This window comes from Rhinatrema bivittatum, chromosome 2 (assembly GCF_901001135.1).
Source record: "Rhinatrema bivittatum chromosome 2, aRhiBiv1.1, whole genome shotgun sequence".
In the NCBI taxonomy this organism is placed as follows: domain Eukaryota; kingdom Metazoa; phylum Chordata; class Amphibia; order Gymnophiona; family Rhinatrematidae; genus Rhinatrema; species Rhinatrema bivittatum.
Genome location: NC_042616.1, coordinates 28,635,908 through 28,780,086, shown reverse-complemented (window position 1 = coordinate 28,780,086; position 144,179 = coordinate 28,635,908). Strand labels below are relative to the sequence as shown.

Below are 144,179 nucleotides of genomic sequence, written 5' to 3'. Positions count from 1 at the left end.
GCAGCAATTCCATTAGTTTGCTCACCACAGGTTTAGACGAACTGGCCTGTAGTTCCCAGCTTCCTTACTGCTACTTTTATGAATACAAACCACATCTGCCCTTTTCCAGTCCTCCAGAATTGCTCCAGACTCTAAAGCATTGAAAACAGTCAGCAAGCAGAGCAGCCAGGATATCTCTAAGTTCCCTTAGTACCCTCACAGATGTGTCCCATCCAGCCCCATCGCCTTATCTGCTTTAAGTTTAGTTAGCTCCTCATGAACACGCTGTTCTGAAAATCAATTGAGGTTTACCTCCACTTCCAATCTTATCTGTGTTTGTTTTTCTGTGGTCCTGCTCCAGGCCCTTCCAGAAATATTTGTTAATCACTTTTGCTTTTCCCTCATCAGCCTCTACCTTTGAGTCTCACAACGCCACATTTGCAGTTCTTCTAATCACAAATATATCTACAAAAAAAAAAGTCTGTTTCCCCCCCCCCCCCCGTTTAATCATATTTGCTATTCTTTATTTGAATTTTTGCATTCCTGACTACTTTCCCAGTATCTCTTCATTTTTCCAGGTATTGTCACCCGTCTTCCTCCGATCTCTTGTAGTTTATGAACGCTAACCGTTCTCCCTTACCTTTTCAGTTACTTCTTTTGAAAATCATGGTTTTTTTCTTCCCTTTCCCTTCTACTTCTCCTAGATTTCCCACTCGGCTAACGAATCGTTGAGATGCTCCCCCATTTTCGGGCGGATTTTAAATGCCCTGCTCGCGTAAATCTGCCCGGATTTACACGAGCAGGGCCCTCGCGCACCGGCGCGCACAAGCCCCGGGACGCGCATAAGTCCCGGGGTTTTTTTAGGGGCGTGTCGGGGGTGGGCCGAATGATGTGGCGTTTCAGGGGCGGGACCAGGGGCATGGCGCCGGCCCGGGGGCGTGGTCCGAGGCCTCTGTACCAGCCCCTGGGTCGGATGACGGCGCGCCAGCAGTCCCGCGGCGCGCGTAGATTTACGTCTGCTTCTAGCAGGCGTAAATCGAAGGACAAAGGTAAGGGGGGGGTTTAGATAGGGCCGTTTTTTGCGCCTGCTGCGTGAACAAAAGTACGCGATCGCGCTCTTTTTTAAAATCTACCCCCTTTGTGAAGCCAGTTTTCCTGAAGTCTAGTACCCTGGCCTCAGAATGAATCTCTCTTGCGTCCTAATATTGATCCACATATCCAATGGTCACTGGTCAGAGATATAGTCACCATTGGTAAGCACCAGGTCCAGCATCGCTCCCCTCCATGTGGATTCCATTACAAGTTATTAGAACAGTTCCTCTTGCACAAAATCCAGGATCTCCCTGCTTCTAGAGGATACTGCAGGTGGGATGTCCCAGTCAACATCTGGAAGATTGAAATCCCCTAGTAGCAGCGCCTCTTTCACAGCAAGTCTGTGAATATCCTCCATTAAATCTCTATCCATTTCCTCTATGACAGAGGTCTGTATATTACACCAATATAAATGTTCCAGTCCCTCTTTCCACATTAACCCACAGTGCTTCCTTCTTACTGTTCTTTATTCTCCCTTCCTTCCTGAATAGATTGTAGCCAGGTATAACTATATCCCTGTCATGACTTTCCAAGTACCAGGTCTCTGTGGTAGCTAATTTCTCTAAATCAGCTTCTTCCATGACTGCCTCTAAATCTGGGACTTTATTCCTCATACTAGGAGTATTAGTGTACATAGCTTTCCAAATATGGCCTTTTTTCTCCACATATATCACATTTCTATGAGTATTTGTTTTACTTACCTTAAGGTTTTGTTCACCCATCCTGATGATTCTAGTCTAAAGCCCTCCGCAGTAGGTTTGTCATTCTTTTTTGAAAAGTGGAAACCATCTTGGCTCAGCAATTCTTGAAATATCATACCATGATCCATGAAGCTAAAACTCTCACGTTGACATCATCCACACATTCATTTATCACCAGAATGCAAGCTTCCTTGGCTGAGCCTTTATCCTCCACTGGGAGGATTGAGGAGAATGGCATCTGTGCACCTACCTGCTTTATCTTCTCTCCCACAGCCATAAAATCACTTTTGATACAATATGGGCAAGCATTCATTAAATAAATGTAATCATTCCAACCCCCTTGTTGAAGCCGATTGTAAACATAGTCATATCTGGCATCCATGCTAACATTTCCATCCCTTTAAAACAGAGCTTTCAAACTTTTCATGTTGGTGACACACTTTTTAGACAAACATAATTTCACGACACAATAATTCAGTCTACTAGCAAACCAGAGGTTAAAGGTTTAAACGAACGAAATGTATTTTGACAATTATGTATGTTTCCTTAAATATATACATAATAAAATGTTTCATGACACAACCTATCTTGTGAAAACCTTTCATTATATTAAAAATATATAATATTCCAAGATTAATGTTATTGTTCTAATTTATGAATAACAATAATAAAACAAAGTTATTGTGTTATTCAATTTACCTCTTTTAATGAGATATATGAGCTTGATGGGATGAACACAGCTTTTGAATATTTGGTGTTAATAAGAAAGTCCAAAGGGTGTTCTGCGTAATTTAAAAAAGCTGGCCAGTTTCACACTATAAAATTATTTGATAGCCTTCATTCAACTAATTCTATATGGCTATGAGAGGTGAAGTCTGGAATTTATAGGAAGGGACAGAATGTCAATATAAATCCTGCACCTCCAGTTCTGTAACTCTGTGCATCCACTGAAATTCCCCCAAACAATGGAGCTTGGATGTTTCCCTTACAGCTCATCATACTAAAAGATATTTTCAAATCTGGTGTCACCTCACAATAACAGCAGCACAAACACCTTCCACTGCCAGGCACATTGTGAACTAACACAAAACCTCGCAAAAAAGATACTCAAAATCTATACTGCAATCCCATTGTAACATAACAGTAATAACACCAAGACTCAAACAACAATAACCCTACCTGTGAAAAGCAGTGGGTAATATTACACTGGGTCCCTAGAATACCAATACACCACCTACTGAGGAAACAAAACTAACCAGATTGCTATACATCCCTATACAGACACTATATGCAAGCAGAATCTCTCATCATGGTCACATACACAGAGCAGGGACAGACCCTCACCAAATACAGAATACAAAATAAAGGAGCACAAATTATACAAAAACTGAAATGGAAACCCCAAGAAGCCAGACTCTGTGTATTAACAATGGAAAAACAGAACCACCATTCCTCATAAGACAAATAAAATCAAGAAAACATAAAGTATCAGTTATAATAGTAAAACCATACTAATAAAATAATATTTTAAAACTACTGATAAAAATAATTTCTATAATTAAGAACATAAGAACATAAGAAATGCCATACTGGGTCAGACCAAGGGTCCATCAAGCCCAGCATCCTGTTTCCAACAGTGGCCAATCCAGGCCATAAGAACCTGGCAAGTACCCAAAAACTAAGTCTATTAAAATCATATACATTTTTTACAATTTCCCAAATACCAATAAAATATTTAAAAACAGCACATATCAAATAACACCCAATAATTACAACTAATAAGGATTTTAAAAAGCCCCTGCTGTCCATACGTGGGAGCTCTTGATTTCCAGTCACCCTGATATTGTCAAGGATTAGGAGGTTATCCTCTCTCTCTCACACATACTCACATATCCATTTCTCTCTCACACATACACTGTCACATACATACATATTCATGCTCTTATACCCACCATAACTTCTCGCTCCTCACAGACACTGACTCACTCTCAGGCTCTAAGACACTCTCTCCTCCTCCACACCCCCACCCCCCCCCACCCACACAAACAGTGCATCCACTGAAATTCCCCCAAACAATGGAGCTTGAATGTTTCCCTTACAGCTCATCATACTAAAAGATATTTTCAAATTCTGGTGTCACCTCACAGTAACAGCAGCACAAACACCTTCCACTGCCAGGCACATTGTGAACGAAATAAAACTCGCAAAAAAAAAAAAGACACTCAAAATCTATACTGCAATCCCATCATAACATAACAGTAATAACACCAAGGACTCTAACAACAATAACCCTACCTGTGAAAAAGCAAGGGTAAATATTATACTGGGTCCTAGAATACCAATACACCACCTACTGAGGAAACAAAACAAACCCGATTGCTATAGATCCCTATGCTAGCGAATTTCTCATCATGGTCACACACACAGAACAGAGACAGACCCTCACCAAATACAGAATACAAAATAAAGGAGCACAAATTAGACAAAAACTGAAATGGAAACCCCAAGAAGCCAGACTCTGTGTATTAATAATGGAAAAACAGAACCATCATTCCTCATAAAACAAATAAAATCAAGAAACATAAAGCATCAGTTATAATAGTAAAACCATACTAATAAAAGAATATTTTAAAACTACTGATAAATAGAATTTCTATTCATTAAAATCATATACATTTTTTACAATTTCCTAAACACCAATAAAATATTTCAAAACAGCACATATATCAAATAACACCCAATAATTAAAACTAATAAGGATTTTTAAAAAGCCCCTGCTGTCCATACGTGGGAGCTCTTGATTTCCAGTCACCCTGATATTGTCAAGGATTAGGAGGTTATCCTCTCTCTCTCACACATACTCACATATCCATTCTCTCTCACACATATACTGTCACATACATACACATTCATGCTCTTATACCCACCATAACCTCTCGCTCTCACAGACACTGACACACTCTCAAGCTCTAAGACACTCTCTCTCCCCTCCACACACACACCCCCACACAAACTCTTACTCCCCTGGATTTTCTCATACATACTCTGTCTGGCTCCCTCACATACACACAAACACACACACCCAGGCAAGCTCCCAGTCACTCTCACACACTGAAACTGACCCCCAGGCAGCTTCCATTCAATTTCACACACTCTCTCAGGCATGCACACATTCATTCTCACACACACAGACCCCCAAGGCAGGCACCAATTCATTCTCACACACACATACACCACACACAGGCCGGCACCTATTCTCACACATACAAACCCCAGGAAGACACCCATACATTCTCATACACAGACACACCCTCAGGCAGGCACACACTAAAGGCAAACCCCCTCTCTTTCTTTTGCCAGCAACCTCGGAGCCTCTCTCATTCCTCTGCTGCCACTGCTGCCGCATGGCTATTGGGGAGGCGCTGATCGCTGCTATTGGCACTGAAGCCCATTCTGCTGCCTCCTCTGTGCAGGACCCGTGGGTTTCCACTTCCTCCATGTTGATCTCGTACATTGTGAAATCAGCATAGAGAAAGTGCTACTCTTGCACATTACCAAAGATTACATGTGCCAATCAGTAAAAAGTAATTTATTTCTTTTTTTTTACCTTTGCTGTCTGATCTTAGTTTTCTAATCGGTTGGTCACAGGCTTTTTTGTTTCCACCTCCCCTTCTTATTTTTTTGCCAATTCCTTTCATATTGTCTTTTTTTCTATTTCTTTTCTCTCCATCTATCTTCTTCCCTCAAACATTCAGTCAGGTTCTCATTCTCACATGCTTCTCTCTCTCACACACTCTCTCTCATACAATCATTCATACAGTCTCTCTCTTGCACATGCTGTCTGACTCTCACACACCCAGGCTCTCTCTCACACCCACATGTTGTCTTGCTCAAGCACAAGCTCTCACTGTCACTTGCTCTCTCTCATACAATCATTCATACACAGTCACTCTCTTGCACATGCTGTCTGACTCTCACACACACACACACACAGGCTCTCTCACATGCTGTCTCTGCAAACATTCAGGTCCTCACTCCCACACACAATCTCTCAACTCACCTCATACACACACACAATCTCTCAACTCAGCTCACAGACGCACACAATCGCTCAACTCACCTCATACACGCACACAATCGCTCAACTCAGCTCACAGACGCACACAATCGCTCAACTCAGCTCACAGACGCACTCTACGGGCCCTCAGCCGCTCTCTTACCTCTGGGCCTCCTCTTCACGGGTCGCTGCAGGATGGGCTCTGCAGCGGCCCTGATCTTCTCGGGCCGATCGCGGCGGCGACCGGGCCTCCTCCTCCTCTTCTCTCCCCGCTGCCACAACGCTGCTGCTCCTCTTCTGGACGCGGCTGACGCTCCTCCCCCTTTCTGCCCGTGCGGCTCCGGCAACATTTTTCTTCCGGGGCCGCATGGGCAGGAAGGAGGAGGAGCACCTGCACGTCTCAACGTGACCTTTTTTCTTCTTCGGGCCGTGGTGAGGTGAGCTCCACCACGGCCTTGCCGATCAGCGATATTTTACTGCTCAGCCGCCAGTGGGATGAGCTCCACCGGCGGCTGCATTGGCTCCCCACTTGCCGGTGTGTCACGTGCACCGGGGCTTGCGCGACACACCGGCACACCTCAGGCGACACACCAAAGTGTCGCCACACACACTTTGGAAAGCTCTGTACTAGGTCAAGGCAAAACTTGGGCATGTTGTAATTATTAATCAATGTTATTCTTTTTCCTTTATCCCTCTAATTCTCAAGTCGTCACCTATGACTTCACACGGGTAGGCGGCTCAAGGAGGTCTGCAGAACTCTTCCCGTCCCTTTCCTGGAAGGTAGTTTTCAGAATACTACACAAGTACACAAATATTCATTCAATAAGTGTGTTGCTGCTGCTGTACTACATTTTAATTGTAATGGAATTTGTGTTTAATTATGTTTGTTTATTAATTATTATAACAGTGAATGAATGCTTGTGCTGGATCTTATTCCTGTTTTTACCATTTTAACTGTAGTTCTCTGAATTTTGATCTGTCTTGTACAGAACCACACACCGGCAGGGACGAGGCGGGGCTTCCTGGGCCTAGCAGGAGCTGCCACCAGAGGAGGACGGAGGCACCAGCAGCCAGTGGGCCAGGTAATATATTTGGGCCAGTAATATATCTGTCTGAGGCTGAAAAACAAAATCATTTTTTGAGATCAGTCAGTTGTAGTGGCTGGGATAGATGTATGTATTTGTATTATAATGACACTGAGTGACTGTGGGGTAGATTAACTTGCTCACACGTGTCCAATATTTTCTTATTTGCCATATATGGATTGTTCTATGTGTCATGTTGAATTTTTTTTTTTACATTTCTTTACAGGGCAAGAAGAGGCAGCGGAGACGGCAGCAGCAGCCCCAGCAACAACAGCAGCGGTTCTGCAAGGAGTATACACTTCGATGACAAAAATTGCTGCATGACCAAGACAGCCATTTGAAGTGGCAAATCTTTTTTTTTTTGTATTAAAGTGTTTTTATTGAGTACAATAAACATTCAAACCAATACAAAAGGCAACTGTGGTTATTGTACAAGTTATGCAACATAATCAACACATGATATCCATAGTGCAAGACCGGCTTTCCCACCACAGTACACTCTTATTTCTCCTTTTCTTCTCCCTTCCCTCCCCCAATCCCTCCCTAGATCCCCCTCCCCCGCTCTAAGACTTTACAGCATCATACACCTACATGAACAAGACTACTTGATACCAATCCTATATAAATACATATATTCGCAGCACATCATTCCATTAGCCACCCTTTCCATATAATCACATCCTTTGTTAAATGCTATATATTACCATTTGGCCAACCTTGAAGACCTTGCCACATCGTGGTTAAGGGTGCACCTTACCCTGCCAAATAACATAAGGATCCCAACGCTTTTGGAAGGCCACCAGAGCCTTATGTTGACATGCTGTAATTTTACTAAGCTTAAATAAGATAAGATACTTTTGTCTGTACCTCCCGTAAAGTAGGTACCTGAGGAGCCCCCCAGTATTTGGCCAACGTACAGCGGGCTGCAACCACAATATAATAGTCTAAGCATCTTGGGGAAATTGGATGCAAATCCTCGGAAACATATAACAAAGCTCTAGCAGCAGGGTAGTCTGTCATGTCAGAGCACATCTCTGATATCCAACTAAACACCCGCTGCCAGAATTGCTGAATGAGGGGATATGACCACCACATATGAAAGAACAACCCATCTTGTTGGCAACCTTTCCAACACTTCCCTGATCTAAGCTGGTATAGTTTATTTAGATTCATTGGACTAAGATGCCATCTGTATAATAGCTTATAACAGTTTTCTTTTAGGTGAGAGGCTATCAATCCTCTGCCCAATCCTAAGTAAATAGTTCTCCACTCATCCAGATCTCCTATCACATCAAGATCCTTTCCCATGCCTGAACGAAATGGGGTTTATGCTGTAAATTTGAGTTGAGAAAACCATACACCTTAGAAATAGCTTTGGATTATTTTATTAGCCCCCCCGACATAGCCCTTCTAAGAATGTAACTCCCTGCTTCAGATTCTCCCTTATCCCAGGGGAAGCCAAAAAGTGCCTAATTTGTAAATAGTGAAAGTACTCACTATCCATGAGGTCATATCGGCTACATAGTTCTTCGAAGGATATAATCCCCTGAGGACCCCCATATGTGTGCAAATGTAACAACCTGCTTGGTCTTCCATTCAGGAAAAGCTTGTGGCAATATCCCTGGTGTAAAATCCATCATGGTAAAGAGGTGGGATTGCAATGAATAATGCTTGTTGCCTATAAATTTAGTCTTCCATTTATCCCAAATAGATAAAGTAGTCTGGGCAGGTAATGGTAGCATATTAAGAGGTAACCATGTTTGGTTAGGCTGCCAAGATAATGCAGCTAAAGGCATGCGCCCCACCATCGCTTGTTCCAGTTTTACCCTTGTCTTAACCATTGGGGATTTATATGCCAATCCAACAGGCTGCGCACATGGGCAGCTGCGTGATACCATAATAGATTCGGCACCCCCAAAGCCTCTCTGTCCTTTAGATCGATACAAGATGTTCCTAGACACTCTAGGATGCCATCCCTTCCAAATATATTCTACAGCCTAATTTGCCATTTTTTCAATTGCACTTGTGGGACTACTATGGGAAGCGTCTGAAATAGATAATGAGGCGTGGTAGGTATATTCAGTTTTACCACTGCAATCCTCCCTAGCCACGATATATGATATCTGTCCCACTCCTCCATCTGCTTGAACATTTTAGTTAACAAGGGTGTATAATTTAGTAGAAAAAGCTCCTCCAGACTCCCCAAATAAATCCCCAGATATTTGATTTTACGGGGTGGCCATTAAAAACGTATTCTGCTTGTAATTGTCTAGCTGGTCAGGTGGTACCGTAAAGGTTGAGAATCTCTGATTTGTCCCAATTGATGCGGAACCCCGATATTGGACTAAAACGCGATATCTCTGCTACTATCTCAGGCGTGGACTCTGCTGGGTGAGCAATAGTAAACAAGATGTCATCAGCGAATAAAGCCAATTTAGAAGACATACCAGCTATGCCTATCCCAAGAATGTGAGGATTATTACGAATTGTAATGGCAAAAGGCTCTAAAAATAGTGCAAAATAAAGAGGTGATAACGGGCATCCTTGACGCATCCCCCTCTGCACTGGGAAGGTGCCCGTATATCCCCCATTCACTTTAGACATGCCTGGGGAGGAGTCATATAACTTTGCTATCCATTGTATATATAAGGGGCCAAAGTTCATGCAGTCTAACAATTTAAACAAATAAGGCCAGTGTACCAAGTCGAAGCCTTCTCTGCATCAATAGTTTAGCAGTAAAGCGGGGTATATGTTGATGACGAGCCCACCAAATAAAATCCACCGCCTTCCTCACATTATCTGACGCCATCCGCCCCGGTATAAGTCCCGATTGGTCGGGATGTACTAAGTCTCCAACCACGCCCTTTAATCTATCTGCCAATATCTTCAGATCTAAATTAATTAAAGATATTGGGCGATATGAGCCACAAACAGAGGGATCCCGTCCCGGCTTCACTAGTATAGTTATTCCCGCTGTGTTAGTCGCCGGTGTAATCGCATCTTCACCTCTCAGTGCATTAAACATATTGGTAAGAGGGCCCACCAGCTGGGTCCGGAATGTCTTATAAAAATTGATAGTATATCCGTCCAAGCCTGGCGATTTCCCCGCTTTAAGATTTTTGATAGCCTGTTCCACTTCAAATGTGGATATTTCTTTTTCTAACTCCTCACAATGAATATCAGTTAAACCAGGAATGCCCATACGCCTAAGATACTCATCTATCTTTCCCTCATCAACATGTAGTTCCTGGCTGTAGAGTTTAGTATAGAAATTAAGAAACCTTTGTCTAATATCTTTACTATCCATTAGAATAGTGCCCTGATCGTCTTTGATCTTAATATTATTTTGGGTCTGGCGTTTCCTCAATTTTTGAGCCAGTAGCTTACCGGCCTTATCTCCCCCTTCAAAGAATTTTTGCTTTATAAGATCCATCTGAAACGCAATGGTAGCCACATCCAAATTGGCTAATTTGTCCCTCAGAGCTTAAAGAGATCGCTAGTTTTCCCCAGAAGGATGTTGTTTATGGGCTTTTTCCGCCAGATCTACCTGAGTTAGTAGAAGACCCCTTTCATGATTTCAGCATTTAACAAATGACGCCCTGGCAATCAGATGGCCCCTGGCCACAGCTTTGAGGCCTTCCCACACCATGCTTTTAGATGTTTCTCCTGTATCATTGCCTAGTATATAATTTGAGATAATAGTCTCCATGGATCTCACAAACACACTATCGTCAAGCAGAGATTCATTGAGCTTCCAATACAGTTGTCCCCTATCCAGAGACTGGAAAGACATTTTAACCCACACCGAACTGTGGTCCAACCACGTGATCGGATCTATGTCCGCGAGTGATACAATATTAAGTAGCCCTTTATCCAGCATGATCATGTCAATGCGTGAGTAAGTGGTATGTGGGCTAGAAAAATAGCTATAATTCCTTGATTTAGGAAATCTGGTGCGCCAGACATCAACCACATTAAAATCCACCATTAAGTGTTTCAGGGCCTTCCGCCCCTGTTGCGAGGGAGCCGCTGCTCCCCTAGAATTATCTAACGAAGGGTTAAGAGTCATGTTAAAGTCCCCTCCTATAATAAGGTGACCTTCCACCATATTCTTTAGGACCTGGTTCAGATTCTGAAAGAACCCTCCTTGACCCTGATTTGGAGCATAAATTGAAGCCAAACTATATTTGCATCCCCCAACAGCAATTATGACAATTATATATCTGCCATCTGGTGCTCTCACACACTTGATCTCATCAAATACAAAGTCCTTCTTAAATAATATACCCACACCAGCACATTTGGAGTCTTTTTTAATCCCGGCCCAATATTGTATAGGATACTGTAGTGATCTCATCAATCTCAAATGTCCAGCCTTAAGGTGTGATTCTTGTATGAGGGCAATAGTCGCATTTTGCCAGTGTAATTCGTTAAACATTAACTTGAGTTTGTAAGCGGGATTTAGACCCTTAACATTCAACGACACAATCTTAATATCTGTCATGGAAAATATGTTATGGTCCAGTTGTGCTCAACGAACCCCTCAGGACCGCTCGGTCCATTTCCCAAAGATGACACAAAGCCCCCGTCATGAGCCTTCCCTTTGGGTAGTCACTCAGGTTCATGAAAGTGGACTAGTATCCTCCGAAGAATACTATCCCAGTAGTGAAAAGACAAAACAATAAGAGGTCTAGAGCACCCATTCTCCCCCCTGCCCCTCAAGACTAATATCCCCATAGGGAAGTTGGGAATGTTGCATAGGAGGAAAATCAACAGGGACTCATATCCCTCCCCTTGCCAGACGAACAGCTTTTGGCAAGTTGCAGTAGCTAACAGTAGAACAAACGTCTGCTCAAGTAATTGACAACTGAAAAAGTGGAACGACATGTAAGAACTATTCCCATTCATGGATCACAACTTCAGTAGCCAGATTGTTCATTCCCAGTTTGGATCATATACTAAGTGTCCAGGAAAGTTGAGAAAATTAGGCAGCCTTCTATTCAGGTATTGTCTTTGGAGCTGGATGGGCTCGGAGAATTCCTTGTGAGCCGTCGTCCATGAAGTGGCAAATCTAATGCTTGTGATACTAAAGTAGGACGAAGAAAGTAGAATCATGAAAAAAAATCCTTCAGAAATGTAACTGCTGGGCGCTCAGTTTTTCTTTTTTTATTTCTTCTGAAGGTCTTTGGTTTGTTCTGCATGATTCTACTTTCTTAGTCCTAGTATTTTACTATTAGTATTGCAATGAACAACAATACTGGCAGAATTACAAGCATTAATATAGTCTCTGCTTTAAATGGGCTCCTGGAACATGTGGCAAATTTTGGTATCGAAGTATTTCTGCATACACATTAACAGTACACAGTCACACACTCCAGGGTATATTTTTATTTTAATCAATGTATTGTTACAGTTGTGGGATATAACAGGCAGAGCTAGCCATTAGTAGCCAGCAACCTCTCTGCACACTGTAAGTGCACTTTATTGCAGTGGCCTGAAATTCTTTCATACTTCATTCACACAATTATTTTCTTTTGTAAATGAGTAAGACTCATACCTCGGCGGTGGATGCTGGGGGAAAGGAGGCAGAGGCCTGGGAGTGAGTGGGAAGCCTGTGTGTGTGTGCCATGTCTGTGGGAGAGAGAGCCTGGGAGTGAGAAGCAGCAGGACGGAGCGTTCATGTCCTGTGACTCCCAGACTGGCTTCTTCTGGGGGCCACAAGAGGCAGCAGCGGCAGTGATGTGGTAGCAGCACTGCCGGGTGCCCCAGCGGGCGGTGCGGGAAGCACAGCTGCATAGAGCAAAGCATTTCTTCCAGCCCTCGACCTTGCATCTCAGGCCTGGACAGGAGGCAAGCAGGAGCAGCGCTCACGGGTGGCAGGCTGTAGTGCACCCAGCGAGCGCTGTCGGGGATGCAGCAGCATGGAGCATTCATGTCTTGTGACTCCCGGACTGGCTTCTTCTGGGGGCCACAAAAGGGAGCAGCGGCAGTGTGGTGGGAGCGGTACTGCCGGGTGCCCCAGCAGGCAGTGCAGGGAGTACAGCTGCATAGAGCAAAGCCTCTCTTCCAGCCCTCGACCTTGCATCCTGGGTCTAGACAAGAGGCTCACTCCTCCTCCCAGTCACAGTTAACATCTGGATACCCAAGCAGTGGAAAGTTCATTTTGATGAAAACCAATTGCTCTACTAAGTCTGGAGATAAATCTGCACAGTGTGGACTCACAATGTTCCCTGTCATTGAAAATACTCTTTCACTTTGCACACTGGTTGGCGGGCAGGAAAGAAAGTGCTGTGCTACTATGGCAAGATCAGGCCACATTGAAGCTTTCAGTGCCCAATATCTCAAGGGATCTAAGTCCATGCTCTGAATTGGCTCAGACAGAAAACTCTTAACCTGGATTTCTGAAAGCTTCTCTTGCAGGCTTTGCTGGTCAGCACCACTCACAGTTCTGCCAACAAGTGATGCTCTTGACTGGTACATGATACCCAATTCATGAAACTTGGGATGAGATTGGTCTCTCATGAGAGGGGAGCAGCTGATGGAAGCAGTTGAGCAGGATGGAGTTGGAGACTGAGAAGAAGAAGATCCTAATTCATCATCATTATTAAAACTGACCCTTTTTAACATTATATTTACAACCATTGCAATCAACTTTTTTTTCCAGTGTGTAAGAGCATTGCACTTGAGAGCAAAACTGTCTTTCACACGTGGGTCACACATAGTGGCTAACATATAGCAATCCCTTTGCATGAGAGGTTTCAACCTTTTCTGTACTTGCTCTTTTAAGGATTTCACAAGTAGTAACACTTCCTTCGAGAACTCTGGCGTATGCAGAAATTTCTCTAATACCTGCTCCAGTAGATAGTATATTGCAGGGATGACATCACCTAAGGTTGCTGTAGCTGAATTCATTGCATCAGTATATTCTTTAAAAGGCTTGAGGACATGCACCATCTGTGCAATATTTGTCCAATCCTGACATCCAAGAGGACTTTCCAATCCAATTTCAGATGCTATTGCCAAATCATGAAGAGGTGTCTGCTGTTCACACAACCTCTCCAACATAAGATAAGTGGAATTCCATCTGGTAGGCAAATCCTGAACAAGGTTGTGCAAAGGTGCCCCAACTGCTATTTGCTTCTCTCTGAGTTGCTTCCTACTTTTCACACTGCAGTTGAAATGTCGAGCTATTTTGCGACACTTTTCAATCAACCACATCAGGGCTTGACCAGTACCACCTTCCTTGGCACTAAGCCCCAAAGCATCCCTCACTACCAGGTGCAGGGTATGTGCAAAGCATTGGATGCCCTTTAATCCACCATCAGCCAGAGCCTTAACAATATTGGCATCATTGTCAGTAATGAAATATCCATTTAAACATTCCATATCACTGCTTCTAAGTAGTCCATTCCATTCATCTATCATCCCCTGAATTGCCCGTAAGATATTTTCTGAAGTGTGGCTCTTGTCTAGCACTTGAGCATGCAGAAAAGCCCACCGGTATCCTGGCGAAACCTTTTTGGAGCTGCTGGTGCTACTACTGCCATTGCTTATAGGTAATGCCTCATCCAGCTGCCACCAATGTGCTGTTAGAGACAAATATGCATGCATTGCATTCATACTAGTCCAAACATCAGCGGTGAGATGGATGCTCCTCCCCTTTGCCCTTGCCATCACAATCTGCATTTGAGCACGACATTGTGTGTACAGGGAAGGAAGCACCTGACGGCTAAATGTAGTTTTTGAAGGAAGTTTGAAGTCAGGGGCTAAAACATGGATCAGCCGCTTAAATCCCTCATTTTCTACAATCTGCAGTGGCTGATCATCCACAGCAATCATTACAGCAATATGTTGTGTACCCACTTTGGATATTGCCTGCTTCCTACTCTGTGAAATTGCAGAAGGACACCAGTCCATCTGCTCAATGGTAGCTTGCTCCTGCTGCTGGGGATGAGGAGGAGACTGCTGCTGTTGCAGATGCACACAATCTTCTGTACTACTTTCCTTCTGTGGCTGCTTCCCTGTTGTTGAAGCCTGGGCAAGCACAACAGTGGGACCAGCTTCTTCTGCAAGTAACAGTGCTCTATGTTCTTTTTTCAGGTGATGCCTCATGTTGCTGTTAGTAAGAAGTCCATTAATTTTTCCACGGCTCACCATCTTTTTACAATGGATACATTGTCCAAATCTCTGATCAGTCACAATATTAAAATGATTCAAAATCTTAGCTGTCCTTGTACTGTACCTTATTCTAGGCTGGACACTTGTTGTCATTTTCATACTAGTAGCACTAGAAATAGTAGCAGTAGTAGTTTTAGTCACTTGCTGATGTTCAAATGGTGTAGGGGTATCACTAGTGGCACTGGCAGTGGATGTTTTTGCAATCTGATGAGTCATGGTCATTGGTTTTGCAATCTGACTGACATTGTCATTGGTGGTGTTCTCCTCCTCCTCCTCCGAATTTGTACTAGGCAAGAATTCCTCATCATCATCATCCTCCTCCTCCGAATTTGTACTAGGCAAGAATTCCTCATCATCCTCCTCCTCCTCATCATCAATATCTGATTCATCATGCAAGACGTTCTCTAGCACTGTTCTTTCATCTAAGAATTCGACCTTTTCCTCACATTGTTCTGATTTAGCTCCTTCTTTCTCCTGCAAGTAACCTTGCTCTCTTCATCCTCATTCTCTTTCTTCTAAAAAATCGCAGTTTTTTTCTAGGGACTGGCAGACTGCTCTCTGGTAGCACTAGTATTAGTGCTCTTGTCACTAGTACCACGTTTTCTTCCAGAGGGGAGTGGCATGATGATCCTGTGGTCAAAGAAGGATATAGTGAGTGAGTGACACTAATGATTGATAATTTGTTATACTATGGTATTGCGTGATCTGAATGATGAATGACTGCCAGCCAGGCACAGTCAAAGCTGCAAATGCATATCCAGCACCGACAACGAAGCTGGCAGGCACAGCAGTGAGTCACTTGTTTGGTATTTTTAAAACTTTAATTGACATACTAGTGGCTCACTGGCTAGTACAGCTATCTAAGCTATAAATCTAGTAGATTGATATAATAAATCTACTACACTACTGCTGCATTGTTTGATATATAGCCCCAGACCACAGGACAGAGATAGGATATAGTGACACTAGTAATCTGATTGATATACGAGTAGTGGCTCACTGGCTAGTAGCCTAGCTAACTATAATAAATTGAATAGATTGATATAATAAATTAATAAATCTACTAACACACTACTGCTGCACTGCACTGCACAGAAAGCACTGGCCTTACAAGCACTGCTGCTGGTGCCTAGGCTAGGATAATTCCTGCTAAGTGCTAAATGCTAAGTAAGCAGCAGTAGCTCACTGGCTACTAACCACTAGGCTAGTAGTAGCCTAGCTAGCTAGTAGTAGCAGCTAGCTAAGCCAGCTACCCCTTAACAAGAAAGACTGCAATAATCAGATTGCAATAATAATCAATAATAAATCTAGTAGATTGATAGAATAAATCAAGTAGAACTCGAATGAATTGATTCAATAAAGAGCTGATGTTTTCTCCTCAAACCCCACAAAACAAAAGCAACACACAAGCAGAGAACCCCTTATTATATAGCTGGTGAGCAAAAGTAGGAGGGAAACTAAACCTATAATTGGCCAATTCAAAAATACACTTAACCAATTATCATGTACCTCTCATAAAAAATGAAACAGGATTGGAAAATTAAAAGTGTGTGCAAGACGCCCCTTTCTACAATGCACAGGGATTGGCAAATTCAAAACATGCACTGGCATTTCATCTACCAGTGTCTGGTAACAAGAATAAACAAACAAATTCTAGTCACATGACTGATGACAATCAGATTCACAGTAGGACTAGAACTTTTTGTCAAGCTATCCCCCATTCCCATTCCCCATCCCCCCATATAAAACACACACTGCAAAAAAACCAAACAAAAAACCACCACCTCAGCGGGAACCTTGGTAACATGAATAAACAACAAGACAACCAATAGGAATATATATTCAATTCCCAAATTGACTAAAAAGTGTCAATTTAGTATCATTTTATCTTACTGCACACTAACAGATATTAGAGCGCACTGACATATACGTAGTGCGCACTATCACAGAATTAATGCAAAGTAGTTTCCTAGACATACTGTGCATTAAGTCCCGTTAATGCGCGGTAATGGCTGAAGCAGTGCGCACTAAAGGACATTACTGCGCATAATGCACATGACATAATGCACACTAATTGGTTTTACTGCGCACTAAAAGATATACAGTGCGCAGTAACTCCGTTAGTGCGCACTACTATGAAATATGAATTTTGCAGAAAATTCGGTAAAATACACTTCGTTTTTCGGGGCTACCGAACAATAACGAATTAGACGAATTTCGTAAAGATTGTCTAATTCGTGAAAAATGAATGCACATCCCTAAGGGATTCTTTACAAAAGCTCTATGTTATGGTTAGTGGCTCGCAGGACCTTCCCACTAGCTGCCTCATTCACGCCCAACACCACTGGAGACCCATAGCAGCCGGGACGCCACCTCCTTCTGCTAAGGCTGCTCAACACAGCATTGACGCCAACAAGCCGCTGCCCTCTCTGGTTCATCCTAAGCACATACGCACCCAATGTTGCTGCACTTAAAGGGCTCATGGCAAAAAGACAGCCATGGCACCCGATGAGATCACAGATTCTGCATTATTTAAAGCAACAGGTCCCTAGATGTGCCTTTGCTCCTGTGTTGGCTCTTTCCTGTGTTCTAGTTCCTTGCCATGTTTCTCTCCGTTCCTGTTCATCCTGTCTTGCGTTGTCCTTGCCCTGCCTCTCCTAGTTGTCATTGGTCTTATCCTGTCTTGGCCCTTTTCTTCTCTCGTTTTCCTCAGCTTATCTTCCTGGTTCCTGACCTTGGCATGGACCCTGACCATTCCTTATTTGCTGCCTGGACCTGACCTTCTGCTTTGGACCAGACCTTGCTTTGTCTGCTGCCTACCCTGACCTTTGGCCTCTACTAGGTCACACTGTCTTCTGCCTGAACTGACCCTTGCGTGGCCTTGGACTCTTGCTTCGGCCCTAGGGACCCATCTAAGATCTGCTGGCCTCCAGGACCCAAGGGCTCAAGCTGCAGGGAAGGCATTTGGTATAGGTGAAGCTCCAATCCAGTCTCACCCCAGGGCATTATCTGCCAGCTGATGGAGTGAGCCTAGTGGGTTTGCCCACTAGGCTGCGTCAACCACTCCTCAAGCACCAAACGTCCACCATCACCAGATCCGTTACACACTGTATAAATAACTTAGTAGAGTCCTTTCCAGACTCTGAACACAACATTATAAAGGGGTCATAGAACAAATGGAATGATCTTCAGGTTTTATTCCAATTTGACTTACTGGCTTTGATAGAAGCACATTTTTCCTCCAAGAAGCTGGGAGTCAGATCTTGACCTTACGTTATCAAACCAAGTATGGACCCATATCTTTTGCAGACTCACTCAATTAGTGTGCTGGTCACAGGAAGCTGTTTATGGTGGTACATAATTCCAAAATGGTGGGTAAATCGGATCCTTTTTCCACATAATCATGTTCTGGTCAGAAACAATTTCCTGGATTCATAAGGTAAATGGAATCATGTTGCTTCTGGACCTCTTGGTGATCCTGCTGTGATCCTTGGAGGATATAACTCCCCTAAAAATGAAATTGGATGTTGCCCTGATAAATCAGTGACAGATCTCTGCTAGATGAACTGCAGTTAGACACTGGCACTTCCATGAGAAATAAGAAATTACTTCTTACCTGCTAATTTTCGTGCCTGTAGTACCAAGGATCAGTCCAGACGGTGGGTTATGTCCCCCGTCCAGCAGATGGAGTCAGACAAGGCTTCGAAGGGTGCTGGCATAAGTATGTGTGCACCCTCTGCAGGAGCTCAGTATCGAGAATATCAAAGCCAAAACAACAACATACCAAGGCTGGATCAAGTGTAACAATCAGAAAGAAATATCACAACTAAGGCAACTAGTGCCACAATTGAAACTTGCAGAACGAACTAAGTAACAGACTCGTGAGTTCAACAGGCTCTAGGAGTCAAGCGTAAGTGAACAACAATGAGAAAAGAAAGAGTGCAGTGGAGAGATCGAGCAGGGAAGAAAAACGAGAGGCGGGGCGCCTGGACTGATCCTTGGTACTACAGGAACGAAAGTTAGCAGGTAAGAAGTAATTTTCTTTTCCCTGTACGTACCAGGATCAGTCCAGATGGTGGGATGTACCAAAGCTTCCCTACACTGGGTGGGCCCTTGCAAGCCCTGCTCGAATGACTCTGTCGCCAAAGAATCCTGAGGACGATGATGGTAGATGCAACGGTAAATGACGTGCAAAAGTATGAAGAGACTTCCAAGTCGCCACCCGACAGATATCTTGTGAGGAAACAGACTGTACTTCGGCCCAGGACGAGCCTGGGAACGGAGAGAGTGCGCTTTGATCCCCCGGGGAGGATCCCTACCCATACCTATGTACGCTGAGGCTATTGCTTCCTTCAGCCACACTGGCGATAGTCATCTTTGAGGCCGGGGAACCCTTCCTCGGACCCGACCACGAACAAACAAGTGGTCTGAGACTCGAAAATCATTTGTGACCTCCAAATAGCAAATGAGGGCCCGCTTGACGTCGAGAGAACGAAGATGAGACGAATCCCCCGCTGAGAAGGACGGGAGCTCGACCGTCTGATTCAGGTGGAATGATGATACGACTTTGGGTAGAAAGGAGGGGCACTGTGCGTAGCGAAACCCCAGAATCTGTGAAACGGAGATAGGGTTCTCTGCAGGAGGTGCTTGAAGTTCCGAGATGCGTGTGTGCGGAAACTTAATGGCCACCAGGAAGACAGTCTTGAGCGTGATGTCTTTAATGGTAGCACTTCGTAGAGGCTCGAAAGGAGGGCCCCGCCAGAGAACGGAGGACCAAGTTATAAGACTCCAAGAAGGGAAAGGGTCCCTGATCAAGGGCCGTAAAAGATTCACGCCTTTGAGAAAACGGGCGATATCCGGCTGTCCCAAGAGAGAGGAGTGGTCTGGCATACTGAAGAAGTGAGCCCAAGGCAGAGACCTGAACCTTAAGGAATTGTAGGCGAGTCCTTTATCCAATCCGTCTTGAAGGAACGCCAGAATCTGAGGGACAGAGGCCCTTGAGGTATGGGTATCATGCGCTGTGCACAAGCCTCAAAAACCTTCCAGACCCACACGTAGGTAGCAGACGTCTAGGTCTTCCGGCCTTGAGGTGAGTTGAGACTACGGCATCAGGGTATCCTTTGCATCGGAGGCGACACAGTTTCAAAAGCCAGGCCGCAAAACAGAAGCGTTCTGCCTGGTCGAAAAATACTGGTCCCTGAGTGAAGCAATCGCGGAAGGTGGCCCCAACCGAAACCGTCCACTGCCAGATGGAGCAGATCTGCAAACCAAGGGCGCCGTGGCCACTCGGGAGCCACCAGAATGACAGGCCCCCGATGAAGCTCTATTCTCCGAAGGACCTTGCCCACTAGGGGCCAGGGGGGAAAGGCATAGAGTAGAACCTGTTCCGGCCAGGGGAGCACTAGAGTGTCTACTCCTTCCACCCCATGCTCCCGCGGCGGCTGAAGAATAGAGGAGCTTTGGTGTTGAGGGCCGTTGCCATGAGGTCTAGTCGTGGCGTCCACCAGCGATGCCGAAGGAGATGCATTGCTTCGGAGAGGGACCACTCCCCGGGATCCAGTTGCTGACACTCAGGTAGTCGGCTGAATGTTGTCTACGCCTGTGATGTCGCCAGGCGCGCTACGTGCTTCTCCGCCCATGACATAAGGCGGGCGGTTTCGAGCAACACGTGCCGGCTCTCGTGCTCCTTGGTGATTGATATACGCTATGGTCGTCACTGTTCAGATAGGATCCTCACCGCTCGATTCCGCACCAAGGGTAAGAAATGTATAAGGGCCAGACGCAACACCCTTGTTTCCAGGCGATTTATTGGCCATGTCACTTGCTCCTTCATCCACAGCCCCTGTGCCGAACTCCATTGGCAAACTGCCTCCCTCCCAGCCGGACAGACTGGTATTGGTGGTGACCACCACCCAATCCGGTGTCTCCAGAGAAGTGCCTTGGGCCAGATGACGCGGTTCCAGCCACCAGTCCAGACTGACCTTGGCAGACTGAGGGAGAGGAAGCACCAGCTGGTAATCCTGAGAAACCGGTTTCCAGCAAGAGAGAAGAGCCGCTTGCAGAGGGCGGAGGTGCGCAAAGCCCATGGGACGAGATCGATCGTGGAGGCCATTGAACCCAGAAGCTGCAGATAGTCCCAGGACATGGGATCTGGTAACACAGAAAAACGCTGTACTTGTTCCCGGAGGGATTGGGCCCTATCCGGGCGTAGGAAGACCTTGCCCTGAAGCATATCGAAGTGTGCTCCCAAAAAATCCAAGTACTGCGAGGGGGTGAGGGAGCTCTGGCAAAATTCACCACCAGCCCAGGGACTGGAGAAGATGCAACGACCTGGTGACCGCCGACAGACCCTGGGAGAAGGACTTCGCTCGATTGAGCCAGTCGTCCAGGTAGGGGTGGACCTAGGATCCCCTCCCCGTCTCAGAGCGGCCGCAACCACACACCATGATCTTCATGAACGTCCGTGGGGCGGTCGGACAGCCTGAAGGGGAGGGCCTGGAACTGAAAGTGTTGGTTCAGAATCTTGAAACGAAGAAACCGCAGATGTGCCTTGAGGATGGGATGTGGAGATAAGCCTCTGTCAGATCGAGGGAGGCCAGGAACTCCCCTCGATGTACTGCGCAGTCACGGACCGCAGGGTCTCCATGCGGAACGGAGGATCCTTAAGGACTTGTTGACGTCCTTGAGATCCAGGATTTGGCAGAAGGAGCCGTCCTTTTTGGGCACGACAAAGTAAATTGAATAATGGCCCGAGCCCACCTCTCCGAAGGGGACGGGAGCGATGGCCCCCGAGGCTCAGAAGCCTGTCCAAGGTCTGTTGCACCGCCAGTCTCTTGAGGCTGGATCCACAAGGCGAGAAGAGAAACCTGTCCCTTGGGTGGCGGACAAACTCCAAAGCATAGCCGTTCTTTAAGATGTCTAGGACCCACTGGTCCAAAGTGATGCGGACCCACTCCTCATAGAAGCAAGAGATCTGTCCCCTGATCTGCGGAGTCGAGGAGTGGGTGGGCTCGGCATCATTGAGCTGGCTTGGATGAACCCCTCTGACCCGTTCCCTCACGAGCGGGCCTGCGGCCGCGAAAGGAATGGGGCCAGGACTGAGATCTGGAAGATGGGGTCCGAGGTCCCTGTTTGTAGCCACGGTAGCGTCGTTGTACGTGGGAGCGGGATCTGGAGGGAGTAAAGGTCCTGAAGTTTCGCTGACGGTCTTCTGGCAGTTTGTGCACCGAATTCTCCCCCAGTGAGGGAAGTGGAATAGATGAAAATCCTTTTACAGTAGAAAATGTATGGGAAGAGCTAAAGAATCTGAAAGTGGACAAAGCCATGGGGCCTGATGGGATTCATCCAAGGATACTGAGGGAGCTCAGAGATGTGCTGGCGGGTCCGCTGTGTGACCTGTTCAATAGATCCCTAGAAACGGGAGTGGTGCCGAGTGATTGGAGAAGAGCGGTGGTGGTCCCGCTTCACAAGAGTGGGAACAGAGAGAAGGCTGGTAACTACAGACCGTTTAAGCCTCACTTCGGTGGTGGGAAAAGTAATGGAGTCACTGTTGAAAGAGAAAATAGTGAACTATCCACAGTCCGGAGAATTGAATGGACCAGAGGCAGCATGGATTCACCAGGGGAAGATCCTGTCAGACAAATCTGATTGACTTTTTTGACTGGGTAACCAAGGAATTGGATCGAGGAAGAGCGCTTGATGTCATCTACTTTGATTTAGCAAAGCTTTGATACGGTTCCGCACAGGAGACTGGTGAATAAAACGAGAAGCTTAGGAGTGAGTGCCGAGGTGGTGACCTGGATTGCAAACTGGTTGACGGACAGAAGACAATGTGTGATGGTAAATGGAACTTTCTCTGAAGAGAGAGCGGTTTTAAGTGGTGTACCGCAAGGATCGGTGTTGGGACCGGGTCCTGTTCAATATCTTTGTGAGCGACATTGCGGACGGGATAGAAGGTAAGGTTTGTCTTTTTGCGGGTTGACACCAAGATCTGCAACAGAGTGGACACGCCGGAAGGAGTGGAGAGAATGAGACGGGATTTAAGGAAACTGGAAGAGTGGTCGAAGATATGGCAGCTGAGATTCATGCCAAGAAGTGCAAAGCCAAATGAACTGTATGCGATTGGGGGGGGGGGGGGGGGGCGGAAAAGGCTGATGTGCACGGAGCAGGAGAGAGACCTTGGGGTGATAGTGTCTAATGATATGAAAGTCTGCGAAACAATGCGACAAGGCGATAGCAAAAGCAGAAGAATGCTGGGGCCGCATAGAGAGAGGAATATCGAGTAAGAAAAGGGAAGTGATTATCCCCTTGTACAGGTCCTTGGTGAGGCCTCACCTGGAGTACTGTGTTCAGTTCTGGAGACTGTATCTACAAAGAGACAAAGACAAGATGGAAGCGGTACAGAGAAGGGCGACCAGGAAGGTGGAGGGTCTTCATCGGATGACATACGAGGAGAGATTGAAGAATCTAAATATGTACTCCCTGGAGGAAAGGAGGAGCAGGGGTGATATGATTCAGACTTTCAGATTCTTGAAAAACTTTAATGATCCAAAGACAATGACAAACCTTTTCCATCAGAAAAAAATCAGCAGAACCAGAGATCACGAGCTGAGGCTCCAGGAAGACTAAGAACCAATGTCAGGAAGTATGTTCTTCACGGAAAGGGTGGTGGATGCCTGGAAATGCGCTTCCGGAGGAAGTAGTGAAGTCTAAAACTGTGAAGGACTTCAAAGGGGTGTGGGATAAAACACTGTGGATCCATCAGTCTAGAGGGCGTGAATAAAGAGGAGGGCAGCAAAACACTGCACGGAGCGGCAGTAACCAAAGAAGGCATTCACGGAGCGGGATGCCAGTGGTTGGAGTTCCACCTTCACGGAGCGGAAGGATGGAGGCTGCCATCTCCAAAAAAAACAAACAAAAAAAGAACCAAAAACAGGTGGGGGGTAAGAGTATGGGGCAGGGTGGTGTGGCCTGCTTGTTACAACAGGCGGTTGCTACCCCTAATTGAGCTGGATGTTGCACTTGGATGCAGATACGGCGCTGCTCTCTACATTGGTGATGGGGTGGAGGGGAATTGTGGTGGGGTAGAGGGGAATTAGGGCTGTGAGGGTACTGGAAGCCAATAGTAACAGGTGGGAGAGAGAGAAAAAGGGAAATAAAAAAAATGGATAAAGAGCGTAGCTTGCTGGGTAGACTGGATGGGCTGGTTTGGTCTTCTTCTGCCGTCATTTCTAATTTTCTATGTAAGTGACTTGATGATGTGGTCGAGATCTTCACCGAAGAGGAACCTGCCCTTGAAAGGGAGAGACCCCAGGCTGGACTTGGAGGAGGTATCCGCCGACCAGTTGCGGAGCCATAGAAGACGCCATGTGGACACCACGGAGGCCATGGACCTCGCCAGGACACGGAACAGATCATACAAGGCGTCCGCTCCGTAAGCTATGGCAGATTCCAGACTGTCCGCCTGTCGCGCTTCCTCAGGTGGCAAGACCTGAGAGGTGAGGAGCTGTTGTACCCAGCGGAGTCTCGCCCTCTGTGCCAGGGAGCTACAGATGGCAGCGCGAATCCCCAAGGCTGAGACCTCGAATACCCGCTTGAGGTAGACCTCCAGCTTTCTATCCTGCGTCATTTAAAAAAGAAACAACCTGGTACAGATAATAAGAACCACCAAATCTAACACCCTAACTCTAAATAACTTACTAATGTTAACATTCATCTTAGTTAATGCTCAATCAATCACTAAAAAATTCCCAATCATCTCCGACCTACTGTATGACAATAAACCCAACTTCGTTGCAATTACTGAATCATGGTTAAAAAAAATCTGATGTAGTCTTAAAAAAATCAAATAGCACACAAACATTATGAGGTATTCTCAATCCCAAGGATAAATGAACATGGAGGCGGCCTACTACTAATTATCGAAAAAAGCTTTTAAATGTAAACTAATCCCAATAATACCTCCACCTAACCATGAAATTGCCATCTTCAGCACTAACAATATACAAATATGCCTTATATACTGCCCTCCCAGTTTACTAGAGCTAAATATGTCACCACTAATCGAGTTTCTGACAACACATCTAAACACCTCTAAACCTACCATAGTGTTAGGTGACTTTAATCTACACATGGATATCCAACCCCTTTCTAACACATGCCAGACACTAATGGATGCCATGACAGCACTAGGGTTTTCATTAATAACCGATAAACCAACACACAGAGCCGGACACTCACTTGATCTAACATTCATAAATAGCAACTATCTAGAACACTTAGCAACAAGCTACACACAAATTCCTTGGTCTAACCACCTCCTTATTCAGTCCAATATTAATATTCTCAATCCTCAGACCATACAAACTCATAATCCCATAGAATTTAAATATCGACCACCCTATAACAACGATGAACTAAAGAACAAATTAGAAGAAGAACTAAATGACATAACACTTAATGATTGTAACTCAGCTACGAACGCTGGTTAGACTCAACTAAAAAATAGCCGATGAAATAAACCCCATCAAAACAATAACTATCAAAGAACAAACAAATAACCACTGGCATAATGCAAAAATAAAAGATGCAAAAAGAAAGCTCAGAAAATTTGAAAAAACTGGAGAAAACACAAAACAACTGAAAACCTAACCAATTCAGGAAACATCTAGCTTTCTACAAACAACTGATCCTTAATACTAAAAAAGAATACTATTCCAATAAAATAGAAAAGTTTGCCAATAACCAAGAACCTTATTCTCCATAGTAACGAATCTCACAAATGACAAACAAGAATCACCTCAAAGTCTTCCTGAATCAAAATGCAATGAATTAGCTAAATTTTTAGTGACAAAATATTAAACCTAAGAAACAAACTCCCAAAAAACAGCAAACAAGCAATCGCAATGCAAAAAGAGATGTTAACATATGGTCCTCATTTATAGAAATATCAGAACAAGAAGTTGAATCAATGATAAAAAATATAAAACCCTGCGTCACACAAAATCGATACAATACCAACAACTGAGATAAAAAAAGATTACCAATATAACCCCAACACTAACTAATATCATAAACCTATCCCTAACTGAAGGATTAATGCCAGATACACTAAAAGGGGCAATCATTAAGCCAATCATCAAAAAGAAAAAACAGTGACCCATTAATCCTCATTAACTACCGCCCAGTCTCAAACCTCCCATTATTAGCTAAATTATAGAGAAAACAGTACAGAAACAGCTAGCTGAACACCTAGACAATAATTACATACTGTACCCTTCACACATGGCTTCCGAAAACACTACAGCACTGAGACATTACTTCTCTCACTAACAGACAACATACTAAGAGGTTTTGATAACAGTAAACACATTACATCCTTATAATGCTCGACTTATCTGCAGCCTTTGATATAGTAAAACCACAAAATACTACTAAAAAGACTTGAAGAAACTGATGATGTGACAAACAAACTGGTTCAGATCCTACCTAAACAACAGGTTCTTCAAGTCCAGATAAACACATTATCAGAAAAATTTAATTTGAAACAGGAGTACCTCAGGGGTTCAGCGCTGTCTGCTACCCTCTTTAACATATATGCGCTACCCTTATGTCATCTGCTGGCATGCCTAGGGATAATACATTACATTTATGCAGATGACATTCAATTATTCTACCAATAGATGACACATTGAAAAAACATTAAGTCTAGCTAACATGTACCTAGACATAATTAACAACTACTAAACCAGATGGAACTGGTTATCAACATTGACAAAACTGAATTTCTTCACCTTGAGAGAAAACATACTAAAATCATTCAAACACAGATAACCCTAAGAAATAACCAAAAAATTGAGCTAGCCAAAAAAGTAAGGAATCTGGGAGTAATAATGGACCCAGAAATCAACCTGAAGCAACACATATCTATAAAAGTAAGAGAGGGCTACGCAAAACTTATGGTCCTCAGAAGATTGAAACCATTACTCACACCTGCCCACTTCAGAACAGTATTGCAAACACTCATCTTTTCTAGCACTGACTACTGCAACGCACTCCTACTAGGACTCCCAAGCACATCTATAAGACCACTCCAGATACTTCAAAATACTGCAGCCAGAATACTAACGGGAAAAAAGAGGAGGGACCATATAACCGAAACTCTAGCAGAGTTACATTGGTTACCCATCGAATACAGGATAAAATACAAAGACTTATGCACCATACACAAACTAATATATGATAAAGAAGCAGACTGGCCTTACGAGTACACGTTCCACAAAGAAACCTCCGCTCAGCAAACAAAGCACTACTAACAATCCCTTCAGTAAAGTCAGCAAAATTAACCCAAGTGAGAGAAAGGGCTTTATCATTGGCTGGGCCCTTACTATGGAACACGATGCCCCCCAAACTCAGATTACAGAATAATCTCAAAACTTTTAAGAAAACTCTAAAAACATGGCTCTTTAAAAAAGCCTTCACTAAAGAGTCTGGAGGGTAGAGAATGAAAGTACAGGGTAATGCAGATGAGAATGAATTTACTCAACCCTACATTTAAGAAGTAATATTTCAAAGCGATAGTAACTCAATAATATACCTGGACTTGACCAACATTACTCAAATAATGATTTTATTTATGAAATTGTAACCGAACTTTATTGGCACCTGTTAGAATGTAAGATATCCTACATTTACTTACCTTAGTCTATGTGCCTATTTGTAAACCGTTGCGATGGTATATAACTTAGCGACGGCATAGAAAAGTTTTAAAATAAATAAATAATAATATCCAGCAGGGCCGTGCCACCCATCACCGGTATCGTCGTCCTCATTGGTCCACTGCTGACAGACACCGCAGAGTCTACTTTCTGGACCTTAATAAAGTCCAAAAAATCCTCTGGGAGAGGGTAGAGTTTTTCCATGGCTCGTCCGACCTTAAGGGATGCCTCGGGAGTATCCCACTCCCTGGCTGGTAATTGCAGAAAGGTTGGGTGGGTAGGAAAAGCCCGGGATAGAGGGCGCAGGCCGGCTAAGAGCGGATCTCCCTTCTTGGTGGACAAGGTGACAACCGGGACCGGCGGTGCTGGCGGGGGGGGGGGGGGTCGAGATCCAACTCCTGAAGGATCTGCGGAATAAGGTCCTCCAGCTCTTCTTTCAGAAAGATGCGTAGGACCCGCGGATCACCACACTCCAGTTGTGCCTCCGAAACCGGATCGTCCGGATGAGACGGGGGATCTCCCCCCCCGATCCGGGAATGATCCAGCCCCCCCCCCCCCCCCCAGCGAGAGGGGTGCGAAATGGACCCTGGAAGCTCCGTGAGAGGGCCCCGGCCCCCCCCCGCATCCTGGGTCCCCTGGGGCAGCTCCGCCAACCGGGGTGTCTTGGTGAGCGGTGTATCCGGACTGGGCACCCTAGGGACTTCCAGGCGCTGAAAATAAGCATTGTGCATCAGCACAATGAACTCCGGGGAAAAAGGTGGGGGACCCAATCGGAGCAAGAATCGGTGGTTCTCCCCATCAGAATCCTCTCCTTCCTCCCCTGATGGTTGCTGAAGCTGACCAGAAGAATTCAAAATGGCCGCCGTTCCTGCCGATAGCGGCGAAGGGGCCGGCCCCTGAAATCCAGATCGCGCTGAGGAGCGGGTAGAGGGAAGGTCCGGCAGCCCAGAGGTGCCCTCCCCACCAGGGAGGCACCTGGAACAAACTCCCTCCCTCGATATCCTTGCCCCCGGGTCGCCACAGGCAGAGCAGCGGGACGGCCGCGGCATGGTGACGGGCAGCCGAGGGAGGGGCAAGCCGCGCAGGAGGCCGACGAAGAGTAAATTTCACTGCGGTAAGCAGGGACAAAGCCCTGCGCTGCCCCAGGTGCCACTGGCAGAGCAGCAGAGGGAATGCCCCCTCTCTGCTGCGGTGGCCCCGGGGAATGAAAACATCTCGGGGCCACGGGGCACCTGCGGTAAAGGGGGGGGAAGAGGCTGGCACCACCAGCTTTCCCCAGCAACCAATGACTACCTCGCTGAAAAGGAGAAAATTCAGGAGGAAAAAAAAAGTACAACAAAATTCAAACTTACCCAAAGGCAGGATAGAAGAAAAGGGGGGAGGGGTGGAGGGTAGAGACTGCAATCAGCCCTGCCTGCAAGCCCCGAAACTCACTCCTCCCTCTTTTACCTTTTCAACTTTTTTTTTTTTTAAAACTAAAACTTTCACAACTTTAAGCACAAGCTTGATCCAGCCTAAGCAAGATAAAGAAATAAACGGAAAAGAAATCCTTCAAAGGAAGGGAAGCACCAGGTTCCCCTACTCTCATCTGCTGGAGTCCGAGATATACTGAGCTCCTGCAGAGGGTGCACACGTACTTACGGCAGCACCCGCCGAAGCCTGGTCTGACTCCATCTGCTGGACGGGGGACATAACCCACTGATCCTGGTACGTACAGGGAACTCCCTTGTGCGCCTTATTCCCCTTGGTTTAGAGACTCATGCACTGAACAAACTTACTTTTTTGCATCTCTTTATTTAAGAACAGACAGATGAACAAACGTAGGTATAAAATGAACATATATCACAGAACACTTGGTCCCAAGGAAAACAGTAATATTCCTTGCGAAATATCAAGGGATAAAGACCTATTCATTCATCTACAGAGGCATTTCTCCATTTCCAGCAGGCCTCCCCCCCAGATGGATTCACAACGGGTTGATTGTTCATGAAGGGCATGGGATATACGTTCTATAATGACAATGTCTGCTATCCACCCGTTGCCAGTGTGCAAACTGCGACAGCAGAACAAACCTTCAAGCTATGGAAAACATATCCAGATACCTCCCAAATTTGAGAACTATTGATAAGGTGGGAAAGTGGCTAAGACCCTGGAATTTGGGGATATCATGGGCATAGCTCCTGCTTCAAGTGTTTCTCCTGTGCAAAATTGACCCGTTCTAATTTGGATTCACAAAAACTTTTTAGAATGTAATGTAATGTAAAGTATTTGCAGGTTTTGACGTAAACTGTAGAGTCGATGCTGACGATATTCAGTTCTTTAACCTGTTTCAGTTTTCATTGCCACATACCTTTAAATGTCTCTCACAATATCTGGAATCTGTGAAACTTTGGTTGCTTCACAATAATGTAGACAACTGAAATCATCATTCTCACCTCAAGGAATGTGCCTCCAGATACTACCATCAATGCTTCACTTTTCCTGTTGCAGCACTCCAGTCAGTCAACATATGAGAAACCTGAACCTAATTATTGATACCAGTCAGTCCATGAAAACACATTCAAGCCTGTGGTTAGATTTTTCCTTTTACCAATTACGCCTGCTTAGACAACTAAACTCACTCCTTGAACATCAAGACTTTCACTCTGTACTAAAGAAGAAATTACTACTTACCTGATAATTTCCTTTTCTTTAGGACAGTCAGATGAATCCAGAACAAGTGGGTTATGCACCCCCCCCCCCCCCACCTGCAGATGGAAACGGAGCAAGCTGACGTCACAGTATATATTCTCCTGCAGAGACATCAGCCTGCCAGTATTCTCTTCAAAAGCATCTGTGGACAAACTAGCAAAAAGCTTGCTTAAAATACAGATAACCATGTCAATACTTGGCCAACACACAACACTGAGCACAGATAAGAAGTAGGAACATTAGTCTAGGGACTGGATTAACACTTACCAGTAATCCCTTTAACAAGTAGTCACACAGGAGGACCATACTAGAAACATCCGGCAGCCAAGGGAGGGAAACTAGATTCATCTGACTGTCCTAAAGAAAAGGAAATCATCAGGTAAGTAATTTCTCATTTTTTAGCATCCAATCAGATGAATTCAGAACAAGTGGGATGTATCCAATCTCTCCTGAATAGGGCGGGAGGCTGCCTGCAGTCCAGTCAAAACCGCACGTGCAAAGGCTGCATCCTCCTGGGCCTGCACATCCAGACGATAAAACCTGGAAAAAGTGCGTAAGGAGGACCACGTCGCAGCTTGGCAAATATCGATGGGAGACAACCACCTAACCTCCGCCCATGACACTGCCTGAGCCCTAGTGGAATGAGCCCTAATCTGACTAGGTAACAGCTTGCCAGCATCAACATATGCTGCCTTGACTACCTCCTTAATCCAGCGAGCTATTGTAGCCCGTAAGGCCATCTCTCTTTGCTTAGTACTGCCATGAAGGACAAAACAGGCGATCCGACTTCCACATAGGCTCGGTAACCTCCAGATACCTGACAACATATCTCTTGATATCCAAGGATCGCAACAGACGATAGTCTGCATCTCTCTCTCTTTCTCTCTGTCCAGAGACGGCAGGGAGATGGACTGATTCAAGTGAAATTCAGTAATCACCTTCAGTAAAAAAGAAGAAACTGCATGCAGCTGAATCGCCCCTGGAGTCACCCGGAAGAATGGCTCCAGCAAGACAAGGCCTGCAGCTTGGAAACTCTCTACACAGAACAAATTGCCAAACTTGTCCATCTAGTGTGTGGGTAAATATGCGTGCATAAATCAGGTGTGGGCATGCGATGAGAGTGGCGACTGTGAGCCTTTAGTGCCGTGGCGTAGTTGATGCAGCCTCGTAAGTGAACCTACGAGACCCACACTGACAGCTAGCGAATGCACCCTGGAGTGGGGCAGGCTGGAGCTTCGCCTATACCAGCCACTTCCCCCGCAGGCTGAAGCCTTGGGTTCTGGTAAACGGCAGATCGGGCAAGTGAGCGTCCAGGAACAAGCCGGGGTCTGGGCAGGCAGCAGTAAAGAGAGACCAGAGACAGGCCAAGGGTCTAAGCGGGCGGCAAGCAAGTGTGGTCAGGTCCAAGGCTGAGGTCAGGTCCAGGTAGCAGGCAAGATGGTTAAAGGTCCAAAGTGCCTTGTCCGACAAAGCCCATTCCCCTGGGTCCAGACTCTCCCTGCTGAGAAAGTGAGTCTTTCCCTGCGATGTGTGAAGCTGAGATCATCTGGAGATACACTTTCATTGTCACAGTGTGACACCTGCTGACGTTTAGTTCTTCCCTGCCGACTGATGTAAGCCAAGGTCACTGCATTGTCGGACATTATTCAGACCAACTGATGCTGCAACCTGTCACTGAACTGCAAACATGCCAATCAGACCGCCCGGGCTTCCAAGCAATTGATGCTCCAGAGAGACTCCTGTATTCCAGCACCCTTGCGCCATCAGTTACTGACAGTGAGCCCCCCCATGACAGAGGCTCGTATTCGTTGTCAGTACAAGCCAGTCCGGAGGCACTAGGGAAACTCCCTTCCGTAGATGATCCGTCTGAAGCCACCACTGCAGTTGGGAGGAGACTTCCATCAGCAGGAGGAGCCAAATTGAATAGTCCTGAGACTGTGGGTTCCACAGAGACAGCAGGAAGCACTGAAGCTATCACCTATGTGCCCTCACCCATGGGACCACTTCCAGGGTTGCGCCATCAGGCCAAGCACTTGCAGGTACGGATCATACAGTTTGACACAGAGTGTTCAAGAACAGACGGAGCTGCGTCATCAACTTTTGAATGCACACTTCTGGCAGAAGACCTTGCCCTGCCTCGTGTTGAACTGAACTCAAACATATTCCAACAACTGAGCCGGCTGAAAACTGCTCTTGACCAAGTTTACCACCCAGTCGAGCTCTTGCAACAGGGAGAGTACAAGTGGGTCACACCGAATCTCTCTTCCAGCGACTTGGCTTGAATCAGCTAGTCATCCAAATACGGGTGTCCAAGGATCCCATCTTTTCTCAGTGCCTCCACCACTACCACTATCACTTTGGGAAAAGGTCTGAGGGGCAGTGGCCAGACCAAAGGGCAGGGCCCAAAACTGCAAACCATAGAAAGTGGTGATGTTCCAGTTAGATGGGAATATCAAGGTATACCTCGGACAGGTCCAAGGAGGTCAGAAATTCCCCAACTGGACGGCCATTAATACCAAGTGCACTGATTCCATGTGAAAATGCATCACCCGCAGATGTCGGTCGACACCTTTGAGATCCAAGATGGGACGAAAGGAGCTCTCCCCTTCTTGGGCACAATGAAATAAAAGGAATATTGACCTGTATTTTCTTGAGACATGGGCACTGGAACCACTGCACTCAGACTGAGGATCATTGCCAATGTAGTTTCTCTGCCTGCTTCTTCTGTGGTGAGTGGCAGGGAGACACCATGAACACGTCCAGAGGAACAATGCGAAACTCCAACACATATCCTTCTCGTATCATTTCTAGAACCCATTGATCCAATGTGATCTCGATCCACCTCTGGTAGAAGAGAGAGAGGCATCCCCCTATCTCTTGTTCCCAGGGGTGGGTTGGCAAACCTTCATTGGGAGGGTCGGGAGGAGCCACTACTGGAACCCGTGCTCCTTCTTGGCTCTCGAGGGATGAAAGGACTGAGACCTGCCAAAAGGTCAAGTTCTCTGGAGGGTTGTTCTACTATAGGGACAAAAATGCCTGGATCCTCTAGTACAACCTCTCATATTAAAAGAGAGTAGCATCCGCTTCTTATCCTCTAGCAAGCGAGGAGTCGGAGATTTGCCCCACTTACTGGCCAGTTTTTCGAACTTGCTCCCAAATAATAATGAGCCTTTGAAGGGTAATTTGGTAAGGTTAGCCTTGAAGATCACATCATAACTGATGCCTGGCTGCTACTATGGAAGCCACTCCTCTGGCTGAAGATCAGATCAAATCACAGCCCGCATCTGCCAGAAAAGCAGCAGCTGGTACCATAACAGCCCTGGAGTTCACATCAGAGTCTTCGACCTCCTGGGAGAGAAGCAAACAAGATTGAGCCAGCAGGGAACAAAAAAAAAGTGATCTGCAAGGTCATTGCCACATCATCAAATGCTTGCTTAAGGATAGTCTCAATCCTATCATGAGCATCATTCAAGGCCACGCCTCGTTCCACGGGATTAGTGGTCCACTTGGTGACTGCACACACAAGTGTATCCACCTTTGGAAACCATAAAAGCTCTCTTGCCACTGGATCCAGAGAGAACAGGCCTTCCAAAACTTGTCCCCCTTAGAAACTAGCCTCCAGGGCGCCCTATTCATGATCAATTAATTCTTGAATGGTTTCCATCACAGGGAAAAAACAAGAAGCCTTACACAAAGAAACCAAAATGGGGTTTTTCTCTGACTCAGACACAGCATCTGCCCCAGGAACCCCGATCATCTTCAAGGTCTGGGAAATCAAAGCCGGCAGTTCATCCTTATGAAAGAAATGTAGCATAGTTCTATACGGTTCTAATCCTGGAGGAATTTCACCATCCTCAAGGGAGTCAAGATTGGTGTCATCTATGCCATCCAGACCTCCATCAGGATGTTCCACTGTCACTCTAGCAGTACTCAGGTGCTTAATAGTAGGGCCTGGCAAGGTTCTGACCTGTGATTCTGCCCTGGGAGTATTAGAGAGTAAAGATTGTGCCTGGAGAAAGGATTGCAATCCCTGAAAAAACTCCACCCAAGAAAAGGTAGAAGCATCCAATCCAGGAGGTACTTGGGGAGTACACCATGAGCTACTATCCCCTGCTGAGGAACCAGTTAGGGGAGTTCCACAATCAGGCATACCTCCTGAGCCGTCTGTACCCAGGCCTATATCCTGCTGGGAAGAGCCAGGCTTAGCGAAATCAGAAGGAGGCAATTTACCCTGAGCCTCCAAACAGTGCTGGCACAAGTTAGCGGGCACTTGTGGCTGAGAAGCCTAAATATGACAGACAATGCATAGAAAAAGACGTTTAGGTGCCATTATAGCTGACAGTGCGCTGAAATGGCAGCCAGAGCCATGCGTCTAGCTGGGTTTTTTTGTATGTCTAAAAATACTAGGCATTCAATCTAGGCATCCAAAAATTGGGCGGTCAATACTTAGGTGCCTCACACCCAGGCGTTCCAATGCCTAGGCGTCCAAAACTTAGGCGCTCAAAGAAACTTGGGGGCACAGGCAAGCCTGCAGCCACTTAAGGAACCACTTAACTTAGATGCACAAAATACCAGGCCCAACTAGGCATCCAAAAACTGGACACAACCTGGACGCACAGCTAGACTCACAGGCTGAACCAACAAGCCTGTAGAGGGCAGCCTAAGAAAAGCACGCAAAAGAACATTGCAACCTACCTCACGGCCCGCAGCAAAAAAGCCTCAGTGGGGCCCAGCCTAAAGAGGATGCTCAACCCACCAGGCTGCCCACATCCGCCAACCTCCCATGGAGTGGGATGAATGCCTGAACAGTGCGCCGAGCACAGAGACCGAGAAAAAGAGGGAGCCCTATGTTACAGAAAGCCTCCTTTTATTTCTCTGTTTTTTTGAGGGTTTTTTCAAAAAACTTACTCGCTGCCTTTCAGCCACTTAAGCAGATAAGTCCACGCTGGCTGAAAACCAACTACCAGACCAAGGCTCTTATCTGAGGGACCACGAAAATCACTTCAGGGAGGAACCATTTGGTATCACCACAGGAGAGCAGGGCAAATTAATTTTCCTTATGTCTCCTTTTTCAAAATGAAGCAATCACCAAGTAGGGAGATGCACATCACTATCTGCTGGAGACGGAGCATAATGGCAGGCTGATGTCACTGCAGGAGTATATATACTGTGACGTCAGTTTGCTTTATCTCCATCTGCTGGTGAGGGTGCATAACCCACTGGTTCTGGATTCATCTGACTGGACACTAAGAAAAGGCATAGATTTTGACCACTGTATTGCCCTTTACATTGGGCTTCCTACCATCACTATCTGCTCTTTAGTTCAAAACTCTGCCGCGCACCTACTTACCAGTTCAAGGATGTGCGACCACATCGTCCCGGTTCTTGCATCTTTGCACCACTGGCTTCCATTGAACAGCAGAGTACAATACTAGATCCATACAATGATTCAATTCCATGGTTCAATGCTATATTACTTTACTTACAAACCAGTTCGTGCCCTTGAGATCCGCTGATAAAAATTTATTAGAGACTCCATCTACAAAGGTTGCTCACCTTGAGTTAACTAAGGAGAGGGCATTCTCAACTGTGGGAATGAAACTGTGGAACTCATTCCTGACTCCTTTTGCCCTATCATACGTGCTAAACCATTTAAGCAGGCGCTAAAGACATCTCTAAACTAGAATTACGCTGAACTGGCACACTGTCGTTTGAGCCTCTCCGAGTCGGCATATTGTGATTTGTTTTCAATGGGCATGGCTGTATGTCTGTCTTCCTTGATTAGGAACCTTGATTTGCAGAGTCGTTTGTTGCAGTTTAAATTGTTTTTATGCATATTGAGTTCGTAATCTGCCCCGAACATCTCTACATAGGAGCGGAAAACAAATCCTTTAAAGGAATGGACGGGGGAGGGGGGGTGAGTGAAGTGCCAGGGGAAAAGAAAAGAAACTTGAGAGGTGGAAGGGTTTCTCCTTTTTTTTTTTTTCCTTCTTCAGATCTTTCCAGAATGGATGTTGCCCTATCAGAGAGAGGAAGCTTGAGTTGTCGTCTTTTCTAGATTTACTCTTACCCACCACGACTTTTAGCACTTCAAGCATGGCATTACCTCTCACTGTATATAGGTTGTAAGGCTATAGAAACCAGTAGACAACACAAGGATAAAACCGTTTTTTTGGTTGCAGTTTTTCATATATTACATTATGTTCCCAAATCATGTGTCTATGCCCCATGCTTATTTTACAAAACCTTTGCCAAAGAGTGCACTCTAAATTCTTTGATGCTGCTATCCACAATTTCGTGTTTTACCTTTGACAACAAATTAACAACAACAAAAAAAAAAATACAAGGTGCGCTGGTCAGTCCCCTAAACTAGGAAGAAAACACTGACCTCATCAACCTGGGTCTACAAAATATAAATAAAATTAAGATATTCATCAATTCAGGGGCAGCTGGACAAATTTTAGGTTGGGGGGGGGGAGGAGGAGGGATAGGGAGTGGGCAAACAAACCAACCAACTTCTATTCCCCATTCCAGCTCCCACTACCAACTTCATTCTCTCTTATACATTGTCTTTCCATGTATCATATACAGGGTGATTAATAACACATGCTAATTGTAAAAGTAAATAACAGAAATCGCACTGTGTGCAGTGCTACAGGAAGAGTTAACTGAAAAACCTCAAGCTCTTACACTCAGCAATATTTGTCAACTCCTTTGCTTGTGAACATGGATGAGCAACTTATCGTTCGTCGGTGTCAAAGTTCGCAAAGAAAGCCCTTCGGCGATCGTTTCGCTGGGCAAATTCAGTCGCCATTGCGGTCACGTCCGTCTGTGCAAGGGCCTCTTTGTGACTGTAGGCACACATCAAATCATTCAGCCTCATCTGAGTCATTGAGCAGCGCAGGTAATTTTTAACATGATGGAGTATGGAAAAACATCTCTCTACTGTTGCCATAGTCACGGGTATTGTGTAGTACAAACGAAGTAATTTGTGTACCTCTGGCAGTAGCTTCTTTGCCATAGGTACCGTATTCATTGCTTCCGAGATTGATCTAATGGTCAACACCATGGTGGGTTCGTTTCCAAAAGCTCTTATTGTATTTGGTAACATTTTCAACTGTGTACGCAAACAAACAAAATCAAAATCGCTAGCATACAATTCCAAAGTTGTAGGAGCAAACGTGATATTGTCTCCTTTAGCTGCAGTCAGCAAAAGTTTTTCCAGGTCAATTGCCACATCAATGTCTTTCTGATTGAAACGACGAGTCAGTTTGTATGCAAGCAAATCTAAAGCATCAAAATATTGTCTCGTGTAATATTCTGCTGGACTCTGAAAGGTGCAACTAACTTCTCCCTTCTCCAGCCTTTTTGCAGATCTCTGATGCCTTGGCAGCACAGGTGCATCTGTCAGGTCCGTGGCAGCCTCCGTCACCGATGCGTAGAAACTTTCACAGGCCTGTTTGGACCGCTGTTGCAGAAGAAATTCCTGTGTTAGTTTCACTGCTTTCTTTGCATCCTGCAGCGTTGTGTTAACGGTTTGCAGTGTTTTGGCCAACTGTTCCGTGGCAGAGAAAACAAGATACGACAGACGCAGACCATAAAACGTGCTGAATTTTTCCAGCATTGCCAAAATGGCACAAGCTCTTCTGCCATACTCATCATGGGACTCCTCGTCAATCTGGGCCATGACAGTACAGAGAACGCTGTAGTTATCTATGATGGACTTCACTGCACCGGTGCGGATGGTCCACCGTGTCGGAGAGAGGGTACTCGGGTTCTGACGCTCCGGGATTAATTCTCTCTTTAAAAATTCAAACAAGTGGTTTCGCTTTGAGGACCGTTTGATGAGACAGGTCACTTCTAACACCAAATCCAGTGCATCCTGGACTGCTTTACAGTTTTTCCCCACATCTTGCAGGCACAGATTTATGCACTGGGCAAAGCAATAAATATGAAGAGCTGCGGGATTTCTTCGCTTAAATTGAGCAGCAACGTTACGTATGTGGCCAGACATATCAGCTGTACCGTCGTAGGTCTGTCCCCTGCATAGAGCCAGTGGCATGTTGCAGCGTATTAAAACATCATTAAGCACACTATAAATGGTAGAGTCATCCGTGTTAGGCAAGTCAACAAGACCAATGAAATCTTCGTGTACCGTGTAATTCTCATCTACCCAGCGAAACAAAGTGACCAACTGCTCTCTGTTCGCAATATCCCTCGTTTTGTCTGCAAGAATAGCATAAAACGCTGCCTCGTGCACTTTTGAAAGCAGCCTCCGGATGATGTCCATCGCAAAGAGATGAATTAATTCATTAATTATGTCCCGGGACATGTATTTTTTAACCGAAAGCCAGTGGCTCAGATCAGGACAATCCTCAGAGCGAAGTTGCATGAGCTGATATAAATTGCCACTTTCAAAATCATGACCCTCTGTTGCCAATCCTTGCCCCATTAGGAAACGAAGGGATGTCAGCTGTTTGATTAGCATTTCTCGGTTATATTTCTGTTGAGTCTCGAGTTGAGAGTCAACTAGAGTAGCAGTTTTTGGCTGATGGGACACAAATGCTAGCATTTTTGCCGTGGCTTCCCGGTGAGACTGTGCTTTTTCGTGCTCTCGGAAGGCTCGGACCGCATGTTTCCAGTTCTGAAAACCGCCAACAGTAAACGCACCCTCATTTCTTTTGCTCAGGTGAAGGCCTTTAATACCACAGAAACGGCAGGGTGTGCAGAACAGTTTGCTTTGTGTTTCACACAAAGTTAGCCAATTAAAATCTTTGAACCAATTCAACTGAACCGATCGCACATGCTGGGATGATCCGGTGCCCTGTACCTTTTTAGTGCTCTTCAGCACTTCAGGGTCATCTGGTTGGCACGGCCTGGAAAGATCCATGCAGCATGCACCGAAGCAGTGGGTGGCACAAGCTGGGAAGTGAAACACATCCAGTTCTGTCTCCTCAATCTCATCACGGAGGTCTCTTTTTTCACGAGTCAGTTCTGACGACATTTGTGTTGCATCTTCATCGCTTTTAGTTTGTTCGTTTTTGGAAAAGTCTGTAACATGCTCGTTTCCTTTAATTTTTAGGTGTTCTTTTCTGAAAGAAAAAAACAAAAAAAAAAAGAAAAAAAATGCCTCATGTGCAGATTCTGTCTTTGCAGACCTCAGCAATGTGCAACCTCTGTTCAGCGTACACAACATAGATGGAGGGGCCCTTGATGTGTCCAGAGAACAAAGACTGGGCAGTGAGTTTTGATGACCAGAGAAGCGGCAATGGGGGAAAAAGAACAAAGAAAGCATTTGAAATGCAACTTGTGTGTTTTGTTATTAAAGGACACGCCGCACAGCATGAGCAGGTGGAAGAGCACTGCATTCCCATAGCTACAGTATGCCAGCTGCAGGCAGAATTAAGGCTGCACTGCCGGGGGAGCAGGTGAAGGCCATCCTGCTGCCAGCATGCTGGAGGAAGCTCCCAGGGAGACCAAAGGAATGGGGAGGGGACAGTGGCAAATGTGTAGGCACAGACTGAACAAGGCCACAAACAGTGCCAACTGTTTGGGCACCACTGGCCTGATTAGAAAGAATTTCCAAGCGAACCTTGATATACCGCCTCTGCATATAATACCTTACAAACTCCAGGAGGTTCTCTTTGGCACAATGCAAGTATTAGCAGGAAATTTGAGCTATTGAGATCATGCCCAAAATACACTAGCTTATAAGTCAGGGGTCGGGAACCTTTTTGGCTGAGAGAGCCATGAACGCCACATATTTTAAAATGTAATTCCATGAGAGCCATACTAACTACAACCCCCCCACCCTCCTGACCTCCCCCCCCAAAACCTACCAAAATAATTTACTACAATCCCCTACTCTCCTGACGCCCCCCAAGACCTGCCAAATTAATTTACTACAATCCCCCACCCTCTTGACCCCCCCCCCCCCCAAGACCTGCCAAAAGTCCCTGGTGGTCCAGCAGGGGTCCAGGAGTGATCTCCTGGACTTGGGCTGTCGGCTGCCAGTAGTCAAAATGGCGCCGACGGCCCTTTGCCCTCACTATGTCACTGGGGTCGACCAATGGTAGCTGAGCCCCTGTGACATAGTAAGAGCAAAGGACCGTTGGCTGCCAGTAATAAAAATGGCGCCGACGGCCCTTTGCCCTCACTATGTCACTGGGGTCGACCAATGGCGGCAGCTACCGCCGCTATTGGTTAACCCCAGTGACATAGTGAGGGCAAAGGGCCGTCGGCGCCATTTTGACTACTGGCAGCCGACAGCCCAAGTCCAGGAGATCGCTTCCGGACCGCTCCTGGACCCCCGCTGGACCACCAGGGACTTTTGGCAGGTCAGGAGGGTGGGGGGGTTGTAGTAAATTAATTTTGGAGGTCTTGGGGGACATCAGGAGGGTGGGAGGTTTTGTTAGATTTTTACTTTTTTACTAAAGATTTGTCTCCGAGCCAGATGCAGCCATCAAAAGAGTCACATCTGGCTCGCAAGCCATAGGTTCCCGACCCCTGTTATAAGTGATATTCCTGGGGGAATTCCGCGCAAAAAACATTTTTTTTTTTTTTTAATTCTGCATACTTTATATTGTTAAAATAACACCATATACATGACAGTCTAAGTAATTAATTTAAAATGTAATACAGAAAAAATTTATTACTTAAAGCTGCAGAGTTTTAAATATTTTGAGCAGAATTTCCCTAGAAGTTCACTCTAAGAGAGTGTCCCTTCCACCCTCTCTCCTTACTCCCCCCTGGCCAGTCTCCTTTCACTTTGCCCTCTCAGGCCCCAACTCCTCCACCTGTCTCCATCTCTCCCCTCCTCCCCCTCTAGGCTCGATCCCTTCCACTCTATCTCCACTCCGAGAGTTTGACCCCTTTCTCAGTACTGTCCCTCACACAGGCTCCCTCTGTCCTTCTCTCTCTCTCACATACAGGCTCCCTCTCTCTCTCATGCACACACACACACACTCCCTCATACAGACTCTCCCCTCTCTCGTGGTCAAGATGAAAGTCCCAGGCATGCCACGAGCAGAGGTCATCCCGCTTGTGGCGAAGAAGGAGCAAGAACCGTTCGCGGCAACGATGAAGCAGGTCCTGGTGTACTGCAAGCAGGCCTGCTCTATCTTCGCTACGAGAGGGACGGCCACCGCTCGCGGCACACCCGGGCCCGCGAAATTCTGTGCAGAACCTGCACAGGAGGGGGGAATTCTGTGCTCTGCAAGAGCACAGAATTCCCCCGGGACTAAAGTGAGGTTTATTCCTGTCATGGTATGTGCCACATAAAAAAACACAATAAAAACCCTGCACTTCCCGTTCTGTAAATATATACTCTGTATCTTCCGCTCTTCTCCACTGCTGCTTTCTCTGGTCAGTGGAACTCACTGCTGGTTTCACACACCCCCTGGGGAGCCCCCTCTATTTTCCCCACTCTGGCTGAAATTCAGCATCGCTTAACATCTTGGAAACACGCACTCATCAAGCGGACAGCCCCTCCCCAGCAGGAGCACGGACAGTGCCTGAAAAGCTAAAAATAAATTAAAAAAATGACAAAAAAAAAAGATTAAATCTACACTGCACAACAGCCACTCTATTAGGAAAAAGAACAAGCTGGACTGTTATTGACCCCCCCCCCTATACAAAAACTGCATGCCAGCCGAATCCTTCATGTCAGGCATGCATCCAAAACATACAAGAATCTCACCAAATATGGAAACAGTGATCATAGGCTAGAGGTACTGAACTGGAAGCCCCAAGAAGCCAGACTCTGCATGCAGCACAGTATTGAAGAAATAGAAAAACAGAAACACACTTCCTCTAGTGTGCAAACTGCAAAGAGGCACATTTCCATAAGCTGCCAGAGAAAACCCAAGACTCCCCAGAAAAAAAAAAGAAGTCTGCTTACCTGTAAACGGTTTTCGCCATTAATCCGTGGGTGACGTCATCCGAGGGTGCCGACATGGGCCCAGCTCTCAGAGCTCAACTATTATGAGAAAACCCTCCCCTGAAGGTTATGGCGAATACGAAACCAGAGATTGCAGAAGTGATGGCCTTGAGAGAACGCCACTTTCCAAGCGGGAAACGTCAAATCCAGCAATTTGCGTGGTTCGAAAAGGAAGTTGAGACCTGGGTCAAGATCAGTGCGCTCCTGCCATCTGCTGCTGATAGGTTGGAATGGCACTGGGATGAACTCTGACTGAAGAGATACTAAGGCCCGAGAACGAAAGGAAGAATAAACGCTGAAGCAAGTGTTGGTATTTGGGAGAGTTGTGGGTGGATCCTTGGGCCGGTGGCAGATGACCACACCCCCCCCTGGGGAAGATCCAGAGAGGGACCACCGGTCAGGCTCAGAGTTGAGAGACAGACACACACCAGTTCTTTTATTAAACAGTATATTGAACCACCAGAGGTGGCAGTAGTGAGCTGGTAATGTCCGGCTGGGCTGTAGTCCCTCAGGTACTGGAACAGCGGTCCCTGGATGGCTTGAGCAGTTGAGAAACTGAATATAGTGAGGAGGCAGGATATGCAGAGTTCAGGAACTAAACCTTGATGATAACACTCACACAATGTCTCATAGAAGCCCAGGAGCTGGAATGAATAGGCCCTCGAGGAGCGAGTACCTGGTTCCAGGGAAAGCTCTGACGGTAACTCACTGATATAGTAGGCAGCGATAACTTCCAGGCAGAAGAGGTATTCAGGAACAAGTCCAGGAACATGGGCCCTCGAGGAGCGAGTACCGGTTCCAGACTGCAACCTGAAAAATAAAGAGAGCGCGAGGCCCCCGAGGAGCGGGTACCCCTGGTAAGTCCGAGGAGGCAGAGTAGCTCAGATAGAACAAATCCTTATCCTTGTCCGTATTCATATCCTTATCCTTGCTAACTCGATACGTTAGCGTTTCTTGAGACCTTTTATATCCGGCGTCAATGACGTCATCTCAGGGGGACGCCCCTGAGGTTCGCACCACTGCTGGTACTTCAGTTGGGCCGCGCGCTTGCGCCCCTAGGCTTCTGGTCAACATGGCGGATAGCAGCGTCGAGCCGGTCCGGGGACGCCAGAGGAGCTCGGCAGAATGACGCCACGGCAGCCAGCGTTCCATCAACCCCGGAGGGAGTCGCCAAAGCGGGAAGGTGGGCAGAGTGGAGACGTCGGGCAGCGACAGTCGCAACAGCAAGCCCTTGGGGGCCTCAAGAGAAGGGATCCAGATTGCTATTGCCACACTGGGTTAAGATCCTGTTCCACTTGAAACTGGAGGATCTTCTACTTGATGGCTTTCTAACTGAAATCAGCATATTTGAAACCTGCTTTGGAAGGACATGTCATGAGAGCCAGGGATGGAAGGTTAGGATTGCGGAGCCTGCAGTTTTCCTGTATGATAAGTGTCAGGGATATCCCCAACAGAATTGGAGAGTGAACTAACAGACAAGATATGGGAACTACACTTGCTATGGCCAGGCTGGAGCAATGAGAATTATTCTCACCTTGTCCCAGAAGGACCTTCTGGACAGCTCAGAGGAGCCTGGTGGAAACAGATATTCCAGTTTAACAGAAAAGAATTGAGAACTGATCTATAGATGCATGGAGAAGACATTTTTTACTTTCCTGTTGACCTCTGAATAAAAAAACAGGTTGATCACCAGCCTTCCTTGGATCAGAGTCATAGACAACTTGTTCAGTTGCTGTAGACCATTCATGTGGATGCAACACTGCTGAGGCAGTCCATCAATGTATTCTGGATTCCAGGAAAATAGGTCGCCTACAGACGAGAATTGTGTAATCTTGCCCTTAACCATATTAAGACGGCAGAGGGAATAAAAAAATATACTTCTTGCTTGTTTATATAGGACATGGCCTTCCCGGTGAGAATATTGAAAGAAGCTCTCGGAGCATAGAAGCTTCAGGTGGTTGATTTGCAAATGAAAATCAACACCAGTGTGCATCTTACACCCCTTAATGTGTCGTTGGTGTCGGGATGCCTTTTCCAGCATTGAACACGGTAGACGCCATAAGGGATATCGACTACGGCAAGCAGTGCTGCGTGTGTGTTAGGGGGTGCCTTACAACGATATTGAGCCATCCGGACCAAAGTGCCAATTTAGAGGCTGCTTATCACCCATTAGGGACCATCGACAGGTGGCACCACCAGGTGCCATCCCATGCTTGGCACCATTGAGGACTTGTAGCATCAATGGGGTTGGAACCACCACACACTTCATAGGTACCGGCAGCTTAGTTACTGCTTCAAGAGGCATGCCGCAGCATAGGTGTGGGCCGCAATGTCAATGTGGAACTAGGGCAGGCGCTTTGATGTTGGGCACATATGCGCCACTGATGGTACGGGGAGCACCTTTGCACAGGTGCAAAACACTGCAGTCACAGAAAGCAAATGTTGCTTACCTATTACAGGTGTTCTCACAGGACAGCAGGATGTTAGTCCTCACATATGGGTGACATCATCAGGATGGAGCCCAATCAAGAAACTTCTGTCAAAGTTTCCAGAACTTTGACTGGCCCCTACTGGGCATGCCCAGCAAGGCACTAACCCTGCAGCCAGCAGGGGTCCCCCTTCAGTCTTGTTTTGAAATCTACAGGCAGTGCCGAAAAATAAAATAAAAAACGAACCCAACACCGCGGGGCGGCGGGCGGGTTTCATGAGGACTAACATCCTGCTGTCCTGTGAGAACACCTGTTACAGGTAAGCAACATTTGCTTTCTCACAGGACAAGCAGGATGGTAGTCCTCACATATGGGTGAGTACCGAGCTGAGGATGTCCGAACATGCACCAAATGTACCCAACGGCATGCAACAGGCACAACAACTGGGGTGGAATTTGGTAGAGGGCATCCTGAACCCCACCGGGCAGGCGGAAGGGTGTTGGTATGTCACGTTGGAAATAGGTTACGCAGGACAAACTGGCCGAAGATGGAATCTTGTCTTCCAGCTTTGTCTAGACAATAGTGGGCTGCGAAAGTGTGGATAGAACTCCAGGTGGCAGTCCTGCAAATGTCAGGAAGCGGCACCGATCGTAGGTGTGCTACTGAAGTCGCCATGGCCCTCACAGAGAGTGCTTTAACACGGTCTTGAAAAGGAATGCCTGCTTGCTGATAGCAAAAAGATATGCAGTCTGCCAACCAGGAGGAGAGAGTCTGTTTACCCACAGGTTGCCCTAGTTTGTTGGGATGGAAAGAGACTAATAACGGAGTGCTCTTCCTGTGGGCAACTGTACGGTCTAGGTACAACGCTAGAGCCCGTTTACAGTCAAGGGTATGCAGAGCCTGTTCCCCTGGGTTGGAGTGGGGCCTGGGTTGGAGTGGGGCCTGGGAAAGAAGATAGGTAGTATGATGGATTGATTAATGTGAAACTTCAAAACTACCTTAGGCAAAAACTTAGGGTGATTGCGAAGAACACCATGATGTATACCTTTTCCATTTATAGGAATAAGACTTTCTTGTGGAAGGCTTCCGTGAAGCAATCAGGACACGAGAAACCGAATCTGAAAGGTTAAGTGGTTGAAGGATTAACCTTTCAACATCCATGCAGTCAGGGACAAGGCCTGAAGATTGGGATGGTGTAGACATCCGTTGTTCTGAGTGATCAGAAGCGGATGCGTTCCCAAGGGAATGTGCCTGCGGATGGAGAGATCCTGGAGTATGGGAAACCACACTTGGCATGGCCAGTGAAGTGCTATCAGGATCATGGTTCCCTTGTCCTGATGGAGCTTCACGAGAGTCTTCGAGAGAAGAGGAAGTGGAGGGAATGCATAAAGCAGACCGGTTGCCCACGAGAGGGAGAATGCATCTCTGGGTTGAGCGCACTCGCTCCGAATGAGGGAGCAGTAATTGTCCATTTTGTGGTTCTGAGGGGACGCAAAGAGGTCTATTTGGGGATAACCCCATTGTTGGAAAAAAGAATTTGCTACAGAGGGGTTGAGCGACCACTCGTGTGGTTGGAAGACACGACTCAGTTTGTCTGCCAAGACATTGTGTACTCCCGGCAAGTAGGTGACCCTGAGGTACATCGAGCGGAAGAACGCTTCCGCCCAAATCTGCGCAGCTTCCTGACACAGAAGGAAGGAGCCTGTGCCTCCCTGCTTGTTGATGTACCACATGGCCACCTGGTTGTCCGTCTGAATCAGGATAACGTGATTTGATAGAGAATCCTGAAAAGCTCTGAGAGCATATCGCATCGCTCGAAGCTCCAGGAAATTTATCTGGTGTTTGGCTTCCTCTGGAGACCAAAAACCTTGTGACTGCAGATCGTTCACATGAGCTCCCCAACCGAGGTTGGACGCATCAGTGGTGAGAATGAGTTGAGGATCTGGCAGATGAAAAGGCAGTCCCTGGAGGAGTTGGTTCTGATCTTTCCACCAGGTGAGAGACAGACGGAGTGCGTCGGTGATGTGAACAATGGTTGGCAGAGGCTGAGTCGCTTGAATCCATTGGGACCTCAGAGTCCAATGCGTGACTCTCATGGCCAGGCGGGCCTTTGGTGTAAGATGGACTGAGGACGCCATGTGTCTGAGAAGGACAAGGAATTGTCGAGCTGTTGCTGTGTGCTGAGACTGCAACTGGTGAGCGAGAGAAATGAGGGTTTGCACTCGATGAGGTAGAAAGGCTTTTGCCTGTAAGGTGTCCAAGTCTGCCCCAATGAACGACAAGGTTTGAGATGGGACTAAATAGGATTTCTCATAATTGACGAGAAATTAGAGTGTGTAGGGTCAAATCCAGGGACGATCGAGAGGCTTGCTGGGTTGGGGCCCTGATTAACCAGTCGTCTAGATAGGGGTAGACGTGAACACCCTCTTTCCTGAGAAAAGCTGCGACAACCACGAGACATTTGGTAAAGACTCGTGGTGCCGATGCTAGGCCAAATGGAAGCACTCGGTATTGATAGTGCTTTGGGCCTACTAAAAACCGGAGATACTTGCGATGAGCTGAAGCTATCGCAATGTGGGTGTACGCGTCCTGGAGGTCCAGAGAGCAGAGCCAGTCTCCTCTTCGTAGAAGAGGTAGAAGCGCGCCCAAGGTTACCATCTTGAACTTTTCCCGCTGGAGGTACTTGAGGGCACGTAGGTCCAGAATTGGACAAAGCCCTCCGGATTTTTTGGGGATCAAAAAGTACCGGGAATAGAACCCTAGGCCTTGTTGTGAAAGCGGGATGGGTTCTATTGCTCTTAACTGGAGAAGAAGGGAAACCTCCTGCTCCAGAGGGAGAGAGTGGTCGTTTACTCTCCACGCTTGTAGAGGTGGTGAATCCGGTGGAAAAGCAAAAAAGTTCAGGTGGTAACCCTGAGCAATGATTGCTAGCACCCATTGGTCGGTTGTGACTGATTTCCACATGTTGTGAAAATGGCACAATCGACCTCCTACAGGTATGGCTGGCAGAGGGATCAGGCTGCTGCTCTCCAAGGGAACGTCAAAAACCTGAAGCAGGCCCCGGCTGGGGAGCTGCTTGTGGCTTTTGCTTCCGGGGCTAGCGGGGCTGAGATTTCTGATAAGGCCTCATAACTCGGGACCTTGTTGGTGGAGGATAGTACTTCCTTGGACGGAAGAATGGCTTCTTAGAGTCCTTCTTGAAGGGCTGTCTAGAAGGGAAGTCAAAAGGTATCGATGAGAGCTGCTTGAGGGTCTCATGATGGTCCTTTAACTCAGCCACTATTTGCTGAATCTGTTCACCGAACAGATTATCCCCTATACAGGGCAGGTCAGAGAGCCTGTCTTGTACTTCTGGGCGAAGGTCAGAAGACTTGAGCCAGTCCCAGCATCTTGCCGAAATGGCAGCTGCAGAAACTCTAGTGGAGGTGTCGAAGATATCGTAAGCTGTTCTTATCTCATGCTTTCCTGCTTCAAATCCCTTATGAACAAGGGTTTGAAGATGTTCTTGTAATTGGTCAGGCAGGGTTTCAGAGAAGTCCTGTTTTTGCTTGAAAATGACCCTATTGTATTGGGTCATATACAGCTGGTAAGAAGCAATCCTGGAGATAAGCATGGCCCCTTGGAACACTCGACGACCAACATTGTCGAGGAACTTATGTTCTTTGACAGGAGGGGTAGAAGAGTGTGGTTTTGTCCTTTTTGCTTTCTTTTGAGCTGATTCCACCACAACTGAGTGGTGGTCAAGCTGAAATTTTTGAAAGCCAGGGGCTGACTGTACCAGATAAGTAGTGTCAGCCTTTCTGTGTACTGGGGCAATGGATCCAGGGGTTTCCCAGTTCTTTTTGAGGAGGTCAAGAAGAACTTGATGAATGGGAATAGAAGTGATCACCTTAGGGGCATCCAGGAATTGGAGAAGCTCCATCATCTGGTGCCTATCATCTTGCTCCGTCTGAAGCTGGAAAGGGATCAATTCCGACATTTCCTTCACAAAATTAATAAAAGAGAGGTCCTCTGGAGGAGAACGCTTTCTACTTTCAGTAGGAGAGGGAGGTGAAGGTAAGTCATCGGTGTCTGAGGAAGTATCATCACCCCAGGTGTCATAAGGATCAGTAGGCTGACCTGTAGGACGAGAAGGGTGTGGGATACCCGAAGGCCCCGGCTGAGGTTCCGAGAAAATCAAAGGAATCGCCGGGGGCACCGTGGATAGCCTGGAAGGCATCGGTGCCGGTATTGAAGGCATCGATGGCACCGATGTACGTATCGCTCACGATGAATGAATCGGTGGCAAGGGACGACCTGGCATCGATGGCTGAGGCAGAACTCCCGAAGGAGTGATACGAAACTGTGTTTCTCCTCCCAATGAGGCTGTCATCGGGGAGCGCACCGGAGCAAGGGCAGTCATGAGCGCCTCCATCCGGGATAGCAGCGGTGCCAGCGCTGCTGGAATCGGGTCAGTGACCGGTTTCACTCTCGGTATCGATGTCGGTGCTGGAGGGACCTGGACCTGGAGCTGTTGCATCGCCTTGTCGATGGCCTCCTGGATCAGCCGGTCCAGTTCTTCCCAGAGACCTGGGGCAATCAGCTCCGGCTCCGTGACGGAAGAGGGAGGCTGAGGCACAGTCGGATGGGACCACCTTTACAGGCGGAATTGCGACTCCCAAACCCCGATCGGGTGAGGGTGGCCTCGATGTCCCGGTCGCAGGAGTGGTCGGTGCCGTTCCTGGACGGGGCTTCTTCGATGGTGGCTCGGACGGTGGCTCGGTCGATGATTTCGCTCCCTCAACGGTCCGAGACTTACGATGCCGATGGCGATGTTTCTCCCTTTGATCCCCTCGATCTTGAGGGGGAGAAACAGGAGTCTATGGCCGTGAAGCATCGATGGCGGGCAGTCACCGGACGGTTGTCTATGTTGGTGCGACTTCGACGGTGCCGGTTCAGATGACGTCGATGCGATGGACGGCGTCTGGGTGTGAGCACGAAAGAGGAGTCCCATCTTCTCCATTCTGGCTTTGCGACCTTTTGGTGTCATGAGGGCACATTTGGTGCACGTCAGGACATCATGCTCACGGCCTAAGCACATTACACAGACTCTATGAGGGTCTGTTATTGACATGGTGCGAGTACAATCCGGGCACCGACGAAACCCCGACGCCTTGGCCATAGAAAAATCGAGCCGCAGTACGGTCGACGGCCAGTAGGCCGCGAGGGCCAAACTCGACAGTAATCGACGAAAAACGGCGAAAAAAAATTACCGGAGTACCGCGGCCAGAGAAAGTTAGAGGAGGGACCCCTGTGGGACAAAGTTATTTTAAATAACTCTGTGAGGAAAAATTCCTGTCAGGAATGTGTTCAGAGCTCCTAAACCGCGAGGCTACTGCTGCGCGGAAAAAAGAAGACTGAGGGGGGACCCCTGCTGGCTGCAGGGTTAGTGCCATGCTGGGCATGCCCAGTAGGGGCCAGTCAAAGTTCTGGAAACTTTGACAGAAGTTTTCCGTGATTGGGCTCCATCCTGATGTCACCCATATGTGAGGACTACCATCCTGCTTGTCCTGTGAGAACATAAGAAACTGCCAGACCTGTTTCCAACAGAGGCCAAACCAGGCTACAAGAACATGGCAAGTACCCAAAAACTAAGTCTATCCCATGCTACTGATGCAACTAATAGCAGTGGCTATTTTCTAAGTCAACTTGATTAATAGCAGTTAATGGACTTCTCCTCCAAGACCTTTTCCAAGCTTTTTTTAAACCCAGCTACAATAACTGCACTAATTGCATCACCTGGCAACAAATTCCAGAGTTTAATTGTGCGTCAAGTGAAAAAGAATTTTCTCAGATTAGTTTAAAACGTGCTACATGCTAACTTCATGGAATGCCCTCTAGTCCTATTATCCGAAAAAATAAATAACTGATTCACATTTACCCGTTCTGGAAAACCAGCCGGACCCCGTGTCCGGCCGGGCGGCGTAATGTGGGCGCAGGCCCACTTCAGAGGCGAGGCGCGTGTGGTTGGAGAGGGGGGGGGGGGGGAAGGTGGAATAGACGGAGGTGAAAACAACGTGGGACACAAGTAGGGCTGCAACGTGAAGTACGTGAAGGGGGGGGGGAGGGGGGACTGAAGGCGAGTGTCATAGAGTCGTGGAATGCAGTGATTGGCTTTAGGTGCAAGGGGGGGGGGGCAGATGGAGTAAGCGTGGAGAGCTGGGATAGGTGGGGAGAAAATTCAAACTGCTGGTTAAGCAGTTTTAGTAACGCGGGCTTCAGTCGGTAGCTGGTGAGCGAGAGAGGGTCAGAAGGTTCGCGCGACCCTCCCACCCACCCTTAGTTCTAGGCGATTGTTGTTGGGGAATTGCGGTTTTGTTTGGGGGATTTGTCGCAGCGGGGGCGGTTGGTCCGAGCCATAACTGTTCAATTTTGTTGTTCAAGTTATTTGGATTTTGGTAAAGCCGACGGTGGTTGACAACTGAGGGCTGTTGTCAGGGTGTGGCTCCTTGCCGGATGAGGCGGGGGCCGCTTGGCCAGACTCCTTGCAAGTTGGAGGCGGGAGTACACCTGGGTTGGCTCCTTGCAAGAGAGTGTGGCGGGAGTCGGAACCTGGCGTGTTGGGGCCAAAGAGTGTAACAGAGAGGCTGGTTAGGCTATCCTGCCGGAAGGTGGCGGATAGTCTGGTGGGGGGTGGGCAATACCAAAGTCCTAGTTGTTTGTGTTAATGTGTGGATATAAGCTCGGACCACTGAATGATTAAAGCTGCGGCCTTGTTTTACCCACAATAAAATGTGTCTGTGATTATTGGATTGTAAGGGGGTGGTTGCGAGCGAGTGAGGTCCTGCATGCCCACATTACAGACCTCTCACATATCCCCTCTCAGCCGTCTCTTCTCCAAGCTGAACAGCCCTAACTTCTTTAGTCTTTCTTCATAGGGGAGCTGTTCCATCCCCTTTATCATTTTGGTTGCCCTTCTCTGTACCTTCTCCATCGCAACTATATATTTTTTGAGATGCGGCAACCAGAACTGTACACAGTATTCAAGGTGCGGTCTCACCATGGAGCGATACAGAGGCATGACATCCTCCTTTTATTCACCATTCATTTCCTAATAATTCCTAACATTGTTTGCTTTTTTGACTGCCACAGCACACTGAGCCGACGATTTCAAAGTATTATCCACTATGACGCCTAGATCTCTTTCTTGGGTGGTAGCTCCTAATATGGAACCTAACATCGTGTAACTACAGCATGGATTATTTTTCCCTATATGCATCACCTTGCATTTATCAACATTAAATTTCATCTGCCATTTGGATGCCAAATTTTCCAATCTGACAAGGTCCTCCTGTAATGTATCTCAATCTGCTTGTGATTTAACTACTCTGAATAATTTTGTATCATTTGCAAATTTGATAACCTCACTCATCGTATTTCTTTCCAGATCATTTATATATATATTGAAAAGCACGGGTCCAAGTACAGATCCTTGAGGCACTCCACTGAGAAAATTGCCCATTTAATCCTATTCTTAAATTTCCTATCTTTTAATCAATTTGTAATCCACGAAAGGACATTGCCACCTATCACATCACTTTTTACTTTTCTTAGAAGCCTCTTCATGAGGAACTTTGTCAAACGCTTTCTGAAAATCCAAATACACTACATCCACCGGTTCACCTTTATCCACATGTTTATTAACCCCTTCAAAAAAGTGAAGCAGATTTGTGAGGCAAGACTTGCCTTGGGTAAAGCCATGCTGACTTTGTTCCATTAAATCATGTCTTTCTATATGTTCTGTGATTTTGATGTTTAGAACAATTTCCACTATTTTTCCTGGCACTGAAGTCAGGCTAGCCGTTCTGTAATTTTTCGGATTGCCCCGGAGCCCTTTTTAAATATGGGGGTTACATTAGCTATCCTCCAATCTTCAGGTACAATGGATGATTTTAATGATAGATCACAAATTTTAACTAATATATTTGAAATTTCATTTTTTAGTTCCTTCAGAACCCTGGGGTATATACCACCTGGTTCAGGTGATTTACTATTCTTTAATTTGTCAATTAGGCCTACCACATCTTTCTAGGTTCACCGTGATTTGGTTCAGTTCACCTGAATCATTACCCATGAAAACCTTCTCCAGAACAGGAATCTCCCCAACATCCTCTTCAGTAAACCCCAAAGCAAAGAAATAGTTTAATCTTTCCACGATGGCTTTATCTTCTCTTTTTTTTCAAAATCATTTTTTATTGAGGAGTATAGACAGTACAACCATCCAACATATAGAAGGTGCCCAATACCATTTAACAGATCAACAACCTTAATGTCAAACCACACCCCCCATCATATTCCCACTGATTAGGCGCACTACCCCACTCCTTTTAGAGTCCGACAGACACAGACCACCAGACAAAAATCTTCAAAATCAGTCACCCAGCACACTCACTCCAGTCATCTCCTATCATGCACTCCCCCAACCACCCCCCCTTTTTCCCAGAACCCCCAGTGGAGTAACACATTAAACTCAGAGGACATACACTTCATCCAGAAAAAACAGTGAGTTATAGTCCAAACGTCCATCCAGCAACTCCCCTCACCCAACCGAATTGTCCTATGGACTAGGACCTGTAACTAGGAACTGGTACATTCTAATCACTGCCATGAAGAGTGATATCCCATTGCAAGCAGGTAGGTTTGAATGTCCAGCGGCAGTAAGGTGAAACATATAGCCCAACATGTTTTGTAATCCGAATCCAGCGGCCTCAAAACCATGCAGTGAAGCTAATCTTCACTGCATGGTTTTGAGGCTGCTGGATTTGGGTTAATGAACAGGGTAGAAATAACCTGGATAAACATTTTATGTTTTATGTTTATCCAGGTTATTTCTACCCTGTTCATTGTTTTAATCCAGGTTACTTCTACCCTGTTCATTGTAAAACAAGACTTTGTCTCTGTTATTTTTTGCTGGTTGTAATGTAAACCGAAGTGATAATTAATCTTGTTAATTGAACCTTGGTATATAAAAAGTTATAAATAAATAAAATAATCTCTCCATTTGCATAGAGGATGCAAGCCGATAGTACCACGCCTTCATAGTAGGGATTATATTCGGTTGTATCCATTCTGCCAGTACCATACGGCAAGCCAATAATATAGCGGTATGGCCAAACCTATCCAAAGAGACCTGATAGACTGGTACCGCACGCACCCCGCAGGCCCGACAGCATAAGCCTGCCATTCCTTCCAATGGTTGAATGCGTACTTTGAGCCACAACGGCCAGCACTTCATTCCAAAATCCTGCCAACTTTTGGCACATAAACAATCTGTGGATCAATGCTCCCCTGTCTTGATTACATTTGATGCATGTGGGCAATGCGAGCCTCCCCATTTGATAACGACGTACGTCATCACAAATAATATGATGTAAAATTTTAAACTGTAGTTCCTGGAGAGATAAAGCCGGTAAACATTTTTGCATATTTTTGAAGCATGAAAGCAAGTAGGATGCAGAAATATCAGTCACCCCCATCTCAGTCCAATATTGCGCTAGATATGAGATATGCCAAGGTGAACGATATCTCCTACCCACTTCGCACCATCCTTTGATAGAATTTTTCTTTAGAGCGGTATCAAAGAAACACTGGGCAAATAAATGTTCCCGTCTCTACTGGTCCTCTGTCCACTTGAAACTTTTCAAATAATGGCGTGCTTGTAAATATGCAAAGAATTGCTTAGCTGGTAATTCATAATCTGTGGCCAACGATGCAAAGTCTTGCACTTAGTGGTGTGTCTTCAGAAGTCCTTTTTGTAGCCAATCGTCAAAAACAGTATAATGTTCATGCCCTGGTTACCCAACGATGGCATTAAGAGAGAGATGAGTCCAGTCATGCCTCCCTGTGCCCGGAACCATTTCCAAGCCTGTTGGCAGGAGTGAACCAAACTGCGTGGGATTTGTAATGAACGATATACAGTGTTACTGGCTTGCATAAGATATAATGGGGACCACGGAGAGACCATACTGATGACTAACCCATCTTCACAGTAAGTATATTGATCTAGCACCCACTCCCCTATAAACTGTAGTTGACAGGCCGCATTAAAAAGTCGAATATCTGCCAAACCTAGGCCCCCCCTCCCCCCTAGAATATGTCAACACCTTGTAATTCAACCGAACCCTCTTTCCAGCCCACACAAATTTTTGGAACGCAGCTTGTAACCAAGTGACGTCCCTGCCCGTGAGCCAGCAAGGCAACATGTGTAGCTTATATAGTAATTTCGGCAGCAAAACCATTTTGAGCAAAGCACACCTGCCAAATAGAGAAAGAGGCAGAGTCCGCCAGGACTGTAGTTGAGCAGCTAAAGCTGTAATAGTGTTAGAAATATTTAACTCATAAAGGTCTGCAAGATCACGTGGTATCCACACTCCCAAATATTTTATTTTGTTTTGGGCCCAAGCAAATGGAAAATCCCCCGTCCACTGACGCTGTACACTGGGATTTAACGCCAGAGCCTCCAACTTTGCAAAATTGTCAAACCCGCTAAGCTGTGAAAAGAAGTAAAGTGGCGGATAATAACTGGGATACTAATTTTTGGATTTCCAACAAACAACAAAATGTCGTCAGCAAACATTGCCAATTTCATCAGGTGTCTCCCTATCGAAGGCCCTTAAACTCCCCCATCTGTCCGCAATTTAGTAGCCAGAGGCTCTAACGCCAAAACAATAAAAGAGGCGAAAGAGGGCACCCCCTGTCTTACCCCACATTGAATAGGAAAAGGTGTTAAGGCCCCACTAGGATTAGTATACAATGCCTGCAACCAAGTGAGAAAAGGACCAGAGATACCATAAGTCTGTAGAGCCCAAAATAAATAATTCCAGGAAAGCGAATCAAAAGCCTTCTCCGCATCCAGGCTCAGAACAAATTCAACAGGCCAATGAGACGTCTCACGTTTTTTACACCTTGCCTCCCTTTAATAAAACCTGCTTGATCTTCATGTATTACAGAAGGTAAAAGAGAATTTAATCTGGCGGCAAGGACAGCAGAAAGAATCTTTAGATCACCATTAATAAGAGAAATAGGCCCATATGAATCCACTTCTTGCAAATCCTTGCCCGGCTTCGGCAATAGAACTATAGTTAATCCCATGGAAAATCAATCAACTGTCTGTTCCTGAAGCAAGCCATTATAGTACTGCCTCAGCACCGGCAGCACAGGAAATTTTAAGATCTTATAGAATTCAGGTCCCAATCCATCCGGCCCTGCCGCTTTGCCTGGCTTCAAACCATGTATGACCGCATGAATTTCCGTGTCTACTAATGGTTTATTTAGCATAGCCTGTTGGTCCATAGTAAACCGAGGCCATGGCAAATTATTAAAAAATGCTTCCCTCAGCTCATCATAACTTGGTTTATCCCCATATAATTTACTGTAATATTCGTGAAAGCGGTCTGCTATCGCCTGCGCGGTGACATGGCACGCCCCATTTTGATCCTTAATACTGGTGATGAAAGATTTAGGGCCACGCGCACGAACTAGATTAGCTAACAACTTACTGGATCTATTACCATAGCGATACAACTGGAATTTGTAAAAACAAAGATTTGGACGCTCTCTTGTAGCGTTTCAAGAATACCCTCCACCTCGCGTTTACTAGTCTCAGACATCCCCTGTATATGTCGAAGTTGGGCGGCTTTCAACTCTGCAGTAAGTTTAAGTATTTCAGCATTTCTAGCCTTATTCTGAGTGGCCACATAGGCTATGATATGCCCCCGCATCACCGCCTTTCCCGCTTCCCAAAGAATCCCAGGCGATACATCCGGACTCGAATTTAAGAACATGTAGTCCTCCCATCGCTCCTGAAGGAAATGTGAGAATTCCTTATCCAGGAGTAGACCAGGGGGCATACGCCATGAAAAGGGAGGTTTTGGGTTATGGCCTAAGGTAATAATGACTGATACCAAAGCGTGATCAGACAAGGCTATCGTACCTATAGTGGCCATCGATGTTTTGGGGAATAAGAAATCTGAAATCAAAAAGTAATCTAGTCGAGAATATGACCCATGCGGATGAGAAAAAAAAAAAGTGCAATCCTGTTCCCCCGGATGCAAATTCCGCCATATATCTAATAGGCGTAACTCTTGGCATAAGAAATTTGAATATCCCCTGGCTCCACAGACTTAGGTGGTCAACAATCCTCCTGTTTATTAGCCACATAATTGAGATCTCCCCCTACCAACAGTGCATAATCTGTGAATTCCCTCAACATCCCTGCCAAGTGTGTGGAAAAATCATGATTATAAACATTTGGTGCATATACATTACTGAAGATCACTTTTTGTTGGTTACACAATCCCTGGACAATGATGTAACGGCCTTCCGGGTCTTGCCAAACCCTTTCCGATTGAAAAGGCAATTGTTTATGAATTAATATTGCCACACCTCGTTTTCGTGAAGTATAAGAAGAGAAAAAAACATTGTCCCACCCACTCTCTTTTCAATTTAGCATGTTCACCCGCTGATAAATGGGTTTCCTGTAGGAACACCACTTGTGCATTCATGCGCTTAAATGCCATCAAAAGCTTTTTTCTTTTGATTGGGGAATGAATACCATTTACATTAAGAGAAGTAAATTTTACGGCAGCCATCATACTAGAGTCCTATAGACCCAGCCCAAATGAATTTTGTAAAGAAAGTGTTAGTGTTGAGAATCCCTCGGCTCCCCAGCCTGAGTCTCCAGGATCATAAGAAAACATCACGGACCCTACTACAACATTGTCCAGTATAGACTGTTCCCCATCCAAGAATACATGTGCTCCTCCTAGGGATTCCTTCTGTCCCCCGTCTCCCCCCCCACACACACACACACCATACATACCAGCTAGCAATCCAATCATACTCACAGCTTACATTTAGCATCCTTAAGAGGCCCAGAACTCCAACATACCCCCCATATTCGAGACATGCCGAGGTTCTCCTCCACACCCCTTCCCCCCTCACTACAGTGCAATTATAAGAATAAAACTACTAATGCAAACCATTACAGTATAACCTTGCAACTGTTAAGAACTCAAACAAAAGCTGAAACTGCGGCGCTCAGGTGTCTCCAACCCCCTTCATAAACCTCCATCCAGAAAGACACATGGTAATCAACATACACAAACTTGAAAATGCTGGAGATAATGACTACGGAACAAGAACACTAGCTCCACGCCAGCATAGGTATGAGCGATCTCAAAGTGCAGATTTCCAGCTTTTCCGCAATACGACCAGGTCCTGGCCACTCTCTCCTGTGAATGACATCTACTCTGCTACTCCCGCTCCAAGGGGTGCTTTCGGGGCCTAGGTCGCCAGGAAGGCAGTCTTGTTATCATGATATATCCTCAGCTTAGCCGGGTAAAGCAATGCAAACGAGATGCCTCGCTTGTGCAGTTCAGTGCACATGGGTGCCATTGCTTTCCGCTGCATGGCGACCGCCGTTGAAAAATCATTAAAGAGCAAAATACGATTTCCTTCGTATTCTATCACCTGACGTTTTCGACACTCACGCATCAGCTGTACTTTATGCAGCCAGTTGAGAATACGCGTCATAGAAACATAGAAACATAGAAATGACGGCAGAAGAAGACCAAATGGCCCATCCAGTCTGCCCAGCAAGCTTCCCTCATTTCTTCTCCCATACTTATCTGTTTCTCTTAGCTCTTGGTTCTAATTCCCTTCCACCCCCGCCATTAATGTAGAGAGCGGTGGAGGAGCTGCATCCAAGTGAAATATCTAGCTTGATTAGTTAGAGGTAGTAGGAGTAGTAACCGCCGCAATAAGCAAGCTACACCCATGCTTATTTGTTTTTACCCAGATTATGTTATACAGCCCTTATTGGTTGTTTATCTTCTCCCCTGCTGTTGAAGCAGAGAGCTATGCTGGATATGCATCGAAAGTGAAGTATCAGGCACATTTGGTTTGGGGTAGTAACCGCCGTCATGACAGGCCGTGGTCTATTATCTCCTTCTTGTGGAGGACCCATCCGATGGGCACGCTCACAGCATATGTGGCCCACTAAAGAGGTCAATCCCAAATGACTCAGGAGCCAGTCCTCTATAAGATGATATAACTCTGGTTCTTTTACAGTTTCTGGTATTCCGACCAATTTGATATTGTTCCTTCGATTTCTGTTCTCCTGGTGATCTATCCGGTTCAGAAGTACGGCTTGCTGCTCCGTAAGTAATTGAACCTGTCGTTCTGCTGTTACCAGCCGGTCATCCTGATCACTAATCCTTTGCTCCACGCCGTCCATCCTTTCGGCCTGCCCTTCTAAGGTCCCCTTTATATCATCCATCATAGTCTGCAATCTGATGAGTCTCTCGTCCAGCGCTCCGGAGACCCGAGACGAGATTTGCAGTAAAACATCCTCCGACACCGAGGTGAGCTGTTTCACGCCCTCAGCATTGGTAGCCATTCTGGTTGCGGGAGTTCCTCGCTCAGTGCAGGCCCGGGAGCTCCTATGGCGCATTCCTTGCTATCCCCACGCTAAATCGTGCCAATACGCAACAAACAATCTGCTCTAGAAGGGCTTATCTACGTTCAATTATATCCAGGGAAATCCACCATGGTTTTAGCGTGTGTGAAAAGGGTTGAAAAAGAGAGAGAAACTACCGGGCTGATTGTGCATTCCGCAGGCGATAATGCGAGTTGATCCAAGCAGCTTGCACTGACCCGTGATAGTCAACAGATATACCAGCACATATGAGAATTACCAGAGAGAATTATACAGTCCCACAGGCAAAAACACTAGTTGATCAAAGCATCTTGCATTTACATGCTGCAGAAACAGGGAAGCCAGCGTTTGTAAAAATTGCCAGAGAGATTTGTACAGTCCGCAGTCAAAAACATTAGTTGAGCAAAACAGCTTGCACCGACACGCTGTTAGATTAGCAGGAATGCTAGTGTCTATGAGAATTACCAGAGAGTTGTGCAGTCCACAATCAATACATTAGATGATCAAAGCAGCGTGCACTGACCTGTTGCAGAATCATTTTGGATGTCAGCCTTTGTGAAAAATGCCAAATAAAGGGAGAAGGGGCTGTACTCACTACAGTGCCATCAAGCAAGGAGATCCATAAGAGCCAGGAGACTACATCTTCAAAAATTATTGCCTAACCCCTCCGAAACTGATGATACTGAGGCAGCAAGCTAGGATCCGGGGATCAGAGATGTATACTCAATCAGATAGCCGCCATCTTAGCCATGCGGCTGATATTAGGAACTGGGTCTACGTTCAAGGTCCCTCGCCGTTTCAGCCCCGAGCTTCTGCCGCCCCAACTCTCCCAGGTCAGTCTGACTGCCTCACAAATCGCTTTCACTTTCGCCCGTCAAACGCCACTCAAATCCTTACTGCAAATGGGGATTTATTTATTTCTTGCTAGGTCGCCGTACTGGCGCCATTTTGGGCATGCTGGGTGGTGATCGGAGATGTGAGGTGCCTGCTAGCCCCTCCCGCGGCATCCAGCGTTCTGTGGTACGGAGTCAGGGACATTAATATAGGAGGGATCTCCCCGAGAAAGCCCGATGTAAATCGCCGCCGTTTCAGCCCTTTTTTGGGGGGAGAAAGACAGAAGGGAGCCGCGGAGCTCTCATTTCCGTCTCTCCTCTGATGACGTCATCACCGGGAGTCCGGCTCTATCTTCTCTAAGTGCCCCTTTAACCCCTTGATCATCTTAACAGTCCAACTAACTCCCCCTCCAGGCTTTCTCCTTCGAATATATATTTTTTAAAGTTTTTATTGTGAGTTTTGCCTGAACAGCCAACTTCTTTTCAAATTCTCTCTTAGCCGGTCTTATCGTCTTACATTTAACTTGCCAGCGCTTATGCTTTATCCTAATTTCTTCTGTTGGATCCTTCTTCCAATTTTTGAATGAAAATCTTTTGGCTAAAATAGCCTCTTTCACAGGAAAATTGGTTCTTACCTGCTAATTTTTGTTCCTGTAGTACCACGGATCAGTCCAGACTCCTGGATTTTGCCTCCCCTCCAGCAGATGGAGACAGAGAAGTTTTGGCGGACTCTGTCCTAAACCCTGAGGTGCCTCCTACAGTCCGTCAATATTTCAATGTATCAAAGCAGAATGATCCAAAACCCAACTCAACTAGCTATCTACTATAAATGGGGTTTAATTCCATAGAAACCAGGCTAACTAATCCAAACGGCAGTAGAGCCCGTAACAAGTTTGAAAAAACATCAATAAAAAATTTCAAATTATGTAAACACTTACCTGCAGAGCAAATGAACCAAGAACTGAATAAGCGGACTCTCCGTTATCCCTACACTGAAAAGGGCGGGACTCTGGACTGATCCATGGTACTACAGGAACGAAAGTTAGCAGGTAAGAACCAATTTTCCTTTCCCTGTACGTACCTGGATCAGTCCAGACTCCTGGGATGTACCAGAGCTCTTCTACCCAGGGTGGGACCTTGAGTCTCCCGCTTGGATCACACCTTCCCCAAAACTCTCAGAGTCTGGAGCCCGCACATCCAACCGATAATGACGAGCAAAGGTGTGCAAAGATTTCCAAGTGGCCGCTCTACAAAATTTCCTATGGCGGAATTTGTTGGCACTCAGCCCACGAGGCTGCCTGTGAACCTGTAGAATGCACTTGGAGACCCTCCGGGAGAGGACGACCCCGAATGAGGTATGCCGATTCAATGGCCTCTTTTAACCAACGGGCTATAGTAACCCTAGACACTGCTTGACCTCTCCTGGGACCACTCCAGAGCACAAAGAGATGGTCTGACACACGAAAATTATTTGTAACCTCCAAATAACGCAAGAGGGCCCGGCGGACTACTAACCTCCGTAAACCAGTAGAGTGGGGATCAGAAGGATCCAAACCAGAGAAGGATGGAAGTTCCACAGTGATTCAAATGGAAAGAGGATATTACTTTGGGAAGAAACAAAGGTACTGTCCATAAGGAAACTCCCGAATCCGTAATCCGCAAGAAGGGCTCCCTGCAGGAAAACGCTTGAAGCTCCGACACTCTGCGGGCTGAAGAAATGGCCATGAGAAAGGACACCTTTAAAGTAAGATCCTTCAAAGTAACCCTCGTTATGGGCTCAAACGGCGCATTACACATAGCTTTAAGAACCAAGTTTAAATTCCACGAATGACAAGGCCTCTTGAGCGGAGGATGCAGATTATTCGCCCTCTTAAGAAAAAGTGCCATGTCCGGATGAGCGGCTAAGGAGACCCCTCATAACTTACCACGGAAACATCCAAGAGCTGCTACCTGCACACAAAGCGAGTTGCATTCATCTTGAGTTGAATGCACCAGCCTCAAAAATTCCCCACACTCTAACATAAGCTAGTGAGGTAGATGTCTTTCGCGACCGCAAGAGAGTAGCTATCACCGCATCAGAATATCCTTTGCTCTTCAAACATTGCCTCTCAAAAGCCATGTTGTGAGACAGAAGCGATATCTCATCCAAACAAATGGGCCCTTGATGCAGAAGATTTGGCAACTCTTTGAATCGCAGTGGGCCGTCCACCACTAGGTTGACTAGATCCGCAAATCAGGGACACCTCAGCCACTCTGGCGCAATTAGTACCACTTCTCCCAGATGACCCTCTATTCTTCGAAGCACTCTTCCGATCAGTGGCCAGGGCAGAAACACATACAGCAGGACTTCCGTCAGCCAAGGAAGAACCAGGGCATCCACTCCTTCCACCCCCGTCTCACGACGCTGACTGAAGAAATGAGGAGCCTTGGCATTCCGGAATGTGGCCATGAGATCCACGCTCTGTGTGGACCAAGCGTCGCATATCATCTGGAAAGCTTCTGTGGAGAGTTCCCACTCTCCGGGATCGAGATGTGGCAACTGAGATAATCGGCTTGAACGTTGTCGACTCCGGCAATGTGAGAGGCCGCGATATTGGCTAAATGCTGCTCTGCCCAATGAATCAGGAGCTGAGCTTCCAACATCACCAGTTGGCTCTTGGTTCCTTCTTGGTGATTGATATAAGCCATCATTGTCGCATTGTCCAACAGAACTCTGACCGATTCCCCTGCAGAAGCAGCAGAAAGGCTTGCAATGCCAATCTCACTGCTCTGGTCTCCAGACAGATGACTGACCACTTGGATTCTTCCAGCGACCAGAGACCTTGTACCGATTTGTCTTGACATACTGCTCCCCAGCTGGAGAGGCTGGCATCCGTGGTCACTACCATCCAAACAGACACTTCCAGGGGCACACCCCAGCTCAAGTGGTCCGATAGGAGCCACCAGTCGAGACTGGCCCGAGCAGACTCTGTAAGAGGAAGGAGAAGGTAAAACTGTTCAGAAACCGGATTCCAATGGGAAAGCAATGCTGACTACAGAGGTCTCATATGAGCAAAAGCCAATGGCACTAACTCTAGAGTGGAGGCCATGGAACCAAGGACCCTCAAGTAATCCCATACTCTTGGAGGATTTTTGGACACCAAATCTCAAATCTGTCCTTGCAATTTGGCAATGCGGCCCTCGGTAAGACTCTTCCCAGCCGCATGTTGAACAATGCTCCCAGGAATTCCAAAGACTGTGAGGGAGGTCAATTGGCTCTTGGCAGGGTTGACTACCCAACCGAGTGACTGTAGTAGCTGAAGCACTCTGCTCACTGCCAAACGACAGAGATCCTCCAACTTTGCCCTAATCAGCCAGTCGTCTAGATAGGGATGCACAAAGAACCCTTCTTGTCTCAGGTACACTGCCACTACGATCATGATTTTGGTAAAGATTCTGACCGAAGGGAAGATCCAGACCGAAGGGAAGAACGCAAAACTGAAAATGATCGCCCAGAACGGAGAACTGCAGGAACCTCTGGTGGTCTGGACGGATACTGATGTGTAAGTACGCTTCGGTGAGATCGAGGGACGCTAAGAACTCGCCCTTGTGAACTGAGGCGATGACCGACCGACCGACCGCAGAGTCTCCATGCGAAAGCATGGAACACAAAGGCATCTGTTGACTCGCTTCAGGTCTAGGATGGGCCGGTAGGTGCAGTCTTTCTTTGGAACCACAAAGTAAATGGAGTAACAGCCCTTTTGCCATCCCTTGGGGGGAACTGGAACTATCGCTCCCAAATCGATAAGGCGTCTCACAGTGTCCCTGACCGCCTGACATTTCTCTTCGTATGAGCAAGGGGAAATTAGGAAGAGATCCCGAAGGCGCCGAGCAAAATCTAAAGCGTAGCCGTGTCTTATCACCATGAGGACCTACTGATTTGATGTAACTTGGCCCATTCCTCGTAAAACTGAGACAGTCTGCCTCCCACAAGCGGAACAGAGGAATGGACCAGCTGCATTTCATTGAGAGGATTTGACTCCTCTTGCGGATTGAGGGGCCCCAGATCTTCCGAAACTACAGCCACGAAAGGACTGAGACCAAGATTGCTGCCTGACTGTAGACTGTCTTGAGGCAGAACCCGACAAACGAGAAGCCCGGAATCTACGATTCACTCGGACCTCTCCGTCGGGCTATGGTAAAGGACCTCACGCTCAAGGCAGTTTTCCTTGTTTCTATCTCCTCCGCTTGACGTGTTTCTGAGATTCAAGCGTTGTCCTGCCGGGAACCTTTTTTTGCGCTTCTCCGATTCCGGTGTATCCCTTAAGACGGTGCCTTCTTTCTTGCCGAAGGTTGTCTCCACCTTCCATGTCAATCAGTCGGTAGAGCTTCCAGCGTTCTCCCCAGAGGAGATTGCAGGTACTGCTGGAGGCGATCTTCGTAAACTGGATGTCAAATGAGTCCTACTCAGGTATCTCCAGGTCATTAATGACTTTGGGTCTCGGACCATCTTTTTGTCCTCTGGAGTGGTCCCAATCGGGGCAAACCAGCTTCTAAGACCACTATTGCGCGGTGGTCGAACGGGGCAGCACAGAGGGCCCGGGAGGACCAGATTAAGACTCCACGACGGGCAAGTATTGCGAGCGGGCGGACGCAGGTGTTTGACTCCCTTCAGGAACCGAACCACATCCGGGTGGCCCGCTAGGGGATGACCCTCGAATCATCCCAGGAGAGAGCCGAGAGCGGAAACTTGCACGCGCAGAGAACTGAAGGAAAGACCCTTGGAGAGACCCTTCTGCAGAAAAGAAAGAACCAACAAGATCGGGACAGAGCGTGCTGAGACACCGGACTCCTCACAGACCGTCTCAAAGACCTTCCAAACGCACACATAAGCTAGAGAAGTTGACTGCTTCCGGGCTCGCAGCAAGGTGGAGATAACCTCCTCCCTATAGCCCTTACGCCTCAGGCGTCTCTGTTCAAAAGCCAGGCCGCTAGACAAAAGCGATCAGCCTGGTCGAAAAATACGGGCCCCTGCCAGAGTAGACGAGGAAGATGGCCTAGTCGAAGAGGTCCGTCCGCTCCCCAGCCAGCTCCGAAACGGGAGCTGCAGAAAAGCCCAAGATGGCCGCCGTTCCTGGGCTTTGCCGACCCGGGAACGGAATGGTCATGCGCTGGAGAATCAATCCCCAGGTAAGATTTGCCTGCCCTGCTGAGGAGGGGCCTTCCTCACCCGGCAGGCAGGCTGAGCAGAGTCCCTCGCATGATAGGCACGGGGAGGACTGCCCACAGGCAAGGCAGGCTGTTGGCCGCGGCATCCGCAGTGAAGAGGAGCCGTGCTGAGAGAAAAAAAAAGTTAAAAATAACTTTGATTGGCAGCCCGCTGGCAGGAGTGAAGCAGGGGAGAGAAACCTGCTGACTCCTGCCTGTCTGGCTGCCAGTTCGAATCCCAGGTAAGTAAAAATTGCCAATAAAATATTATATTGCTGTACCTTCTTGTGTTTTCAAAGTCTTATTTTTTTTTTCCAACTCAGACTGAGCACAGCACTGGAGCTCTAAGCTCCCTAGGCAGCCGAGGGGGGGGGGGGCAGGAGAGACGAAAACTGGACCACCAGCCTCGGTCCCCACACCTGGAAGCACTCACGGACTCAGGCTGTGCTCCACACAAGGGGCGAAGCCCCCCTGAGTCCGGCAAGAGCGAGGAGACAGAGCCGTCTCCTGCATAGAAGAAAACTAACGCCTATGTTTTTGTTTTTTTTTTTACAGAGAGAAAGCCAATTCAGATCCTAAGAAGAAGTACTTGCCTGATCCAAAGAAAGGAAGAAAAGGCGGCTGTCTAGCCTAAATCAGGAGACCGAAGGGTGAGCTGAAGCACCTGCTGGAGACAGACAAATACTGAAGGGTTAGAGGATAGGCTCTGTCCTCATATAGGACACCCTTTCAGTTTTAGTCTGTCTCCACCTGCTGGAAAGGAGGCTCAACCCACGGTTTGGACTGATCCAGGTACATACAGGGAATTTTGGTTTAAACACATGTTGCGCCTTTGTACACATGAGCTTCCTATCTTATCCCACCAACAGCCCTCAGAAAAGGCAGATGATGCCAAAGTTTGGGCTCCCTTTTTACAATACCTGAAACCTAGTCCTTTGGCTTCTGGAGGGGAGCCATGTGGAGGTAAGTACTAATACCCGATTTACCTAAGTTTGGAGAATTTGTCCATCTAATCTATGTTAACCTGTTCCCATTTGTCATGCAGCATAGGATCCGTTTTGCGACAGCTTACTGACATTCACCGCACCTTACCCTATCACCATTGGCTCACAGTTGATACTGTGTTGGCACACTTTGCTTCTCTCTCATTGGTCTGCTCAATTCGCCTTCGTACCACTTCTAATTTTAATGCCAACATTACTCTCGCTCATCCGGGGGGGGGGAGGGGGGAAGTTCCTGTAAGGTATTATCTTTTCTTTTGTTTTAATGCACTGAGTTTCACTGCATTGTGTTCTATTTTATTATCATACCTTCTTATTATTATTATACGGTGCTTTCTTGTTCTGTTTTGCTTTGTCTGCCAAACATATCGGGTTGTATGGTTAACAGACTTTACCTTTCATGAGGGAGCGCTTGCTGACCGATAGGTCAGCATGACAGTTTGACTCTACTTCAGTGTTCTTGCTCTCAATTCGTGTTACCGGCTTCCATGCCACTTCCTGGACTACACGTCTACTACTCATTCATGTGATGGACTGCAGTAACACTGTATTGCCATATAATGTAAATTGCTTTTTCTATGTTCAAGTTGTTACTTATGTAAAATTCAAATAAAAATAATATATAAAAAAAAAACTGGAGGGTTGCCAATGTAACGCCAATTTTTAAAAAGGGATCAAGGGGTGATCCAGGAAATACAGACCAGTGAGTCTGACATCTGTGCCAGGCAGAATGGTAGAAACTATCATAAAGAACAAAATTGCTGAACATATAGATAGGCAGAGTTTAATGGAACAAAGACAACATGGATTTAGGCAAAGGAAGTCTTGCCTCATAAATTTGCTAGTTTTTCTTGAGGGCATAAACAAACATGTGGATAAAAGTGAGCCAATTAATATAGTGTATCTGTATTTCCAGAAAGCATTTGACAAAGTCCCTCAGGAGAGACTTCTTAGGAAGTCAAAAAGTAAATGGGACAGGTGGTAGTGTCTTATTGTGGATTGCCAACTGGTTAAGAGAGAGAAAACAGAGTAGGGCTAAATGGGAAATTTCCTCAATGGAAAAAGGTAAATAGTGGAGTGCCCTAGGGACCACTGCTTTTTAATATATTTATAAATGACCTGGAAATGGAAACAAGTGAGGTGATCAAATTTGTCGATGACAAAATTATTCAAAACTGTTAAAATCACAAAAGGATTGTGAGAAACTGCAAAAGGTCCTTGCAAAACTGGGAGACTTGAGCATGCAAGTGGAAAAGTTAATTTAAATGTGGACAAGTGCAAAGTGATGCACTTAGGGAAGAGTATCCGAAATTATGGCTACACATTAGGAGTCACCATTCAGGAACGGGATCAAGGTGCTGTTGAAAATACATTGAAATCTTCTGCAGAAGCAACTAAGCAAGCAAACAGAATGCTAAGAAAGGAATGGAGAATAAAGCAGATCATCATAATGCCCCTGCACCACGCCATGATGGAGACATCTTGCGAACCGTGTGCAGTTCTGGTCACCGTATCTCAAAAAAAAGAGTCGGTAAGAAATCTCAGGAGCAGGGCCCACAGGAAGTAGATAAGTGATGAGGAGTGGCAACAGTAATGCGCCTCCCAGGGTCTAGCAGACCAAGCCCTCAACGGCTCTGCCGTGGTGATGGCTTGCAGGGTGACAGCAGGGCGCGAGGTCTGCAGTGGTAGCAAGCATGCAGCTTCCACACATAGTAATCTTCTTTCTGTACAATGGGAATGATCGCAGGGAGACACACAGCATGCTTTCCTCCCCCCCAGCTCCAAAACCATTTGCATCATCCAGACAGGAGGGAGAACTTCCTCCTCCTCCTCCTCTCTGGTGCCAGGTCCCCGGTGCTGCTCAAGGGACACATTTTGCATGTCAATAAGCTCATGCAACTTGCGAGATGGCTTTAATTTTTATGAATGCCGTCTACCCAGAGATGGTCAAGTTATGGCCCAATGCTTCAACTCGTACAAATAAATGTAACTTCCATAACTTGGCAGTGAACTTTAAAGCAGTAAACTTGCAGTAAGGATACCGCTGTGCAGCGAAAGGACACCTTCCATTAATCTAAGCTAAGCAAACTTCTTCCCAGATTTTGACATATACTTACTGGGTTAGGACGGAGGGCTTTTCATGGTGTCTCCCATCAGTCTCAGGATTTGATTCCAAATTCCTGTTGCAGGACATGGAGCAGACGTCAGCAGCATCTGTTTCGCTGGGCTGATCTTGCTGCTGCCGTATTACAGCTGAATTAGCAAGGAAAGAAATCATGTGAGATGCACGACAGGACTGCTTATTTCTATAGCTGCTATTAGATGTATGCAGTGCTGTGCAAATATAAAATATGAGGCCGCCCTGCTCTTTAGAACTTTCAGTCTACGAGAGCCAAAGCTAATTAACCACCAGGGCAGTGCACAACACTTGTAAAGGTCTGTAATTACGTCAAGGCAGCCAACACATATGATGGAATAGGGGATTTAAAAATCTATCTAGCATTATTTGAAGGGTGGCGGGGTGGAATTCTCAATAGACAGGAGAGGCACCTGCCACCAGAAGTCCAATCCCAAGAAGTGACACTCCTGCATGACCCTGTGTTGACCAGCTAACCCAATTTCGATATGGGGCCCCCCCCTCAGGTCTTGCTGTAATGTGCAACCCTTCCCCACTGCCCCCAGAGCTGGCCGCGATTTCAGAAGGGGCAGCCAACTGTCCCAATGTCCAGGGTCAACCAGAGGGTTGTATCCAACTCTGATTAGGGAGGGATGTGCGATGTGACTTCCTAAGCATCTGACCAACAAGAGATTGGGGGGGGGGGGGGGGGGGGGGGCGTGACTGAAAGCCGCTTTCCTATATGCACGATACCTTATTCGTAGCCTTCCCTACAATTCCCATTTTATACCATATCTGACAAAGCTATTGGGCTTGTTCCACCCTCCAGGCTATCCTTTGATAAGGGTGTGTGAGGAACCAGTTGCGAGCAGGGTCCTGTGTGTGAGCTGTCACATGGAGCACATTTGTCCACATCCAGGTATTAATTGGTCCCATGTGTGCTCTATCCAGGGAGAGAGGCGGTGATCTTCTGCTGTCCCACATCCCTTCCCACCCTTAGAGCGGTTATGAGGAGAATTTTAACAGGGATTTGCCTAGGTAACTAAGCAGTTGCTTGGGTAGGTTCCCTGGTCTGAACATTGCCCTCCTCCCAGCAGCAGTGTGTGGCTAGAGACTGCTAAGGTGCAGGGATTTCATTCTGAAATCCCCTGCACATGCCTTTCCCACAGATGCAAAGTTTGCAAACACAAAAGAATCTCCATCAGCCCTAGACTAAGAGAAATGCCAGAGTTTCCCTTTGAAAAAGGGCTTGCAGTCTCCCGGTGTTTGAAAAAAGAAAATTAGGTCTTACCGCCAATAATTTTCGTTCCTGTAGTACCAAGGATCAGTCCAGACTCCTGGGTTATGCCTCTGCACCAGCAGATGGAGACAGAGCAAAACTAGTCAGGCTCTGCCATAAATGCCAGGGTGCCACCCACAGCCTGTCAGTATTACGTAATGTCAAAACAGAATAACTCCCAGCTGATAAACTAACTATACACATGAAGTGCAACTGGGAAGCCCCGGGTCACTAATCCCAACAAGGAACCGGACCCGAAAAAACAAGCATAAACAGAAAGGCATAAACGAACTAGAGCAGAAAGGAAACAGCGGACTCTCCGAATTAATGCCGAAGCGGGCGGGACTCTGGACTGATCCTTGGTACTACAGGAACGAAAATTATCGAAGGTAAGACCTAATTTTTGTTTCCCTGTACGTACCGGATCAGTCCAGACTCCTGGGATGTACCAGAGCTCAAAACTACGTGGGATGGGATCCGGAGAGGCCCATTCACAAACGCCTACTCCGAAATTGCCCTCCCTGGAGTCCTGAACAACCAGCCGCTAACGCCGTGCAAAGGCATGCAACGGTTTCCAAGTCGCTGCCCTGCAGATCCCTAGCGAGTAGATCTGGTGACATGGGGAACGTGCCTAGTGCGCCTTTAGACCTAAAGGCAAGGGCCGACCAGCTAAAAAGTATGCCAAGATAACGGCCTCCTGCAACCACCGCGCGATGGTGGCTTTGGATGCCATATTACCCTTCCAGAGGATGAAGAGATGATCCGAAACCCAGAAACCATTAGACACAGTCAAGTAGAGGAGGAAGTGACGTCATCCATGCAGATGGCAGCCTAAACCCGAGGCTCCTCTGACCTGAGGCAGCATCTAACTGCATCAAGTACTCCAATGGGCTTTAATCGGTGCCAAAACGCACCCGGGACACCACAACACTTATCTGATGTCGAGTCGGAAGAAACCGCTCGATTTTAAAAAGTATTCCTACCATAAACTGGCATTGGCTGGGGAACGGCTGGTAAGCAACATGGCGGCCGGCAACGTGGACGCGGCAGAATCGGAGGAGCTGGCGGACGAGCAGCTGGATACCTCTGATCTGCCTACTAAGGCGGATATGAAACGGTGGTTTGAGGACCTGAAGCAGGAATTAGCTGCTAACACGGCTGACCTTCGCGCCTCTATAGACGACATTAAAGGGGACTTGGCCGAGAACGGGCGGAGACCAGGGCGGAGGCCAATAGTGAGGAGGTGAAGGTAAACCGCGACAATATAACCCTAATGCAATCAGAAGTGGAACGCTTGCAAGAAAAGGTAGAAGACCTTGAAAATAGGTCGCGGTGGAACAACCTCCGTTTTAGAGGCGTGCCTGTACTCCCCGACTATACAGATTGTAACGCTGTGGTGAAACAAATATGCGCCATGTTGCTCACCGAAGGGGCGACGGCCCAGTCTCTGGCTGAGGAGGCAGAGGTCAAGCTCGCCCGGGCACACCGCGTTATGGGCCCGAGGGTTAATAATTTACCCAAAGACATTCTTGCCTGTTTTCAGGACTATGTGATAAAAGAAAAAATAGCCGGTATTGCTCGGCGACAAAACAAATGGCAATGGCAAGGTCATGAGATTATGATTTTTATAGACCTTTCACCGGTGACAATTAAGAAACGACGGGATTTCAAACCAGTCACGGAGCTCTTAAGGAGGGAAGACATCCGTTACAGATGGTTGTTTCTCTTTGGGATGTCTTTTTCTGTGAAAGGTGAAGCGCATCGTGTGAAAACTCCTGCGGAGGCCGGATATGGTGCGATTGCGGAGCTGCCTGCGGCCCCTAAGCCACCCAACCGCAAAGAAGACCCGCCAAGGTGGCAAAGGGTTCATCGTGGGGACAAGAGGCTGAGGAGGAATCCGGATAAAGAACCTCAGGGCTGAGCTTCTCCCGGTGGATTGGCTCGTTGCCATTTTGTGCTTGGATGGTGCAGATAAAATTTACTGGCGCTGCGTTTGGAAGGCGCAGTGTATATCAGCCTTAACAATCTTTGCCCTGTTGCAGGTTCATCAGGACTGTTCACCTTAATTCCTATTTTGTTATACACTGTTTACTATATTTGAATCGCTGATAATAGCCGGTCAGGCTTCTATTCTTTTATCTTATATACAGGAGTGTTTGACTGTTTATCTTTGCGAAATATATCAGGTTAATAGCTGTCGGAGGGGGAAGGCTACTGCTGGAATGATTTTGTCCTCCCACATACACAAGGTATGGGCCTTTGCGGAGGAACATACTATACGGGGGGTGGGGGCACGGGGAGGGGGAATAGAGGTGGGTTTACATTATGAATCATTTCATGTGAGGGGGAATGCCAGATATTTGTCTCGTTGGCAGGCTGGGAGTATGCCCTTGTTATGTTTCAGTCCGTCACTATTAGGCTTACTACTAATACTTTACCATGACGACCATACATATCCAGACGCTAAATGTTAAGGGACTAAATACTCCCTTAAAAAGCCAGTCCCTTTTTTCTGATTTGGCCCAGCAACATACCATGATAGCGTTCCTACAAGAAACGCATTTGAAAAAACGATATGAACGCTTGCTCCGCAATGGTAACTATCCGGGGCAATACTGGGCGGCAAGGCCGCTAGCCCATAAATATTTGGGGGTGGGTATCCTCATCCATAAGGACTTGCATTATGAATTTCTTGCTTGCTACCCAGACCCGGAGGGAAGGTATGTTTTAGTAAGAACATAAGAAAATGCCATACTGGGTCAGACCAAGGGTCCATCAAGCCCAGCATCCTGTTTCCAACAGTGGCCAATCCAGGCCATAAGAACCTGGCAAGTACCCAAAAACTAAGTCTATTCCATGTAACCATTGCTAATGGCAGTGGCTATTCTCTAAGTGAACTTAATAGCAGGTAATGGACTTCTCCTCCAAGAACTTATCCAATCCTTTTTTAAACACAGCTATACTAACTGCACGAACCACATTCTCTGGCAACAAATTCCAGAGTTTAATTGTGCGTTGAGTAAAAAAGAACTTTCTCCGATTAGTTTTAAATGTGCCCCATGCTAACTTCATGGAGTGTCCCCTAGTCCTTCTACTATCCGAAAGAGTAAATAACCGATTCACAGCTACCCGTTCTAGACCTCTCATGATTTTAAACACCTCTATCATATCCCCCCTCAGTCGTCTCTTCTCCAAGCTGAAAAGTCCTAACCTCTTTAGTCTTTCCTCATAGGGGAGTTGTTCCATTCCCCTTATCATTTTGGTAGCCCTTCTCTGTACCTTCTCCATCGCAATTATATCTTTTTTGAGATGCGGCGACCAGAATTGTACACAGTATTCAAGGTGCGGTCTCACCATGGAGTGATACAGAGGCATTATGACATTTTCCGTTTTATTCATCATTCCTTTTCTAATAATTCCCAACATTCTGTTTGCTTTTTGTGGCCATTGCTGGTGTGCTTAGCGTTTATGCTCCCAATGCGGCTCAGGATACCTTTTTGGATCGCTTGTCTCAGTTTCTTGATCAGAGCGCAGAGGGCCACCTCATAATTGGAGGGGACTTCAATTTAACCACGAATCCTAGGCTGGATAACTCTAATGGATGCACTCACAATAAGCGGAGGGAGCGCCAGAGCTTCCATAGCTTCCTACGGCGTTATAGTTTAATTGACACTTGGCGGGTATGGCACCCAAAACAGAGAAATTATTCCTTTTACTCTAGAGCCCATAAGTCGTACTCCAGAATTGATTATCTTTTAGTCGATAAGGGCTGCTCTAACCAGGTTACCCAACCGGCTATTGGGGCTATTACATGGTCGGACCATGGTCCAGTGTCTTTACAGCTGGCTGTTTCGGCATACGACAAAGGCCAGAGATACTGGAAGATAAATGATAGCTTGTTAGAAGATGAAGATTTTTGTGCTCTTTTGTATTCTGATATTCAGGAATATTTCTTAATTAATGATACCCCGGATATTTCTCCGACAACGCTTTGGGACTGTCTTAAAGCAGTACTCAGGGGCAAACTCATAGCTAAAGGGGCCTTTATTAAGAAACAAAAGCAGAGGGACAAAATGGAGACTATTCAGCAATTGCAAAGGCTGGAGCTCATACACTCCAGAACAGGGGACACTCGCACCTTGGTGCAAATGGATCAATTACGTATGCATTTGGTGGAAATAGAGGCGGCACAGGTAGCCTTTCAACTAGAACGAGTAAAACAGCTTTTCTATGAAGGTGGGAATAAGGCGGGGAGAAATTTGGCACATAAGTTGAAGGCCAGGCAAGCCCAACTTAATATAGTAGACACAGTCAAGTAGCGCAGAAGGACCCTATGCACATCCAGCTTCTACAACTCCTTGAACAGGGAATCCGAACTGTCGAGTTGTGATAACGTTGTAAGCTCCACCGACTGGTTCAAATGAAAAACAGAGACTACTTTCCGTAGAAAGGAGGGTACCGTCCGAAGACTAACCTCGGAAACAGAGATCCTCAAGAAAGGTTCACTACAAAACAAGGCCTGAAGTTCCGAGACTCGTCAAGCCGTAGATGCTGCACCCCCGTAAGAAAAATGGACAACATCAGGGTGTGACACCAGCGTCTGCCTTTCCACAGCACCATGTAAGCCACAGAGTACAGCCACCTGCACCCGTAACGAACTACAGGACAGGCACGTGGTCAAACAGACTTGAAGGAAGGCTAAAACGCCAGAAAGGGACACCCGAGTAGCCCAAATTGTCCGAGTAATACCACCAAGACTCGAAACATTCCACACTTGAACATAGGTGAGGAAGTGGAGATCTTGCGAGACCTCAAAAGAGCGACAACCACCGCATTAGAATAGCCTTTGCCTCTTAAAATGGCGCCTCTCAAACACAATGCCGCTAGACAAAAGCGATCTACCTGTTCGAAACAAACCGGGCCCTGATGAAATAGAATCTGTAACGCCGGCAGTCGCAATGGCTCCTCCACCGCTAGATTTAGAAGATCTGCAAACCACGGACGCCGCGGTCACTCTGGAGCCACCAGGATGAACTCTGTCGGGTGACACCGTATTCGACGAAGAACCTTGCCGAACAGAGGCCAGGGGAAAGCCCATAGAGAAATCAACGTCAAACAGGGAAGAGCTAGGGCGACCACCCCCTCTGCCCCCAGCTGACTGTGCTGGGCAAAGAAGCGGGGAACCTTGGCATTCTGACAAGTCGCCATCAGATCCATGGCCGGCTGTCCCCATCTGTCACAGATGAGCTGGAACGCCCTGTCTGCCGGTTCCCAGTCTCCGGTCGAGTTGATGCCGACTCAGGAAGTCTGTGTGAACATTGTCTACCCCTGCTATGTGAGACGCTGCGATACTGAGAAGGTGCTGTTCCGCCCAGTGCATCAATAGACGGGCTACCGTCGACGCATTGTCGGACAAGGCCCTGACCGACTTTCCCTGAAGCAGAGTCAGAAAAGTCCGGAGTGCCAATCGCACCGCCCTGGTCTCCAAGCGAGTGATCGACCAGCGAGACTTGCGCATGGACCAGAGCCCCTGAATCGACTTTCGCAGACACACCACTCCCCAACTGGAGAGGCTCGCGTTCATGGGGACCACCTTCCATACCGGCGCCAAGAGCAACACCCCCCGTAGGAGATTGACCGAACACAACCACCAGCCCAGGGTGGTCCGAACCACATCCGTGAGAGGTAACAGGCGATGAAATTGTTCGTACCCCGGACTCCAGCGGAAAGCAACGCCGACTGAAAAGGGACGCATGTGCGCACAGGCCCACGGTTCCAATTCCAATGTCGAAGCCATGGAGCCGATCAATTGCAGGAAGTCCCAAACCGTCGGCATCTCCAACCAAAGGAGTGTAAGAACTGCAGAACCCGCTGGATCGCAGAACGCTAAAGCGCCTCAAACTCTGCTCGAATCAACCAATCTTCCAGACAAAGATGGACTAGCTGTCCCTCCCTGCGCTGCAAACACCACCATGATCAAGGTGAAGGTTCTGGGAGCCATTGCGAGACCGAACAGCGACGCTTGGAATTGGCAATGCTTCCCCAAGACATAGAACCTGAGGTACCTCTGGTGGACTGCCCTGATTCCGATGCATAGGTACGCTGCCGCGAGATCCAGCGAAGCCAGAAACTCTCCCAGCCTTATTAAAAACAATCACGGACCTCAGGGTCTCCATGTGCAGCGTGGAATCCGAAGACATCTGTTGAAATCCGTTAGATCTAGGGTGGGCCGGAAGGATCCTTCTTTGTGTGGAACGACAAAGTAAATGGAGTAGTGTCCTCTTCGTTGCTCCAAGCCTGGAACTGGAAGAATCGCCCCTAGATCCAGCAACCGGAGCAACGTCCGTTGGGCCGCTTTCCCGAGTGACCGCACGGAGATGGAAAGGAAAACCTCGGATTGGGGAACGAGCAAATCCAAGGCTTAACCGGGTTGTCTCGCGGAGAGTACCCACTGGGCCATCGTGATTGAGGTCCATACCTTGTAAAAGAGAGACAGACTGCCGCCTACCTTCGGAATGGAGGGATGGACTGACGAGAAATCATTGAGTCAACTTACCTCCGGGAGTAGAAGATGTGGGACCGAGTCTACCAAAGCGTCTTCCTCGAAAGGACTGGGACTACTGCCTCCCCTCTCCGGAGGAAAGGAGAATGAAGGGATCCTAGAGCGAGAGGTACGAGGCTTACGGCTGCCTCAAAACCTGGATCTGTAAGCGGAGGACCCCTTGGGACGGAACCGGTCCTCGCCCCGCAACTGGATCATGTCTTCCAATTCCTTACCGAACAGTAGCTTCCCTTGAACGACAAGGACCCCATACGAGACTTGGAGGCTCCATCCGCAGACCAGTTCCGCGGCCACAAACAGGCATCTGGCCGAGACGGTCAAAATCATGGAGCACGCCGAAGTGCTAAGGAGACCGTACAGAGCGTCCGCCCTATAAGCCACGACCGCTCTAGGCACCCCGCTTGCCTGGCTTCATCCTCTGAAAGCCCTTCATTGGCGAGCAGTTGTTGTACCCAACAAGGACCGGCTCGTAAAACCAAATTACTACAAATTGCCGCTCGGCCCCCAAGAGCGGAAACCTCAAAGATCTTCTTTAGCTGAATCTCCAACTTGTGGTCTCGAAGATCCATTAAAACCATGGTTCCGGTAGTCGGAATGGTCGTCCTTTTCGTGGCCGCCAAGACTGCGGCATCCACCTTCGACACCCGCAGGACCTCCAGAGCGTCCTCCGGCAAGGGAGAGAGCTTACCCATAGCCTTCGTGACCTTCAGGATCAAAGCCAGAGTATCCCACTCTCGAAAGAGCATGGCCGTCAGAGAAGTGAAAAAGGAAAGGAGCCCAGCCGAGACTCCTCAGGCGGCGTGGCGATTCCCAGCTCCTCCAGGATGGCGGGAATCAGGGGCCAGCTCCTCCCTTCTGAAGAGGTGGATCACCCTCGGGTCGTCCCCTTCTGAAGCCTGGTTCTGCCTCGCCGCCCCCTGCGGCGGCACACCATCTCCCTCAGCCCCCCTCGGAGGCGGGGAGGGCGCCTTGGAAATCTCCGGATCAGATGATTCAGATGTAGGGTCCGTGTCCTCTCTAGGCGGTATGGCCCACAACGGGCGTTTGGCTTTGGACCGCCCCGCCGCGTTCTGTGGCCGAGTACGTGTCTGGTCCAACTTGATTGGCCGCTCACGGCCCCCCGACTGGCCAGAGGGTCGCTTGTAGGCTTTGCGGGCCTTAAAGGCCCTATGCCTGGCCAAAATAAATTCATGGGCAAAGGGTCCTTCAGAGTTCATGGCCGTGTCTCCCCCTGCCCTCCCCCCACCGCCTCCAATGGAGAACAGGCCGCGGAGCCGGCCGCTGGGGGGGAGAGGAAAGGAGGGGAATCCCTGGGGCCTGCCTCGCTCGGTGCCGGCACCAAGATGGCCGACTTTCCCGCAAATTTCGCACGAGAGGTCAGCGGGCAGAAGACTGATTTTTTTTTTTTTTTTAACGCGGCTGACGGTAACTGCTTAGGGAGGGCTGCCGGACGGTCCCCGACCGCGATAGCGAGGGGCTGCCGCCAAACAATCACCCCCCAAAGCAAGACAGACAACCCTGCGCCCCCCGGGACGCAGGCTGAGGACAGCCCAGCTCGATAGAGGCGCGCGGCGCTGGAGCCGCAAGCCGAGCAGGCCGACCCATGTGGCCTGCTTGGAGGAGTGACAAAAGAAGCCAAAATTAAAACCCAACCTGAAAGGGAGAAGGGGAGAGGGAGGGAGGGAAACTCCGAATCGACTGCTGCAGAAGAGAAACCGGCACTCGCGCTGAAAAGAAAAACCGCTCCGTCTTTTTTTTTTCAAGTTTCCTGGAGCTGTCCCTCGCCATGGTACTGCAGTGGTCTGGCTGGGGTGAGTGAACCGGGCTCCCCCGTATCACCCCGGCTGGGCTGTAAACTAACACAGGAACCTCAACCCTTAGCCCAGCAAGTGCTCTACCAGGGGGGGATGGTCCTTTCAGGACCTGGCAACCCCCTGGGAGCTCTTTTGCAGCAGCTTCTTCCCTCTTCCTTGCCACCGAATTTTTATTTATTTATTTATTTATTTTTAACCTAAAAAAGGAAAGAAAGCCGAACACAAAAAGAACCTGACTACACTAACACCCTTTTTTTTTTTTTAAATCAGATCAGACTGTGGGAGAAGCACCAGACCATCTGCTGGAGACAAGAGTAATACTGACAGGCTGTGGGTGGCACCCTGGCATTTATGGCACAAGTTTTGCTCTGTCGCCATCTGCTGGTGTGGAGGCATAACCCAGGAGTCTGGACTGATCCGGTACGTACAGGGAATGACCCCATAACATGTATTATGTCATGCATGGATGGTAATTAAAATTCACGGAGCTAAAACAGACTCCAGGAAACATTCCCAAGGTTTACCTTTTTCATTGTGTGTCAAGATTACACGAGATTACACCTGCTTGGGCCTCACACATCCTTGACCTTCAATCATGCTCTGAGCCCTACACCTACCATGACATTAGATCCAACTGTAAGCTTTACACCTGCCATGAACCTTTCACCTGCTTTTATCCCAACAGGGTCAATAGAACGTGAATAATTTCTCATTTCTATCTGAACCCCTGGGGTGTGTTACTTAGCCGGGCCACACAGATCTCAAAGCATCTCTGCTGCCTTATTTCTATAGAGCCCCAAGTCCCTTTTATCCACCTTCTTCCCCTCTAAACCTGCAGAACAGTTTCTCAGGATCTGTTGTCAAATCAAACCTGTGCTCTTCAATACTTCCTCCTACTCAGTATAATATTCATATCTGTACTCTGTAATACTGCAGCTTAAGTTGTACAGTTTATTCACTTCACCTCTACTCAAATACCTTTTTATTTTATACACCTGTGCTCTGTAATACCTACTACTCTGTACAGCATATGTATTAAAACTCACCTGTACGCTGTAATATCCCATTTACTCTGTATATTTATTACTTACGTACACTCTGTAATGCCACCTCTTTCTCTGTACAGTATTTATTATCACTACTCACCTGGGTACGAGTGAGTAACCTCGCTCTCTCCTGACTCCTGGGGAAGCCAGAGATCCGGCTCTTCCTTTATTTCAATCCTTAAAACATCAGGACTGAGCCTTTCATCTCCTGTTTCTAGGGTCAAAACAGAAAATTGAGTTATTTCTCTTACGTTCACTGAAAAATACACAGCAGCAGTTCTCAGAGGGGCAGAACATAACGGGGAGAGGGAAGATTTTCTCTTATTCTCATCCATCATAAAGCAGAGGGATCCGAGGAAGAGTCAGGAAAAAATGTCAATTGATAAGAGATGTGCAACCAGCAAAAAAAAACAAAAATGAAAACATCCCTTTAACAAATCATTGTTAAGTCCTCAATAGGTGTATTGTGTTCGTTTCTGGAGAAAATGTCCAGACAGAGAGAGACAGCTATTTAACAGTTTATTATTTTAAAAAGTTTCCTGGAACAACGGAAACCAACAACTTCATCCCCAGTGTCTAAAAATTAAATAGTAAATAATGCAGGTTTTACATATTAGCCCTTTATTTAGGAATATTATAGTAGTTATCTCCCCAGGTTTCTACCATTCTGCATATTTCTCTCATTATTGTCTTATGATAATGGTTTAGATAGATTGTTAAAGAATATAAGGAAATATTTGTTGTGAACAAATTGTTATTTATCAAACCATGTTTTTCCTCTCTGTAAATCATGTGTGTGATTTATTAGAAAATTTATAAAGAATTTAAAAAAAAACCCTCACCAGTACTCTGTAATATCCCATTTACTCTGTATATTTATTACTTACGTACACTCTGTAATGCCACCTCTTTCTCTGTACAGTATTTATTATTACTACTCACCTGAGTACGAGCGAGTATCCTCTCTCTCTCCTGACTCCTGGGGAAACCAGAGATCCGGCTCTTCCTTTATTTCAATCCTTAAAACATCAGGACTGAGCCTTTCATCTCCTGTTTCTAGGGTCAGAACAGAAAATTGAGTTATTTCTCTTACGTTCACTGAAAATTACACAGCAGCAGTTCTCAGAGAGGCAGAACATAACGGGGAGAGGGAAGATTTTCTCTTATTCTCATCCACCATAAAGCAGAGGGATCCGAGGGAGAGTCAGGAAAAAATGTCAATTGATAAGAGATGTGCAACCGGCAAAAAAAAAACAAAAAAAAAACAAACACTGATGAAAACATCCCTTTCCCTGTACGTACCAGGATCAGTCCAGACCGCTGGGTTGTGTCTCCCTTCCAGCAGGGGGAGTCAGAGAAAAAACTGAAAAGGCACCTCCCATATAACCTGGTGTGCCACCTGCGATCCCCTCAGTATTTTCCTCTGACTCTCAGCAGAGGGTTGACAGAACCTGCGGTCCTGATTTTTCAATTTCTTTAAATTTACTTACATCTTTTTTTTTTTTTTTTTTTTACAGAGTTCTAAGGCGCTGGATGCTTTAGTTAACACCTTTGGCTACAGCAAGTTGTTTGTATTTAAAAAAAAAAGCTCAGTGCGGTTTTATTTTCCCAGGCTTTTCACTCAGCCGGTAGAGGTAAGGCGGGGGCTGGCAGCTCTAAGCGCCTTGTTCCCGGAAGGCCATCTCTCTCTGGAGGGGGATTAACCGGTGGGCTGGTCACTCCCCTCGGCGCCCCGAGACGAGTTTTCCCTCGGGTGCTGCAGCGTTCCCAGAGCTCCGGAAGGCCGCGAGTCGGCAGGATATTGTAAGTTCCTCCCTTTTTTCTTTCCTACCGCGCTGTTTGGAATCATCCCCCCCCCCCCCTTTTCCCGGGATGCCACGAGGGCTATCGTGCTCAGCATGTGGGGAGGCGGGTTTGCGCCCGCTGCCTACCGGGGAGGGGGGGGGCCTCATCCGGGGGAGATTTTGGGCCACTTTTGCCGCGAGCCACAGAACGGCGATTGCATCCGGGTCCGTCGCAGGCGTGGGCGGGAACGGCGGCCATTTTGTCGGAGCGCTACCTGCCAGCTGGGGGAGAGGATACTCAGATTTCTCCTCCCAGTCTGAGTCCCATTCGACCACGCGATCCGGGGCCCGCCCCCTCAGGGAGCTTGGTCCTCCCTCCTCCTCCTCCCCCCCTATCAGATCCCTTAAAGGGCCAGTCAGTTTTTTCTTCAAAATGTATTTTACTTATACATAGGGCGTTTTTGGAGGCGGAAGCTCATCAGCAGGATGGAGGAGTCCGCTCCCACGAAGATTGCAAGGCGGGACACATCTCTGGATGCCCTTCCGGCCCCGGGAGGGGGGGCTTCGGAGCCTGCTCCTTTGCATTCCTTTCTGGATCCTCTCCTCCAAAATCTAGATGGGGGTGTTGAGTCCGTCCCAGTAGAAGGGGGCGACCCCCAACTTTCTCGATTGTTTCGCCGGGAGGAGTTGGATCCCTTGATCCCCTATGTCCTGGAGGAACTGAAGTGGAGGCACCAGTCCCCAGTTCGGAGCCAGTTAAGGGCAAACCAGTACTCTCGGGGCTGCATGCCCTGCCCCAAACATTTCCTTTCCACCCAATGCTTAAGCAGTTGGTCATTCGGGAGTGGGAACCTCTGGACGCAACCCTGCGGGTGGGACGGGCAATGGACAAACTCTACCCTTTATCTGAGGAAGCCTTGGATATCCTCAGGATTCCCAAGGTGGACATGTCGGCTACTGCGGTCACTAAGCGGACTACCATTCCTGTTATGGGAGCGACAGCTCTTAAGGACTTACAGGATAGGCGGCTAGAAGTCCTCCTCAAGCGCATTTTTGAGGTGTCAGCGCTCTGTGTTAGGGCGGCGGTCTGCAGTAGCCTCATGCAGCGAGCGACCCTCAGGTGGGTCCAGCAAATGCTCACGTCACAGGTGTTACCGCCAGAGGAAGCAAATCAGGCGAATAGGATTGAGTCCGCGGTGGCCTACACAGCGGATGCATTATATGATTTGTTGTGGGCATCTTCGCGCAACATTGCCACTGCAGTTTCGGCTTGGCGGCTTCTCTGGCTCCGGAACTGGTTCGTGGACGTTTCTTCCATAACTCAGTTGGGTAATCTTCCTTTTAAGGGAAAATTGTTTGGGGAGGAACCTGACGCACTTATTAAGTCTCTTGGAGAGAATAAGGTATATAAATTGCCAGAAGACAAGCCAAAGTCTTCCAGGCCTTTTGGGGCAGCGCATTACCGTTTCCATGGACAGCACAGATTTTGGCAGTTGCGGCCGCCCGCTTTTCCCGCCCGACAACAAACTCAGAGAGCTCAGTCGTGGCCTACTTCCTTTTCGTGATCGGAGGCCATTTCGGGAGGGAGGCTCTCAAAGAGCCACCGGAGTTAAGCAGTCCCAATGAAGATGTTCCGACCTTCTCCCCTTTTCCAGCGATGGGAGGTCGTCTCTCCCTGTTTCTCGAGGAGTGGGTCAGGATCACGTTGGACCAGTGGGTCCTCAATATCATCTCACACGGTTACGAGTTGGATTTTGCCCGCCCGTTAAGGGATCTTTTTTTGATTTCTCCCGCCGGCTCCCGGGCCAAGCAACAGGTAGACGGGCAAACCCTGAGTTGCTTGAAATCCCTGGGGGCCATTGTTCCGGTCCCTCCAGAGGAGCGCAGGGCTGGCAGGTATTCCATCTATTTCGTAGAAGGACCCCGAAAGAGGAGGGGTCCTTCCGTCCGATTTTGGATCTCAAGGCAGTCAACCGAGCACTTCGGGTTCCCCGATTTCGTATGGAGACTCTACGTTCGGTCATTGCGGCCGTCCACTCAGGAGAACATTTGGCCTTTTTGGACCTGACCGAGGCGTATCTTCACATCGGGATACGCGAGCGCCATCAGCGGTTCCTCCAGTTCATGGCCCTGGGGGAGCATTATCAGTTCCAAGCTCTTCCGTTCGGGTTAGCGACAGCACCTCGGGTCTTCACCAAGGTAATGGTAGTGGTAGCAGCGGCCCTACTGCGGTAGGGAATCTTGGTTCACCCATACCTGACGATTGGCTCATCCGGGCCAAATCGGAGAGCCTCTGTCGGGTAGCAGTGAGCAACGTTCTACTCCAGCTCCAGTCCCTTGCGGGCCAATACAGTACAGTGTTCTCCAACACAGCGCACTGTTAACCCTCGATTGGACTCGCATTTTCGACGCGCTAGTCAGTAAGGGGCTGAAAACACGCGTCCAACCCCCCCCCCGAACCTAATAGCGCCCGCAACATGCAAATGCATGTTGATGGCCCTATTAGGTATTCCCGTGCGATTCAGAAATGAAAATGTGCAGCCAAACCACACATTTTACTTTCAGAAATTAGAGCCTACCCAAAAGGTAGGCGCTAATTTCTTCGGGCACCGGGAAAGTGCACAGAAATGCAATAAAATCTGCTTTCTGTGCACCCTCCGATTTAATATCATGGCAATATTAAGTCGGAGGTCCCGAAAGTTAACAAAAGTAAAAAAAAAAAAAAAAAATCTGAGGTCGGCCCGCGGGTCGAAAACCGGACGCTCAAACCCACTGACAGCTGCCGCTCCGGTCCAAAAGGAGATGCTAGGGACGCGCTAGTGTCCCTAGCGCCTCCTTTCACCTGTTTTTACCGCCGGGCCTAATTTGCATACTGAATCACGCGCACAGGAGAGTGGCCTGTGCGCGCACCGGGATCTCCCGCGGACTTTACTGTATCGGCCCATTGGTTGGAGGTCAACTTTGCCAAGAGCCAGATGGTACCATCTCAGGTTCTCACCTTCCTGGGAGCACGCTTCGATACCTCGGTAGGCAAAGCCTTCCTCACTCGAGAAAGGAGGCTCAAGTTAGTGGCGCAAATCCGCCGGCTCATGGCCTTACCCCTGCCCATAGTATGGGATTATTTGCAGGTACTTGGTTCCATGGCATCTACTCTGGAAGTGGTTCCCTGGGCGTGGGCGCACATGAGACCATTACAACGCGCGTTGCTTTCTCGGTGGGATCCGAACATAAGAACTTGCCATGCTGGGTCAGACCAAGGGTCCACCAAGCCCAGCATCCTGTTTCCAACAGAGGCCAAAACCAGGCCACAAGAACCTGGCAATTACCCAAACACTAAGAAGATCCCATGCTACTGATGCAATTAATAGCAGTGGCTATTCCCCAAGTAAAATTGATTAATAGCCATTAATGGACTTCTCCTCCAAGAACTTATCCAAACCTTTTTTGAATCCAGCTACACTAACTGCACTAACCACATCCTCTGGCAACAAATTCCAGAGCTTTATTGTGCGTTGAGTGAAAAAGAATTTTCTCCGATTAGTCTTAAATGTGCTACTTGCTAACTTCATGGAATGCCCCCTAGTCCTTCTATTATTTGAAAGTGAAAATAACCGAGTCACATCTACTTGTTCAAGACCTCTCATGATCTTAAAGACCTCTATCATATCTCCCCTCAGCCGTCTCTTCTCCAAGCTGAACAGCCCTATCCTCTTCAGCCTTTCCTCATAGGGAAGCTGTTCCATCCCCTTTATCATTTTGGTTGCCCTTCTCTGTACCTTCTCCATCGCAACTATATCTTTTTTGAGATGCGGCGACCAGAATCGTACACAGTATTCAAGGTGTGGTCTCACCATGGAGTGATATAGAGGCATTATGACATTTTCTGTTCTATTAACCATTCCCGTCCTAATAATTCCTAACATTCTATTTGCTTTTTTGACTGCTGCAGCACACTGAGCCGACGATTTTAAAGTATTATCCACTATGATGCCTAGATCTTTTTCCTGGGTGGTAGCTCCTAATATGGAACCTAACCGTGTAACTACAGCAATGGTTATTTGTCCCTATATGCAACACCTTGCACTTGTCCACATTAAACATGTCCACTTGTAAACATTAAAGTAGGACACACGCTAGATTTAATATTTACGAATGATCCGATCTTGACCACTTCTCTTCCTACCTGCACCCCCATCCCTTGGTCAGATCACTCGATTATTGAAACTGAAATATCCATAAAGAAAAAACCCACCACCACCACCACCAAATCCACGATCCAATTTAGAAAAACATGCTCCATGGATGCTCTCAGCAACACGCTCACCAAGGAACTAACTAACCTGGACCTCACAAATGCGGACACCGCCATGAACTCCTGGCCAACTATCACCCACTCAGCAGCTGATAAAATATGCCCCTTGACATCCAAAAATATCAATCCTGCCTGTACTAACAAAAAACCCTGGTTCTCATCAGAATTAAGAACACAAACAAAACCTTCAACATAAAGAACAACAATGGCGGAAGAATCCCACCAACACTGCATGGGCCTCCTACAAAACCACGATGAGCTACTATAGGGCCACTATTCTTCGTACCAAAAGAGACTTCTACGCCAAAAAAAATATACGGCTTCCTATACGACCCAAAAACACTCTTCTCATATGTTGCCACACTCACCACCCCTATTCCTCCAATCATCCCGGAAGAAGAAGCACAAAACAAATCCACCGAGCTGGCAGTCTTCTTCGACAACAAAATAAAAAATCTACTTATCCCGCTAACATCTTCTAACCCCATTCATAACTTCCAGCCTCCACCTGACCAAAACCACGCCCCATCGACACACAAACTGTCTCTAGAATCTTTTGATACTACATCATCCCTGGAAATAGAATTTATCATCAAGAAAATGAAGCCCTCATCGCACCCAATAGACCAAATCCCGACCAAACTCCTTCTCACAATTCCTAGCATCATCGCCAAACCTTTGGCCGACATCATAAATTGTTCACTCACAAACGGAACAGTCCCAGACGCTTTAAAAACAGCCTCGCTGAAACCTTTACTAAAAAAAACCAACTTGGACCCATCTAACCCCATAAATTTTCACCCTATCGCTAACCTACCTTTCATAGCCAAGCTAATGGAAAAACTGGTCAATACTAGACTCACAGACTACCTCGAATCCCACGACATTCTATATCCATCGCAATTCGGTTTCAGGAAACGCAGAAATACAGAAGCTCTCCTACTCTCATTGACTGACAACATCCTGCTGGGTCTCGACAAAGGTCAATCATACCTACTAGCTCTGCTAGACCTCTCGGCAGCGTTCGACACAGTTAACCACACAATCCTCATCAATCGTCTGATGGAAATAGGCATCTCAGGTGCTGCACTCCTCTGGTTAAAATCCTTTCTAAGCGACAGATACTATAAAGTAAAAATAATCAACAAAGAGTCTCACCCTGTAGCTGCCGAACAAGGAGTTCCCCAGGGTTCCTCACTCTCGCCGACCCTATTCAACATATATCTTCTCCCCCTATGCCAACTCCTCAATAATCTCAACCTCACATACTTCATCTATGCGGACGATGTGCAGATCCTTATCCCCATCAAAGAACCCGGCTCCGACACTCTAAACTACTGGAATAGCTGCCTCCACGCCATCAACCTCCTTCTCACAAGTCTCTGCCTCATTCTCAATACGTCCAAGACCGAACTGCTAGTCATTTCCCCTAATGATAATAACCCGCTAGCCATCAATACTAACAACACCTCTAGTAAATCAAGTGAGAGACCTTGGGGACTTCCTAGACTCTAGAATGAACTTTAAAAAATTCATCAACACCACCACCAAAGAAGGCTTTTACAAACTACAGGTATTAAAACAGTTAAGACCTCTCCTACACTTCCACGACTACCGTTCGGTCCTTCAAGCCATACTATTCTCAAAGAATGATTATTGTAATGCGCTGTTGCTTGGTCTCCCGGCCTCTTCTACCAAACCTCTTCAAATGCTGCAAAACGCTGCAGCCAGGATCCTCTCAAACTCCCGCCGCATGGACCACATCACCCCGAATCTAAAAATACTTCACTGGCTACCCATTCGCTACAGAATTCTCTTCAAGACACTTACTATTATCCACAAAACCTTATTTCAGGAATCCTCGCTCCAACTTACCATACCCCTCAAACCACACTCCTCTGCAAGACCCACCAGATCTGCATACAGAGATTCCTTCCAGGTTCCCCCCAAAAAATCCGTTCTTCACAACACTATTGAAAAAAGAGCACTATCAATTGCTGGGCCGCATCACTGGAACTCTCTCCCGCCAGATCTCCGCCAGGAACGTTGCCATATAACTTTCAGAAAAAGAATTTAAAAAACTTGGCTGTTCGCCCAAGCATACCCTTGAAGAAGCCTCAGGGTCACCCACACAGTCACATACCCTATGGTTGCGTCCCTTTCCGCAACTCAAAGGAACTGTTTTTCGCCTAATTGCACTTTGATAAAACTTGCTTAATCGTATACACTATGTAAATTTGTATATAATTCTTACCTTGTAAGCACTTTCTCCTGCTTATATGCCCTTCTCTCCAGTTAGAAATTGTTTAACCTATCCTTTTCTAACAGCCTAGTTCCACTTTCCCTGTTATAATGTAACTTTTTGCTTTCATTGTTAACTGGTTCCCCCTAGTTTATTGTAAAACGGTACAATAAGACCTGGTCTTGAGCATCGGTATAATAAAAGAATTTAAATAAATAAATTAAATTTCATCTGCCATTTGGATGCCCAATCTTCAAGTCTTGCAAGGTCCTCCTGTAATGTATCACAATATGCTTGTGATTTAACTACTCTGAATAATTTTGTATCATCCGCAAATTTGATTACCTCACTCATCGTATTCCTTTCCAGATCGTGTATGTGAAAAGCACCGGTCCAAGTACAGATCCCTGAGGCACTCCACTGTTTACCCTTTTCCACTGAGAAAATTGACCATTTAATCCTACTCTGTTTCCTGTCTTTTAACCAGCTTGTAATCCACGAAAGGACATCGCCTCCTATCCCATGACTTTTTAGTTTTCGTAGATGTCTCTCATGAGGGACTTTGTCAAACGCCTTCTAAAAATCCAAATACACTACATCTATTGGTTCACCTTTATCCACATGTTTATTAACCCCTTCAAACAAATGAAGCAGATTTGTTAGGCAAGACGTCCCTTGGGTAAATCCATGTTGACTATGTTCCATTAAATCATGTCTTTCTATATGCTCTACGATTTTGATCTTGAGAATAGTTTCCACTATTTTTCCCGGCACTGAAGTCAGGCTCACTGGTCTATAGTTACCCGGATCGCCCCTGGAGCCTTTTTTAAATATTGGGGTTACACTGGCCACCCTCCAGTCTTCAGGTACAATGGATGATTTTAATGATAGGTTACAAATTTTAATAGATCAGAAATTTCATTTTTTAGTTCCTTCAGAACCCTAGGATGCATACCATCTGGTCCAGGTGATTTGCTACTCTTTAGTTTGTCAATCTGCCCTACTACATCTTCCAGGTTCACAGTGATTTCGTTCAGTTCGACTGACTCATCTCCCCTGAAAACCATCTCTGGAACTGGTATCTCCCCAACATCCTCATTAGTAAACACGGAGGCAAAGAATTCATTTAGTCTTTCTGCAATGGCCTTATCTTCCCTAAGAGCCCCTTTAACCCCTCTGTCATCTAATGGTCCAACCGACTCCCTCACAGGTTTCTTGCTTTGGATTTATTTTAAAAAGTTTTTATTATGAGCTTTTGCCTCTATGGCCAACTTCATTTCAAATTCTCTCTTCGCCTGTCTTATCAATGTTTTACACTTAGCTTGACAATGCTTATGTTTTATCCTATTTTCTTCAGAAATTGGAGGAATTTCGCCTGCCTTTGCCACTGATGGAACCAGCCAGGTCCAGTCTCGATTGGTGGTTGATTCTGGCCCACTTGTTACAGGGGATGGACCTGGAAGAGCCGCAGTGCGTAATAGTCACGACGGATGCCAGCCTCACTGGTTAGGGAGCAGTTTGCCAGTCACAATCCGCTCAGGGTCGTTGGACAAGTTACCAGGCGATGTGGTCCATCAATAGATTGGAAACCAGGGCGGTTCACCTGGCATTACGTGTTTTTCTCCCTCTGGTAGCTCAGCGTGCTGTGCGAGTCTTGTCAGACAACGCGATGATGGTAGCCTCTACATCAACCACCGGGGCGAACCAGGAGCCGGTCGGTGGCCTGGGAGGCCGAAAGGCTCATGACGTGGGCAGAGTGACATCTGGTCTAGCTGGTGGCCTTGCACATAGCCGGGATGGACAATGTGCAGGCAGACTCTCTCAGCCGCCAGCATCTGGATCCCGGCGAGTGGGAATTGTCCGACAAGGCTTTCCGGCTGCTCACTCGTCGTTGGGGGATCCCACATCTCCACCTGATGGCAACTCGGACAAATGCAAAGATGCCCCGATTTTTCAGTCGTCGGAGAGACCACAGGTTGGAAGGAGTGGATGCTCTCATTCTTCCGTGGCCTCGCGACATACTGCTGTATGTGTTTCCGCCTTGGCCACCAGTGGGCAAGATCGTGCGGTGGATAGAGAACCATGTGGGGTCTGTCATTCTTGTAGCCCCAGAGTGGCCCCAAAGGCCGTGGTTCGCGGATCTGATCTTGTTGGCGATCGACGGTCCGGTGCGTCTCACCCACCTTCCGAATCTACTTAGACAAGGTCCAGTATTTTTTGATCGAGCGGATCGCTTTTGTCTAGCGGCCTGGCTTATGAGAGGAGGCAATTGAGGAAGAGGGGATATTCTGATTCAGTTATTTCTACCCTCTTGCAAGCACGGAAATCGTCCACGTCGTTGGCCTATATTCGTGTTTGGAGAGTTTTCAACTCTTGGTGCCAAGGATTGAACGTCCCCCCGCGTCTGGCTTTGGCAGCACACATCCTATCCTTCCTGGAGGAGGGACTGAAGAAGGGTCTCGCTTGCAGTTTTCTCCGGGTGCAGGTCGCAGCACTGGGTTGCCTGTGGGGCAAGATTGATGGGTTTTCACTGGCAGCTCATCCAAATGTGTCCTGTTTTTTTAAAGGGGGCCAAGTATTTGCGCCCACCAGTACGACAAATTTGTCTTGCCTGGAGCTTGAATTTAGTTCTCAAGGGCTTATGTGGTCTTCCTTTTGAGCCCCTCCAGCGGGCTACGTTGAAGGATCTGACACTCAAGACTGTCTTTTTGGTAGCCATTACCTCCGCATGGCAAATTTCAGAGCTTCAAGCTTTGTCGTGTCGGGATCCGTATCTTCGTATTTCGGATTCCAGTGTTCCGCTACGGACCATTCCCTCCTTCTTACCCAATGTTAATCAGACGGTAGAGTCACCGGTCTTCCCGAATTTGGATCAGACTTCTGCGACGGATAAGGATCTGCATAAGCTGGATGTGCGCCGGGTTCTCCATCGCTATCTAGAGGTGACCAATGCTTTTCGATTATCGGATCATTTGTTTTTGTCTTATTGAGTGGTCCTAGATGGGGACACAAGGCGTCCAAAACTACGGTTGCTAGGTGGTTGAAGGAGGCCATTTCCTCCACTTATCTTTGCGCTGGGCGTGCCATACTAGAAGGCTTGAAAGCGCACTCTACCAGATCTCAAGCAGCCTCTTGGGCGGAGAGCCAATCGGTCTTGCCGCAGGAGATTTGTAGAGCAGCCACTTGGAAATCACTGCATACTTTTGCGAAACATTATCGTGTGGACATCAGGGATCCGGAGTTCGACTGTTTTGGCAGCAGTGTTCTTCGTGCAGGACTCTCCAGCTCCCACCCCAATTAGGGCAGCTCTGGTACATCCCAGCGGTCTGGACTGGTTCTGGTACGTACAGGGAAAGGAAAATTGGTTCTTACCTGCTGATTTTCGTTCCTGTACTACCAAGGATCAGTCCAGACGCCCGCACTTGGGTTTTCTGGAGAGTCCGTTTTTCTGTATGTTTTCTTCCTTCTTCTTACCTTGGCAGAGTTCCTTACAGACATAGGAAGGAATCTTCTTGATTGATACGTTATGCAGCGGTACAGTTTGTTTATTTTACCGTGTATATTGTTGTAGCCCCTGGTTTTTATGTTTGGGGATTTGTTCTCCTTTATTGGTTATTCTGCTTTGATATCGTATATACTGAGCGATCGCAGGTGGCACACCAGGTTAAGAGGGGTGCCTTTTCAGTTTTTTCTCTGACTCCCCCTGCTGGAAGGGAGACACAACCCAGTGATCTGGACTGATTCTTGGTACTACAGGAACGAAAATTAGCAGGTAAGAACCAATTTTCCTTTAACAAATCATTGTTAAGTCCTCAATAGGTGTATTGTGTTCGTTTCTGGAGAAAATGTCCAGACAGAGAGAGACAGCTATTTAACAGTTTATTATTTTAAAAAGTTTCCTGGAACAACGGAAACCAACAACTTCATCCCCAGTGTCTAAAAATTAAATAGTAAATAACGCAGGTTTTATGTATTAGCCCTTTATTTAGGAATATCATAGTAGTTATCTCCCCAGGTTTCTACCATCCTGCATATTCCTCTCATTATTGTCTTATGATAATGGTTTAGATAGATTGTTAAAGAATATAAGGAAATATTTGTTGTGAACAAATTGTTATTTATCAAACCATGATTTTTTTCTCTGTAAATCATATAATGTGTGATTTATTAGAAAATTTATAAATAAAGAATTAAAAAAAACCTCACCTGTACTCTAATATCCCATTTACTCTGTATATTTATTACTTACATACACTCTGTAATACCACCTCTTTCTCTGTACAGTATTTATTATTACTCACCTGAGTACGAGTGAGTATCCTCTCTCTCTCCAGACTCCTGGGGAAGCGAGAGAACTGGCTCTTCCTTGTCTTCAGTCCTTAATACATCAGGATTGAGCCTTTCATGTCCTGTTTCTAGGGTCAAAAAAGAAAATTATTCCTTACCTGCTAATTTTCGTTCCTGTAGTACCAAGGATCAGTCCAGACGGTGGGTTATGTCCCCCATCCAGCAGATGGAGTCCGACAAGGCTTCGAAGGGTGTTAGCATATAAGCCAGTGCACCCTCTGCAGGAGCTCAGTATAGAGTATATCAAAGCCCAGAGAAAACAACTTAAGAAGAATGGATCAAGTGTTCTCAACCATAACAGGTCATAATCAAAAAATCAAGCCAACGCATGGCAGAAACTGCAACTTGCTGAAGAACTGTGAAAACAGACTCTGAGAACGAAACGACAACACATCTTTCAGAAAGAACAGAGCAGTCCGAGCAGGAAAGAGTCTAGAACCCAGAGAACCAACGAGGTGGGCGTCTGGACTGATCCTTGGTACTACAGGAACAAAAATTAGCAGGTAAGGAATAATTTTCTTTTCCCTGTACGTACCAGGATTAGTCCAGACGGTGGGATGTACCAAAGCTTCCCTACACCGGGTGGGCCCCTGAAAGCCCTGCTCGGAGAACCTGGTCGCCAAAGTGTCCAGAGGCTGACGACGCCAGGTGTAGACTATAATGTCTCGTGAAGGTGTGCAGCGATTTCCAAGTCGCCGCTCGACAAATCTCCTGAGAAGAAACAGAGCGGACCTTTGCCCAAGAGGCTGCTTGCGAGCGAAGAGAATGAGCTATGACGCCCTGAGGGGGAATCCGCCCCGCTCCTATGTAGGCTGACATAATGGCGTCCTTTAGCCATCTCGCAATAGTCTTCGAGGCCTGGAACCCTTTTCTCGGACCCAACCAGAGGACAAACAAATGGTCCGAAACTCTGAAGTCATTAGTGACCTCCAAGTAGCAGAGCAATGTACGCTTGACGTCTAGAAGACGGAGAGACCTTGGATCATCTGGTGTGAAGGACGGAAGCTCGACCGTCTGATTCAAGTGGAAGGCAGAGACTACCTTGGGCAAGAAGGAAGGAACAGTTCGGAGGGTGACACCGGAGTCCGTGAAGCGGAGATAGGGCCCTACAGGATAACGCTTGAAGTTCCGAGATGCGACGAGCGGAGCAGATGGCCACAAGAAAGACTGCCTTGAGAGTGAGGTCCTTGATGGTGGAGTTGCGCTGAGGCTCAAAGGGAGGCCCTGCCAGCGTCCGAAGAACCAAGTTAAGGCTCCAGGAGGGGCACGGGTCCCTCACCGGGGGCCGTAAGTGCTTCACCCCCTTGAGGATCCGGGTGATATCTGGCTGTAGCAGGAGAGAAGGATGGTCTGCGTACTGGATGAGCGAACCGAGAGGGGCCACTTGAACTCGCAGAGAATTATAGGCAAGACCTATGTCCAGTCCGTCTTGAAGGAACTGCAGAATCTGAGGGACTGAGGCCTTCGTGGGTCGAGTACCATGTACGGTGCACCACACCTCGAAAACTTCCAGACCCACACATAAGCAACCGAAGTAGAAGTCTTTCGGGCCTTTAGTAGAGTCGAAACTAAAGTCTCAGGGTATCCTCTCTGCGCCTGAGGCAGCGCCGCTCAAAAGCCAGGCCGCGAGACAAAAGTGTTCTGCCTGCTCAAAAAATACCGGTCCCTGATGGAGCAGTCGAGGAAGATGCCCCAACCGAAGCGGACCGTCTACTGCTAGCTGTAGCAGATCCGCAAACCAGGGACGATGTGGCCATTCGGGAGCCACCAGAAGTACGGGCCCCTGGTGACGCTCTATTCTCCAGAGGATCTTGCCCACCAGAGGCCAGGGAGGAAAAATGTAGAGTAGGAGGTGACGTGGCCATGGCGGGATTAGAGCATCTACCCCTTCCGTGCTGCACTCTTTTCTGTGGCTGAAGAATCGGGGCGCCTTGGCGTTGAGAGACGTCGCCATTAGATCCAAGTGAGGCGACCCCCACCGATGAACGAGAAGCTGCATCGCTTCGGAGAGAGACCACTCTCCTGGGTCTAGCTGCTGCCGACTCAGGTAGTCCGCCTGAATTTTGTCTACCCCCGCAATGTGTGAAGCAGCTAGGCGTGCTAGGTGATTCTCCGCCCACGCCATCAGACGCGCCATCTCGAGCGATAAATGCCGACTCCTTGTGCCTCCCTGATTATTGATGTACGCTACGGTGGTCGCATTGTCCGAGAGTATCCTTACCTCCCGATTCAGCACCAGGGGAAGAAAGTGTATGAGCGCCAGGTGCACTGCTCTGGTTTCCAGGCGATTGATTGGCCACGATGCTTGTATCTTCGTCCACGTCCCCTGAGCCGCATTCCGCTCACATACTGCCCCCCATCCGGCGAGGCTGGCATCGGTGGTGACTACCATCCAGTTTGGTACCTCGAGGGAGACGCCTCGAGCTAGATGTCTCAGATCCAACCACCGCCGCAGACTGTCTCTGTCGACCTGTGGAAGAGGAGCACGATCTGATAGTCCTGCGAGACTGGCTTCCAGCGAGAAAGAGCTGCCTGAAGAGGCTGGAGGTGCGCAAAGGCCCAGGGTACGAGGTCGATGGTAGAGGCCATGGAGCCCAGGCGCTGGTAATGCAGTAAAACGTTGAATTTGTTACCGTAGAGACTGGGCCTTGTCCGGACGTAAGAAGACCTTGCCCTGACGCGTATCGAACCATGCTCCCAAGACATCCAAGTGTTGTGAAGGAATGAAGGAACTCTTGGCGAAATTCACGACCCAGCCCAGTGAGCGGAGAAGTCGAACTACTCTGGAGACCGCTGACTGTCCTTGGGCAAAGAACTTCGCTCGGATCAGCCAGTCGTCTAAATGGGGATGGACGAGAATCCCCTCGCACCTCAGGGCTGCCGCCACTACCACCATAACCTTCGTGAACGTTCGAGGGGCGGTCACCAGCCCGAAGGGGAGAACCTGGAAGTGCTGGCCCAGAATCTTGAAACGAAGGAACCGCCGGTGAGCCAGGAGGATGGGAATGTGTAGATAGGCCTCGGTCAAATCCAGTGAGGCAAGGAACTCCCCCTGATGCACTGCCGCAATGACTGAGCGCAACGTCTCCATGCGGAACCGGATGACCCGGAGAGACCTGTTGACTTCCTTGAAATAAAGAATTGGCCGATAGGATCCGTCCTTTTTGGGTACAATGAAGTAGATGGAATAATGGCCCAAGCCCACCTCTCCAAAGGGGATGTGAGATATGACCCCTATACTCTGCAACTGATCCAGAGTCTGTTGCACCACCCGTCTCTTGAGGTCCAACCCGCAGGGAGAAAAGAGAAACCTTTTCCTCGGGGGGCGGACAAACTCCAATGCATAGCCGTTCCTTAGGATATCAAGAACCCACTGGTCCAAGGTGATGTGAACCCACTCCTCATAGAAGTGAGAGATTCGTCCCCCGATCCTGGGAGTGGAGGAGTGGGTGAGCATGGCATCATTGAGTGGATTTGGAGGGGGTCCCCTGACTTGACCCCTCCCGAGCGGGCCTGCAGCCACAAAAGGACCGGGGCATCTGGGGCCCCGTCTGCCGGTATCCCCGGTATCGACGCTGGGCCCTGGCAGACGTAAAGGACCTGAAATTACGCTGGCGGTCCTCGGGCAAGTGGTGGACCTCATTCTCCCCCAAAGACTTGATGATCTGGTCTAGATCCTCACCAAAAAGGAACCTGCCCTTGAAGGGGAGAGAGCCCAGGCTGGACTTGGAGGAAGAATCCGTCGCCCAGTTGCGGAGCCACAGGAGACGCCTTGCCGACACTACAGAGACCATGGATCTTGCCAGGACCCAGAACAGGTCGTACGGGGCATCCGCCCCGAATGCTATGGCAGACTCTAAACGATCAGCCTCGGCAGCTTCCTCGGGTGGCAAGTCTTGTGATGTAAGAAGCTGCTGAACCTAGCGAAGACTTGCCCTCTGCACGAAAGAGCTACACATAGCCGCGCGCATACCCAGAGACAAGACCTCAAAGACTCTCTTGAGGTAAATTTCCAACTTCCTGTCCTGGATGTCCCGCAGAGCCATGCCACCTGTAACCAGGATAGTTGTCCTCTTGGTGACCGCCAACACCAAGTCCACCTTCGGAACCTTGATTAACTCCAGGAAATCCTCCGGGAGTGGATAAAGCTTTTCCATAGCCCTTCCGACCTTCAAGGAGGATTCGGGAGTATCCCATTCCCTAGCTAAGAGCTGTAGAAAGGTGGAATGCGTAGGGAAAGCCCGGGACAAAGGACGCAAGCCGGCCAGGACTGGATCCCCCTTCTTGGAAGATGAAGCGACGACTGGAGCAACAGGCGCCGGTGGCTCTGGAGGAGGATCCAGGTCCAGCTCCTCAAGGATTTGGGGAATCAGATCGTCGAGTTCCTCCCTCCGGAAAATGCGAAGTACTCGCGGGTCATCCCCTTCCAGCTGGGCCTCTAAAAGGGTAGCATCCGGAAGACCTGGGGGATGTTCCCCCTGCTCCGGGAGAGCGCCCGCCCCTCCCAGAGCAAAATTAACTCTGGGGGCCCCATGGGGAGCCCCCGGTACCCCACCTGCTAAGTCAGGGGTCTCCTGCGGCGTGTCCGTGACGCAGGGTGCCCTGGGGGCTTCCAGTCGCTGTAAATATGCATTGTGCATGAGCACAATAAACTCAGGTGAGAAGATCGGCATGCCCAAGGGGGGGGGGGGGCGATAACGGGAGCAGCTGAGGGAACCTAGGCAGGTAGAGTCTTCACTGGCGACAGAATCGGGGGAGAACCGCCCCGAGAATCCTGCGACTCGCGATCCTGCTGATGCAAAATGGCCGCCGTTCCCACCAAATGCAGCAAAGGGGCCGGCCCACGCCACCCGGAAAGAAAACGTGCTCAGCGGCTCCGAGGTGCCCTCCCCACCGGGGAGGCACCTAGAATAAATGCCCTCACGAGAAATCCTCGACCCCAGCTCGCCACAGGCCGAGCAACAGGACGGCCGTGGCATGATGTCCGGCGGCCGGGGGAGGACGTAGGCAAGCCCTGGGGGTGGGGGGGCCCGACGGTCCAGGAAGTGCTGCAGGGGGGGGGGGCAGAAACGAGCCTCCACTACCCGCAAATGCCCCGGACGGCAGCAGGGGAATCGCCCCTCTCTGCTGCAGCAGCCCCGGGGGAAAAAGACGTCTCGGGGCCGAGGGGCAGAAGTCGGCACAACGGGGAGAGGCTGGCACCACCAGCTTCCACCGTCCAGCCAGCACAGCACCTAGCTAGAAAAAGAAAACTAGAGGAGAAAAACTGAACAAAATGCAATGGGAACACTTACCCCCCGATGAAGGGATGAGAGAGAGAGTAAGAGGAGAGAAGGGAAGAAAGCAGCTCAACCTGCAAGCCACAACTCCCAATACTGAAACAATTGAAACTTTTTTTTTTGTCAACCAACTTGATCCAACCTTCACCAAAGGGAAAGAAATGAAAGAACTTAGTCTTCACGCAGGGGAAGCGATGGGTTCCCCTACTCTCATCTGCTGGAGTCAGAAAGATACTGAGCTCCTCAGAGGGTGCAATGGCTTATATGCTAACACCCTTCGAAGCCTTGTCTGACTCCATCTGCTGGACAGGGGACATAACCCACCATCTGGACTGATCCTGGTACGTACAGGGAACAGAAAATTGAGTTATTTCTCTTACGTTCACTGAAAAATACACAGCAGCAGTTCCCAGAGGGGCAGAACATAATGGGGAGAGGGAAGATTTTCTCTTATTCTCATCCATCATAAAGCAGAGGGATCCGAGAAACAGTCAGGAAAAAATGTCAAGTGATAAGAGATGTGCAACCGGCAAAAAAAAAAAACCACACAGATGAAAGCAAGAGGCGTGGTCATTGTTAAAAAATACCATTCTAGAAGCACAGTCCAGATGTATTCCACAAATTAAGAAAGGTGGAAAGAAGGCAAAACGATTACCGGCATGATTAAAAGGGGAGGTGAAAGAAGCTATTTTAGTCAAAAGATCTTCATTCAAAAATTGGAAGAAGGATCCAACAGAAGAAAATAGGATAATGCATAAGCGTTGGCAAGTTAAATGTAAGGCACTGATAAGACAAGCTAAGAGAGAATTTGAAAAGAAGTTGGCCGTAGAGACAAAAACTCACAGTAAAAACTTTTTAAAATATATCTGAAGCAGAAAGCCTGTGAGGGAGTCAGTTGGACCGTTAGATTATCGAGGGGTTAAAGGGGCACTTAGAGAAGATAAGGCCATCGCGGAAAGATTAAATGATTTCTTTGCTTCGGTGTTTACTGAAGAGGATGTTGGGGAGGTACCCGTAATGGAGAAGGTTTTCATGGGTAATGATTCAGAGGGACTGAAATCAAATCGCGGTGAACCTAGAAGATGTGGTAGGCCTGATTGATAAACTGAAGAGTAGTAAACCACCTGGACCGGATGGTATATACCCCAGAGATCTGAAGGAACTAAAAAAATGAAATTTCAGACCTATTAGTAAAAATTTGTAACCTATCATTAAAATCATCCATTGTACCCGAAGACTGGAGGATAGCAAATGTAACCCCAATATTTAAAAAGGGTTCCAGGGGCGATCCGGGAAACTACAGACCGGTTAGCCTGACTTCAGTGCCAGGAAAAATAGTGGAAAGTGTTCTAAACATCAAAATCACAGAACATATAGAAAGACATGGTTTAATGGAACAAAGTCAGCATGGCTTTACCCAGGGCAAGTCTTGCCTCACAAATCTGCTTCACTTTTTTGAAGGAGTTAATAAACATGTGGATAAAGGTGAACCGGTAGATGTAGTATACTTGGATTTTCAGAAGGTGTTTGACAAAGTTCCTCATGAGAGGCTTCTAGGAAAAGTAAAAAGTCATGGGATAGGTGGCGATGTCCTTTCGTGGATTGCAAACTGCCTAAGAGACAGGAAACAGAGAGTAGGATTAAATGGGCAATTTTCTCAGTGGAAGGGAGTGGACAGTGGAGTGCCTCAGGGATCTGTATTGGGACCCTTACTGTTCAATATATTTATAAATGATCTGGAAAGAAATACGACGAGTGAGATAATCAAACTTGTAGATGACACAAAATTGTTCAGAGTAGTTAAATCACAAGCAGATTGTGATAAATTGCAGGAAGACCTTGTGAGACTGGAAAATTGGGCATCCAAATGGCAGATGAAATTTAATGTGGATAAGTGCAAGGTGATGCATATAGGGAAAAATAACCCATGCTATAATTACACAATGTTGGGTTCCATATTAGGTGCTACAACCCAAGAGAAAGATCTAGGTGTCATAGTGGATAACACATTGAAATAGTCGGCTCAGTGTGCTGCGGCAGTCAAAAAAGCAAACAGAATGTTGGGAATTGTTAGAAAGGGAATGGTGAATAAAACGGAAAATGTCATAATGCCTCTGTATCGCTCCATGGTGAGACCGCACCTTGAATACTGTGTACAATTCTGGTCGCCGCATCTCAAAAAAGATATAATTGCGATGGAGAAGGTACAGAGAAGGGCTACCAAAATGATAAGGGGAATGGAACAACTCCCCTATGAGGAAAGACTAAAGAGGTTAGGACTTTTCAGCTTGGAGAAGAGACGACTGAGGGGGGATATGATAGAGGTGTTTAAAATCATGAGAGGTCTAGAACGGGTAGATGTGAATCGGTTATTTACTCTTTCGGATAGTAGAAAGACTAGGGGGCACTCCATGAAGTTAGCATGGGGCACATTTAAAACTAAATCGGAGAAAGTTCTTTTTTACTCAACGCACAATTAAACTCTGGAATTTGTTGCCAGAGAATGTGGTTAGTGCAGTTAGTATAGCTGTGTTTAAAAAAGGATTGGATAAGTTCTTGGAGGAGAAGTCCATTACCTGCTATTAAGTTCACTTAGAGAATAGCCACTGCCATTAGCAATGGTTACATGGAATAGACTTAGTTTTTGGGTACTTGCCAGGTTCTTATGGCCTGGATTGGCCACTGTTGGAAACAGGATGCTGGGCTTGATGGACCCTTGGTCTGACCCAGTATGGCATGTTCTTATCCCTTTAACAAAGCATTGTTAAGTCCTCAATAGGTGTATTGTGTTCGTTTCTGGAGAAAACGTCCAGAGAGAGAGAGACAGCTATTTAACAGAGTTTATTTTTACTCTCATAGAAGGAACCAGAGAAAATATATCCCATAGTGTTTACTGTATAGACTCTGCATCATTCTGGCCACTCACCTGCTGCGGTCTTACAAAAAGAGCCTGGGGGTTGCGGCCAAATTTTAAAGAGCTAGGGAAAGACTAGTGGCTGATATAAAAGGAGAGGAATCTTGGAAGACACCCCATGGCTTCTAGGTTCCCTTTCATGACAGCCCTTCCTGCTCCTATCTTAAGACAGTGCAAATCTCAATTTTGTTCTGAAAACTCTGGTATGGAGGACACTCAGGCAACAATTAGTTTTAGTAAATCAGCCCCTGTATCTGCAAAAATGCAAATAATACAGTCCTTACCTAGTGAGCGCAGGGTCTCATAATTCTCCTTCATCACTTCCCTGTAAAGCTCCTTCTGCCCTTCATCTAAATACTCCCACTCCTCCTGGGAGAAATGGACAGAGATGTCCTCCAACGTCACCAGCACCTGAAACACAAATCAGAAAAACACTTGGAGGTGGCTCAGAATGCTGGATTTATTCCAATAATATTCAACTGTGGAAGAGGCTACACCAAGCACTGCCAGACATATTACCCCTTCCCCATGTGGAGCGGATGTAAAATGGAGAGAATACCCTTCTTTTATTATTTGTAGAGCCCATTGATCGGATGTGATCGTGGGCCATACTGGGAGGAAATTTGTTAATCTGCCTCCTACTGCCAATGTCAAAGCCGGTGGCAAAACTATGCTCAGAAAGGTTGTTGTGTCTTTGCTGGTTGAGACTCTGTGGTTGGACGAGCTTGTCTAGGGGTTCTAGGCCTAAGACACAAACCCTATTGCTGGTAGGGTTGTTGGCAAGTTGGCTGGTAAGGCTGAGGCCTATAGTAAGAATATGGCCTATAGTACTTTTTGTATGCTTGGTGATGTCTGAACGATCCAGGTTGTTTAGGAGATGTTAATGACAATATAGCTGTTTTCTGTTCCTTCAGTTTGGTGACTGTTTCAGTAAAACTGTTGCCAAAAAGGTTATCCGGTCTGCATGGCAGGTTAGCCAGTTTATCATTGACGTCGTCCCTTATTGCGCTTGATCGGAGCCATGCTAAAAGTCTCACCGCTATAGAGTTTGATGATGTTTTGGAAGATGTCTCAAAACCTTCATAGATAGATCTTAACAGATGTCTTAATCCTTCTTCCACACTTCGCGCTGAAACTGAGAATGCTGTGAACTCAGGGATGAAGAGACCCGCCCCCCCCCCCCCCCCCGACATCATCACGCTCAGCGGCGAGCCGGTAAACGGCCACATTCCACCAGGCGTCGTGCGCCAAAGGGGTACTCCCCTTTGTGCACCCCTTCGTGCAATCCTTTGTGCTACGCTTATTTTAATTCCCTTAAGTTTTCCTTTGTTAATTAACCTTTTTCATAGTGTTTAGTAATCCTTTGTTTATTAAATATGTTCAATGTATTTGACTTAGGAAACCTATTTTCCTGCATACTCTGTTTTTAATGTAAACCGATATGATTTGTATCTGATACAAGAATGTCGGTATATAAAAATGCAAAATAAATAAATAAATGTTGTGGAATTCTGGAGGCAGGGTAGAATCGTGGGAAGCCTGCGTCAGGTATGGTTTAATAGCTTGTAAGTTCTCAAAGAGGTACTGGGCTATAAAAAACTGATGGTTCTGGATTTTTGCGTTCAGCATACTTGCAAAATCGTCCAGTAGTTTGGCATCTCGGGATGGCGGTGTGTTTGAATGTATTCTAGACTTTTTTGCACAACCGATTTTACCACTACTGACTGATGGGGTAGTTGAATGGTAGAATAGTAGGGTGAATCTCTCATACGGCATTTAAGATCCATTTTTTGTGAAGTGGATGGAGTAGTTAATGGAGTATTCCATGACGTCTTTGAGCACTTGATGTTGAGGAAGTGCCACTGGTTCACCTAGCATGCCAAATATATCTTTAAAATGCCCATCGTTTCCTGTCGAGGATTGTGGAGCCGTCTTGTTTCAACATTGAGGAATGAATCCGCCTTCTCTATAAATTGAGAATAGATCAAATCCTCAGGTGGGGATGCTGGTTCAGGTGGTGCCTCATCTGGGTCTGAGGGATATCCAGTTGAAGAACCTTCCAAAGACGTTGTCAAAGACAATTCTTCTATAGGTGCTGGTGGTCCCCGTGGTTGTTCCTTTGGTGATGGCCCTCAAATAGAAGGGTCTTCTGGCAGGGATGGAACATCTTTTGGAGGAATTTGTGAAGGTATGTTTTTTGTTGGTATTCTATTGACTTTAAAAATTGTGATACAATGTTGGTTATCTGAGTCATAGCCTGGGAAGCTAGGCCAGACTGACAGCATAGAGGGGATAGGTATATACTCAGCGAAGATCGTTGGCTGTCTGAAAGGCATGGAGGGGATATATCCCTAACAGAATCGACTACAATAAAGGAGAAGGCTCCCGAGGTCTTTTATGGCATGAAGTATGTCTTTTGGGGCAGAGTGCTATTCACGTGACTACAATCCGTCATACCAAATGGTCTAAACAAGGAGATTGAATGGGTTCAATTTATGTAATGTCTCTGTTTTAAACATGCAATAATTATCAGTCAACCACAGTATGCTAATAGTCACGTGAGTAGTGTGAGCCACATACATAAATTAGACTCGGTTTCAGCCCGACAGTACCTAAATACCGAAGAAGAATAACGGTTGCAGTGTCTGGTAAGCAGCTCTGTCAAGGGCTTTTAATAGTTGTCAGGGATGTGCATTATTTCGATGTAAATGTCTGTATCATAAGTGAAACTAAAATAGTTTTACTGCAGAAGAAATATAATGGACCCCCTTGTTGGAATGAGTATTTGTAAATATCCAGAGATTCCTTGCGACAGCAGTAGCTAAAATAAGCCGAAGAGTCCCTGAGGCAGCAGCACGCGAAACGTGACTTCACGTCGAACTCTGGTCTTTCAACCAAAAAAAAGTACCAACCACTGTTTGTGCTTTTTAAGAAAAAGAAAAGGAACGAAAACATTTTTTCATACATCTTAAAAAATAATGTTTTGGTACCAATGATTAAATGTGACCCCGAGCGGTGAATACACAAGTGAAGATTATAAACTTGTAAACCGCGGGGTGTTATGAAGGGCCAAGACGTTTAAAAATTAAGTTTCTAAAATATTAAAAATTTAAAATTCAAGTTGATACACCAAAGGGGATGGGAGCAGTCCCAGGCTGCATTCCCTGCCCTTCTCCAGAGCAGGATTTCTAGCCCTGGATCCTTCTCTGCACGGTCCCTGGGGTGGGGGATGGAAGCAGTTCCAGGCTGCATCCCCTGCCCCCTCCTACCAGTCTCCTACCTGCTGAGCAGAAAACCCTGCAGCCATTCTCCTGCCCCTTCTCCAGTGCAGGATTCCCAGCCCTGGCTCCCTCCCTGCACGGTCCCTGGGGTGGGGGGGATGGGAGCAGTCCCAGGCTGCATCCCCTGCCAGTCTCCTACCTGCTGAGCAGAAAGCCCTGCAGCCATTCTCCTGCCCCTTCTCCAGAGCAGGATTTCCAGCCCTGGCTCCCTCCCTGCAGGGTCCCTGGGGTGGGTGGGGGGGGGGGGGGGAACAGTCCCAGGCTGCATCCCCTGCCAGTCTCCTACCTGCTGAGCAGAAAGCCCTGCAGCCATTCTCCTGCCCCTTCTCCAGAGCAGGATTTCCAGCCCTGGCTCCCTCCCTGCAGGGTCCCTGGGGTGGGGGGGGGGGGGGGGGGAACAGTCCCAGGCTGCATCCCCTGCCCCCTCCTACCTGCTGAGCAGAAAGCCCTGCAGCCATTCTCCTGCCCCTTCTCCAGAGCAGGATTTCCAGCCCTGGCTCCCTCCCTGCAGGGTCCCTGGGGTGGGGGGGATGGGAACAGTCCCAGGCTGCATCCCCTGCCAGTCTCCTACCTGCTGAGCAGAAAACCCTGCAGCCATTTCCCAGCCCTGGCTCCTTCCTTGCACGGTCCCCCTGGGTGGGAGGTTTGGGCTTTTGCTGGACGACAGTGTCCGGTTTCTGACGGTCTCAAGACAGCACCACTCCGCGCAAGGCCCGCCCTTTCCAGGAGGACGTGACATCACCAATGAGCGGGAAGGGGAAAGGGTAGCAGGTGCCCGGCTACGTAGTAAGTACTTCCGCAGGCTACAGGGAGACTGGGAATGGTGGGACTTGTAGTCCTAGTGGGGGGGAGAGCCGCGATTGGCTGACTGCTGTGGCTGCTGCTTCTGCAACTATAGGCACAGCTTCCAGTTTACTTATGTAGCTAGATATTTGGGGCCTTTTCGGGTGGATAATTTTATAAATGTTTATGTTCCCCAGAGCTAATTTTACTATCGGGGGGGGGAGATCATACTCCACATTCATAAAAGCTTCACGGTGTTCCCTCGCACGCCCCCTCCTGGGGCGGCTGGGAGGCCCAGGCAACGCTTCCTCTCGGGCCGTAGCCGCGTTAATCGATCAGTACTTGATACTCTGCTGTCCAATCCGACGCAGGGAATGCCCAGGACCACCAATCACTGCAGAGAAAATATGAACAACATACCAAGGCCACGCAACATTTGTCTTGCCAATAAAGTTACGCGAACCTAACAGCCGGGCTGGGAGGGACAAGTAGAAGCGCATTTATTCTTAACAGCCGGATCTTAATATGGGCATGCAGACGGGGATCCATGCACGCATGCCAGGGAGTCTGCCAGAGCCGAGCATGCAGACGGGGGCCCATGCACGCATGCCAGGGAGTCTGCCAGAGCCGAGCATGCAGACGGGGGCCCATGCACGCATGCCAGGGAGTCTGCCAGAGCCGAGCATGCAGACAGGGGCCCATGCACGCATGCCAGGGAGTCTGCCAGAGCCGGGCAGGCTGAGAGCTGCCGCCCGCTGGAGCCCCCGCAAGCCCCGGGTCAGCCCATCGGAGGGCTGCTCCTCTGCTCCCTCGGTGTCGGTTACCCCCAGCGGCAGCTCCCTGGATCCTAGGCCAGCGCCGTCCTGGCGCCTCTGTAGTGAGGCGCATAGGGGTAGTTTTGTCTACTAATTTGGGAAGGCAAGCTGAGATTGAGGAAGGGGGGACTGTGGATGAACTGCCTTTCCCCTCCACTCAGATTGATCACATCAGCACTAATTACATAGTAAATGTGAATTGTAATTTGTAACTCACCTAGAACAGCTACGTAGCAGCTTGGATTCAAGGGATATTTATTTATTTTATTTAGCAACTTTTCTACACCGACATTAGTGGACATATCATGTCGGTTTACATCAGACTATAGGTGGAAAATAAAAAGAACAGGGAAGGGGAATGGGACTACAGAGAACAATAACAAGAGATATAAGTATGTGCCGCAAATGCGCAGTAGGGAGCAGCTCTACCGCGCATGCGTGGGCAGCACGTTGGTCAGAGCTTGCCTGTAACAAAAATGGCGCGAGCAGTAGCAGGGATCGGCGCAAGGGACGGAGGGAGGGATCTCCCCCGGAGATCTTCCGTCTGCGCCATCCGAAGGGGTTGTGAATGAGCTGAGAGAGGGGGAGTGACTGAGGGGAGGGGGAGAGGGAGGAGAGAGTGGGGGGAGGGAGGGAAGAATGAGGGGTAAGGAAATGGACTGAAAAAAATGTTAATGTAGCCCGATGTTACGGGCTTAATGGCTAGTTAAAAAATAAATGAAGCTTGACCGATGTGCTGCAAATGCGCAGTAGAGAGCAGCTCTACCACGCATGCGTGGGTAGCACGTCGGTCAGAGCTTGCCAGTAACCAAAATGGCGCGAGCAGTAGCAGGGCGCGCGCAAGGAACGGAGGGAGGGATCTCCCCTGGAGATCTTCCGTCTGCGCCATCCGAAGGGGTTGTGAATGAGCTGAGAGAGGGGGAGTGACTGAGGGGAGGGGGGAAGGGAGGAGAAAGTGAGGGGAGAGTGGGGGGAGGGAAGAATGAGGGGTAAGGAAATGGACTGGAAAAAAATGTTAATGTAGCCCGTTGTTACGGGCTTCATGGCTAGTTAAAAATAATTAAAAATAAATGCTGATAATTAAAAATAAATGCTGATAAAGACCAGAATGGTCCAGCTACTCCGCCCTGTAAAGTTTTAGGGCTGTAACTGCTGCTTGTTGACGAGACCCCCCTCCCAGCTTAATTTAATTCCGTCTCGCAGTGCACAAAAGTGCCTGTTTGAGCCCCTGCCCTATCGCCATCATGAGTGAACCTGATCAAACTTTGTTGAAGTGCTGTAAACAGCCAGACAGTTAAACCATCTGTTAACTGTAAGATATATTTATTTTTATTTATTTATTTAAGATTTTTATATACCGGCATTCATGATACAATCACATCATGCTGGTTTACATTTAAACAGGGGTGCACAATAAACAGCAAACGAACCTGGTAGTGTAGAAGGAGGCAGTTACAAATAACAAGGAGGATAGAACTGGGAGAAGAGAAATAAAGGAGAGGATAACATTAGATAGAGTTATTTACAATGGGAAGAGGCTGACCTGGCTGGGTAACGTATGTTGATGGTGTGAGGGATTAATTGGTGTCCGGGAATGCTTGTTTAAACAGCCAGGTCTTAAGTCTTTTCCTGAAGGTTGGGAGGCTGGGTTCCTGTCTGAGATCTGGGGGGGGGGGGGATGGAGTTCCATAAAGGAGGGCCGGCTGTAGAAAAGGCCCGATCCCTTAAGGTAATATGTCTGGTGGTTTTGGCAGGAGGATAGCCAGATGGATTCCTTGAATGCATGACTAGCTTGGTTGAAACTGCCACTCATTGCAGGCTAACCCTATGCAGAAACATTGCACTAAAAGTTAACATAGCTTTTCTTATTCCTACCCTCTAGCCACCAGGAAACCTCCGTATTTATCCCATTCCTCTTCTTGTCTTTGCCACCTCTTCTGGAAGGACATTTCAGGAATTCAGCAACCTTTCTGTGAAAAAAATATTTCCTGAGTCTTATCCGCTGGAGCTTCATATTATGTCCCCTCGTTCTACAGCTTCCTTTCCAGTTACATTTTATTAATACAGTCTTGGTATTTAAAGGTCTGTATCATATCCACCCTGTCTCTCCTCACCTCTAGGTATATTTAGGTCCTCTCATAAGTTTGGTGTAGACCTCACCCCATTTTGATTATATGTTTACTTGCCCACTTCTGGCTTTTTTTTAGATACAGCTGGCAGGACTGAACACAGTACACCAAGTGAAGCCTCGCCAATTGTACCGAAGCATTATCACCTCCTTTTTTGCTGCAGGTTATGCCTCTTTATGCAGTCCAGCATCTTTCTAGCCTTAGTCATCGTTATATCACAGTGCTTCACCATCTTCAGACCGTTAGACACTATCACCTCAAGGTCGTCCAGTCATTAAACATATAGCTCTTTTGGATTATTGCACCCCAAATGTACTTAATCTTAGCATCCATTACAAATGTATCATTCCCTCAAATATAATGCCTTAAGGCTCTCTAAAATATTAGATTGAATTGCTTTAGAAAATTAGCATCTAGACCAGAGCTTTCCAAAGTGTGTGTCGCCTGCAGTGTGCCGGTGTGTTGTGCAAGCCCGGTGCATGTGGGGGGCGGAGCAAGTGGTATACCGAGGGGAGGTCAGGGGGAGCCAGTGCGGCCGCCGGTGGACCTCATCCCACTGGTGGCTGAGCAGTGAAATATCGCTGTGCTATGCCGGAGACTCGCAGCAGGAAGACCGGCAGGGCCGTGGTGGAGCTCATGTCACCACGGCCCGAAGAAAAAGGTCGCGTCCAAGCCTGTAGGTGCTGCTCCTCCTTCCTGCCCGCACAGCCCTGGAAGAAAACGTTGCCGGAACCGCGCAGGCATGAAGGAGGAGGAGCATCAGCCACCTGCAAAAGAGAAGCAGCGTTTAGTCATCCGCGAATCTCAAGTTGCAGTGGGCCAAGAAGATCAGGGCCGCGAAGATCAGGGCCGCTGCAGAGCCCATCCTGCGGTGACCCGTGAAGAGGAGGCCCAGAGGCAAGAGAGAGGCTGAGAACCTGAAAGTGTGTGTGTGTATGAGATGAGTTGAGAGATTGTGTGTGTGTGTGTGTGTGTGAGTGAGAGAGAGAGAGAGAGTGGAGAGACTGTGTGTGGGAGTGAGGACCTGAATGTTTGCAGAGACAGAATATGAGAGCCTCTGTGTGTGTGAGTTAGACAGCATGTGCCAGTGAGAGACTGTGTGTATGAATGATTGTATGAGAGAAAGCATGTGACAGTGAGAGCCTGAGCTTGAGCAAGACAGCATTTGGGAGTGAGAGAGAGCCTGGGTGTGTGAGAGTCAGCATGTGCAAGAGAGAGACTGTGTGTATGAATGATTGTATGAGAGAGAGCATGTGAGAGTGAGAGAGAAAACATGTGAGAATGAGAACCTGACTGTGTTTGAGGGAAGAAGATAGATGGAGAGAAAAGAAATAGAAAAAAAAACAATATAAAAGGAATTGGCAAAAATATAAGAAAGGGAAGGTGGAACAAAAAAGCTTGTGACCAACCGATTAGAAAACTAAGATCAGACAGCAAAGGTAAAAAAAATAAATTACTTTTTACTGATTGGCATATGTAATCTTTGGTAATGTGCAAGAGTAGCACTTTCTCTGTGCGGATCTCACAATATACGAGGAAGTGGAAGCGCACGGGGCCTGCACAGAGGGAGCAGCAGAATGGGCTTCAGTGCCAGTAGCAGCAATCAGCACCTCCCCAATAGCCATGCAGCATCAGTGACAGTGGCAGCAGAGGAATGAGAGAGGATCCGAGATTGCTGGCAAAAGAAAGAGAGGGGGTCTGCCTTTAGTCTGTGCATGTATATGAATGGGAGTCTGCCTGGGTGTGTATGTGTGTGAATGCATGGGTGCCTGCCTGGGGGCCTGTGTGTATGAGAATGAATGGGTGTCTTCCTAGGGTTTGTATGTGTGAGAATAGGTGCCTGCCTGTGTATGTGTATGTGTGAGAATAAATTGGTGCCTGCCTGGGGGTCTTTGTGTGTGAGAATAAATGTGTGCATGCCTGGGGAATGGTGAGGGAGTGGTGTGAAAATGAATGGGAGCCTGCCTGGGGGTCAGTGTGTGTGTGTGAGAATGACTGGGAGCTTGCCTGGGTGTGTGTGTTTGTGTGTATGTGAGGGAGCCAGTGAGAGCATGAGTGTGTATGAGAAAATCCAGGGGAGTAAGAGTTTGTGTGGGGGGTGTGTGTGGAGGGGAAGAGAGTGTCTTAGAGCCTGAGAGTGTGTCAGTGTTTGTGAGAGCGAGAGGTTATGGTTGGGTGTAAGAGCATGAATGTGTAAGTATGTGACAGTGTATGTGAGAGAGAGAATGGACATGTGAGTATGTGTGAGAGAGAGAGGATAACCTCCTAATCCTCGACAATATCAGGGTGACTGGAAATCAAGAGCTCCCATGTATGGACAAGCAGGGGCTTTTAAAAATCCTTATTAGTTTTAATTATTGGGTGTTATTTGATATATGTACTGTTTTGAAATATTTTATTGGTGTTTGGGGAAATTGTAAAAAATGTATATCATTTTAATTAATAGAAATTCTATTTATCAGTAGTTTTAAAATATTCTTTTATTAGTATGGTTTTACTATTGTAACTGATGCTTTATGTTTCTTGATTTTATTTGTTTTATGAGGAATGGTGGTTCTGTTTTTCCATTGTTAATACACAGAGTCTGGCTTCTTGGGGTTTCCATTTCAGTTTTTGTCTAATTTGTGCTCCTTTATTTTGTATTTCCCGTCGATAGCAGGGCTGAATTAGCCATGCTGTCTGGGAAGCGTAGCGACCCAAAGTAGACGTAGACTCCTCAGCTAGTAACAGAGCTTTGACTCTGTGCGGCTGCGCAGTGATGTTCCAGCGCAATTCCCTCTCTTCAGTTTCTTTTTTTCCGCGAGCCGATCGCATGGGGGCTTTTTCTCCTCACACAATTTTTTCCTCAGTGAAGATTTTTTCATCGATTTATTTTTCACGATTTATTTTTCACCGGATTGAATCTCAGATGGCTCTGAAGCCGTCAGGATTCAAATATTGCCAATGTGGCAAAATTCTGTCCTTAACAGATGGACATAATTATTGCTACCTATGCTTAGGCCCGGACCACGACCAGGCATCGTGTAGAGACTGCGGCCGCATGTCTCCCCGGGCCCAGCAGCATAGGGCAGCGAATATAGAGCGCCTACGGACGGTCTTATGCTCCACCAACCTCCATTCATTCTTCGCCAGGACTGGCGGAGTCAGGTAAGGCCCACAGTAAATGGGCTTCTTCTGTACGCCCCTCTGAAGCGAGGCGTAGTATCCCATCGGGATTCCAGAAGCAGAGGCTACCCTTAACTCAAGTTGGGGCTCCGATAACAGAAGGTATGCCGCAGGGCAAAGGAGATGCGTCGAAGGTTGTCAGGCCTTCAAAGCCTAAAGAACCCCTCCATTCAGCGTCGAAGCAACGGGCACACGGTGCATCCACAGCGCACGACGCAGGTTCGAAGCACGGCGCATCTAAAGAGCATGACGCAGGCTCACACCCTTTAAATACAATGTGGACAAAGCGCACCGTACTCCCAAGAAGCACGGTGGGGAAACAGTGCACAGCAGACCTCTGAAGCAGAGTGCACCTACGACGCAGACCACATCACATCACAAATCTCTATTTTTAGAGCATACTCCTAAGAAAAGGACACTGAAAAGGAAACACCAGGAAGATTCCCCTACTGCTTCCACATACAGTCGAGACATTGACGTGGAGATTCTTTCTGCATTAGAGTCCTCATCACAACAGTCTATTGGGAGTGACCACTCTCTCTCAGGAATGTCATCAGTCTCTAGATCCAAGGGATTGTCTTCTGCATTACAAACTCCTTTGCCCAAGAGATATCACTTGTCTCCGGTCATCTGGCCCACATCCCAACTTGTGGAATCTTCACCTGATCATATTCTATTACCGACCATTCCTACAAAACATAAGAAGTAAGATACACATTCCTCCACAGGGAAAACTAGCAGAATCTGCCATGTCAAAGATATTAGAGGCGTCGTCCACTTTCTTTCAGGACCTGGAACAAGGTAAACAATTACCTCCTGAATTCCCCCCCGCCCTCTCAAACACCTACACCACCTTCACCGGCTTCTATCCCACAGGACCCTATCTCCGAACCAGAATTTCAACCAACCAGACCAGTTTCACAAATTTCGATTGCTTCTTCTAACTCTTCGACAGGACTACCATCGGATCCACCAGAGGGACCACCGCAACCTTGTTCTCCTCCAGAAGACTTAACCTACGCTAAGTTTATTGAGAAAGTAGGTATCCTCCTTCAAGTCCTGACAGGGAAAATACCAGACCCTAGGGCTGACATGATGGGCTTTCTAAAAATATTCGAAGCCCCCGCTGAACCAACTGCCCCCCCACCACATGATGTCTTACAGAATCTTCTTTTAAAAAATTGGAAGACTCCTTTTTCCACTACTGCAACCTCCAGAAAGATTGCTGTTAAATACAAAATTCGAAATTCCTCCATTTATGAAACTCTTCAACTTCCCCATCAATCGGTCGTGGTGGAGTCCGTTCTTTCATGGGCAAAACGTTCTGATGCCCCACCAGTTAAAGAAAGTAAATGTTTGGATGACTTTGCAAAGAAGGTGTACCACACTCCTCAATGTTGACCTCCAGAATACAACACCACCAATTTTACACCACGCAGTACCTTTTTGAAACTCTGCAAAAACTGCGCCCACTTTGCATCTCGGAAGATAACACCCTTCCACAACCTTTTCTAGACCTAGAAGAAGGTCTTCGACATCTCCTCCGATCCGTTTTTGAGTCCTTTGAATCAACAACACGGGCTTCTGCTACGGCCATCGCTGCCAGACGTCTTGCATGGCTCAAAGCCAGTGCTATTCGGACAGACGACTATGAAAAGCTAGCAGATATTCCATGCGTGGGAAACAATCTTTATGGTGACCAATTTACAGATATGGTATCTCATCTCAAGGAGCAAACTGCAGCGGTACAATCACTTACCTACCCATCAGAATCACAAAAACATCAACAGAGATATCAACCATTTTACCGTCACCAGTATTACCCACGTGCATATTCTCGACCCTTTACTCAGTATAGGCCACAGCCATATGCTCCTTCCAGGTCCACACCCCAGGCTGCGACAAGGGGAAGGCCAAGACAACAAAAACAGGCACCGGCTGCACAACAGAAGCAGTCATCGTCATCTTTTTTAGTGCAATTCAGCCACCACCACCCCCAGATTTCATAGAAAGACGCCTTCAATTCTTCCTAGCCAATTGGGAATCCATTACCTCAGACCAATGGGTGATCAACATCATCAGAGAGGGTTACCATCTAAATTTAAAATCCGTCCCACCTCTTCCTCACATGTCTTCAACACGGACTGTACCTACCCATACAGCATCCCTCAAGGCAGAGTTAACCAACCTGATCCTGCAGAATTCCATACAAACAATCCCTCTTCAACTTCAGAATCAGGGATTCTATTCCCAATATTTTCTCATTCCAAAGAAATCAGGGGGCCTCCGTCCTCTTCTGGGTCTTCGTCTCCTGAACCAACACATTCGGAAGGAGAAATTCAAGATGACCTCTCTCAAGAACATCCTACCTCTGATACAACCCAACAATTGGCTATGCTCCACTGACCTGAAGGATGCCTACTTCCATATTCCAATTCACCCTTCCTCTTGGCAATACCTCTGTTTTCAAGTTCAGAATTTGCACTACCAATACAAAGTTCTCCCTTTTGGTCTTTCCTCAGCCCCCAGGGTATTCACAAAATGCCTAGCAGTGGTGGTGGCTCATCTCAGACAACTGTCGATCTAAATATTTCTTTATCTGGACGATTGGTTAATAGTAGCATCCGATCCGTCCACCCTGAAAGCGCATTTATTACGCACAATCAATTGCCTTCAAACACTAGGATTCCTAGTCAACTTTGAAAAGTCCCACCTACAACCTACGCAAATACTTCAGTTCATAGGTGCTTTCATCAACACGATGGAAGAAAGGGCCTACTTTCCATCGGACAGGATGCACACTCTTATAATGTTAGCACGCAGCCTGCTTAACAAAGCTCAAGCATCCTCACACCAGATTCTTCAACTTCTAGGATACATGGCAGCAGCCATACATGTGGTTCCCCACACCAGGCTTCACATGCGTCGTTTACAGTGGGGCCTAAAGACTCAGTGGTCTCAGTTTCGACAACCACTCAGTTGCAAGATTTGCATTACAGATTCCATGAAGGTGGACATTCGCTGGTGGGTCTCTCCTACCAATCTGTCCACGGGGGCCTCATTTCATCTACCTCATCATCAGCTCACACTTACCACAGATGCGTCCAGGAAGGGTTGAGGGGCCCATTTGGGTGACCTAAAAACCCAAGGCCTCTGGACTCCTCAAGAATCCACGTACCAAATCAATCTCCTAGAACTGCGTGCCATTTGGAGGGCACTTCAAACATTCTCAACTCAACTCCAACACTCGAACCTCATGGTATACACAGACAACCAAGTAGCAATGTTTTATATATACAAAGAAGGAGGGTCCGGTTCTTGCATACTGTGTCGGGAAGCACTTCGAATACTTCAGTGAACTCTAAAGTTCAAAATCTCAATCCAAGCCACTTATCTTCCAGGCCTGGACAATATAACAGCAGATCGTCTAAGCTGAATATTTCATCCACACAAATGGACCTTGAATCCAGAGTTGGCAACCAACATTTTTCAAAAGTGGGGTTTCCCCTCAATAGATCTCTTCGAAACAGAAGACAACAGACAAGTTCAAACCTTCTGCTCCATTTATCCAAGCAGCAGACGGTTTGCTCCAGATGCCTTCCTCATTCCATGGACACCAGGCTTGATGTATGCTTATCCTCCCATTCCACTGATCTCTCGGATAATTCAAAAGTGCATACAGGATGTAGCGGATATGATACTCATCGCACCAGCCATGGTATGCATATCTAAGGCGTCTTTCCATATGTCCACCGATACTCCTTCAAAACATTCCCCATCTTCTAACGCAAGAAGGGGGCTCTCTCCTCCACCTGATGAATCAATCGCTTCATCTCACAGCATGGAGATTGAACGGCAAGTATTGAATCACTTTCACTTACCCACAAAGGTGGAGGATATCCTCATCGCATCTAGGAAACCTTCCACCAGACGCAACTATACAAGGACATGGCAGCGCTACCTAAATTGGTGCATCCTCTGCTAGCTCCCACTCTCCTGGATCCAGCCAATTTCGGCTCAAGAAATCGGCCTGAACATTGTCTACCCCGTCTATGTGGGAGGCTGCGAGACAACTGAGATGACGCTCCGCCCAGGCGAACATGAGACGAGCTTCGGACGCTACAGCCTGACTCTTGGTTCCCCCTTGTCAGTTGATGTACGCCACCATGGTCGCGTTGTCGGACAACACTCTGACTGCCCTGCCGCGAATGAGTGGTAGGAACTCCAGAAGAGCCAGCCGAACCGCTCTGGTTTCCAGACAATTTATGGACCAACAACAGTCTCCACTTGAAGGGCAAGGAACCTAGCCATGCTTTAGAAGTCACGTCCGCCGACCAATGTCGTAACTACAACAGCCTCCGCGCGGCCACCGCCAAAACCATCGTCCTGGCCGAAGTGCGAAGAAGATCATAGAAGGCATCCGCACTATAAGCGATCACCACCTCCAAGCGACTCGCTTGGCAGGCTTCTTCCGGTGACAGAGACTCATTGGTCAAGAGCTGCTGTGCCCAGCGGAGACCTGCCCGAAGAGAAAAATTACTACAAATCGCCGCACGAATTCCCAAAGCGGAGATTTCGAAGATCTTTTTCAGCTGCACCTCCAGCTTCCTGTCTTGCAAATCCTTAAGAGCAGTACCTCCAGTGACCGGAATGGTGGTTTTCTTTGTGACTGCCGCTACTGCCGAGTCTATCTTCGGCATGCACAGCATGTCCAGGGCATCCTCCGGTAAGGGATAGAGTTTATCCATCGCCTTTGCCACCTTCAGCCCCAAATCCGGAGTGTCCCATTCTTAAACAGCAAATCCGAGGCAGAAAAATGCAAAGGGAAGGCTGAAGGAGGCCCCCGGAGACCCAAAACGATCAGATCCGTTACTCCGAGCCAGGACTCCTCCTGCGGCACCTGGATCCCTAATTCCCCCAGAATTTCCGGGATAAGAGGCCCAGCTCCTCCTTCCGAAACAAACGGATCACCTTCGGGTCATCCCCCTCGGTAGCATGGGTCCCTCGGGAACCCGAGGCCCCTTGGTCTCCGTCCCCATCAACCCCCCTCGGGGGCTGGGACGGAAGCTCTGTATCCTCGGACGGGTCCTCCGGCTCATCCGTGTCCATGGTCGATTCCAGCTCCCCCCTGGAAACCGAGGACCGGAGTGGTCGAGCCCTACTCTGGCCCTCCGACCCCGGACCTGGCTTGGACCTTTTCTCCACCCGAGGCCCCGAATCCGGAGTGGAGGTCTCCCATGCCCTCTTCTTGGCCCCCATGGCAGAAGCGCGACTGTCCCCCTTGGGACCCCTCCGCTGCGGGGATAACCTCGGCGGAGGGTCGTCCTCCTCCTCACACGCCGGCAACGCGCCTGCCGCGGCTTCCCTCGGACCTAAAATGGTGCCCGGAGCCGGCGTCCCTGAAGCCGGCCCCGCACTAATCGTCGGCCTGCCGACCTCGGGACCGGCGCGTACCTGCCTGCTGCCCCAGGACCCTGCCGGCGTCGCGGACCCCCCCTCCCCGCCAGAAACGCATGACGAACACAGGCTGTCCCTTGACAGCTGCGTGGCCGCGGACCCGCAGGCCTGACATGCAGCTCTCCGCGGCATCGCAGCCCCGAAGAGAAGAAAGGGAAGGCACAGTACAAAAAAGAAAAGATCTCCCTGGCGACGGAGGTCCTCTACCTTCCCCCTCACAGGAACAGGACAGGAGAGATGAGGCACAGACAAAAGAAAAACAGGCAGTACTTTTTTTTTTTAAACACACAGACACAGTTACCGGTAGATCAGGTCCGGGTCCAGCTGAGGGGAGGGAACCGAGCACCCCGATGTCACCCCCAGCCCTGATAGACGCTGACAGTGGAGCTCCCCCACGTAACAGCGGCCTCAACCAGAGGGGATGGTCCCCTCAGAACCTCACTACCCTCTGGGAGGCAGGCTCGGTGACCAGCAGGCAAGCCTCTGCGCTCCGAACCCCAATCCGTCGGCTTCCTACTCTCAAACTGCTTTCTCTTCCTTTTTTTTTTTTTTACACACTTAACTACCACCTAAATCTAGGCCTCAGCACAGACTGTAGGTTTGGCACCCTCTCCACCTGCTAGGAGACAGAAGAATACTGCCAGACTGTAGGTGGCACCAGCCTAGATATAGGCGGAGTTTTTGTTTGATAAACTTCTGTCTCCATCTGCTAGAGGGGGGGCCAAACCCAGGAGTCTGGACTGATCCGGGTACGTACAGGGAACTCCAGCTTACGATCCTGGAGATCTTTGAGGGCCATTGCACTCATCACCGGGATAGTGGTCCTTCTTGGTGACCGCTGATACTGCCGCATCCATTTTGGGAACACGAAGGAGGTCCAAAGCCTGTTTTGGCAAAGGGTACAATTTGTCCATCGCTTTGCTGACTTTTAAACCTAAATCTGGTGTGTCCCATTCATGAAACAACAAATCCGTGACAGAAAGATGGAAGGGAAAAGACTTGGTCTGGCCACGAAGACCCACCATGACCAGATTGATCGATTCCATGCAAGAAACCTCCTAAGGGCTATCGATGCCCAATTCCTCCAGAACCGCGGGAATAAGTGGGCTCAGCTCATCCTTTCTGAAGAGGCGGACCACTTTAGGGTCATCCCCATCGACCACATGGGACCCCTGATTTGCAGGAAGGTCCTTATCACCTTCCATGTCTGAGCCTTGAGGAGGCTTGCCCCTCGCCCCCTTGATCATCGTGCGCCGAATCTTCGGAGGAGGAATCCTCTGGCGTGCAGGATACCGTGGTCTGGAGGGAGGGCTTAAGTTTCGGAGCCATCTTCTCCTCAGAGGATCTCTTGGGAGCCGGACTGCACAATTGCCCAAAAGAGGGGCTGAGCACCCATGAGAGCTCCCCTCAGATTTCTTCCTGGCTGACTTCCTGGCCTTGAAGGCCTTCTGCAGCAGCAAAATAAATTCGGAAGAAGAAGAGGAGTCCGAAGCCCCTTCGGGGCTATCCTCACTCACAACAGCCATATCTTTAAGGAGATCACCCCCCTCGGAGGCACGAGGAACAAAGACCATCCCGGGATACACAGGCGGCATCGCACGCTAACACCGGGGGCCGGTCAGAGAGAAAGCAACAGCGGCAGTCAGTCAGCTGCTGAAGCGAAGGAAAAAACAGCCCCGGGAGGAAACGTACAGAAAGGATTCCCCCTGTTTCAGAGTTTCCTTGGTTTTTTTTTCCAAACCTGTGCAGGTGCTGTCCTTCCTGGGGTGAGTGAGCCGGGCTCCTTGGTATCACCCCCGTAGGAACTGGTCAACGGGTCTTCAACCCTTCCGTTCGGGAGCCTCTAATACCAGGGGGGATGGTCCCCTCAGGACCTGCCGACCCCCTTTAAGGCTAAAACAGTTCTTCTCCTGCGCTTTCAAATAACTTTTTTTTTTTTTTTAAGAGATACTAAGCTTAACCTCACTAGAAGAAAACCTATTTCTAACTTTTTTTTTTTTTTTTACCAAGACCAGACTGTAGGGTCTGCACCTCCACCATCTGCTGGAGACAGAAAAATACTGACGGACTGTAGGTGGCACCTTAGAATATAGGACAGTCAGTCAAAACTTCTCTGTCTCCATCTGCTGGTGGGGAGGCAAAACCCAGGAGTCTGGACTGATCCGGGTACATACAGGGAAGTATTATTACTGAGAGGATATCAGAATTTTGATATATTTTTTGATTGGTGAGTTGAAAGGGAAATTTCCTAACTCAGTATAAACTCCAGAAAAGGACAGACTTTTCTGAGGTTGACAGTGATATGCATGACAGTTTGTCTGTATTGAAAAACCGTCCTGCATATGCATAACAGTCCCAGATTTTTCACTTATGCAATAAGAAAAGATTAAACATTTTGTGAAAACATGTAATAATGATATTATATTTTATATTTTATAAGCAGTTGTTGAAATTAAAAGAATGCTATCTTTCTCCTGCATCATTTTCAACCGTAAAATATCTAGGATTTTTTTTTTTTTTTTTAGCATAGCTGTTAAATGTAGTGTGCAATGTGTCAAGCACGTGAGCATCATCTGTCAGGTGGGTCATGACAGAAGAAAGGTTGGGAACCACTGCTCTACAGGGCAGAAGACAGCGAATCCAGGTAAGTGATCAGTTTTCTTCCTGGGGGAACTGTCTTCTGGAGACCCTCAGGGATCAGCGTTGTCTTTTCTTCTTTTTAAGTTGCATCATTCCCCAATGGGGATTATGCTTAAGAGGTTTGGGCCTGACTTTTATATATGCTACCGATATACAGTTAGATATCCCAAGCGATGGCATTTTTTTCCTGAATAATGTTTTTGAAGTGCATGCTGGATATAACAAGCTGGTTAGGATATAATGGCTTCGAGTTGATTATTTCCAGGAGTTGACTACTCTGGGTGGGCAAGTGTCCCCCCCCAAAAATAATGTAGGGCTAATTAGTTTTGAAGATATCTCTGCTCATTTTATCTGAGGTAAGACATTTGGGAGTATCTTTATATTCACAACTGACAATGCAACCACAGACGTTTGGTGACTGTAGCATCCCAAATGCTGAAAACCATTCAAATGTGACCCCTGTTGAAATGTTTAGAATTGTGCTCCAAGCGCTGGTCCTAGGCCATCTCGCCCATTGCAGTAGTATTTGTGTGGGGGTTACCAGATAAATTGTTGTATCTGCTACAACATAGTCAACAAGCAGCTGCTTATTTGATTTTAGCTTTAGCAAGGAAAGAGCATATTATTTATTTATTTATTTAACATTTTTCTATACCGACCTTCATGGTTAAATACCATATCAGGACGGTTTACATCAAACAGGGGTAAAATAACTAGATAAAGGAAGAAAAAACAAAGTTACATTACAACGAGGACTGTGAACTTGGAAGCTTAGGAAGCTAGAAGAGAAATATAAAGTTAAGTTAAAGGGAGAGAAACAAATTCCGGACTAGAGGTAGTCCAGACTACACCCGCACTGCAAATTTGCTTTGGCTTCTAGTAAAGTACGGATCCAAATTTAAAAGGTTGGGGACAACCCACAAGTTATTAAACATGTACCCACGTGTGGCCAAACATAAACTTCATAGGTATTCCCCTGCTTGTTCTTTATGATCAGCAAGTCAAAAGGTTGCTACAAGTAACTTTGAATCAAGATTATAAAATATCAACAAACTAGAGTCAGAGCTTTCTCTTACGTTTTGCCAGTATTATGGAATGCTCTGCCACTGCAACTCAGAGAGAAGACAGATATTAAAGGGTGAGAAAACAAGTTAAAATCAGCAGTATATGAATAAGGGCCATTTTTATATGCTTTATTGTTTGTTTTTGTTAATGACCTTTTATGACTTGTTCATTTAGTTTGTGATGGTGCGATAATGCTGAATGTTTTTGTGTGTAATTTTTGTAAATCACACTGAATACTAATTGCTTGGAAGGTGAGGCATATAAGATTTTAAATAAATAAATAAATCAAGGTGCACATGGAAATTCTTTTTAATCAGGCCAAGGTCACCCAATATGCTTGGGAATGTTTCTGTATCTTTCTGCCACATTTTCTTGGTTTCTGATAGCATTTCTTGGTACTTAAGGATCTCTGCTTTCTCCATACAATCCACAGAACAGCCATTGGTTACTGAAACCTCTTATCAGCAATGCCGTTCTTATATTTTTCTCCTTCACCATAATATCCAGTTTTCTAGTATTGATCTTCCTGTCTGAGAGAACAGGAATGTGCCAGGTGATCACAAGTTCTTCATTCTCCACTATAATGTTAGGACTGTGTTCCCAGTGTTTGTTTGGCACATTGATGTTATAATGTTTACACAGGTTCCAATGAATAAGCCATGCCATTTTGTTGTGTCTTTCTGTTTACAGGACCTCTGACATCAGAATATCACATCCAGCAACGTGGTGTGTAACCAGTTTTCAGCTGTATTTTCAAATGTTGTTTTAAAGAACTTTTCAAACTGAAGGTTTTATCACATTCAGTACATGTAAATTGTTTTTCCTGTGTGGATTGTTTGATGCACTTTTAGATGTGAAAATTGAGTGAACATTTTATTACACTCAGGACATGTGAAAGATTTCTCTCCTCTGTGAATCCTTTGGTGAATTTTCAGGTAACAAATCTGTGTGAAGCTTTTATTACACTCCATACATATATATGGTTTTTCTCCTGTATGGATTGTTTGATGTACTTTCAGGTGTGAAAAGTCAGTGAATGTTTTATTACACTCAGGACATCTGAATGGTTTCTCTCTTGTGTGGATCATATGGTGCCTTTTCAGACCAGACAGATTAATAAACCTTTTATCACACTCAGTACATACATATGGTCTGTCACCAGTGTGAATCCGCTGGTGCAGTTTCAGGGTAAAAAACCGAGTGAAGCTTTTATTACACTCAGTACACAAAAATGGTTTCTCTCCTGTATGAGTCCTTCTGTGCATTTTCAGAGAAGAAAAACGAGTGAAGCATTTATTACACTCTGTACATGTAAATGGTTTCTCTCCCCTATGACCCCGTTGGTGGATAATCAGGTTAGAAAACCGTGTGAAAGTTTTATCACACTCAGTACATGTCAATGGTTTGTCTCTGGAGTGGCTGCTACGGTGCCTTTTTAGTTTTGTTAGATTAATGAACTTTTTATCATATTCATTAAATATAAATGGCTTTTCTTCTATGTGGGTTCTTTGGTGGATTTCTAGCTGTGATTTCTCATAGAATCTTTTATCGCACTCCATACATTTAAATGGTTTTTCTCCCATGTGGGTCCTTTGGTGACTTTTCAATTGTAATAGAGAAATAAACCTTTTATCACACATGGGACAGGTAAGTACTTTCTCATCAGTCTGTGTTTTTGGGTTTATTATTAGATCTTGCTTTTGAATGACATTTTTCCCACTCTCAGAACATGAAAATGTTCTCTCTTCTGTCTGCATTTTCTGTTGCTGTATTAAAGAAAACTTACAATTGTAAGATTCCCCATCTTCAGGACAATTAAAGCTTCTCTTATCGTTGTGTCCCCTTATATGTATTACCAAGGATTTCTTGCCAGAGAAAGTTTTCTTACATTCAGTGCAAGTGAAAGTCTTCCCTTTAGTGTGGATTCTCTGATGTAATTTCAGGCTTAACTTCTCTTTGAAACATTTTCCACACTGAGAGCATGGAAAGAGTCCCTGCCCAGTGTGGGTTTGCTTATGCACCAATAAATTACATTTTCTATTGAAATTTCTTCCACAAATGTCACACAGAAAGAATGTCTTCCTTCCCACTTCTCTCTGAAGGAGGTCAGAAGTCATGTGATCACTGTTATTACTCTGGAAGGGTCTCTCTGCTCTCAGGGGGAGGTCAGAAGTCATGTGATCACTATTACTGTGGAATAGTCTCTCTACTTTCAGGTCTCTCAGGGGGAGGTTAGAAGTCATGAGATCACTGTTATTTTGGAAGGGTCTCTCTGCTTGCAGGTGTGTCTGGTGGAGGTCAGAAATCATGTGATCACTGTTATTACTTTGGAATGGTTTCTCTACTTTCAGGTAGCTCTGGTGGAAGTCAGAAGTCATTTGATCACCATTATTACTTTGGATGGGTCTCTCTGCTCCTGGGTGGCTCTGGTTCTCAGGGATGTCTGTGAGCTCCTTATCTTTTCTCTCACATGCAGTGACTCCATCTGGTGAGTCTCCAGCAGGTTCTTGCTGCTTCTTCTCTGATTCCTGATTACTTTGGCTAGTTTCTTCACCACCAATCCACTGGGATAGATTTTCACAGACCTTTCCCAATTGTCTTAATTTTAGTTGCAGTATTACAGGACATTCTTCTCGATTCTCCTCCCTTTTCTCTTCTTCATTCACCTCAATATCTGGAAATAAGAAGAAACCAAAAATTTAAAAAAACCTCCACTAGCAAGGTAACTGATCAATACAAACAAAAAAAAAAATGACACCCAGTTCCAAATAATTACAGACTCAGCAACTATCTTAAATTAATAAGCGAGGGGTGGAAATTTCATATGTAGCCACTGCTAGATACCATCCAGGTTACCAAAGTTGAACTTATAATCATGACTGCCACCAACCCATTTCATTTAATAGTCATCAAAAAACTCAAATCAAATAACATAAAACTTTACTCACAAAAACTCACCAGAACACTTAAATACTCTGTGTGTTTTTTTTCAAAAAAATATTATTGCAGTTGGAGTGACGGTCTTGAAACATTATAACCATCTGGGATTAAGGAATAACATTCGTTGAAAAAAATACATGTTGTATTTCAGCATTCACGCGAGTTTTTATGAGTAAAGTTTTATATGCATTTAAAAACAATTAAAAAAATAGTTTTTAAGACCTTTTTTGACTGCTATTAAATGAGGTGGGTTGGTGGCAGTTCATGATTATAAGTTCAGCCTTGGTAACTTGGATGGTACCTACCGGGGGCTACATATGAAACTCCCATGCCTCACGTATTATATAAGACAGTGGCATTAGTCACGTATCAATTTCTGTGGAAAGCTGCCAATGAGCTGGGCTCAGACTTGATCAGGGGGGGTCACACAATCACCACGTGGATTTCTAAATGTTTTGAGAATTCTAGGACTTCGCAGAAGCTTTATGAGCTGCCCTTGAGAACTCGGGCGTGACGTCTTCAAACAAATCTGCAGCACTGGAAATCAAATTGGGGCTCTTTACCGTACTGTCTAGCAGGGGCATTTTTTTCCCTATGGGTAAAAGGGGCAGATGGCCCAGGCCCTGTACAGCAAAAGCTCTGCCCTGACGATTCTGTTGGCAGTGCCCTGAATCTCCATCCTTTCCATTCCCTTCCCAGGAAGCCTGCAGGGAACAGGAGGAGAGGGCTGAGCCTGGAATGGACAACAGAGTAAAGAAGAATTCACTTTTTGTCTGCATAGTTGTGCTTCTAATTCTGTACTTAGTGGGCGTCTGTGTTCTGTGCAACAATACCATTCATGCTATTTTTTAGCATGGATATTCTTACACATACGAAAGAAAACACTGTGTAGTAAGCTAATTTCATGCAAATAACCTATGAAGAAAAAAAGCGCTAAATGGGAAAACCATGTTAAAAACGTGAGTAACGTGAAAATCTGCACCCAAAAAAGCAGTAATCCAGAATAAATGTAGTATTGCTGGTTAATTGCTACATGTATTTATTAAAATTATTTTTAACTTGTGCAATTCAAGGTACTTGGCAAGTTAAAGTAAACAAATGCATAGCAATTTCTAAACATAAAATATAAAAAACAAACAAACAAAAAAGAGATAATATAAAATTAAACACAACTAAAAATAGTCAAAAACTAAAAAATGGAAGAGACACTCTGCCGCTTAGTAAAACATTACAAATCAACTCACAAATCAGAATAAATGCAGTGAATCCCCAGTTATTCCCCATGCGCTTGTTTAAAGAAGTAAGCCTTCGCCTGCTTTCTGAAAGCAGGCGAAGGCGTAGGAAGTGCATCGCTGTTTTAGGCCTCAGTGGAACATTTGCAGGGTTACCTTGCTGAAGGCAGGCTGTTGCTGTTCGAGTTCCCGGAGTAAGTGCTGTTTTTGTCATGGCAGGTTGGCTATATAGATTCTGTGACATTTTTTTGCTGGATTTTATTTTTTTCAAAATGTATAACCCACACCCATTCTTTATTTGTGGCGGGGTACAAATCAAACGTACACAAAAAGTAAAACAAACAAGACCTACCAGGTCCAAACAAAAAAAACAGAACACCACCTATCAGATGAGATGAAGGTGATCAGCAGCACTACCAAAAGCAAGAATGATAAATATTTGCAGACAATCACCAAAAAAAACTACAATCTTCTCAGATCTCACACAGATCAGTCAGTGGCTTTCGTCCAACAAATACACGAATTCTCCAGCTCAAACGTTTGTTGAAATGAGGAGGGCGTCAAGTGGGTTTTTTTTTAATTGACTGGGAAGGGAGTTCCAGCATGGAGGAGCCACAAAAGCACGCGCACGAGTTTCACTTGTGTGCAGACGGTAAACGAGGCTGTGGGCAGAATGCAGTGTACGCAAAGGATGGTAAATGCATAGAATCAGATTCATGGACGTTACAGAAGTACCATTGATTAGTTTATGGATAGGTAGGGCTATCCTGAATTTGAATTTCTATTTGGAAGCCAGAGAAGGGAGTGCAGGACAGGATTGCTGTCTCTTTGCCACTCTCAATTCGCTCCTCCCCCTTCTCTCTCTGCCCAGACTATGGCTCACTACCTCATGACAAGATTCACAAAAGTAGTCTTGAGTTCTCCACCATTTCACCTTTACCTTCCTCCGCTACTCTCTCCTCCTTTCTTCAAGTCACAGTGGAGGAAACTGCTCGTCTTCTCTCTTCCTCCAAAACTCACTACTTGTTCCTCTGACCCTGTCCCCACCCGATTCCTCAGCTCCATCTCTACTGCAGTCATTCCCTTCTATCTATCTCTCTCCACTGCTCCTGTTCCTGCTGCCTTCAAACGTGCTGTAAATCTACCACTCCTTAAAAAGCCCTTACTGGATCCTACCTGTCCTGCCAACTATCGTCCCATCTTCTTTTTGCTGCAAACTACTTGAACGAGCTGTTTATCACCACTGTTTTGACTTTCTTACATCTCAAGCCATTCTTGATCCAGTCCAGTCTGGTTTTCGCCCTCTACATTCAACTGAAACAGCCCCTGCCAGAGTTTCCAATGACCTAAGCCAAAGGTCTTTATTCTGTCCTCATCTTCCTTGACCTGTCTGCTGCTTTTGACACTGTTAATCACCGCCTACTCCTTGATACTCTGTCCTCGCTTGGATTTCAGGACTCGGTCCTGATGTGGTTCTCTTCTTACCTCTCCCTTCGTACTTTTAACGTTTCCTCTGGTGGTTCCTCCTTTACTCCCGTTCCCCAATCAATTGGTGCCTCAGGGCTCCGTCCTGGGCCCTCTTTTCTTCTCACTTTACACTAATGCCCTTGGTGCTCTGATTTCCTCTCATGGCTTTCAATGCCATTTTTATGCTGACTCCTCCCAGATCTACCTTTGTATACCAGAAATTCAATCCCGGATCTCGGCCTGCCTGTCTTAGGTTGCTGCTTGGATGTTCCACCGCCACCTTAAACTCAACATGGCCAAAATGGAGTTCCTTATCTTTCCCCCAAAGCCCACCTCCCCTCTTCTCCTTTCTCTGTTTCTGTGGATAACACAGTTGTCATCCTGGTCCCATCAGCCCATAACCTTAGAGTCCTCTTCGACTCCTCTCTCTCCTTCTCTACGCATATCCAAAACACTGCTAAAACATGTCGTTTCTTTCTTTATAGCTTCGTCAAAATCCGTCCTTTCCTTTCTGAACACACTACCAGATGCCTTATCTACTCTCTCATCTCCTCCCGCTTACACTATTGCAGCCTGCTCCTCGCAGGTCTCCCGGCGAGCCATCTCTCTCCCCTGCAATCTGCCCTAAATTCAGCTGCACGACTTATCTTTCACTTCCTGCCACTTCCAAACAGATACCTGCAGGATTCCTTCCAGGCACACCCGCAGAAGTCCAAAAAGGACAAACGTAGAGAGCATAGCAATCAATAATCACAAGGGAAAAAAATAATAATACTAGAAAAAAAAGTCCAACAAAAATGTAAAAAAAAGAGACGTAGATCAAAAACAGGAGCAAAGTCAGATCTCTGGGAGAGTGAAAGACCAACCAACTCTCCGGCTCAACTCTACACCTCCCGCAGCCAAAACAGAAAAAAAAAAGCCCAGGTCATGCCGAAATAATGTCGCAAATAAAGAGAGCAATTTGGCCCAAACAGCACAATTCATCAAGACAGCATTATTATAATAGAACGAGCCAAAAGGTCAGCCAGCTGGCGTGGTCAATAATGCAGGTACTTGCTCCTGGAAGGAGAAAGCCCTCAGCCCTACTGTTTCAGCATTTCTACAAATTGCTCGGCTTCCTTCACTGCATCGAGAAACCGAGTTGTTCCATCACGGGTGACCCCGCAGGTGAGCAGGGTACGACGCAGCATAAGTCACGCTGAGCGACCACAGCTCTTGTTTCACAGCTCTGAACACCTGCCGCTTTTGCTGTAATTCAACAGGCAAGTCCTGAAATATTAATATTTTCCAATTCAGGAACGGCCGGTGTCCTGCCTGTTACACCGCTTACTCTGGTGGTGAAATTATGCACTCAGATGATGACGGCTCGAGGCCAAGCTGCTGCGTCCTGCCAGGGCCCAAGCAATCTACGGGGCCTGATTCATTTGGAGGCCTGCCAGGACCAACCTACATACCGAGGAGCTGTGGCGGCCATGTTGAAAACAAGCTCACCAGATCCAATTCTTTGGTCCTCTCAGGGAGCCCCAGCACCCGAATATTATTTCTCCGGCTCCAGCTCTCCAGATATTCAGTTTTTTTCAAGCAGTTGGTTTGGATTTTGTTCCATGACGCCCAACTTACGAAGTGCTTCTGTCAGAGATAGCGCAAGCTCCTCAACCCACATCTCAGCTGTGTCCACACACTCCAAAGCCTCCCTCACAGACGGGACCAACTGGGCCACCTTGACCATGACCACAGTAAACCGGACCATCCACCGAGGAATGTATTTTGGTTGCCAATCGATCCAGAACTCCTTTTATAGTGGCCAATAATTCCTGCTGCTCCTGGGTGGCCTGTCTGGTAGCATTTTTTTTTTTGCCACTTCCCTGCTCTGCCCACATTTCAGGAAGAGAAAGTTTTATAGTGTCCTTACTCATAAATAAGTCCAGCTTCAGGAAAAGATTATAAAATGGAAGAGATAAGCCACACATGGCTGCAGGAGTGAAAGGCACCCACATCCTTCCTCTTCACCATATCTCTGGTGCCCCCGCCAGTATGATCATTTCTGAGAAGGGTCAAAGCTTACTTTTCTTGCACTGATACATTCTTCGGAGCTGGGCTACATTGAGATTCCAATCTGGTAATATCCTGGAGCACCAGTTTCTTGAATGTGCACAATACAGGATCTATTGGTCCCGGAGAGATCCAAGATGAAGGATTCTTTACCACAGGTGTGGAACAACTTGCATAAACAATGCTCTTGATTTACTAAGCATTTTCTCCGTAGACACAGAATGGGAAAAAAAGCCTCAATGAATCATGCCAAATGTTAGAAAACTACAATTTCAGAGATGACAAACTTAAAAAAAATCTCTCAAAATCAATACAAACTTGAAATGGATCACAAAAAGTCCAAGGAACAAAAGACATTCCCCTTGGATACCACAGAATGGTCCCTGCGTAATAGTGAACCATCAGATAAAATGATCACGATGGATTCCAGTTGTTGTTGTGTTAGACCAGGAAGTTGACTGGGCTCCGGTTCTGATCCTCCAAATGTTGCTCATTTTGCGGGCTCGTCAACTGACGCAACCTCTCCTCCCTGGGTGCAGCCGATTCCACAAAAAAAGGATTTTGTGTAGGTTCCACGGAAGGAGACGTTTCCTCACCTTCGATGAATCATCTGAGGAAGGTGCAAAACTGACATGTTTGCCAGTTTCTTCCGACATACTTGGCCATGGGTTGAGGACTCTAGCTTTGCTTTCATTTTCCTCTAAGTGGTTGCCGGCTAATGGCATTTCACAGTGCAATGCTCGGTTGAGAGCACGCACAAGGTAATAAGTGCAAAATGATTTATACGAGCGCATAACTTTCAAGGACTGGTTTTTATTAACTAAACATGCAAAGAAAAAAATATAGTTTTCTAATAAAGGCTTACAGATATTGTGAGGAGCAGTTTTTTAGACCAATGATTAAATGTTTTACTGCCCTATTGCCTGAAGGGCTCAATTCAAGATTTCTGAGGTCTTTTTCCTTCTAGCTACCCAGCTTTATCTTTGCAGGCGTGTCAATTGATTTTTGATAGCCAGCGCCATAAGAGTTTTCAGAGACGTTCAGTTCCTGGTGTTTTGATTCATCATTGTAAGGATCCCTTGCTGAGTGCTCCTCCGGCCTGCAGATGGTGCTGTGAGCCTATTCAACTGTCCGTCTAGTCCTCTCGGCTTTGTGCTCCTCGCTGCCCCTAAGTGGCCATCTTGTTTCTGTATAAATATGTATTTATACTGAGGCAGTCTCAGAAGTCAGTTGCCAGACCTTGGTCCTACCTTCTAGTCCTTGTACTCTGGCTCCACTCCTTAATCCAGAAGACTTCATTATAGGAAAACTGGTTCTTACCTGCTAATTTTCGTTCCTGTAATACCACAGATCAGTCCAGACAAGTGGGTTGTGCATCCCTACCAGCAGATGGAGGCAGAGAATAAAAACTTTTCAGGCAAAGCTAAACAACTAAGAGTGCTACCTGCAGCCACCCACATTGTCCTGTACCCAAGCCAAGATGTCAAAATTAACAAACCCCAATAAACTCTGGGCGAGCAGAGACTCAAAGTTGGAGCCCCCTAAAACTAGGACCCCCCTGTCTCAAACAAGGAATATACTAACCTTGTACACTTTTAGTGATTCTGCATATGTTTACATACTGTCTCAGCAAAATCCAGAAGCGAGGAAGTCTTTTGAAAGATGGGAATGGGTCTCTGGACTGATCTGTAGTATTACAGGAATGAAAATGAGCAGCTAAGAACAAAGTTTCTTTCCTGTGCAAATCACAGATCAGTCCAGACAAGAGGGATGAACCCAAGTCCCTCTATACTGAGCGGGAACCTGAAAGACCCACGCACAACACACTTTCCCCAAAAGCCGCTTCCTCTGGCGCCCACACATCCAAGCAGTAATGTTTGTTGAAAGTGTGAAGAGAAGACCATGTCACTGCATGACAAATTTCTTGAGAGAAATCAGTTGACACTCTACCCAGGAGGTTGCCTGCGCGCTAGTGGAATGCGCTCGCAATCCTTCCGGCACCGACCGTCCCTTACAGATGTAAGTTGTATTTATTGCCTCCTTCAGCCATCTTGCAATCGTGCTCTTGGAAGCCTTAGTTCCCTTCTTTGCTCCACAGAAAAGGACAAAAAGATGATCTGATTTCCAAAAGACATTTGTCACCTTAAGATATCGCAAAAGAATACACCGGAAATCCAATAAGTGAAGCTCCCTCGCCATCGGAGCATCTGGTGATAAATTCGGAAAAGCCGGGAGCTCGACTGTCTGGTCAAGATGAAGAGGAAACCACCTTAGGCAAAAAAGAAGGAACTGTACTTAACAGCACACCACCCTCCGAAAATCGTAGGAAAAGGTCCCTACACGACAAGGCTTGCAGCTCTGAAATCCTCCTAATTGAGTGGATAGCCACCAAGAAAACAGACTTCAAGGTTAGATACTTCAAAGAAGCCCTTCTAATCGGTTCAAAGGGAGGACCACACAGAATTCAAAGAACCAGATTAAGGGTCCAGGCCGGACATACCTTCCGGACCAGAAGACACAGATGTTTTCCCCCCTTCAGGAAACGCACCACATCCGAATGAGACATCAACGATCTTTCTTGCACCTTACCTCGAAGACACCCTAAAGCTGTCACCTGAACCCTGAGGGAATTATAGGCCAATCCCTTAGCCAAACCACTTTGTAAAAAGGCTAACACTTGCGACACTTCCAGCTTTAAAGGTTGCAACTTGTTCTGCAAACACCATGACTCGAACACTTTCCAAACCCGGATATAGGCCAGTGATCTGGAGGGCCTCCTCGCCTGAAGCAAAGTCAAAATCACTGGTTCCAAGTATCACTTCAAGCGGAGCTGTCGTCTTTCAAAAGCCAAGCCGCTAGACAAAAGCGATCCATCCAGTCTGAAAACATAGGTCCCGCCGAAACAACCCTGGCAGATGAGCCAAGTGAACGGGATCATCTACCGCGAAATGAACCAGGTCCCCAAACCACAGCTGGCACGGCCACTCGGGTGCCACCAGAATCACCTTACCCGGATGAAGCTCGATATGGAGTAACACTCGACCTATGAAAGGCCACGGGGAAACACATACAGCAACAGTTCTATCGGCCATGGCTGCATGAGGGCATCAATGCACTCGGAGCAGACATCTCTCCTGCGACTGAAAACCCAAACTGTCTTCGCATTTCCTGGAACCACCATTTCGTCCTACTCTGGCCTGCCCCATCTGGCCTGAATAAGGGCAAAGGCCTCCGCCAACTCCTATTCCCCTGGATCCAGACGCTGCCTGCTGAGATAGTCCGCCTGCACGTTACCCACTCCGGCCACGTGCGACGCACCCAGTCCCGCTAGATGGCTCTCTGCCCAAACAAACAGTTTCTGTGCCTCCTGTGCCATCAGGCGGCTCTTCATTCCACCTTGATGATTGATGTATGCCACAGTCGTTGCATTATCCGAGAACACTTGTACTGACATTCCCTGAATGAGAGGAAGAAAGGCGAGAAAGGCTTTGCAAACTGCTCTGGTCTCCAAACGATTGATTGAACAGGATGCCTCTTCTGGTGACCACCGTCCCTGGGCAGATTTCCCTTGACAAATCATCCCCCAGCCTTTGAGGCTGGCATCTATGGTCACCACTACACAGTCGGGTACCTCCAGGTCCATCTCTTTCTCCTGATTGGGCCCAGACAGCCACCACAAGAGACTGGACTTGGCATCCCCCTGAAGCGGTAAAAGAAGCTGAAATTCCTCTGAAAGCGGATTCCAGTGGGATAAAAGAGCTCTTTGCAGGGTCGCATATGAACTAAGGCCATGGAACTAACTCCAGTGTAGATGCCATCGAACCCAGGACCTGCAAATAGTCCCAGACTCTGAGAACAGATAGTTGCAGAAGACGGAGCACCTTATCCTGCAATTTGACCACTGTCTCCGTGGTCAGAAAAACCTTCCCGATCCAGGAATCGAACCGAGCTCCCAGATATTCCAATGACTGGGATGGCTCCAAGTGTCTCTTTGCCAGATTCATCACCCAGCCCAAGGACCCCAGGAGCTGCATGACCCGAACTGAATGACAACACTCCATTTCTGATTTTGCTCTGATGAGCCAATTGTCCAGGTACGGGTGCACCAGGATTCCTTCCCTTCTGAGTGCTGCCACCACCACTAACACCATCATCTTTGTGAACGTTCGCGGCGCTGTCGCTAAAAAAAAAAAAAAGGGAAGGGCCCATAATTGGAAATGCTCCCCTAGAACCGGGAACCTCAGGAATCTCTGGTGATTGGCCCTTATGGTAATACGGAGATAGGCCTCCATCAAATTCAATGATGCCAGAAACTCTCCTTTGCGAACTGCCGCTATCACCGTCCGCAATGTTTCCATCTGAAAATGTGGCACCCAGAGTGCTGAATTGACCTTCTGAAGATCAAGAATGGGCCAAAAGGTCCCCTCTTTCCCAAGTACCTTCCCTGTCCCCGCTCCTAAGAGGGAACTGGGACAAATGCGTGTAGGTGCTGCAACCGTTGCAAGGTGTGCCACACCACCTCCCGCTTGGACTAGAAGACGCAACAGGAGACCATAAAGGCGACCCTGAGCAGATTAAAACATTCTAGAGGTGTAGCCATCTCTTACCACCTCCAGAACCCATTAGTCTGACGTGATCCTGGTCTATTCCTCGAAAAAGGACAGCCTCCGGAGAGGAGTGGACCAGCTTGCCTTCCTGGGCAAATCTTACTTCCGCCAAGTCCCTGAGCGACACCATCCCGGGGAGGCCTATTCTGTGCCCGAAAGGACTGCTGCCATGCTTCCGCGCCGCAGACAAGGAACTCCTGCCTGATCGAAATCTTCTCGCATCTCGAAAACAAGCGCGCGGTGGAAAGGTCTTCCTGGCAGTCTTCTTATCCTCAGGTAATTTATTTCCCTTCCACTCACCCAACTGCTTCATCAGTTGCTCCAGATCCTCCCCGAACAGCAACTTCCCTTTAAAGGGGAGGTTACACAGCTGGGCTTTAGATCACACATCCACTGACCAATTCCGCAACAGCAGAAGCTGCCACAGCGGAGACCATATTCCTGGCGGACGTCTGAACCATGTCGTATAGGGCATCGGCCACATAGGCCACTCCCAAGCGGGCAGCCTGAGCAGCCTCGCTTGTTGCCCCTGACACCTTCTCGTGTGCCTTCTGGACCCAGCACAAGCAGGCTCTCTGCATTAAGCTCCCATAGTCCGCTGCATGAAGATCTAAAGCCGAAACCTCAAATAGCCTCTTTAACAGAATTTCCAATTTCCTATCCTGGACATCCTTCAGCGCCACCAGGATGGTTGTCTTCTTGGTCACTGCTGACACAGCTGCATCCACCCTGGGAATCTTTCATGATTCTAAGGTTTGCTCCGACAAGGAATATAAAACTTAGCCTTAGCTCTGGCTACCTTCAGGCCTGCTTTGGGAGACTCCCACTCCCAATCCACCAACTTCTTCACCTTTTTTGGTAGAGGAAAAGTCTTAGGTGGTCCCCGCAGGTCTTTCCAGGACCGGGTTTCACTCCCTCATTGTCTGAATCTTCCTGTGTGACCTTAATCCCCAATTCATCCAACACCTGGGGAATTAGTGGATGCAATTCCGTCTCCCTCTGCGATTGGGACGTCCTCCACATCCTGCATCAGATCCCCCACTGGAACTCCCTGTAGCTGATCAGTGTCATCTGCCTTGTCCAAAGTGTCCCCATCATCACCAGGGGACCGGCCGAGCCCAAGAAGTGGCAGAATCCCCCCCCCCCCCCCCGATCCTGATTTCTTCTCAGCCCTAGGCTTCTTAGCCACTTGGATCTCGCCTCCTTCTTGGCCAAATAGGCCTTGCGGAGGAGCAGGACGAAATCCATGGAAAATTCCTCAGAAAACTGATCCTGATCCGCATCCCCAGAGCCTCCTCCCCTTCCCTGTCTCCCACAGGGCACTGATGCAAAGGAAGGAGCGGGGAAGGGGAGTCCTGAGGCTCCTTTGCAGTAGCCTGCATCCTGCCACACAGAGCTAAAGATGGCCACCGTCTCCTCAGATCTCCCCCCCCCCCCCCCCCGAGACCTCCTGTACCAAGCCCAGCCAATCTCGTGGCTCGACCACCCCCAGTGAGTTCCGCGGAGGTCCCAACCCCTCCAGAGGCACAATTGGCACAAAACGCGGTTGCAATGAGACGCACCTGCCTCGAGCCGCAGCTGTGACAGACTTTCCCGTGCTGAGCGGGAGGCACCATTCAGCCACGATTGGGCCTAAAAATAGGCCCTGCTGTAAAAAAAAAAAAAAACCTGCCGTCGGTGCGATTCCTACACTCCGGTGCTGTGGAGGTACCTGGCCCGGCAGTCGGCACTAATCTGGTCCCACTCACTCTTGACTGCCTCCTGGCAGCTGCCCAAGCACTGCCTCTCTCCTGCTTCTACTTTCTTTTTGTTTTGGGTTTTTTTAAAGGAACACACACAGAAACCAACAGCAAGCAAGGAAGAACAAATTCAACTAAATACTTCCCTGCTTCTGGATGATGGAGGCTGACCGTTGAGGGTGGTGGGGACCCAGGACCCCCAGCTTTCACCCCCCCCCCCCCAAGACAAGGGTCGAGGTAAAATAGGGATCACCAACTCCTGCCCCCCCCCCCCCACCCCCCTGCTCTACCCGAGGGATGGCCCACAAAGGAACCTAACACCTCGGGGATCTTCCTGCTGGGAATCTTCTTTCTTCCCTTATTTTGTTTTCTTAGAACTCCAGACTGCAGGCTTGACACCTCTACCGTCTGCCAGAGACAGAGAAATGCTGAGGGACTGCCTGAAATGTTTTTATTCTCTGCCTCCATCTGCTGGTAGGGATGCAAAACCCCCTCGTCCGGACTGATCTGGGGAATGCACAGGAACTTCAGTTTCTCCATTCAGTGCTCCTGTTTGTTCTCCTTCCTGTGTTCCTGGATTTCTGGTTCGTCCCTGCTCATTTCCCTGTTCGCTGTCTCTCGGGGGCTTCCCTCAGTTTTCGTGCCTGCCCTACCTCTAGCACTGTGGGTGACGTTGGTCTACGTCACTTCCGAGGAAACCGTCATGACAGTTTGAATACGTGGGCCGGTTGATGTGGCAAAAGAGAGCCTTCGGCTTTGTCGTTAAGAGAAAGCGCAATGGTATTATATTGTGAAATTTGTTCGCCACAGGAACGGCAGTTTTGAAGTATCCAGTTTTTCATAATACCTCTTTATAGATATGTTGCAACATTCGGGCATCTGAATTTGGCTACAGGGAGTTGAACATGGCAATTGCATGACTGCAAGGATAACGCTATTAAAATAGTCCCTGAGGAAGCCTCAAGATCATAGAGGCGAAACGAAGATATCTTTTGTCGGACCTATTACAGATGAACTTCAAACTTGATGAATTATTATACACGTGATTTTTTGCATATTTGTACTTAAAAATATTGAATGTATAATTATATAAATATAGAAGAAACATTTATGCATTAATTTTGTCAAACTTCATGCAACATTTTTAGTGTGGTGTATGTGGATGGATGTGCTAGCTTAGTTTTAATTTGTCTATGTAGGGTTAAATAATGGGGGGGTTTTTCTATATTAATAAAACATTAAATTTATATTATATGTCTCTCTATTCTTGTTACATGCTACCTCTAGCACCAGCAGGCTCAACTCGAAGGAGAGGCGGATAGCCTAGGAGGAAGTCAATGGCCTGCATTTGACTTCCCTGGGATTAGGTTGCTCATTTCTGGGGTAACCCACAGATGACAACCATCACAGTCATTAATATTTTGTTTTATGTCTGATCATTCTTTAATCTGTTTCAGATTATCTGATACTGATTTTACTCAAGGAGTAAAAATTAAAAGACATAGTAAATTTAGGGATAAAAAAGATCTCGGTGCTGCAGGATTTCTGGCTGTGATACATTTTCTGAAGGGTTTCTCTAGAGTTGTCTGATGATAGTTGGTACCTTGCTCCATGAACTGAACCAAATCACGGTGAACCTAGAAGATGTAGTAGGCCGGATTGATAAACTGAAGAGTAGCAAATCACCTGGACCGGATGGTATACACCCCAGGGTTCTGAAAGAACTCAAAAATGAAATTTCAAAAGAACATAAGAAGTTTCCATACAGGGTCAGAATGAGGGTCTATCAAGCCCAGCATCCTGTTTCCAACAGAGACCAATCCAGGGTACAACTACCTGAGAAGTACTCAAAAATTAAATAAATCCTGTGCTACTAATGTCAGTAATAAGCAATGGTTATGCCCTGTGTCAGCTTGACTAATAGCAGTTTATGAACTTCTCCAGGAACTTGTCCAAACCCTTTTTAAACCCAGCTAAAATAACTGCCTTAATCACATCCTCTGGCAATGAATTCCAGAGCTTAATTATGTGTTGAGTGAAAAAGATTTCTCCGATTTGTTTTAAATTTGCTACTTGCTAACTTCATGGAATGCCCCCTAATGAATGGTCAATGAGACCACAAGAGTTCCAGTGGTGTTGTCTGATCATTCTTTAATCTGGTTCAGATGATCTGATACTGAATTTACTCAGGGAGTGCAAAATAAAAGACATAGTAAATTTAGAGATAAAAAGAAGATCTCGGTGCTGCAGGATTTCTGGCTGAGATAGATCAGAGTACGTTTTCTGAAGGGGCTTCTCTAGAGGTTTTGGTTGATAGTCGGTACCTTGCTATATGATGGGAAGTTGATATAATCACTCCTGAGGAGGAGACATTGCCTCCTCTATGGAAACCTTTACCGTGGATCACTACTGGATTATGCATCTTAAAACAAAAAAGTCAGTGGTTAGAAGGACAACAGAGAAAATACTGACACTCATTAAGTGAGGAAGATAAATTAAAATTATAGGAAGTATCTTAGAAGCTGCAATTGCACAATTAAAGAAGACAAAGAGGCACATTTTGCAAATGCAATTTTGCAGGTAAAATTCATGCAATAGCTTTACCTGAGCTTGTACAGAAACTGTAGCCACCAAGAGCTTCTCAGTGAGATGCCTGTGATATACCAGCGAGCTCCCTGGGATGTGCCAATTGCTTCAACCTCTCCAAATATTTAATCTTTGTTGTTAGTCTATTCCTTTTGATATCCCCCAAATCCAAGCAGTTCCCTTTTTAGGCCTTTCAATTTCATCGAATGTATTTTTTTAATCTTTGTACATAGCTTTCCTCTTATCACCTTGTTATATGTAGTTGAATGTATTAACTAAATTCATAGGTTTCCTGTTATACATTTGTTGTTTCTTGTTCCTTGTAAAGGCCATGCCTATTCGATTTTAATGTTCTAAGTTATCTGTAAACCGATACGATGTGCAAACGGTTGTCGGTATACAAAATCTTTAAATAAATAAATAAAATAGATCCAAAACTGGATTTCCTTCAGTTACCAGGAGTTACCATGGATTTGTTTGAACCTGTATCCTCTCGGGAGGGTGGAAATATTTTGGTAACTCCTAAAGTGAGTGGGAATCCTTTGGATCCTTGCCCAGCCTGGCTCGTAAGAGATCATGGGCCAGGCCCAACAGATCCCTTAAAGCACAGGATTAATGCATCACTATGCAATGGGATTTTCCCAAATAAACTCAATCCGGTCAATGTGCAAAACAGGGAATTTAGATGGATTGCAGGTGGCAAATTATAGGCCGGCGGCCAAGTTGCCTTATTTACGAAAATGAATTGCATGAGCTTCAGTAATACAATTGGATCAGTTTGTAGATAAGAAGAACTTTTTGGATCCGCGCCGGCTACACTATTATCATTGATTCAGGGCCGGCGCAGAAATTCAGATGGAGGCTCTCACTGGTCAGTCTTGTTATTAGACCTGTCTGCTGCCTTTGTCACCAGGGACTGTTCCATTCTTACTGAAAGGGTGGGGGGTCCTCAATGAGGCAGCAGTTCATTTCTGACCTGGATCAGAGAACACAGCAGGGTAAAGTGGGATCAACTCTAATGTGGGGAAAGTTAATAAAAGCAGAGCGACTGATGTGTCTTATCTATACAGATAACACCCACATTTATTTGGACTTCAGCCCAGATTGTGCAGAAAAATTAAAAACATTCAGTGCAATAAAGTGTAGTCCTGCATTTCAGATGCAGTAATGCAAGGGAGCAGCATGCGATAGCGAGTGATAAACTGAGCTGCACCACCCAGGAACCGAATGTGAATATCTCAGCAGCTCACGGGACCTATTCGTACCTGTGACCCCTGGGAAGTGATACTCAGCAGGGCCACTCAGATCTCAGTGCAGGGCTCTGCTGCCTCCTTTCTACAGAGATCTAAAGCCCTTTCTGCATCTTCTACCCCTCAGTAAAGAGCTCTAAGCCTGCAGAAGAGTTTCTCAGGATCTCTCTCCAAATCCTCCTGTGCATACTCTGCACAGTATTTATTATTACTCACCTGTGTATGAGTGAGTAACTTCTCTCTCTCCTGACTCCTGGGGATCCCAGACACACGGCTCTTCCTCCTGGTTAATCCTCAGTAATACATCAGGATTTACCCTGTGATGACCTGTTTCTAGGGATAAAAGAGAGAAGTGAGATATATTTCTCTCACATTCACAGGATAATGCAGAGCGGCAATGCTCAGATAAGCAGCACATGATAGGGGAGGGATAACGAGATTCTATTATTCCATAAAGCAGAGGGATCCGAGGGTCATCACAGCAAATAATCTTACGCTGGCCAAACATTATAAGAAGGGAGAGGGACGGAGTCAGAGGAGTGACAGGTGACAGAGAGAGAAGCACAAGCAGAAGACAGGAAGGAAATAATCCCTCCCTACAAATCATTGGTGAGATGTTCTGAGAAAGAATCGCCCGAGGAGAGAGAAAGCGGAGGCAATCGGGGGAGGGTGACCAGAAGGCTGCAGAGTCTCTATCTTCATACTTCATTTGTATTTTGTTGGATAATAATGTACTCTTTGTTTTAATTATGGATGTAATTTATTGTAACCCACATTGAACAATCATTGGACTCTGTGGAGCATAGGAATATGTAAATATATAAATCATCATTAGGAGGCTGATATTTAGTGCCATTTAGCCAGGTAAGTTCAGATATTCGGCCACATTCAGCGGCTGCCACTTATCTGGATAACTTTTTATCTGGGTAAGTGGGGAGTGTGGAATGGGGTGTTCCTGGGTGAAGCTACTTATCTGGCTATCTTAGGTGGATAAGTGCTGATAGTCAGTTTTATGCAGCTAAATTAGCCAGATAAGTAAGACTTGCTACTCAACAGGTCTAAAGTTAGCTGGATAAGCACATCCAACTAAATATTAGATAATCCTGCAGGGCTGGGAGAGATCATAATTGAGTTTGCAAATTTCTCACGTGGAGTTGACCCAGGAAAGAATTCACAAATGACCTTCAATAAATCATCTTCGGTGTCTGCTAAAAGTGCAGATAATAAAGTCCTTACCTAGAGAGCTCAGGGTCTCATAATTCTCCTTCATCACCTCCCTGTAAAGCCCCTTCTGCTCTTCATCTAAATACCCCCACTCCTCCTGGGAGAAAGAGACAGCGATGTCCTCAAACGTCACCGGCACCTGAAACACAAACCAGAAACACTCAGGGACAAGTGAAGGGTCCCAGAATGCATTAGATTTAGGTGACTTCATCCTCCTAACATTTTATCATGTGAGAGGGGACACCAGGACTTCATACCCAGGAATAGTCTGGCTTGTTCCCCCAGCTGTGCCCCTAGCATCAGTTTCCCCTCTGGACTCCAGGGTTTGCAGGTCTAACTATGAAAAGATTCTCTAATAATAGCTCGGTCAGAGAATATTAGATGTCAGTATTTGGATAAATCAGTGTATAATGAAACCCGAGCTCTAACAGAGCATTATCCAGAGAATCAGGAGAACTCGCTGTGCTAAATCCGTACAGGCCAGGAAGACTTTGATGTCATGTGCAGTAAAAGACATTCCATTTTCTGCACTGGAGGAAATACCAGGTGGTTGTGGTAGTTTTGGGGACGGCACTGAGGTGGCAGGAGGACACCAACATCACACCATCCACATACCTGGGAACTCTGCAGGTATGAACCAAACACGCCAAAATTATAAAGGACTTGCTGCATCTCCAGGTGAATACCAGAAAAGTCTGGGTTCTGGGGCAGGAGAACTGGCCTGCACAGACCTGGAAGAGGAACCTCATGTTGCCCATGTGGGCCTGGAAGAGAACATAAGATTGCATGGACCTGGCAGGGAAGGAAGAAGGAGCAATTACGACTGGTTGGAAGGAGGAGGACCCTCCGCCCACATTGCCAGAGTTTGAAATAGATGCATGGATCCACCCAGAAAGGAAGGAGAAACCTCAGCCCACGTGACCAGAAAAAATAAAGGCATCCCCATCTGCTGCAGCTGTATGTCAACCTGGTAACTGCGCCAGCACAAGAGGCTAACACGGACACTAAGAAGGGAGCACCTTCAAAGAAGAGTCGGAAGAAAAAAGGAATCTCAGAGGTACCTGCCCTCCTGATTAGCAAGTGTCCGGTCACTTTGTTCAGAGTTGTGAACAACGGATTGTGAGAAATTGCATGAGGACCTTGCAAAATTGGGAAACTGAGCATGCAAATGAAATTTAATGTAGACAAGTGCAAAGTGATGCACTTAGGGAAGAGTAACCCAAATTACAGCTACACAATGCAAGGTTCCACATTAGGAGTCAGCACTCAGGAAAAGGATCTAGGTGTCATCGTTGAAAATACAATGAAATCTTCTGCTCAGTGTGCAGCAGCAGCCGCCAAGAAAGCAAATAGAATGCTGGGGATTATTAGGAAAGGAATGGAGAATAACACAGAGAACATCATAATGCTTCTGTATTTCTTCATGGCGTGACCTCACCTCAGGGCCAGTGGAAGCAGTAGGCGAACTAGGCGATCGCCTAGGGGTGCCACAGGTTTGAGGGCGAGTCAGCAGCCATCTACTTCTTCCATTGGACCTGCTGAGAATTGTGAAAACATTTTGTCCGGTTTCCCGACACTGGTGGCAACTGCAGGACCTAGGCAATTGGACCTCCTTCTTCTAGCCCTTGAGGACTGGAAGAGGAAATGTGTTGTGGGCCCGCAAGGGCAGGAAGGAGGATGCCCAATCGTCGTAGCTGGAAGGAGTGGCCAGAAGAAAAGACTGAGAGGGTCAATTGCAGCATCGGCCAGGCACACGGTAAGAGAGAGGCAGGTTCGCCTGGGTTGTGCGGCTGAAGAGAGGCAGCGAGTGACCGAGCCGCGCAGAAGGAGAGAGGCAGCAATCGGCCGGGCCACGCAGCAGGAGAGAGGCACCGATCAGCCAGGCTGCACGGAAGGAGAAAGGCAGGATTGGTTGGGCGCGCTGCAGAAAAGAGGCAGCATCTCTGCTGAATGAGGAAGACAGTGGAGGCCTCCTGATGCCATGGAAGTCCAAGAAGAAAGCTGCTGCTGCTGTCTACACCTAGGATGGAGAGTAAAAAATATATATGCGTGTGAGCATGTGTGAGTGCATGTGTATATGAGAGTAAATGGAGAGAGAGAGCATGTAGGGGGAAAAAAGAGTATGTGTTTGTGAGAGAGAGCATGTAAGGAAGAGTGAATATGTGGGGGGAGAGCCTGTGGGGGAGAGAAAGCATTTGTGTTTGAGAGAGCATGAGGGGGAGAGAGAACCTGTGTGTGTGTGTGAGAGAGAGCATGTGGGTGAGAGAGTGAGTGTGTGTATGAATATGTTTGAGCAAGCAAGTATGCCTGTGTTGGAGCGTGTGTATATAAGAGAGAGGAGAAAGTCTTTGTATCGCAGCCACCGCCTCCTTTCATTAATCCATGACAAGCTCAGACTGAAAATCAAAAGTTTCCAGCTATGGATTGTGGGATTTTTTTAACCTTATTTGAATTATTGAGTAGTGTTTATGTGTTTGCTGTTTGAAATATTTTATTGGTGTTTGGTAAAGCTTTTAAAATTTGCATGAGTCTTTAATTATTGGATATTCTATTCATCAACTGTTTTTAAATTATTTTATTAGTATGATTTTACTATTATGATTAATGATTTATATATCTTGATTTTATTGATTGTTTCATGAGGAATGGTGACATTTTTGTTTTTCCATTGTTACACTGTATAGAGTCTGGCGTGATGCATTTTACAGTTCAGTTTTTGTCTGCACATTTCTGTTTATACTTTATGTGGCTTTATTTTGTATTTGCTGAGGGTTGTGTTCTGCATGCCAAGACTGAGATGAAGCATTCTTTTAGCATGTGGTTTCTCTGTAGGGATATGTAGTAGCTTGGCCTGTTCTGTTTTCCTGATAGGAGGTGTATTGATATTTTAGATTCTGGTGTAATATTTGTGGTATTCTTTTTCATAGGTAGGGTTGTTATTCTTTGAGTGTTGGCAGATAGTACTGTGTTGATACGGGAGGACCATGCCAAAACATATCAAATAGGTGTGATTCCATATGAATTCCAAGATGCAAAGTTTTCTTGTTGGCATCATAACAGTGCATGAAATTATCACAACGTGTATATTAATTTTACCTCAGAATGTCATTTTTCATGTAATATATGTTGTTATAAATGCATAATTTAAAATTGTGTATGGGGAGGTAGGGGAAGAGGGCGCCAGGCTGTAAGATTTGCCTAGGGTGCCTAATACCCTTGCACCGGCCCTGCCTCACCTTGAGTATTGTGTGCAGTTCTGGGAAAGATATAGAATTAGAAAAGGTACAGAGAAGGGTGACAAAAATGATAAAGGGGATTGAATGAGTCCCCTATGAGGAAAATCTACAGGCCGATACAGAACGGAGCGCACTGTTAACCCTTGCTTGGACGCATGTTTTCCCTTACCCCTTATTCAGTAAGGGGAGGAAAACGCGCGTCCAACCCGCAGCACCTAATAGCGCCCTCAACATGCAAATGCATGTTGATGGCCCTATTAGGTATGCCCGCTCGATACTGTAAGTAAAATGTGCAGCCAAGCCGCACATTTTACTTTAAGAAATTAGCGCCTACCCAAAGGTAGGCGCTAGTTTCTGCTGACACCAGGAAAGTGCACAGAAAAGCAGTAAAAACTGCTTTTCTGTGCACCCTCCGACTTAATATCATAGCGATATTAAGTCGGAGGTCCTGAAGAGTAAAAAAAGTTAAAAAAAAGAAAAAAAATTTTAATGGGCCGGCAGCTGTCGGGCCGAAAACTGGATGCTCAATTTTGCCGGCGTCCGGTTTCCAAGCCCATGGCTGTCAGCGGGCTCGAGAACCGACGCCAGCAAAATTGAGTGTCGGCTGTCAAATCCGCTGACAGCCGCCACTCCGGGTCAAAAGGAGGCACTAGGGACGTGCTAGTGTCCCTAGTGCCTCCTTTTACCCGTTTCTACCGCACCACCTCATTTGAATATAGAATCACGCGCACCGGCAAGTGGCCGGTGCGCGCACTGGGACGCCCGCTCTCCCCCGGATTTTACTGAATCGGCCCGCTAGAGAGGTTAGGACTCTTCATTTTGGAGAAGAGATGGCTGAGGGGCAATAATGAGTGGCATGGAACAAGTGTTAATGGTTTACTCTTTCAAAAAGTATAAAGGCTAGGGGCACACAATGAAGTTACTAGGTAATACATTTAAAACTAATAAGAGAAAACATTTTTTTTACTGAACACATAATTAAGCTCTGGAATTCATTGCCAGAGAATGTGGTTAGTGTAGCTGTGTTTAAAAAAAGGCTTGGACAAGTTCCTATAGGAAAAGCCCATAAACCATTAAGGTGGAGTTGTAGAAATCCATTGCTTATCCCTGGGATAAGCAGCTTGAAATCTGTCTACCCCTTGGGATCCTGCCAGGTATTTGTGACCTGGATTGGCCACTGTTGGAAACAGGATAGTGGGCTTGATGGACCTTTGGTCTGACCCAGTATAGCAAGCCTTATGTTCTTATGTTCCAACTTGCTGGGCAGACTGGATGGGCTATTTGGTCTTTTTTTTTTTTGCCTTTATTAGTAGGTTACATGTACCAACCCCGGGCAGTCTTATAACAGCAGTTTATGTGAGGAAATGAATTGAAAATTCAGCCCTAACAGTACAAGTGCGAGCCGTGCTTTTCCCTGGCAATGTTTGTAGTTGGGGTCCCGGCGACAGCTCAAGGAGGGACAGATTGGGGCATTTTTAGCTCTGGGTGGAACTTGAAATTTGTAACTCAGTAAAAGGAGCAGAAAGATGGGAACATTTTATTTTCATTGGAGGAAGAGATTCCTCAGACATTAACAAAGCCTCCCCCTGGTGTAAGATTATGATTCCTCTTTGGTGAGCAGATGAGTCTCAGATTCTTGCAGGATCTGCTCCCGTCCCAGCCTCCCTCGCAAGTGGCAGCTTCTCCCCTGCGGGAGGAAACGTCCCACCTTGTTCTCCAGCGCCTGCAGCCGCTTCGCCTGAGCAGAGATTTCCTTCTCCTGGGTCCCTGAGCGCAGCTCCAGCGAGGAGATTTCCCCTTGAATCCTTTCCAACTTGCTGCTCATTGTGGCTTCCAGCCGCACCAGAACCATCCACAGAGAGCCCAAGGTCCTGGGCTGCAGGGGATCCAGAGCCCGCCCTGCCCCCGGGGGCTCTGCCAGAGGCTGCACCGAGGAGGGAGCGGACCCCTTCCTGCCGGCGCCGAGAGACTTCCCCTTTCTATTCCCCATCGTCAGCATCGGAGAAAAAGAGAAAGTCACAGCCCTGCCCTCCCCCTGCAGCTTCTGTATTAAAGGGCTAGAAGAAGGAATGCACATGTAAAATTGTTAATGCCAATAAAGTTATTTGAATCTGAAGCAGGAAAGAGGGAATAAGGAGGGAGGCTGGGGGAGAGCCGCCTCTGAGTGCTGCCCCCTGCCGCTTTCGCCCAGCACTGACAGCAGAGGCGCTGATCGCCTCTGTCCTCAGACACGCGCAGAGCTGCCAAGAGGGAGGAAATATTTAAGGGAGATAATGAGTCCATTGCACCCCTTCTTCCCAGTTCTTCCAGAAAAAATTCCATTATTTACACCAATGACAACAGGGGTGGATGAGGATAGATTTCTTTATTTCATTTTTTTTACTCTTTATTTCTAATTTTTAAAATATATACACAAGTTTTGAACAGAAAATATTAGGGTAACATAGAAAAAA

The 144,179-nt window shown here is 47.0% G+C and overlaps 2 protein-coding genes across 3 annotated transcripts; both read right to left on the bottom strand.

Annotated features, from left to right (window-relative positions):
• Nucleotides 1-36,448: 36,448 nt before the first annotated feature.
• Nucleotides 36,449-105,452, bottom strand: LOC115085855 (zinc finger MYM-type protein 1-like). Of its 2 annotated transcripts, XM_029592362.1 has the most exons (8): nt 105,155-105,450; nt 103,911-104,516; nt 100,343-100,469; nt 91,820-91,933; nt 80,123-80,236; nt 79,281-79,394; nt 68,481-68,616; nt 36,449-39,591 (listed from the first exon to the last, which is right to left on the bottom strand). In XM_029592362.1, the coding sequence occupies exons 2-8, from the start codon at nt 104,076-104,078 to the stop codon at nt 37,239-37,241; spliced, it is 3,126 nt and encodes a 1,041-aa protein (XP_029448222.1). In that variant the 5' UTR covers nt 104,079-104,516; nt 105,155-105,450; the 3' UTR covers nt 36,449-37,238. The 2 variants fall into 2 exon arrangements, with proteins under 2 accessions (XP_029448222.1, XP_029448223.1); XM_029592363.1 differs by lacking the exon at nt 103,911-104,516 and having other exon boundaries at nt 105,155-105,452.
• A 14,234-nt stretch (nt 105,453-119,686) lies between these two features.
• Nucleotides 119,687-143,806, bottom strand: LOC115083162 (oocyte zinc finger protein XlCOF6-like). Its single transcript, XM_029586970.1, has 4 exons — nt 143,435-143,806; nt 138,503-138,629; nt 137,483-137,599; nt 119,687-122,067 (listed from the first exon to the last, which is right to left on the bottom strand). Exons 1-4 carry the CDS (start codon nt 143,801-143,803, stop codon nt 120,194-120,196), a joined length of 2,487 nt encoding a protein of 828 aa, XP_029442830.1. The 5' UTR covers nt 143,804-143,806; the 3' UTR covers nt 119,687-120,193.
• Nucleotides 143,807-144,179: the final 373 nt, after the last annotated feature.

Bases quoted from the DNA above. Each gene is read 5' to 3' on its own strand.
- LOC115085855 (XM_029592362.1), bottom strand. From the start codon at position 104,078: ATGTCACGTCCTCCTGGAAAGGGCGGGCCTTGCGCGGAGTGGTGCTGT. The intron at 100,470-103,910 runs GTAGGAGACTGG...TTTGTGTTTCAG, and splicing joins CAGGGTTTTCTGCTCAGCAG to GTGCTGGTGACGTTGGAGGA. The intron at 80,237-91,819 runs GTGAGTAATAAT...TTCTGACCCTAG, and splicing joins GGATACTCACTCGTACTCAG to AAACAGGAGATGAAAGGCTC.
- LOC115083162 (XM_029586970.1), bottom strand. From the start codon at position 143,803: ATGTGCATTCCTTCTTCTAGCCCTTTAATACAGAAGCTGCAGGGGGAG. The intron at 138,630-143,434 runs GTGGGACGTTTC...TTTGTGTTTCAG, and splicing joins TGCAGGCGCTGGAGAACAAG to GTGCCGGTGACGTTTGAGGA. The intron at 122,068-137,482 runs GTGAGTAATAAT...TCTTATTTCCAG, and splicing joins AGTTACTCACTCATACACAG to ATATTGAGGTGAATGAAGAA.